This window comes from Saccopteryx leptura, chromosome X (assembly GCF_036850995.1).
Source record: "Saccopteryx leptura isolate mSacLep1 chromosome X, mSacLep1_pri_phased_curated, whole genome shotgun sequence".
NCBI classification, from domain to species: Eukaryota; Metazoa; Chordata; class Mammalia; order Chiroptera; family Emballonuridae; genus Saccopteryx; species Saccopteryx leptura.
Window position 1 is genome coordinate 23,163,049 of NC_089516.1, and position 144,179 is coordinate 23,307,227.

Here is a 144,179-nt window from a genome sequence, read left to right on the forward strand (position 1 = left end):
TAATCAACAACACTACCAGCATCATCTGAAAATAAGCATATCATCCCTGGCCCAATAGTTCAGTTGGTTGAAGCATTGTACTGAAGTACAGAGGTTGCCAGTTTGATCCCTGGTCGGGGCACACAAACAAGAATAGATTGGTGTTTCTGTATCACTCTCTCCCTCTCTCTCCTTTCCTCTCTCTCTAAAATTAATAAAATAAACCATAAAAGTGAGCATATCAAAGATACGAAAACAAGTTTCACCCCAATAAAATTCCATTTTTAAAAAAGACGTGAAAAGAGAAAGTGTACTGGGTTGCATTGCTGGCCCGTTCTTCAGCCCTGCCTACAGACAGAAGCTTTCCATGGTCTCATCATGTGGACTGGATTTCCCTGCCCCTTGACTTTAGGCTTGGCCACATAACTTACTTCAGTGAATGATATCTAGATAGAAGTGCTAGTGTGACCATTTCTAGCCTAGCCCTTAATAGACCTTGCATGTTTCTTCTACTTTTACCATCACCATGAGATGAACATGCCCAAGAATAAGCCATCTCACAGACCAAGGAAGATGGTAACACACATGGAGCAGAGCTACCCTATCGGATACACAAACTTAAGTGATACAAAGAACCAGCCTAGCTGCCAGTTTGAGGCAGTGACATCCAATCGTGCCCAGCCCAGATCAGCAGAACTCTAGCCAACCAGTGCATGCACAAAGTCTTCTTGCTCACCCTAACTGTCCTCTGTTACCACAGTGGATCATATTGGGGTGATCATCTGATTCAAGGGAAGCAAATGAGTTGAGCCAATTAAATCTTCTTTTTGAGGGTTTATATTTAGAAACAAATTGTAATCAATAAGGAATAGGGTCTTCTAGACTTAGAAACTGAGGTGTCATTTGGAACTTGATGAATAAACAGGAAGCCAGTCATCAGAGTGAAGTAAAAAAAGAGGAAAATGTTCAAAGAGTTTCAAACAAGAGTCCTAGAGAGACAAAAAAAATATTAGATAGACTCACTTCTCAGAGGCTTCCCAGTACCAGCAAACATGGAACCTGGCTGAGCTGCCAGTCTTCTGTATGAGAAGTTGTCTATTTTGTCATCAAGACCATCCCTCATCTCTCACTTCCCACTCGGCATGTGCACATGTATACACACACACACATACAGAGTTTTGTTTTTAGCTAATTTAAATGAATTTGGTTCCCTGTAACTAAAGGACTGGACTAAGATATTTTCAATAATGGAAGAAGAAGAAGCCCTGGCCGGTTGGCTCAGTGATAGAGCATTGGCCTGGTGTGTGGGAGTCCCGGGTTCGATTCCTGGTCAGAGAACACACGAGAAGCACCCATCTGCTTCTCCACTCTTTCCCCTCTCCTTTCTCTCTGGCTCTCTCTTCCTCTCCCGTAGCCAAGGCTCCATTGGAACAAAGTTGGCCCAGGTGCTTAGGATGGCTCCATGGCCTCTGCCTCAGGTGCTAGAAAGGTTCCGGATACTGCGCAGCAAAGCTCCAGATGGGCAGAGCATCACCCCCGGTGGGCATGCCAGGTGGATCCTGGCCCAGCGCATGCGGGAGTCTGTCTGACTACCACCCTACTTCTAACTTTGGAAAAATACAAAAAAAAAAAAAAAAAAAAAAAAAATGGAAGAGAAAAGATGAACAACCAGTTGTGTGATTGGTGTTTCTTCAAGATAGAAAACCAGACCAAATGCACGGTGAGCTGTGCGTCATGTAATTTCTCCTATATAACAAACCATCTTGAAATGTAGGGGCTTAGAACAACAAAATATTTATTTGGCTTGTGATTTTGTTAATTGCGTTGACTGTAACATTTGAGACATTTGTGATGCTTCTTCTGATCTTGGCTGGCTGGGCTGGGGCTAGATGTTCTAAGATAGCTTCACTCACATGTCTGGTGATTGTTAAGCTGGGTTCTTTTTTAGTAAGGCCTTGGTGGAATGCTGAGTCTCTACTCCATGTTGTCTCCCATCCTCCAAAAAGCTAGGCCAGGTTTGTCCACGTGGTAGTTTGAGGACTGCCATAGAAGCAGCAAAAGAACTATAGCTCAAATGAAAAAGCTCATTGTAAGTCTCTGCTCATGTCATAGTTACTATTGCTCCCCTTTGTTTCTACGCACTCAAACTAATTACTAGAGAAAAAGGGGCCCTGACCTCTTCTTCTTTAGTAACTAATTTATTTGTGCCATGAGATGAAAATGGTTGTATTTAGTCAGGGGCGCTGACCTTAATAATTAGTGTGGATGACGTCAGAGTAATGGCGGGGTAGGAAGCAATACCGATAAATCTCCCCCAAAACTCAACAAGATCTTCAACCAGAAACAGAAAAACCTATACTTGGAGCTTCCAGATGCTTCGCAATACACCCAAAGGTATGATTGAGTGAAAAATTGGCTAAATATATAACCAAACCCCGAAGGAATTAGGGAGTAAGAAATGCTCCGCCTTCCTCACTAACCTAAACAGGGCGGCTTTCTCTGGTAACTGTGAATATAGAAACTGAGGCGGGCAAAGGGGGTGAATACAAACGGCCGAACCAGGCTGTGGCACGGAGATCCAAGCCGAGGAAAATCTGATCCTGTGGCAACCCGGGCAATACAAGCTAACACTCGCGCCAAACCCAAACAAAGAAAGACAAGCGGCGCGGCCATTTTACCCGGTCTCCTGGCTGGTGCGCAGTTAGTGGGCGAGAGATTTCTTCCTAGGCCCCGGGAGTCAGTGCCCGTGTTGCCCCACGGAGAGGCAGGGTCAGAGGCCTTTCTGTGGGCCGAGGGCAGAGTCTCTGGGCAGCCCCAGCGCCCTGGGAAAGCCACGCACGGGAGGGAGTGAGAACTAATTCCAACGGTGGAGATTTTCCGTGCCGGAGGGTATTTCACTCAGAGGGAAACGCGGCCGGCCTCATATCCTGGTTTGCGCGCGCAGATAAGGAGTGAGCGATTCCTCTGAGTGCCTCGGCAGTGCGCACCCGTGTTATCGCACAGAGGGGCAGAGTCAGGGGCCTTTGTGTGGGCCAAAGCGGAATCTCGGGCCGCCCCAGCGCCTTGCAAAAGCCGCGCACGGGGACGGAGCGAGACTCAATTCCAACGCTGCAACTTTTCCCTGCGGTTGGGGGTTTCACTCAGAGCGTGAGACTGCTGGCCGGATATCCTGGTCTGCGCGCGCAGCCAGTGAGTGAGAGTTTCCTCCAAGCGCCCCGGAAGTGGGCACCCGCTTGTGTTACCGGACAGAGTGGCAGAGCCAGAGGTCTTTGAATGGCCGGAAAGCCCACCTGATTATGCTAGCAGCTCTGACTGACTGAGCCTTACCCAGAGCCCTGTGCTGAGTGGAAATAGAGTGGGGAGTTGCCAGCTCTTTGAGCCTCTTACTATCCAGGCAGAGGCAGCAGCAACCCCATAGCTGGATTATCAGGCTGCTAATTGAGGAAGGAAAGACTAGGAGAAAGGCTCTAGGAACACGGACTCTCTCACTGTCGGAGCCTATAAATGCTAATAGCCTAGACTGCCAACGAGACTAAAGCACAATACATGACATTGCCATAGAGACTTATCAACTGCAAACCTCCACCTGAGCGTGGCAAAGGGGCAAAACCCGGGGTACAGAGTCACCGACCAGGAAGAGGGAGAGAAAAGAAAAAGCAAGAAGATAACCTCTCAAAATCAAGAATAATCTGCAGACTTTATAACCTATCCCATTTTATTATATTTGTTCGTTTGTTTCTCTTATCTTCATTCTTGATACTTTTTTTTTCCTCCTCCAATTTGGCCGATTAACTCTCTACCGGTCTTACTCTCTCCTCTCCTTAAACTACACTACCCATAAGTGTTACATCTCCCATTATCTTTTCTCTTCTCTTCCTTTCTCTCTATGAGGGTTGCACTCCAAAACCCTTAACTCTCTCTCTCTCTCTCCTTTCTTTTTTCTTCTTTTAGTGGTTCCCTCTTTTTTTTCTCTCTCTCTCTTTCTTTTCTCCCTATATATTAGTTTCTTCCTTTCTCCTTTATATCTCCTCTCACTCAAACCTCAATAACAAACAAATTATCTTATCTGGGACTCAAACTTATGTTTGTGGCATTCTGGGGGGTTTTTACTTCACCTTTTTAACTCACTAGCAGTGCTCCCATCCCTGGCTCTCCATATTATCTAGTTCTTGTTCCACTAAATACAATAGTAATTTTTTAATTTGTCCCCCCGTTTTTCCGTTTTCCTCTTAATCCTCTCATCATAACTCTTAGACAACCAACACCTAAAAGCAAATCATTTTATTCTTGACCCAAATTTTTTCCTTATTTGCTTTTTGTGGGTCCATACGCTCTTTTTTTTTTTTTTTTTTTTTTTTTTTGCCCCTTTATTACTTTTCCCCAATTCAGGCCCTCCATCACAGGCATTGTTTGTTATAATTCACAGTCCACCACAAGATTTTATCAAGAAAGAGGGGAGAGGAGAGGAGAGGAAAAAAGGAGGGGGGGGAATAATTTCCTTTTTTTTTTTTTTAAATTTTTATTTTATTTTATTTTTCTTTATTACATTATTAATTTTTTTAAAAAAAAACTTTTTTCGATTTTTTTTTATTATTTTTTTAAACTTTTTATTCTTTATTAAATCTCATTAATACTATCAACAAAACCACCTTCAGATGCCATTAAGGAAGAGAAAATCGAATATCATGGATACAAAAGAAAGAGAGGTAACACAGCTAGATGAGGAAAAATCTATGGAGAAAAAATTTAATATATTGGAAACCTTGGAGCTAAATGACAGAGAATTCAAGATAGAAATCCTAAAAATCCTCCGAGATATACAAGAAAACACAGAAAGGCAATTTAGGGAGCTCAGAAAACAACTCAATGAACACAAAGAATATATGTCCAAGGAAATTGAAACTATAAAAACAAATCAAACAGAGATGAAAAACTCAATTCACGAGCTGAAAAACGAAGTAACAAGCTTAGCTAATAGAACAGGTCAGATAGAAGAGAGGATTAGTGAAATAGAAGACAAGCAACTTGAGGCACAACAGAGAGAAGAAGAAAGAGACTCAAAAATTAAAAAAAATGAGATAGCCCTACAAGAATTATCTGACTCCATCAAAAAGAATAACATAAGAATAATAGGTATATCAGAGGGAGAAGAGAGAGAAAATGGAATGGAGAACATACTCAAACAAATAATAGATGAGAACTTCCCAAGCCTGTGGAAAGAACTAAAGCCTCAAGTTCAAGAAGCAAACAGAACTCCAAGTTTTCTTAACCCCAACAAACCTACTCCAAGGCATATCATAATGAAATTGACACAAACCAACAGCAAAGAAAAAATTCTCAAGGCAGCCAGGGAAAAGAAGAATACAACATATAAAGGAAGGCCCATTAGATTATCATCAGATTTCTCAGCAGAAACTCTACAAGCTAGAAGAGAGTGGACCCCAATATTTAAAGTCCTGAAAGAGAGGAACTTTCAGCCACGAATACTATACCCATCAAAGCTATCCTTCAAATATGAAGGAGAAATAAAAACATTCACAGATACAGAAAAGATGAGGGAATTTATCATCAGAAAACCCCCACTCCAGGAATTACTAAAGGGGGTTCTCCAATCAGATACAAAGAACAAAAAAAAACAGAGCCACAAGTAAAAGCTCCAAGAAGAACACAATAAAACCAAATTTAAACTGTGACAACAACAAAAAGAAAGAGGGGGAGAAGATGGAGATTAACAGTAGCAAAGGACGATGGAGTGCAAAAGTACTCACAAAATAGTTCGCTACAATGAACAGGGTAGGGACCCTTTTCATTATTCAAAGGTAACCACCATTGAAAAAACCACCACAGAAGCACATGAGATAAAAAAGATAGCAACAGTGGAAAGATGTATGGAATACAACCAAATAAAAACAAAAGATAGAAAAACAAAAGAGAAGGATCAAACAAGACACAAAACTAACAGAAAGCAAGATATAAAATGGCAATAGGGAACCCACAAGTATCAATAATTACACTAAATGTAAACGGATTAAACTCACCAATAAAAAGGCACAGAGTAGCAGAATGGATTAAAAAAGAAAATCCAACTGTATGCTGCCTACAGGAAACTCATCTAAGTAACAAGGATAAAAACAAATTCAAAGTGAAAGGCTGGAAAACAATACTCCAAGCAAATAACATCCAAAAAAAAGCAGGTGTAGCAATACTCATATCGGATAATGCTGACTACAAGACAGGAAAAGTACTCAGAGACAAAAATGGCCATTTCATAATGGCTAAGGGGACACTGAATCAAGAAGACATAACAATTCTTAATATATATGCACCAAACCAAGGAGCACCAAAATATATAAGACAGCTACTTATTGATCTTAAAACAAAAACTGACAAAAACACAATCATACTTGGAGACCTCAATACACCGCTGACGGCTCTAGATCGGTCATCCAAACAGAGAATCAACAAAGACATAGTGGCCTTAAACAAAACACTAGAGCACCTGGATATGATAGACATCTACAGGACATTTCATCCCAAAGTGACTGAGTATACATTTTTCTCCAGTGTACATGGATCATTCTCAAGAATTGACCATATGTTGGGCCACAAAAACAACATCAGCAAATTCAGAAAAATTGAAGTTGTACCAAGCATATTTTCTGATCATAAAGCCTTGAAACTAGAATTCAACTGCAAAAAAGAGGAAAAAAATCCCACAAAAATGTGGAAACTAAACAACATACTTTTAAAAAATGAATGGGTCAAAGAAGAAATAAGTGCAGAGATCAAAAGATATCTACAGACTAATGAAAATGACAATACGACATATCAGAATCTATGGGATGCAGCAAAAGCAGTGATAAGAGGGAAGTTCATATCACTTCAGGCATATATGAACAAACAAGAGAGAGCCCAAGTGAACCACTTAACTTCCCACCTTAAGGAACTAGAAAAAGAAGAACAAAGACAACCCAAAACCAGCCGAAGAAAGGAGATAATAAAAATCAGAGCAGAAATAAATGAATTAGAGAACAGAAAAACTATAGAAAAAATTAATAGAACAAGGAGCTGGTTCTTTGAAAAGATCAACAAAATTGACAAACCCTTGGCAAGACTTACCAAGGAAAAAAGAGAAAGAACTCATATAAACAAAATCCAAAATGAAAGAGGAGAAATCACCACGGACACTGTAGATATACAAAGAATTATTGTAGAATACTATGAAAAACTTTATGCTACTAAATTCAACAACCTAGAAGAAATGGATAAATTCCTAGAAAAATACAACCTTCCTAGACTGAGTCAAGAAGAAGCAGAAAGCCTAAACAGACCTATCAGTAGAGAAGAAATAGAAAAAACCATTAAAAACCTCCCCAAAAATAAAAGTCCAGGCCCTGACGGCTATACCAGCGAATTTTATCAAACATTCAAAGAAGACTTGGTTCCTATTCTACTCAAAGTCTTCCAAAAAATTGAAGAAGAAGCAATACTTCCAAACACATTTTACGAAGCCAACATAACCCTCATACCAAAACCAGGCAAGGATGGCACAAAAAAAGAAAACTACAGACCAATATCTCTAATGAATACAGATGCTAAAATACTAAACAAAATACTAGCAAATCGAATACAACAACATATTAAAAAAATAATACATCATGATCAAGTGGGATTCATCCCAGAATCTCAAGGATGGTTCAACATACGTAAAACGGTTAAGGTAATACACCATATCAACAAAACAAAGAACAAAAACCACATGATCTTATCAATAGACGCAGAAAAGGCTTTCGATAAAATACAACACAATTTTATGTTTAAGACTCTCAACAAAATGGGTATAGAAGGAAAATATCTTAACATGATAAAGGCCATATATGATAAACCATCAGCTAACATCATATTAAATGGCACTAAACTGAAGGCTTTCCCCCTTAAATCAGGAACAAGACAGGGTTGTCCACTCTCTCCACTGTTATTTAATGTGGTACTAGAGGTTCTAGCCAGAGCAATCAGACAAGACAAAGAAATAAAAGGCATCCATATCGGAAAAGAAGAAGTAAAGGTATCACTTTTTGCAGATGATATGATACTATACATCGAAAACCCCAAAGAATCCACAAAAAGACTACTAGAAACAATAAGCCAATACAGTAAGGTCGCAGGATACAAAATTAACATACAGAAGTCAATAGCCTTTCTATATGCCAACAATGAAACAACTGAGAAGGAACTCAAAAGAACAATCCCCTTCACGATTGCAACAAAAAAAATAAAATACTTAGGAATAAACATAAAAAAGAATGTAAAGGACTTATATAATGAAAACTATAAACCATTGTTAAGGGAAATCGAAAAAGATATAATGAGATGGAAGAATATACCTTGTTCTTGGCTAGGAAGAATAAATATAATCAAGATGGCTATATTACCCAAAGCAATATACAAATTTAATGCAATTCCCATCAAACTTCCAATGACATTTTTTAAAGAAATAGAGCAAAAAATCATCAGATTTATATGGAACTATAAAAAACCCCGAATAGCCAAAGCAATCCTAAAGAAAAAGAATGAAGCTGGGGGCATTTCAATACCTGACTTCAAACTCTATTATAGGGCCACGACAATCAAAACAGCATGGTATTGGCAGAAAAATAGACACTCAGACCAATGGAACAGAATAGAAAGTCCAGAAATAAAACCACATATATATAGTCAAATAATTTTTGATAAAGGGGCCAACAACACACAATGGAGAAAAGAAAGCCTCTTCAATAAATGGTGCTGGGAAAACTGGAAAGCCACATGCAAAAGAATGAAACTGGACTACAGTCTCTCCCCCTGTACAAAAATTAACTCAAAATGGATCAAAGATCTAAACATAAGACCTGAAACAATTAAGTACATAGAAGAAGACATAGGTACTCAACTCAGGGACCTGGGTTTTAAAGAGCATTTTATGAATTTGACTCCAATGGCAAGAGAAGTGAAGGCAAAAATTAATGAATGGGACTACATCAGACTAAGAAGTTTTTGCTCAGCAAGAGAAACTGATAACAAAATAAACAGAAAGCCAACTAAATGGGAAATGATTTTTTCAAACGACAGCTCAGATAAGGGCCTAATATCCAAAATATACAAAGAACTCATAAAACTCAACAACAAACAAACAAACAATCCAATAAAAAAATGGGAAGAGGATATGAATAGACACTTCTCCCAGGAAGAAATACAAATGGCCAAATGGCCAACAGATATATGAAAAGATGCTCATCTTCTTTAGCTATTAGAGAAATGCAAATCAAAACGGCAATGAGATACCACCTCACACCTGTTCGATTAGCTGTTATTAGCAAGTCAGGTAACAGCAAATGTTGGAGAGGCTGTGGAGAAAAAGGAACCCTCATACACTGTTGGTGGGAATGTAAAGTAGTACAACCATTATGGAAGAAAGTATGGTGGTTCCTCAAAAAACTGAAAATAGAACTACCTTATGACCCAGCAATCCCTCTACTGGGTATATATCCCAAAAACTCAGAAACATTGATACGTAAAGACACATGCAGCCCCATGTTTATTGCAGCATTGTTCACAGTGGCCAGGACATGGAAACAACCAAAAAGCCCATCAATAGATGACTGGATAAAGAAGATGTGGCACATATACACTATGGAATACTACTCAGCCATAAGAAATGATGACATCGGAACATTTACAGCAAAATGGTGGGATCTTGATAACATGATACGAAGCGAAATAAGTAAATCAGAAAAAACCAGGAACTGTATTATTCCATACGTAGGTGGGACATAATAGTGAAACTAAGAGACATTTATAAGAGTGTGGTGGTTACGGGGGGGGGAGGGGGGAATGGGAGAGGGATAGGGGGTGGGGAGGGACACAAAGAAAACAAGATAGAAGGTGACAGAGGACAATCTGACTTTGGGTGGTGGGTATGCAACATAATTGAACGACAAGATAACCTGGACTTGTTATCTTTGAATATATGTATCCTGATTTATTGATGTCACCCCATTAAAAAAATAAAACTATATAAAAAAAATAATAATAATAATTAGTGTGTATTTGTGCCATGAAAAAAAAAAGGTTGAAAATCACTGCCTTAGGCAAAACAAGTCACCAGGTCAAGTGTAGACCCAAAGTGATGGAGATTAAGCAAGGCCTTCAATACAGAGAAGCCTTGAACACATTGAAAGCTGTTAATGTAACAACGTACCACAAACTACAATGGAATTGGTGGGAGAAAAGGAGTACTGGTAATGAAGAGCCTGTGAGCAAAGGCCAAAAGCCAGGGGAGTGGTGTTTTTAAGGGAATGAGTCTAAGAAAACCTTCAGTTTGCTGTAACTTGACCTACATATCTTTGGAAGAGTACAGACTTTAATTCATGAACTCATGACTATAAAGCCATAGAAATACTGGTCTACAGGCAGTGGTGCAGTGGATAGAGCGTCAGCCTGGGATGCTGAGGAACCAGGTTCAAAATGCTGAGGTTACCAGCTTGAGCGTAGGCTCACCACCTTGAGCATGGCATCACTGGCTTGAGCACAAGATCATAGACATGACTCCATGGTCATTGGCTTGAAGCCCAAGGTCGCTGGCTTGAGCCCAAGGTTACTGGCTTGAGCAAGGGGTAGCTGGCTTGACTGGAGCTCCTGGTCACGGCACATATAGAAGCAATCAATGAACAACTAAGGTGTTGTAACTATGAACTGAAGCTTCTCATCTCTCTCGCTTCCTGTCTATCTCTCTGGCAAGCTGAAAAAAAAATACTGGTCTAAATAGTTATAAAGCATACTATAGTATCTGTAGTATTTTCATTCTTATTGGACTATATAATCTGCCTTTCCTCTTTTTTTCTTACCGAAAAAAAGAATTTCAGTAGAAGTAACGGGGAAATAACAAAAAAATGAAAACAAAGTCTTTCCTAAATATACTCCTTATAACAGGCTCTCTTATGCTTGATAACAGAAAAGGTTCCCAAATAATGAGCAAAATTATAAGAAGAAAACTATTCTGCTGCAAAGCACTTCACTGGGGGGACCAAACCCTTATGTGAAATGGGGCTTGTCCCTTTAATCTTCAGAACCACAGAGCTGTGAATCATAAGTGAAAAGTGAGCACTCTGTTCCCTTTTCCTGAGCACATGTCCAGTCTGAGTGCCCATGCGTGGGAGACGGGCAGACCAGAGATCTCCAAAGGTCCAAGCAGTATGGACTTGGCCACACCCATGGGATACGCAGGCACCTCCAAGTGTCTAGACGTAGGCACTACATTGAAGCCAATTCTCTGTAATAGGCAGAGATGTCATATCACCCCATCCAAAAGGAGTCATGAGAGGAGAGTCAAACAAACTAATGGTTTCTTCATTGTACAAATACTAATTTACTGATAGAAGTTATTTCCCCTTTAACCAGGTTCCTCTTGCTATGTTGCCTAATTGTCAACCAATGATTGTGACATCACCATCACTTACAGGCAGCCAAACACACACAAACTACAAAGAAAAAATTTCCATTCGTAGACTGTAATGTCATTAACCAGCAATTAGGGCAAAGGGCATGAAGGGGAGTAGAGAAGTTAAGGTATATTTTAAAATGTTAGTACAAAATTTACTTGAAATTTTCCTTAAGAGCAGGAATTTGGGGACCAACTGTTTTTAAAAGGAGAAAACAACTTCTACTCTCCACTAGTTAGTGCTTTTGTGTTGTGTCAATATTTTACAAACTATTTAAAATAGACTTAGCTTTAAGAAATTATTAAATTCAGCCTTGGCCAGGTAGCTCAGTTGCTAAGAGCATTGTCCAGATATGCCAGGATTGTGGGTTTGATCCCCAGTCAAGGCAAATAAAGAATCAATGAGTGAGTGCATAAATAAATGGGACAACAAATCAATGTTTCTCTCTCTCTTTAAGATCAATAAATATTTTTTTAGTTAAGAAATTCATATTTGTCTGACCAGGCGGTGGCACAGTGGATAGAGCGTCGGACTGGGATGTGGAGGACCCAGATTCGAGACCCCGAGGTTGCCAGCTTGAGCACGGGCTTATCTGTTTTGAGCAAGGCTCACCAGCTTGAGCACAAGGTCACTGGCTCAAGCAAGGGGTTACTCAGTCTGCTGAAGGCCCCTTGGTCAAGGAACATATGAGAAAGCAATCATTGAACAACTAAGGAGCTGCAACAAAGAATTGATGTTTTTCATCTCTCTCCCTTCCTGTCTGTCTGTCCCTATCTGTCCTTCTCGCTGGCTCTCTCTGTCTCTGTCAAAAAAATAAATTAAAAAATAAAATAAGCCTGACCAGGCAGTGGCGCAGTGGATAGAGCATCGGACTGGGATGCAGAGACCCAGGTTCGAGACCCCAAGGTCGCCAGCTTGAGCACGGGCTCATCTGGTTTAAGCAAAGCTCACCAGCTTGGACCCAAGGTCGCTGGCTTGAGCAAGGGGTTACTCGGTCTGCTGTAGCCCCACGGTCAAGGCATATATGAGAGAGCAATCAATGAACAACTAAGGTGTTGCAACGAAAAACTAATGATTGATGCTTCTCATCTCTCTCCATTCCTGTCTGTCTGTCCCTATCTATCCCTCTCTCTGACTCTCTCTCTGTCTTTGTAAAAAAACAAAACAAAACAATAAAAACCATGAACCCAGCTTCCTAGCATGTGCTCTGCATGGCTGGCTAATGATTTCATTAAAAAAAAAAAAAAAAAGAGTCCTCTGTCTTTTTATGGCTTGATAGGTCATTTCTTTTTAACACTGAATAATATTTTATTATCTAGACGTGCTACAGTTTATGTATCCATTTACCTACTGAAACACACCTTGGTTGCTTCCAGCTTTGGCAATTATAAAAAAAAAAGGTGCTATAAACACCTGGTGCAAGTTTTTGTGTAAATGTAAGTTTTCAACTCCTTTGGGTAAATACCAAGTACTGTGATTGCTGAATTGTAAGGTAAGAGTACGTTTAGTTCTGTAAGAAAACACCAGTGTCTTCCAAAGTGGCTGAATCACTTTGAATTCCAGCAGCAGTGACTGAGTTTCTGTTGCTCAACATCCTCATTAGCATTTGATGTTTCAGTGATTAATTATTTATACATATAACGTTTATGTGTTTACAGTATCTTTGCAAAAAGAGTACTGTTGGTTCATTGTAGGTTGAATTTTACTGAGTTTATTTTTCATAAATAATGATAAATTCATAAGACACACATATCTCAGCACTAGGTAACCAATTTCATATATTCGAGTGGCGTTGGATAAGGTACTGATTCTTGCCTTTATTTTCTTCAGCTTTAATAAGTGCAATTGAGCCAGACAATCTGTACTCTTTTTTCCAATGCTTTATTTTATTTTTTTTTATTTAAGTGAGAGTAGGGGAGATACAGAGACAGACTCCCACATGCACCCTGGCTGGGATCCACCTGGCAACCCCCAGCTGGGGCTAATGCTCTGCCCATCTGGGCCCTATGCCTGCAACCAAGCTATCTTTAGCACCTGAGGCCAAGGCTCCACAGAGCCATCCTCAGCGCCCAAGGCCAACGCTCTCAAATCAATTGAGTCATGGCTGTGAAAAGGGCAAAAAGAAAAAGGGAGGGGGAAGGTGAGGGATGGAGAAGCAGATAGTCACTTCTCCTGTGTGCCCTGACTGAGAATCAAACCTGGGACTTGCACATGCTGGATTGATACTCTACCACTGAGCAAACTGGCCAGATCCTCCAATGCTTTAATTTAAAAAATTAAACCTACATGTTCTTTTGCAAATAAGAAATGCCTGCAAAGATACATGTGATTCAGTGAAATGTTCCAAAAATTCGTGGTTTCCCATTAAGGAAACAATATACTTCAATTGAGATCATTGCTCCTCTCTCCTTAACATACCATTACTGAATGATATATGATAGATTTTCTTCCAATTTTTCCTAATCAGGTTTAAATATGGAGCCTAAACAAATAAACTATAAAGTTACCTTTTCTTTTAAAGAGCATGCATTTTTTAAATAATCAGCAAACGAACCCTGGCTAGATAGCTCAGTTGGTTAGAGCATCATGTTGAAATGCAAAGGTTGCTGGTTCGATCTCTGGTCAGGGCACATACAGAAATGGATTAATGATTCTGTCTCTCTATCTCTCTCCCTTCCTTTCTCTCAAAAGTCAATAAACATAAATTTTTAAAAGAAACATCAAATACATGATTATAATCTCATTGAGATTAGGAAATTCCTTTCATCCATTCAAGATATATTTTGTGCCTACTATGTGACTTGTCAGAGAAGGCACTAATTAATTTTATGATATAATGTATGAATGGAGCACTTGAAAAGTCGGTGCTCCAGGATTATAAATGTAACACAGAATTTGTAATCACAAACATAATTGAACATAATTGTGATTACTTTGGCTTCATTTTTGTCAGTATCTATATTTTTAATATCTTTATATACAGTGGCAAAAGACAGAAAATAAAAAGAAACATACATCTTTGTGTCCTTGCTATTATCAACTGGGGCCTTAGAGGTGAGCATATAAAAAGAAAGAAAGAAAGATGAAACAAACAAGCACATAAAAGAGAAAGCATGAGGAAAGTGAGAAGAATGTGAGACTGCAAAGCCAAAGGGATGCTGAGGGAAGAAAATAAAGACAGCCGGTGACAGTGGTCCCGCCTTAAGCACCACTTTGCCCTTGACAAAACCTCAAGGGCATTTCAGGTATCATCTGGGCCCCAGAACCCTGAAAATTTCTCAACTTGCATCTATTGCAAGTTTCCAAACATGTTTGGAAAATAAGAAAAGTTCTGGATGCTCATACTTGGATCTTTCCAAAAGACCCGATATCTTGGTTATAAACAAATATGACCAAGAATTAAATTCTGTGAGAAATAGAGATCACACCAAAATATACTCATTGTGTCATTTATCTATTGCTGCATTAACAAACCATTCCAAAACCAAGTGGCCAGATATAACAGCCATTTATTATTCCTCATGACTCTGTGGACAAGCTGGGCTGAGCTGGGTGGCTTTCTTTTTCTTGTTCTTGTTTTTCTTTTTTAGGTGAGAGTAGGGCAGGTAGGCAGACTCCTGCATGCACTCCAACTGGGATCCAGCTGGCAACCCTGTCTTGGGTCGATGCTCGGATCAACCAAGCTATTTTTAGTGCCTGAAGCTGACATGCTCCAACACACTATCCTCAGCACCCCGGGCTGACGCTCAAACCAATTGAGCTGTGGGAGGGAAAGAGGGATAGAAGGAGGAGGGGAAGAGAAGCAGATGTTCACTTCTCCTGTGTGCAATAAGTGGGAATCAAACCCAGGACATCCATATGCCAGGCCAACACTCTATCCAATGAGCCATTGGCCACGGCCTCAAATGAGTGGATTTCCTGCATTCCAGATGATATTGACTAAGGTCATTCATTCACCTAGGTCACTCATTTAGTAGCAACAATCAACTTGAAGCTCTGCTGAAGCTGAAGTATCCAAGATGATTTTATTTACATATCTGGAAGTTGATGTTGATCAGCTAGAGTGCCATCGTTTTCCTGCAAATTGCTTCTCATCTACTAGTCAATTAGATTGGCTTTCTTACAGCTCGGCAGCTGGGTTCCAAGAAGGAAAGACCCACTTTTGTACAAACATATATCAAGTCTCTGCTTGCATAATATTTGCTAACATGCCATTGGTCATGATAGTCACATGGCATTAGCCCAGTCTTCTCTGTGCCTGTGAAGGGACAGAAGAGTGGTTGAGACTAGACCAAGTAGAGTAGTTAAAAGGAAATGGGAATGTGTGTAAGGTAACAGATAAGTTTTGTCTGCTTATCAAGAAAAATGTTACTGTTTTCTACCAAGAGTATTCATATGGGCAGCCTTTGACACAATGTGTCCCAAAAATCAAGTTTCTATTTTGAAATGGTTTTTACAGCTTAGAATTTGTAACAGTCGTGTGCCTTTATTCTGTATCCAGTAGCAAAGCCTACAAAAAATACTTTAAAAATAGGCCCTGGCCAGTTGGCTCAGTGGTAGAGCGTCAGCCTGGCGTGCGGGGGACCCGGGTTCAATTCCGGGCCAGGGCACACAGGAGAGGCGCCCATTTGCTTCTCCACCCCCCCCTTCCTGTCTCTCTCCTCCCCTCCCGCAGCCAAGGCTCCATTGGAGCAAAGATGGCCCGGGCACTGGGGATGGCTCCTTGGCCTCTGCCCCAGGCGCTGGAGTGGCTCTGGTCGCGGCAGAGCGACGCCCCGAGGGACAGAGCATTGCCCCCTGGTGCGCAGAGCGTCGCCCCTGCCGGGTGGATCCCAGTCGGGCGCATGCGGGAGTCTGTCTGACTGTCTCTCCCCGTTTCCAGCTTCAGAAAAATACAAAAAAAAAAAAAATCCAAAAAAATGTTGGAGGGTACAACACAAAGACATTCTTGCCAGAAGCCATGATTCATCAAGGGTCACCTATGTAGTAACAGTCTATCACATTTATCCACTCACTCATTCATTCATTCGTTCATTCAACAATTACTTATAGAACATTCAGACCCTAGGGATATAATAATGATCAGGACAAAATCCTTGGCATCAAGGAGCAAGGAGCCTAGCTCCTTGCATTAGAGAGGTTGGAGTGGGGAGAAAGTAGCAGGAATCTGCATCCTTAACAAGCACCCTAGGTGATTCTGACATATACTAATGTTTGAGAGCCTCTGCCTTAAGCCTTTCTCTATCAATATTCTATCAATTAGTGTATAACTTGATTTTAACAGAGAATTAAGATTTGCGAGAAAAGAGCATGAACACAGGCCCTGGCCGGCTGGCTCAGCGGTAGAGCGTCGGCCTGGCGTGCGGGGGACCCGGGTTCGATTCCCAGCCAGGGCACATAGGAGAAGCGCCCATTTGCTTCTCCACCCCCCCCTCCTTCCTCTCTGTCTCTCTCTTCCCCTCCCGCAGCCAAGGCTCCATTGGAGCAAAGATGGCCCAGGCGCTGGGGATGGCTCCTTGGCCTCTGCCCCAGGCGCTAGAGTGGCTCTGGTCGCGGCAGAGCAACGCCCTGGAGGGGCAGAGCATCGCCCCCTGGTGGGCAGAGCGTCACCCCCTGGTGGGCGTGCCGGGTGGATCCCGGTCGGGCGCATGCAGGAGTCTATCTGACTGTCTCTCCGCGTTTCCAGCTTCAGAAAAAAAAAAAAAAAAAAAAAAAAAAAGAGCATGAACACAAATCATAAGACAGATTTCTCTTAACATGCAGTTTTGTCAACTAACTCCTAGAAAAATAGATATTCCAGCAGACCCAAAACCCAGTGGTTCTTAAAGTGTAGGCCTTCTACCAGCAGTGTCAGCATCACCTGGTAATTTGTTAGAAATGCAAATTATCAGATCTCACCTACTAAACCAAAAAATCTGGGGTTGGAGTCCAGCAACCTGGGTTTTAACAATTCCTCTAGGTAGGTTGTAAGGCCAGTAGCCACGGCCACTATCACAGCTGCCTGGCCAGTGCAGGTTCACATTGGATTCGGACAGACGGTAATGAAACAACGGAGCCAAGAACTGGTGGACCATTACCTTTAATCCTAGTTTGCACCCAGCGGGCAAGAAATACACACAGTGGGAAAACACTTCCCTTTCCATTCAGGGCTCCCAAAGCCACTGACTTATCCAAGTTTCCTAGAATCAAAGGTTTCTACCTCACCAGCCTTATTCACCTCTGTTCCCCATCTCCTTCTCTCTGCACAAACTCTGTAAAAACTGGCTTCTCCTTCAGCACTCCACCATCTTGGCTGCTTCTCCTCTCCTCCACGTGGCCTTTCTCTGCTCTCCTCCAGCATGGGCTCCACCTAGACTGTAATCCCTCGTCTCTCAAAACAACATGATCTCTCTTCCTTTTAAAACCTTTTGGCAAAAAGCCCTCCCCCAACACATATTAACATAATCACGCCCATCCCAAGCAATCACCTGGGCAACAGGCTTCCACATGGGCAGAGCCATCTTTAACAAAGTGAGCATAATATATTTTATCTGCCCAACATAGGTAAAGTTTGAGAATCATTGCCATATTGTAATTCTATTACAACTGCAACATTGCATAAAGTGATACATAATTTTAGGTAGTTTCACTGAGGTTTTAAAAAAAAATTATATTTACCTATCTAGAGAGAGAGGAAGGGAGAAATAGAGAGAGAGAGAAAAATCAATTTGTTATTCTACTTACCCATGTCCTCTGACCAGGGACTGAACCCTCAACCCTGACTCATTGGGACAACGCTCCAAACAACTGAGCTATATGGCCAGTGCTACAATGAGATTTTTAACATACATGTGAGTAGATTCTCTAGTTTGAATGCAAGGAGGAAAGGGTTCCCAATATGGCTATTTTTATCAAATATATTTAAATTCTTTATCTGTCTTTAACTCCCTGTGCTACCTTGGGCAAATCACTTCTTATATCTGCCTAAATCATCCCAGCCCCATAAAATAAGGAGTGCCTGTGCTATTTATTGTAATCCTTTCCAGCACTAACTTTCCATGTTATCTATGCACATCCATATCAATCCATAACCAAGCTGTCTTTAGAATAACAAGGAAAGGTTCACTATCCAAATAGACTAGACTAGAAAGAATAAGTCAGACAAGTATAAGAACAAAGAGCATCACTGGCCAAAAAAAAGATACTGAGCTACCTGGCCAGGTAACTCAGTTGGTTAGAACATTGTCCCTATATGCCAAGGTTTTGGGTTCAATTCCCAGTCAAGGCACACACAAGAATCAAACAAGAAATGCATAGATGGATAGAACATGGATTAATGTTCTTCCTCTAAGAAATATCAATTTAAAAAAATCATGCTGGCCTGACCAGGCGGTGGCGCAGTGGATGGAGCGTCGGACTGGGATGCAGAGGACCCGGGTTCGAGACCTTGAGGTTGCCAGCTTGAGTGCGGGCTCATCTGGTTTGAGGAAAAAAAGCCCACCAGCTTGAACCCAAGGTTGCTGGCTCCAGCAAGGGGTTACTCGGTCTGCTGAAGGCCCATGGTCAAGACACATATGAGAAAGCAATCAATGAACAACTAAGGTGTCGCAACGCGCAATGAAAAACTAATGATTGATGCTTCTCATCTCTCTCTGTTCCTGTCTGTCTGTCCCTGTCTATCCTTCTCTCTGACTCACTCTCTGTCTCTGTAAAAAATTAATTAATTAATTTTTTTAAAAAACCAATAAATGTCAGATGTTATTTAAAAAAATAAATCATGGTGCAGAGTTGAGATAGGCTGTTAGACGCTTCCATGTAAGGCCCTTCCCTTTGACCTTCCCTGACCTCTAACATAAAGCTTGTGATTCCTTAAATCTCAAATAATATTTTGGCTTTTCAGTATTGTTTCGGAGAAAGAAATGAAGATAGCCCTGGTGTATGGCCAGTAACCACGGCCACCATTACAGCCGCCTGGCCCATGCAGGTTTGCATTAGATTCGGACAGACAGTAATGAAACAATGGAGCCAAAAACTGGTGGGCCTTCATCTTTAATCCTAGCTTGCACCCAGTGGGCAAGTAAAAACACACACTGGGCTCCAAAACCCACTCATTCAGTGCTCACAAAGCTACTGACTTACCCGAGTTTCCTAGAATCAAAGGTTTCTAGCTCGCTAGCCTTATTCATCTCTGTTCCCCATCTCCTTCCTTCTCTCTGCACAAACTCTGCAAAAACTGGCTTCTCCTTCAGCACTCCGCCATCTTGGCTGCTTCTCCTCTCCTCCATGTGGCCTTTTTCTGCCCTGCTCCCTCATGGGCTCCTCTGCCCCATTTTATAGTGTAGAAATCAAAACCTTTAATCCAGTGGTAGTCAACCTGGTCCCTACCACCCACTAGTGGGCATGCCAGCTTTCATAGTGAGCGGTAGCAGAGCAACCAAAGTGTAAATAAAAAGATTTAACTATAGTAAGTTGTTTTATAAAGATTTATTCTGCCAAATTTAGTGAAAATCCAACATAAAGTACTTGGTAAGTAATTATTATTATATGCTTTAACTTGGTATAACTCTGCTTTATAAATTTTATAAAGTAAAGTTACTTCCCTACTTTATAAATCACCATTACTGTGAAAACAGTGGGTGGTTAGAAAATTTTACTACTAACAGAGATACAAACGTGGGTGGTAGGTATAAAAAGGTTGACTACCTCTGCTTTAATCCAATATACAAAGAGGATGTCTCTGATACAAAGCCACTTATCTGAGGCATAATGGGATTCCTCATGATAGTGCACCACCCCACATCATGCAACAGTCAAGGATGTGGGGAAAAGCTTAGTCTTAAAACTAACCCTTAGGCTATAATGACCCTGCCTGCTTACAACCTGTCCTCCAAATCCAATGCAAACTATAAGCGGGCAAACATATATATCATATTTGCAAACTTACTTGACCGACATGGCCAGATACTCAGTTGGTTAGAGCATCGTCCCAAAGGACAAAGGTTGCCAGTTGGATCCCCGGTCATTGCACAGACAGGAACAGATCGATATTTCTGTCTGTCTGTCTCTCACCCTTCCTCTCTCGCTAAAATCAATAAATAAACATGAAAAAAAGAAAGAAATGAAGATATGGAATACAGACTGTTATGGGGACTGCAGAATCAGTATATTTGAGAATCTTTCGTGTACACCTATCCCTACTTATTCTGAAATGTCTAAAGTCTGATCCCACTCTACAGCCAAACAAATAAATTGCTGTCCTGTTAAAATCTGAGAGTCAAAAGTGTGTGAAAGTTCAAACATGGCCAGGACTTTTTTTAAATGAATCAGTGTAATAGGTTTGGTGGCTTTCTTTTTACTGCCTAGTAGAGTCTCAGAAATCCTTATCTATATCATTCAATTAATACCTTTCAATGTTGTTTAGAGGCACACTCGCTAGTTCCTTTACCTTTGCCTGTATGCCTCTGTGTCTTTTCCTCTTCCAGGAAATTCAGAAATACCGATTCAGCTGCATCCCTGTTCTGAAGTAAGTCAGTTTATCAGCAGTCATCAAGTCCAGCATCTCCATAAGCAGGCCTCATCTGAAACACCAGGATTTGATTTCTAAACAGAGTATAAGAAAATTTACCTCCAAGCAAGTGTGGTAAAACTATAGGCACAGGGATGAACAAGTGAGGTAGTATTCAGTAAAACTAGAAGGGAAACAGTTGGAATTGGTGTTTAAGAACACTGAAAGATCGAGGAAAGAAATGGGAAAAGGGAGAATGAGGATAGTAGAGCGCTTTTGAAATTGATAGCACAGTGGTTTATGAAATCAATTTAGTGTTTTTCAACCAACATTTTTTTAAATGCTATGCAATAGAATAAAACAATGTAGAATGCATAGCATGGAGCAATAAGTATAGTTTTGGAAACATTTTTCAATATATGTGAACGAAGTGGTTCAGAACAGTCTTCCCCAAGGCGTGCCACTTTAACATGTGAATTACTTTTATTCATTTTTAATTTTTAAATTTTTATTTATTTCTTTTTATTTAAATATAGTCGGTATACAACATTATGTTAGTTTCAGGTGTGCAATGTACCGACTTGACATTTATATAGCTTACAGTGTGACCACCACACTGTCTAATCATCATTTCACACTGTGCAAATTTATCACAATATTGACTATATCCCTCTTCACCTTTCCCACTCATCCCTCCACCCCCATCACCCTCCCCTCTGGGAACCATCAATTTGATCTCTGTTTCTATGAGTCTGTTTTTGTTTTGTTTTGGGTGTTCGTTTGGTTCGTTTTGATTCCACATATAAGTGAAACCATATGGTATTTGTCTTTCTCTGACATGTGAATTATCTTTTGCTCAAGGTCACGGAGACCCTGTGGGCTCCAGGGAAACGCCCTGTGGGCGTCCGGACGCTCAGTGTGTTTCTGCGTTCTCCCTTAAATAATTCAAACTGGTACTTCTTGCCCTTTTTGAGATATCAGAAATAACTTTTTATGATGTATTTATAAGGCAGGGAAAACTTCTAAATTGGGCACATCTGCTCTTCTTATTGTTTTGGGAATGGCCCTCCTCCCTCTGAAGTCTCAGCCATCTTTCCTCATCCTGAGCTCAGAATGCCATATAGACCTCATTTTCCCTTTCTGTCTTCGAACCTCTCATGTATGTGGGTTTCCTATCAATATGCATGTAATTAAATTTAGTTATTCTGTCTTATTAATCTGTCTCATGTGAATTTAATCATTAGACTAGCTTAAAGAACCTAGAAGGGCAAAGTTTCTTCCTTCCCTACATAAATATAGAAAATGTATTTTTATATATGTAACTGTCATATATATTATAAATGAATGAATGAGGACACACATGCCCGTGGCTGTTTTGTAAACTATTTGCTACACTGGGTCTTGGTCCAAAGTTTGAAAGTCCCTGAAACAGAGGACCAGAAAGGATCCTGGCAAGGTAAATTCAAGGTCAAATGAGAAAGCCCCTTTTCTGGCCCTTTGCCGACCAGAGCAGTGAAGAGAGGGAGAGGAAATGGCCTGCGACGGAGGAGGCACCAGAGTGAGGTCGAGCGAGAAGGAAGGACGGATCGGGCCAGGGCGGTGCTTTCTGCCTGGACAGTCAATTGAGGGACTTAGGGAGGTTCATTTGGAGCGCTTCCCTGAAATGCTAAACCGAAAGAACTTCCGCGTTCCTTGTCCCTGAAAAGCCTACAAAAGTGAGGGATTCGCGTTGCTTCTGGAAGTGACACTACTTGGGGTTACTGGTATCATCCGGGGCGAGAAGCAGAATGGGGTAGCGGGGAGGTGGGCGGGGCATAGCAGCGCGGGAAGGCCGGGCCAGGTCGGTCCCAAGAGCGACTCAAGGCGTCCTGTGCACAGCCCATGAAGAGAACAAGCAGTTCTGCACTTCAGGACCCATCCGCAGGCGTAGGCCCCGGGCGCGGGTGGGGTCGTGCCCTTGCCCCGGGCCAGCGGCCCTCCCTGCCAAGGGGCAGCGCCCGCCTCCGCCCCCGGCCCGGCTGCAGGTTGGGTCCGCCGCCGGGTCGCCGGCCCCACGTGACGTGCCGCGCGGGCCACCGCCCCCGCCGCGCCCAGGCCCCGCCCCGTGACGTCACGCAGCCCTCTAATTGTCCGGCCGCTCAGTGTCTCTCTGCGTTTGCCAATTGGCCGGCCTGCCAGACAGCGCCCCTCCTGCCACGCCCCGGGAGCCCGGGGAACGCGTTCGGGGCGGGCTCGGCCCCGGGGGCGGAGTGAGACGGCTCCGCGCGGGTAAAGGGGCTGCCTGCAGCGCGGGCCGCTCGCTCTGCGGTCACACGCCGCCTCGCTCTCCTGCCCGGGCGCCCGCTTCTGCTCAGCTAGCCGCCGTCCCCCGGGAGCCCGGCCGCGATCTGCCGCCGACCCGAAGCTGGTTTCATGGCAGCCTCGAAGAAAGCAGATTTGGGGCCGTTGGTGGGGGCAGTGGACCAGGGCACCAGCTCGACGCGCTTCTTGGTGAGCCCGGGGTGACATTTGAGGAGCCGAGCCGGGGCGGGAGCCCCGGGACGCCGGCGCTGGGTGTCGGGTCCCCATCCCGCACCCCCCCCGCACCCGGGCTCCCGGCCTCTAGGCGTGGGAAGGAGGCCAAGGCCCCCAGAGCAGGACCTGCCACGCTGGAGCTGCCCCGCCCGGGCTTGGGGGACCTCAGCCTCGAGACCCTGGCGACGGCGGCCGAGCTGAGCAGCCCTGGCCTCGGTGGTGGATCCGGGTCACCTACTAAATGGGGGGACTCCTCCTCCAAGGAGCTAGGAATCGCCGAGCATCCGTGTGGAGCGGCCGGTCTACAGCCAGGGACAGGTGGTCACGTTGACCGCTGCTGCGGTCTTCCCCTGGAGCATTTGGCCTGCGGGGCGCAGGACGTCCTTGGATGGGGGGAAAGCTGTGTCACGGCTGCGATAGCCTAACACCACGTCCTTTGGAGCAGTGAACAAATATAGTATTAGCGTGATGATGCGTTGTCATCCTCTCCCACAGAAATTGTAGAAGGTACAATGCTTGGGGAGGGGGGGGGGGGTGCAGAACACATTAGGAAAAGACGGCACTCTGCCTTTACCAGGATCTTTACTGGCAATTTCAGTTCTGACACTTTGCCTACTGCAAACACTTCATGCTTCACAGTGTGACCTCACAGGGAAATTCTGTTTCTCTTTTCATTGACCGTAGCGGGGTGCTATGTAAGTGACTCTCTGCTAGGGATCTTGCTCTTAAAGTGATCTAGCACTCAGTGCAGTAAGATAATTTTAAAATAATTTAAATAAGCAGTTGTTGGTTTAAGAACTCATGCTTAAATGAACATTTGACTCATCTGCAAGTTGATGTAAATATTTAATGATTGTTTAGCTCCATCTTCACTACTTTACCTCAAATCTTTTTTGTGTGCATTATTTAGTATGTAGACCAGGGGTCCCCAAACTATGGCCCGAGGGCCGCATGCGGCCCCCTGAGGCCATTTATCCAGCCCCGCCGCACTTCTGGAAGAAGCACCTCTTTCATTGGTGGTCAGTGAGAGGAGCACATTGACCATCTCATTAGCCAAAAGCAAACCCACAGTTCCCATTGAAATACTGGTCAGTTTGTTGATTTAAATTTACTTGTTCTTTATTTTAAATATTGTATTTGTTCCCATTTTGTTTTTTTACTTTAAAATAAGATATGTGCAGTGTGCATAGGGATTTGTTCATAGTTTTTTTTTATAGTCCGGCCCTCCACCGGTCTGAGGGACAGTGAACTGGCCCCCTGTGTAAAAAGTTTGGGGATCCCTGATGTAGATGTATGTAGATGTATGCTATATGTATACATTTACATGCAGTCTATATGTTCCAAACTTCTATTTAGCTGACCACTTGGCTAAAACTTTCATTTGTGCCTTCATTTTGATACTTCTCTCTTGGAAAACTTTTGGTGCAATTTTAGTTTAACCTGACATGACTTAACCCTAGTTTGAGCTGCCAAGACATAGTTCTGCAAACTTTTACATTATCTCTTGATCACCCAGGGCAGGTTTCACTTTGTCTTATTTTCATAAATGTTTATAAAGTAATCCTGAATCATAAGAAAGTGAATCATAAGAAAGTCTGCCTGACTGGATTTGGTTAATATATAAAATATACAATCATCATTGTGTATTTAAAATGGAGAAATGCCATTAAGACACATGTGCTGACTGACTTGTGGGTTGAGTTTTGAAGCCAGTATTCAAGAATTGCTCACACAAATGCCCACAGAGGCCAGGCAGGTACAGTTTTATGGGGGCGGACTGGAGAGAAGGGACTCAGGCCAAGGGCATAGTCTGTAGTTGCCAAGCAGGAACACAAGCCCGGTGTCAACAGTTCTTCAAATTCTTCAAGAGAAGGTGGTTATCGCATGTTTTCAGTGAAACCTTCCTATTCTTAAATGTTGGCAACTAGTTCATAAAGCACCATAGTCAAATCAAACACGGTGATTGTTTTCAATTTTATATAGCCATTGCCTTTTATGAAAGTTGGTAAAATACAACTTTACAGGTCTTTTAGTAGCTAGCCTGAATATGCTTGTCTTCCAGTCAACTCTTTGCTCTTGCTCTCTGTGTAGCCCAGCGATCTTTATCCACTGCAGGTTGTTCCTGGTGCGTCAGATTGTTACCCAAGAGACATCCTTCTGCACAGGTGGGGAAGGAATAAGTCAGTTTCATACTCTCACAATCAGTTGTTAAGTATGTGACATGAACGACACGCATCTTTGAATGTCGGTTTCTGTGATGGGCTCTCTATGGCATGATCTCAATGAGTAATCTGGTGCAAATTCAAGAGATTCCCATCCTGTTTCTAGGATATGTAAAAGTCAATCAATGACGTTCTCCACTCCCTCAGAAACAACTAGGAAAGAAGGTTTCAGAGGCAGATAAAGGACTGACAGATCCTATGCAAAGTCAAGAAAAACTTAGGGATGGTTTAGCAAAGTCTTTTTTCCTGTGGTTTTAAGGAATGAGCTTGTTAAACCACTCCCTGCGAAATGCAGATAACAGATTTGCTGAATAGGTGCTTTAGTCACAAGGTGATTCCCAGGAATTGTTCCAGTCACTGTTCCATGTTGTAATTATGACTCAAAAATAATTGCTTACTTTCTCACAAAGACTACAGTGGGTAAGAACTCTCATAAGGAAGCTTATAAAGATAAAAGTATTTAAATAATTTCCTGGACATTATTCATTCAATTTGCATTTCCATTTCAACTTTCACAAGACCAATAACCTCTCCAAGCTTTCTTCTCCCCTTTTCTCTGCTAGTAATATTAACTGTCTCCCATAAAGGACTCAAGTTTTCTTTGTGTATGATCTTTTATCCAATGGAAATGCCTCCTCCCCTATTCCTCATGCTTTCTTGAAGTTGTTCTCTGCCTCGAATTTAGTGGCTCCACTGTCATCTCTTAGTAGAAGTCTTCCTCAACCCCTCAGTCCGAATCTCTCCCCTTTCCTATAGTACTTTTCTTATACCTCTTAGGAGCTCTCATCACCTACTTTGTATTACAGTGCTACATCTGCTGCACTGAAGAGAGCAAGGCTCTCCATTTAAATCTAGTTCATCTTTGTATTTAAAACATCTTGGTTAACACAACAAATTAACATGTGCCTTGTCTACAGGGAGTAGCTCATATATATTTGTAAGGCCAGTAGCTATGGACACCCATCACAGCCGCCTGGCCCATGCAGGTTCGCATTTGATTCAGACAGACTGTAATAAAACAACAGAGCCAAAAACTGGTGAGCCATCACCTTTCATCCTAGCTTGCACTCTGCGGGCAAGAAATACACACAGTGGGAAAACACTTCCCTTTCCATTCAGGGCTCCCAAAGCCACTGACTTATCTGAGTTTCCTAGCATCAAAGGTTTCTACCTCACCAGCCTTATTCACCTCTGTTCCCCATCTCCTTCTCTCTGCACTAACTCTGCACAAACTAGCTTCTCCTTCAGCACTCCGCCATCTTGACTGCTTCTCCTCTCCTCCACATGGCCTTTCTCTGCTCTCCTCCAGCATGGGCTCCTCTGCCCCATTTTATAGTGTAGAAATCAAAACCTTTAATCCAATATACAAACAAAGAAGTCTCTGATACAAAGTCACTTAGGATGCGAAAGGCTTAGTCTTAAAACTAAGCCTTAGACCAGGGGTCAGGAACCTTTTTGGCTGAGAGAGCCATGAATGCCACATATTTTAAAATGTAATTCCGTGAGAGCCATACAACGACCCATGTACGTTATGCATTATACAATAAAAATTTTGTATTGTCCTGAAGGACAGCTGTGATTGGCTCCAGCCACCCGCAACCGTGAACATGAGCGGTAGAAAAATGAATAAATTGTATAATAATACATGAGAATGTTTTATATTTTTAACGTTATTATTTTTTTATTAAAGATTTATCTGCGAGCCAGATGCAGCCATCAAAAGAGCCACATCTGGCTCGCAAGCCATAGGTTTCCGACCCCTGCCTTAGACGACCCTGCCTGCTTACAACCTGTCCCCCACACCCAATGCAAACTATAAGCGAGCAAACATATATATCATATTTATAAACTTACTGGGCCAACAATATTGAATAGATTTTATTTCTCTTTAATAGGTCAGCTGAATTTTAATTCTGGTTATCTTTTTTACGTAGTCAAAAAGTCTTAAAACTTTCTAACTTGGGTATGTTGGGTTACTTTATTTCTTCTTTTAGTAGTAGGGCTGCAATTTTATGGGTTTGTTTTTTTGTTTGTTTGTTTGTTTTTTTTGTATTTTTCTGAAGCTGGAAACCGGGAGGCAGTCAGACAGACTCCCGCATGCGCCCGACCGGGATCCACCCGGCACGCCCACCAGGGGGCGTCACTCTGTTGAGACCAGAGCCACTCTAGCGCCTGGGGCAGAGGCCAAGGAGCCATCCCCAGTGCCCCGGGCCATCTTTTGCTCCAATGGAGCCTTGGGTGCGGGAGGGGAAGAGAGAGACAGAGAGGAAGGAGAGGGGGAGGGGTGGAGAAGCAGATAGGCGCTTCTTCTGTGTGCCCTGGCCGGTAATCGAACCCAGGACTTCCGCACGCCAGGCCGACACTCTACCACTGAGCCAACCAGCCAGGACCTAGGACTGCAATTTTAGAACATATTCATTTCTTCCTCCAGTTGTCAAAGAATTACTTTTGGCAACCTATGAATGAATATGCTTTGTACTAAAGGAAAATTTCCAACTTGTCCCATAGAAAAGTGAACTGCAGTTGGCAAGTGGTTATTCGGCTTGCAGAGTAACAACTTCTTGGAAAGATAATTATTGTAACAAGTTTTAAGGAGGGGCCATTTCTTTATAAGATGAAAGTTGCAGCTTAAACAGTCACAGCTTCCTTCTCTCATTTAGTAACTTTGTTTATCCCCCATTAATTTGAATGTTAAAGAAAAGAACAGAGGATGTGTTGTGATTTGAAATGTGTTAGGTACTTCGTAGAGGACTTTTCCCAGCATAAGCTCATTTAATCATTGTAAGAACTGGGGTGTGGTAGTGTTTTTAAACTCCTTTACACAGGTAATTAGACCGTCCTGGGCGTTGTGTCCAAGGTCTCAAAGCAAGTGGTGGAACCAGGATTCCAGTCCAGGTCTGTAGCGCTCGGAAGCCTGTCCTCCTAACTCCTGCTTGGCTCCTTGCTCCCTGGCCGCCCGGCTGCCTTCAGTGTTCTGAAGGGCAGATAAGAGGGTGGAAAAGGCCACTTACCCAGCTGTCACTCAAATGTCAGTTCTGATTATGGTCATTCATAGATCGCCCCCCCAAAAAAAAAATATATATATATACTTACGGCTTGGTTTTGCAATATGGCCAAATTTTGCCTTTGAATACGTACTGCTGATTTGATTATCCTGTGACTCAGCAGGCCCTGGGCTGGGCTCAGGTGTAGTCACCATGGATAATGGTTGCATAACCGTTTCGTTCCAATAGCCAGCATCTATGAAGAATGACTAGATTTGTAGTCCTCTGCTTGCATTGGCAGGAAACACTGCCTTGGCCCCAGTCGTCTCATTATACTTAGAGACCTCCTAAGGCTCAGGGACAGATTTCTGCTTTCTTTCATTTATTTACTCAACACATATTTATTAAGCACCCATTAGGGACCAGGGACTAATGAACAGTAAATTTGGTAAAACTAATTTGATTCATAGCTGGAACAAGGCCACTAGTATGATTAACTATAGTTGTGATTCTCCTGTGGGATTTTTTTCCCATTAAGTTTTCTTGCCCATCCCATTATACAAATGACAAGGACACGCTCTCACCCTCTCACCGGGGAGCTGCCTCCCTCTTTTGTCCTCTTGACTCTCACAAGCAAAAGTGAAGAGCTTTCAATTTTGTGCTCCTTGAGGGGCAGAATGGTATCTTTTCTTTTCTCCCCAGAGCCTAATACAGTATCTGACATGTGTTAGGTGCTTGTCACATGAATGGACCTCAGCAGAGAGGGTCCTACAGGGCTCAGAGGTGTTGACCAGAAGCCCCTGATTGAAAGACTAGGAAGGAGCTTGAGCGCGGGCTCATCTGGTTTGAGCAAAAGCTCACCAGCTTGAACCCAAGGTCGCTGGCTCCAGAAAGAGGTTACTCGGTCTGCTGAAGGCCCATGGTCAAGGCACATATGAGAAAGCAATCAATGAACAACTAAGGTGTCGCAATGAAAACCTGATGATTGATGCTTCTCATCTCTCTGTTCCTGTCTGTCTGTCCCTATCTATCCCTCTCTCTGACTCACTGTCTCTGTAAAATATAAATAAATAAATAAATAAAGTTAAAAAAAAAGATTTAAAACATTGAAAGACTAGGAAGGATAAATTTTGCAGGGCCTCGAAAAGAGGGAGATTCGCCAACTATAGATGTATTAGATGTATGTATAAGCTATTTGATACCATTTCATTTTGAAGAAAAATACAATGCCATTTGATATATGTTCTGTGGCTTGTTTAGAAGATGCCATTAAGCCATTTGTGGTCACATTTACAATGTAACCTATTTTTATTTTAGGTCATTTGAACTTGTGGAGTATCCTAGTGTCCTAGAGAGGCAATTTATATTCCTGAGAATTGTCTTATCACATAGTTGAGTGTGGTGGCATAAGAGAGTTGGCTGGCAGGGAGATCACATGGGGAGGGAAGTGAATGTGCATGTTCATGATGGGCTAGCTGAATTAGTCATAGGATGAGTGAGGCAAACCCGGAGGACAGTTACTTGGTAAGGACAGCATTTTGTCTACCCACTACTCTTCTAAGATAGAGCATATGTTGTTTCAGATAGTTCTTTTAAAACAACCTTTTATAAAATTATTTTTCTTCTTTCTTCAGCTTTCTAACTACCTCCCTCTTCCAAATGTGAAATTGAGTCATGATTTAGGCCCAGAGGTGAATATAGAGCTGGTGACTTCTTATTCTTTTTTTTTTTTAATTTTTCTTTTTTTTTATTTTATTATTTTTTTTTATTTATTCATTTTAGAGAAGAGAGGGAGAGGCAGAGGGAGAGGGGGGGGGGACAGAGAGAGAGAACGGGAGGAGGAGCTGGAAGCATCAACTCCCATATGTGCCTTGACCAGGCAAGCCCAGGGTTTTGAACCAGCGACCTCAGCATTTCCAGGTCGATGCTTTATCCACTGCGCCACCACAGGTCAGGCCTGACTTCTTTTTTTTTTTTATTGATTCATTTTAGAGAGGAGAGAGAGAGAGAGAAGGGAGGAGCAGGAAGCATCAACTCCCATATGTGCCATGACCAGACAAGTGCAGGTTTCGAACCAGCGACCTCAGCATTCCAGGTCGACGCTTTATCCACTGCGCCACCACAGGTCAGGCCAGGCCTGACTTCTTATTCTTATCATACACTTCTAGGCAATAGTAATAGTAGTGGCAGTAACAACAAGTTGCAACAGTAATAATAATAGCAGTATTGGTAAACATCTTTTGAGGGCCCTGTGCCGATCTGTGCTCAAATCTTTTCCAACATTAACTGTCCTTGTTTCTGCCTTTTGTTATTGTTGTTGTCATTAAGTGAGAAGACGGGAGACACAGGAGAGACTCCAGACTCCCACATGCACCCCAACCGGGATCCAACCGGCAAGCCCCCTACCAGAGGGGTGCTCAGCTCATCTGGGGCCATTGCTCCCTTGCTCCACAACTGAGCTATTTTTAGCACCTGAGGCTGGAGGCCACAGAGCTATCCTCAGTGCCCAGGGCTAAGTCTCTGGGACTAATCAAGCCATGGCTGCGGGAGGGGAAGAGAGAGAAAGGAAAAGGGAGGGGTGGAGAATCAGATGGTCGTTTCTCCTGTGTGCCCTGACTGGGACTCCAACCCGGGACATCTATACCATGGGCCGATGCTCTGGCCAGCGCTGTTTTTGCCATTTTTAATTGCTCTCCTCCCTCCCAAACAAAATCTAAATACATGCTTTGGGCTTAGAGTTGAATATAGAACTGGTGATTTCAGATCCTAACACTATCACAGATCAGCAGCAGTGGTGGTGATAGTAATAGTTCTAACGGTAATAAATTAGTAGCAGTCATAGCAGCAACAATAGAGCTACCATCTTTTGGATGCATACTATGTGCCTGCTCTGTGCAAAAAACTTTTCATAAATTATTTCACCTAATCCTTTTACCCATGGAAAAGTTGAGGTTCAAAGAAGTTAAAGCCAAACAGCTGAGAAGGGCAGGGCCGGGGTTAGAGCCCTCACCCCAGCTGTGCACGCCTCCAGCCTGTGCTGCTGTGGCCCGGAGCCTCCCTGTTACACCCAGCATGAGATGCTCACCTGCCTTATAAAACAAAATTTCTCTTTTTGTTTATCTGTAAGAAGAAATTGTGTAGATAGACTTATTTAACAATTCATGTCTCAGTATTTTATTATATTTGGAAATGATCTGCATAGTCAGTGAATTTAACTTTGACTCGTTAAATTTGGCAAAACTCTAAGGTTTCAAGTTACTGAAAGATTTTGGGAAATAATATTTAAATAAACTTACCATAAATCATAAATAATGCTGAGAAGTTTACTTAAAAGCTTTTTAACCCATCTGCATCCATCTACTTTATTTGTTCTTAATAATTATGTTTGGGTTACTTATATAAATTAACCACACTGAGTTTTTCTTTTGACAAATTTTACAACAAAGGAAACAGACTTATATGGCCAATAAGCCCAGGTAAGATAAATGTATTACATTGAAAGGTGATGTTCTAAGGACATGTCTATTTAACCAAACCAAACTCAAATTAGCTTGAACAGCAAATATTTTCTCATATCACATGATCCTGAGAAAACATTTGGGTCAGTTTTCTATTATATTTTTATATAAGCATTTAATTCCTTTAAGCCAATTAAACAGAGCTCCTTACAAACCAATTCTAGTAATATTCTCTGGAGGTGGACATAGACACGCTACTACCAGCTGTTACCAGAGATCTGACGATTTTGTTTATAAATTTTTATTCATAAATAAAATTTGAGACAGGTACAATAAGGCCAAAAAAACCCACACTCATTTATAGCAGTTGAAATAAGTTAAGTTTATTCGCTCAGATGGCTGAGGCTTTTCCTTATTAATGTTTGTGGAGAAGACAATTAAGATTTGTATTTGTCCTTGGCAAGAAGCCTTGGATCCAGAATAGCAGTTTGGGCTTAAAAAACCAACAAACACAAATAACCCTGGTTGGCTATTTTTCGTTTTCAGCTTTTGGATATGAGGGTGGTAAAGATAGATGGGCTTTGGACTGCTTCTAGAGTTATATTTCTGATTTCACAAAGATTTGCAAGATCAGAACACTTTCTCTGCATACTCCCAAAGAATTTGGTTGTAAGTTACATGACATTGTAGGTTGGCCTTCCGATCCAACTATGTCATTCCAAATTTGCTTCTTTTTCTCTGGGTGCATAGTTTATTTTACCTTAAGGGAGAAGGTGCTTTTTAAAATTATTATTGATTTCTGGAGAGGGGGTAGAGAGAAGCAGGGAGGAGCAGGAAGCATCTACTCATAGTAGTTGCTTACTATATGTGCTTTGACCAGGCAAGCCCAGCGATTTGAACTGGCAACCTCAGCATTCCAGGTCGATTCTTTGCCTACTGCGCCACCACAGGTCAGGCCAGAGAGGAGGCTTAAAAAAATTTATTTTTCTATTAGGCTATGAATCTAAGTCCTCTCAAATATCTTGTCAGGTTTTGGATAAGAGCAACAGTAAGAAATTTTAAAGTACCAGCTCAGATGCCAAGTTTCTTTTAGGGTCAGTTTAGAGCTGTTGCTTATTTGGTTGTTTGTTTGTTTGTAAATCATTTTGTCCTTAGAAGCTTCTGCATATCATAAAAGAATGCAGTCCATTGTCCCTGAGAGATTTGGAACCCTGCTCTATAAGGGAGGGAGTGGGTAGGGGAAGGTACCTTGAGGTCAACTTAAAGGTTTTCCTTGAAGTTTTAAATCACTTTGGCTAAAGTGATCCATTTTATTTTTTAAAAAGGGCACAAGAGGAGCTACTAAATGTTTGTACCTATAACTAGCTAGAGTTCCCAAGGAAGGAGTTTTGGGGGAACTTTTAGAAGGTGAAGATCCCATATTGCTGTCGGGGGACCCAGAAAAATATTTACAAAAGATATGATAATAAAAGCCCCAGGTACTGTAGTTTGACTGCCAAAAGCTGATACAAGTACTTTTCGGATGGCTAGGATCAAAAAGCCAACTCTCGAGAGAAAAACTCTTGTTTTTGTCTTTGTTTTTCTTTTTTCTTTCTTTTTAACAAGAGAGAGACAGACAGACAGGAAGGGAGAGAGATGAGAAGCATCAACATGCAGTTGCAGCACTTTAGTTGTTCATTGATTACTTCACATATGTGCCTTGACCAAGGGGGCTCCAGCCAAGTCAGTGACCCCTTGTTCAAGCCAGTAACCTTTGGGCTCAAGCCACCGACCATGGGGTCATGTCCATGATCCCACACTCAAGCCAGCAACACCGCACTCAAGCCAAATGAGCCCACGCTTAAGCTGGTGGCCTTGGGGTTTCAAACCTGGGTTCTTCTATCCCAGGCTGATGCTCTATGCACTGCGCCACCACCTGGTCAGGCTTGTCTTTGTTTGTCATATGCACATTAACTAAGCTTTGGGTCTTTTGGAGGCAGGCTAATACCTAAGGGGGATTGTGTGCCATTTGACAGCATTCTGGATGCATGGGAATTTTTCTTGAGATTGGTGGATGACCTGATGTCAATCTAACCTGGTCTGTGACTAGACTTCAAAGGCTAAGTACTAAAAAAAATGTAAAAGCTCCCTCATTAATAATTTTTATATTGATCACATGTTGAAATGATAATATTATACTGGTTTAAATAAAATGTGTTGTTAAAATTAATTTTACCTGTGTCTTTTTACTGTTTTTTAATGAGCTCATTTAAAATTGCATATGTGGCTTGCATTTGTGATTTGCATTATATTGCTCTTGGATGGCGTTGCAATAAGAAAGTCACAGATTCTAAAAACATTTCATCTAAAAAGTGTCAACAAGCTTAGGAGTGGTGTGCTGAGTGAGTCCAATCCTAAACAGCTAAAGGTGGTATCCACTTTCTGCTCAGTTTCAGCACTCTAAAGAAGTAGGGAGTCCAGGCTCCGTCCTGTTCTGTCTACATGCCGTGTGATCAGATGGAGTCATGCTCTTACATAACAAATAGGATTTACCGAAATCTTTCCCTTTGCTCTGCCTATTTCACAAACCTATCGATCTGTTTTTAGTATGAGGGTCCTGAAGTTAGCCTAGTTAAAACGAGAAGGTGATGGGAGAAGAGTCACACTCCATTCATAGCCCTGTAGGTCTGCTATTGAGGTTTACATGAATCTAGCCAGCAAAAAGGGGTACTTTGTTATGATGCCAGAGGCCCATGGGATTTGAAAGTAGACACTGGGAGCAGCAGTAATGTGAATAGAAAGAATACATCTGTGGTTTCCTGTTAGAGGTTAGGTCACATAACCATTTCTCATTTTATTTGATCATTTTTCTCCTAATGAAGTACCCGATAGACCATATATATTTTTTCAGACGTGCAACAAATATTTCAGTTCCAGGCACTATTCTAGGCCCTAGAGGTGCTTCAGCAAATAAACTAGGACAAATGGAGCAGATACCCTGAAGATACTCTAATGCTAAGTTGTAGATTACATGGGCTTCTGCCAAGTGCCCTTTACTTATGATGTGTTAAGTCAACCTTTGACTTGTAAGATATTTTATCTCATCAGAGAGCTTGAGAATTTGCCTTCTTGCTTTCCTTATGTTAACCCCCCACCCCACCCCCACCTCCCCACTCACCCCCACCCCCAGAAGGAGGTGTGTGTGTGGTGGAGAGGGAGCAGAGCAGCAACCCAGGGTGTGTTTGCTCTGATTTCTTTCTCTCTTAGTCCTCACCGAGCAGGTAACTTTCTCCCACAGTAACCTACGCATGGAAACACAATTCTTACAATTCTTACTTAATCGGATGCGACTCCCCTGCTGCAATTTTTAAAGTGGCAGAAGTTCAGTTGACCCCGTTTGCACTTCTCCTGTTTACCTCGTGGAAGAGCTAGCTGTGTTGCTGCGCTTCTCTTCAAAAGGAGCCCACGTTACCCTTCCCTGCGTAGGCGTCTGTGACTCGTTCTCTGTCCACATCCAAGCTGGATGCCAAATGGCACGTTGTGCCATCGCTCTCAGCGTCTTGCCAGCTCTCTGTTAGTCTTGGTGTTCCTAGTCCCAAAAAGAAATCCGTACTGTTAACTGGTTGGCTCCTACATCTGGAGCCACTTAGGTTTTTTAAAGAATAAGGAATTGCCTCTTGAGCTTTATTGACAATAGGTTGGGGTTTTTTTTAATCTAGAGGAAAGTTATTATTTCTTGTTTTTGTTTTTGTTTTTTACAGAGACAGCGAGAGTCAGAGAGAGGGATAGACAGGGACAGACAGACAGGAATGGAGAGATGAGAAGCATCCATCATTAGTTTTTCGTTGCGACACCTTAGTTGTTCATTGATTGCTTTCTCATCTGTGCCTTGACCACGGGCCTTCAGCAGACCGAGTAACCCCTTCCTCGAGCCAGCAATTGCTCAAACCACATGAGCCCGCGCTCAAGCTGGCGATCTTGGGGTCTCGAACCTGGGTCCTCTGCATCCCAGTCTGACGCTCTATCCACTGCACCACCACCTGGTCAGGCGAAAGTTATTATTTCTGAAGCTACCTTATAACTTTTGTGCTTCTATCAGTAGAGAAGGTAGAACATCTTCACAGCATTTCATCTGACTGGACTTTTTCTATCAGTAAAGAAGAACTTCAGTTGCTGAATAACTTTTTTTTTTTAGATTTTATTTATTGATTTTTAGAGAGAAGAGAGAGAAGGAGGTGGGGGTAGAAGTGGGAAGCATCAACTCATTGCTTCCCATAGGTGCCTTGACCAGGCAAGCCCAGGGTTTCGAACTGGCGACCTCAGCGTTCCAGGTCAACGCTTTATCCACTGCGCCACCACAGGTCAGGCTGAATAACTTTCAACACCTTTGCTTTCTCCCTGCCTTTTAACCAATATACTGCAATGTGTTTTTCAGGTTTTCAATTCAAAAACAGCCGAACTACTTAGCCATCATCAAGTGGAAATAAAACAAGAGTTTCCAAGAGAAGGGTATGTTTTCTCATTTAATATGTAAAGAAAGATATTTCACATTTATTAGCGTGTCTCACCCCGCCCCCCGCCCTGGGGCTTTGTGAGGTAAACTTGACCAAACACCTTCCTGAGAAGACCTGAGGGGTGGGTATTAGTCAGGAAAAGGAGCAACTTGGTAGCTCAGCAAACTATCTGGGTATTTGATGGCTTGGGAATTTAGTGACAGAAAAGAAGGGGATGGTAACGTAATAAAACAAAAATGTATTCAATATCAGAAGTTCTCCGTTAACTTTGAAGTCATGCAGTCTGTCTGCAGCATTACCAAACCACTGTTTGCTGATTCGAGTGTGTTTCTTTCTTAAATAAATGTTTTTCTGAAAAGCATTCACATGTCTTATCATCTAATAATAAAATCATCCTTTTTTGAGGATAATGTTCATAATGTAGTAATTGTGATTAAATAGAATGTTAAGTATATTTTTTTAAACAGCGATTTTCAACCAGTGTGCCACAAGAATTTTAAAATATGCTATACCTGACTATTTAGTCAGGGGCACTGACCTCTTTATCCTTAGATTGTCATATAAAATAATGATAACAGCCAACACAATAGCTGTCCAGTGTGCATGAATCAAAATTATACCTTTTTTTTGGTCAAATCAGCAATATATATATATATATATATATATATATATATATATATATATATATACACACATATATATTTGGTGTGCCACCGAATTTTAGTAAATAGTTTATGCGTGCTATGGGAGGAAAAAGGTTAAAAATCGCTGATTTAAAACTTAATGATATGTATGAAACAAATGCTTTAAAAAACTGTGTGGCAGTTTCTTATAAAATTGACCATACATCTGTAGCACTGCACTATTAGGAATTAATCCAAGAGCAGCGAAAGCATATGTCTAGAGAAAGACACATGAATGTTTATAGCAGCTTTATTCATAATAACCCAAACTGGAAAGAGCCCAAATGTCTGTCATCAGTAGAACGGATAACAACAAAATACTGTTCAGCAGTATTTAAAAAGTGAACGGATACACGCAGCAAGATAGATGAATCTCGTGGATATCAGAGAAAGTGAAAAAGGCGAGACACGAAGGAATGCATACTGCATGGCTGCGTCTGAAATTCAGGACTGGGCTAGACTCATTCAGGATGACAGAAATCCCCAAATTGGCTGCCCTTGGGCTATGTGATTGACACAGAGGCATGAAAGAACTTGCTGGAAGGATGGAAATATTCCATATCTTGACTAGGGTTAGATGAGTATATACATTTGTTAGAACTCAACAAATTTTGCATTTTAGATCTGTTCATTTCACTGCAACACTTCGATTTGAGAAAGAAGATTGGTGTCCTACCAAATTTTATCATTTCTTTCTATGAAAATGTTCTGTTTTAAAGAATTTTTTTTTGTTTAGTAAGAAAAGCTATTGATATGTAAGCAGCATTAGAATGACTGTCCACAGGCCTGAGCCCAGTGCAATTTTGAGAGAAGATGCTTGTGCCTTGGAGGGACGAAAATTAGAAATCTGTGGAAGGAGATTGGGTTTTTGAAAAAAAACGAGACAGAACTCAAAGCTCAGGAAAGCCAGGCAGGCCAGAGGAAGGCAGAAAAGAAAGGCATTTGGAATTCTCTTGCCACCTGCAGATCCTAGAATAGGATTCTTTTTCTTTTTTTTAAGTGAGAGGAGGAGAGATAGATTGATTCCCACATGCACCCGGACCGGGATCCACCTGGTGACCCCATCTGAAACTGATGCTTGCAACTGGGTTATTTTTAGTACCTGAGGCTGACACGCTCAAACCAACTGAGCCATCCTAATCTGAGGGCCACGCTCTAACCAATCAAGCCACTGACTGCGGGAGGGGAGGAGGGAAAGAAGCAGATGGTCACTTCTCCTGTGTGCCCTGACCAGGAATTGAACTGGGACATCTATATGCTGGGCCAATGCTCTATCCACTGAGCCACTGGCCAGGACTGCAGGCTTCCTTTAACGTGGGTCATTTCTGCTTTTGGGGTTTCTTTTTCTTTTTTTTGACAGAGACAGAGAGAGAGTCAGAGGAACAGATAAGGACAAACAGGGAGGGAGAGAGATGAGAAGCATCAATTCTTCCTTACAACATCTTGGTTGTTCATTGATTGCTTTCTCATATGTGCCTTGACCAGGGGGCTCCAGTAGAACAAGTGACCCCTTGCTCAAGCCAACAACCTTGGACTTCAAGGCAGAAACCTTTGGGCTTGAGCCAGCGACCATGGGGTCATGTCTATGATCCAATGGTCAAGTCAGTGACCCCTTTCTCAAGCCGGATGAGCCCACACTCAAGCCGGCGACCTCGGGGTTTCGAACCTGGGTCCTCTGTGTTCCAATCCAACACTGTCCACTGCGCCACTGCGTGGTAGGCAGTGGTTTCTTCACTTAGCATTTGTTCCTCCCAGCTTTCTCTTCTTTCTCAGTTATTATGAGCCTTTCAGCCGTCTGAGGCCCTGGTACCTCCTCACCACAATTGTACTGGGACAGGTTCTGAAAACAACTTGGACCAATCATTATCTACTTGAAATAGTAATTAGGACAGAATTTAAAGTTTCCCCTAAATGCTAATAAAACATTTTGAGGGGAAAAAATAGCCAAAGAGATTAGTATACTTATTTAACTTTTAGAATTCCGTTTGGATGATATAAATAGATAGCAGTCTACTTAGAAATAACTAAAAAAAAAAGAAAGAAAGAAAAAACTAGAGACTGGTGAAACATGCATAGTTTATCAAACCCACGAGACATAAAGAATTAAGGAACTAATTTCTTAATGGATTTGAAAAACTGATTTTAAAATTGGTAGAATATTTGCTATTGTGTGACCTGTTATTACTTGCCTCCTTTCAAATGATGGATCACTGTATGAAGAATAACAAAAATGTAAGGGAAATGAAATAGGCTTTTCTTTAAATCATTTCTTTAGAGTATTGAATATGCTTTGCTTTGCTCATCTAACTTTAATTTATATACCAGCCACACCCTCATAAATGAACATTTCTAGAAATATAAATTACAGTTGTATTACTTTCTTGTGGACTAACCAAATGCATTCTTTTGTTCAAAGATGGGTGGAACAAGACCCTAAGGAAATTCTGATGTCTGTCTATGAGTGTATAGAGAAAACATGTGAGAAACTTGAACAGCTCAATATTGACATTTCCAACATAAAAGGTATTTTTAATAGCATATTTTTTTCATGGTGTGATTATCCCAATTTTATTCATTCGTTCAGCACATAATTTGAGTTCATATGCAGCACCAAGCATTTCTGTGAGAACTGAGGATGCAACAATAAATGGAAAGATTAGGTTCCTGTTCTTATAAAGCTTTTCTTTTGATGGGTTTGAGACCAATAATAAGAGCAGACAAATACTTCCTAATTTTACATATTGATTAAGTTCCATGCAGAAAATGAAACTAAGTAATAGGATGCATTGTGGCTAGAGAGTCTTACTATTTTATTTTATTTTATTTTAAGTGAGAGGAGGGGAGATAGTGAGGCAGACTCTCACATGCACCCTGACCGGGTTTCCCCCAGCAACCCCTGTCTGGGGCTGATGCTTGAGTCAACCAAGCTATGCTCAGCGCCAGGCGCCGATGCTCAAACAAATCAAGCCACTGGCTGCAGGAGGGGAAAAGAAAGAGAAAGGGGAGAAGGTGGGAGAAAGAAGCAGATGATTGCTTCTTTTGTGTGCCCTGACCAGGAATCAAACCCAGGACATCCATATGCCAAGCTAACACTCTAGCCACTGAGCCAGCTGGTCAGGGCCTAGAGAAGCTTACTTTAGATTGGATAGCCAGAGAAGGTCTCTTTGAGGAGGTGACACTGTTACTGAGGTTTCAAAGGGCCAAGCATGTAAACATCAAGGGAAAGAGTATTTAAGGAAAGGGAAGCAGCATATGCAAAGGTCCTGAGGTAGGAATAAGTTTATGGCACGTTCCTGGATCAGAAAGTAGGCCAGCATGTCAAAAGTAGAATAAATAAGGGGTAGGGAAGAGAGTGGTAAGTAAGAGGTTTCACTAGGAGATGAAATCATGGAAGCAGATAAGGCTTTGTAGCACCAGTTAGGAATTTGGATACTACTCTTGGTATCACAAAGCTACGAAAAGGTTTTAAGCAAGACAAGAAGGCATAACAGGATCTGACTGGTGTTTTAAAGACAACTTGCTGACTGCTGTGTGGATTAGAATAAGGAGCAGCAGCAGGGGTTGGGGGTGAGGGTGCTGTTTGAAATCAAAACACTTCATTTGTAAAATCTCCCTGAAATGATTATTTGAGAGTGTTACACTATTATAGATCTCTCTGTTAATCCCTAGTAGTTTTAGGTAAAATATCTACCTAAATTTGGCGTATCATTTATACAGGGAGAAAAAAAAATAACTCAGTTATCCAAAATTGATAATATACTGTAAAGGATAGAAATATAATGTGGTAATCACCATATCTTTATAGTTTAAACTTTTCAAGTTCATTCAAGAGCGATTCTTTTTCTTCATTAGGTAGTTTGACTCAAGGTAGGGGGAAACCATCGGTTGGTGATGGCAGTGCCATGAGAGTCACATCATCTGTCTTGGCTCTGAGATTTACCAGTACTCCTGAGATGAAACTTTGATTGTTTTTCAGACTTTCCTATTTTTACAAATAAAACTCACGTCTTAAAAAAGGCTGGACAGAATCAGAACCGTTCATTCAGCAAACCTATAGAGGTTTTCCTCCTATGTCCTGGGTGTGCTAGGAGAACAATGGAGCACAAATAGGGTTGTACAGCTAACAGTCAAGTGGAGGAACAGATGGTAATCCAATGGTCACAATAATGGCAAAAGAATGGAAAATTGTAACAATAATATAGTTATTTCTGTTATTGCGGATTTTTAAGAAAAATAAACACCCATGCATAGATTGGATATTTTGTTGACAATGTTTAGATATTCTCCCTACCCTCGTTTTATCCACACAGTTTCAAACTTCTTTTAGAGTTGGATTCACCAAGTTTCAGGTGACTTGTGCAGCATCCAAGAGATTGTTGGTCGTTTCCTTGAATTGTTCTCACAGCCTTCATTTGAACAGCTGAGGCATTCAGTAGCACACTCTGTTGTCAAAAGATTCACAATGATCTAGGTTGCTTAAAGCCATGTACTAGAGATAGATTCAGGGTGATTGGCCGTGATTTTGACATCATTCTACTTCCTTTACAGGTAAGGTAGGCTGCGACATATTGGCCTTTTGTACTCACTCGGGTGCCATTCCTTTTTTATTGTTTGTGGTGTATGTGAAAATAGCACAAATTCAGTCCATCTGACCTGTGCCACTTGCACTAACTGGTCTGTAAGAACACTGAACATGCTGCCCTCTGCTCTGCATTCCAGTGTGAACCCCATATCTGAGCCAAAGTGACCCAGCACTTCCACAAACCTCTCTATAGCAGCCGTTTGTACTCATTTTCCCCCCAGATAATTGATTGATTGTCTCAGCCAAGGGCCACATTTTCCCTTGCCTCTATAAAACTCGACATCAGAGAACGCTAAATAAACCAGTATTTTTCAACTGCTGGTCTATCACAATTTTTGTGCCAGTACTTGAAAGAGTTAACCACCCTGATGTTTTATGAAGATTATAAACTCAATGACTTTCAAATCTGCTTATGCTCTGGGTGATTTCTGCCTTAGCGGTCCCTGAAATAATTCTCCTATTTCCACCAGTCCCCAAGTGTAAAAAGGTTGGAAAACCACTGCTATAAAGGGTCTTTGGTCACCTAGACCTGGCAGCAAATGAGGGAAAGGGACTTCCTGCAGGTCGTGTAGCTGTGCGGTGGTAGATAACATTAAAGCACAGCGCCCCGTCTCCTGGTCCTATGCTCTTTTTGCTGAGCGCCACTGATGATAACCCCACAAACCACTTGTTGCAAATGAACAATAGTTTTTTTTTTTCCAGCTGAAGAGCAAGTTGTTATTTATAGTCTTACTGGATCATCAGTAAGAGTTCATCATAGCTGGTTGTATTTCTTTTGCAAAATTCAGTTTCATTGTTTTTGGTTGTCCTCATCTTTCAGAAAGTCGGTTGATTTGAAGTCCCTTATAAACAATGCCCCCAAAATTAAAGTTCACTCGCTAGCTGAGCAACATATGTAAGTACAAGACAAGTGAATAGGCCACTTCTTTCTGTCCTGGCTCGGAGAGTCGGGCAGCTCTGTTTGCCTGTCATGGGACTGAAGCAACTATAAGTACAGAGTGGGGCGAAAGTAGGCTTACAGTTGTGAGCCCACTAAACAGAGTTTATTCTTGTCTTATTTATTTATTATTTTTCCTCCATATGAATTAGTATAAATCTACCTTTGCCTACCCTGTATAAATACTCTAGTGACATTACGAGTATATATTTATGCTATTCAAAGCCTATGATTTTATCTGTGAGAAATGATGCCAAATTAAAAATAAACTAAAATTTATGTTCTGTTGCTATAGTCTTTATTTATTTATTTATTTATTTATTTTTCTTAAGTGAGAAGCAGAAAGGCAGAGAGACAAATACAAATGTCCACATGCGCCTGGACCGGGATCCACCCAGCAAGCCTCCTGTAGGGCAATGCTCTGCCCCTCTGGGGCCATTGCTCCATTGCTCGGCAACGGAACTATTTTAGCACCTGAGGCAGGCCATGGAGCCATTCTCAGCACCCGGGCCAACTTGCTCCAACCAAGCCATGGCTATGGGAGGGGAAGAGAGAGATAAAGATGGAGAAGGAAGAGAGGGAGGGTTGGAGAAGCAGATGGTCACTTCTCCTGTGTACCCTGACCTGGAATTGAAACCGGGATATCCACACGCCAGGCTCACACTCTACTGCTGAGCCAACCAGCCAGGGCCATGCTGTAGTCTTAATTTACAATTTTTGCATCTAAAGTAGTGTTTTTAACCACCATTAAGCCCATATACTATGATTAAATTATACTAGTATTTGGATCAGGGAGTCACTATCTTGATCATTTTAAATCCTTAATTATTCTTAGGAAGAAAAAAAAATTACAATCCCAGATACTCTTCATTCATTCTGCTCTCATGTGATACAATCGAAACACAACATATAAGCTATTTCAAAGTTGAGAGCAGAATATTCTCAGCAATTAGATTCTCTTTACCCAAAGAAGTTATTTCTGTGTTCAAGAAAAGGGAAGCCACCACATTCATTCCTCTCCTGTCTGGCCCTGCCCTGCATAGTCACATGCATTCCCACCACCTGAGACTCTCACGGTCTCAGAAAGACACCTCATTCTCCCAAAGAACTTCCCAGCAGTAGCCGCACCTCATTTGCACATGGCTCAATCCCACATCTTTCAGAGACTATTGTTTTAAAAACCGTTATGCATCCTCCCACATGGCACTTTTATTATTTTGTTCTGTGTATTTTTAGCTTTCTTTTGATGTGTTCCAGGTATAAATTAGGATTTTTTTTAAAATAAGGATGCATGTCATCCATATTCTACCAAGTATAGCATGCTGGAGTATTTCCAAAAGACTTTTTTCTAAGTATATTTCCTTAACTGTGATGATGATAATTGTTCACAGACATTTTAAGCAAAATTGAACCAAGGGCATTGAATGTAGCATTTTTTAAGGTGAGCAGAGGGGAGATAGGCAGACTCCTGCATGTGCCCCAACCAGCATCCCGACAACCCCATCAAGGGCCGATGCTTGAGTACTGAGCTATTTTTAGCACCTGAAGCTGATGTGCTCCAATGGAGCTATTCTCAGCACTCAGAGCCACACTGGAACCAGTTGAGCCACTGGCTGTGGGAGAAAAAGAAGGAGGGAAGGGGGAGAGAGCAGATGGTTGCTTCTCCTGAGTGCCCTGACTGGGGATCAAACCCAGGACATCCATACACCAGGCTGACACTCCACTGAGCCACTGGCCAAAGCCTGAATGTAGCATTTAATGAGTTAATTTCAGTAGGAATACTGAGCCTTAAGAAAGATACCCCCTGAGAAAGAATACATAAGTGAAGCATGAACCTACTAGATATAAGAGTACTACATTGGGGTTACATATGGCTCTGATTATAGCATCTGTAACTAAAAGACTTTGAGGCCAGGAAACGTATACTTTATACATGGGACTTTCACAGACTCTTAAGTGGTAAATGCACTAGGTGCAAAATTATAAAACCTGAATGTATTATTTTGAGAAAGAGGAAATTAAATACTATGAAGAGGCGTGTGTGCTGAGATCAGCAATCAGAAAAGTTTTCTTTAAAAAGGCAAGATTTTGGGGTGAAAATGACAAGAAGTTAGAACTTTGAGAAAGTTCCGAGGCACTGCATAAGGCCTGTGTGCCTGAGGAGAAACCAGTTGCAGGGGTGTTTGTGGCTGGAAGAGAATCCCGAGAGCGATTTCACTGGACTTTGTCTGCAAGAAAAGCAGTTCTACTTGGAACTGAGTTAAGATAGATGGAAAAGAAGGAGTGGTCAGGAGCCTGTGACCAGTGAATCAGATGGAAATGTCTCTAGATTACATTCTGAATACCAGTTAGAATGCTTAGTAAAGAAAGGTAACATGAAGGGCATAGAGCAGTGACTCATAGATTGTGGCTAAGAGAGCAGCCAGCCTGTTTATGGAAGAGTCACATAGTGGGGAGGAATAAGAGATTTTCGTAGACCATGAATCCATTGTTAGCCCATCGTAAAGTTGTCTCGTTCACAATACTCCAGTTCAGCCACCTGTGATCGAAGTACCACTGAGCTCTCTAGCCTCTGGTGTGCCCACCCTGCTGCTGGGGAATTCCTTCGTGTGCCCTACTCTGCCCAGGCCCTTTCTCTGCAACTCTTACAGCACTCTCTCCTCAATAATGATGACAATAAATGGCAGCAGTAACATTTATTGAGTGCTTACTGTATACCAGGCACTCTTTTAATATGCATTAACTCAGATTTTTCACTGTAACCCTGTAAGGTAGAAACTAGTATTATCCCCATTATACAGAAGATAAAAACTGAGACCCAGGATCCCACTGCTAGGAAGCAGAAGACTTAGAATTTGAACTCTATCAGTCTGGCTTCAGAGCCTGAGCTCTACAGAATAATGTCCCAAACTTGGCATCCAACTTTTTCTAGGCCCCATTTCAGCAAGTAAGCTTGTGTGCCTCACATAGTAATTTGAGGCTCTGGGGCCTTAACTGCCCCAGCTTCCTGTTGCTGTACTCAATGTCTGGACTTCGGGCTGCCTTCCTTCTGTCACAAGAGAAGCTGTAGCCTCCTGCCCTACTTGAGACCCCTCCCTTCACCTGCGTATTAATCTCATCCCAATCTGTCACTACAAGGATCAGGACCATATCCCATTGATTCCCAGCCCCGGCCCCCACATTCTCCTCTTTGTTCTTTCTTTAGTCCTACAAAATACTTTTGCCTTCTGTCTTTTAAAAAACATCCTGAGGCCCTGGCCGGTTTGCTCAGTGGTAGAGCGTCGGCCTGGCGTGCAGAAGTCCCGGGTTCGATTCCCGGCCAGGGGCACACAGGAGAAGCGCCCATCTGCTTCTCCACCCCTCCCCCTCTCCTTCCTCTCTGTCTCTCTCTTCCCCTCCCGCAGCCAAGGCTCCATTGGAGCAAAGATGGCCCGGGTGCTGGGGATGGCTCCTTGGCCTCTGCCCCAGGCGCTAGAGTGGCTCTGGTCGCGGCAGAGTGATGCCCCGGAGGGGCACAGCATCGCCCCCTGGTGGGCAGAGCATCGCCCCTGGTGGGCATGCCGGGTGGATCCCGGTCGGGCGCATGCGGGAGTCTGTCTGACTGTCTCTCCCCGTTTCCAGCTTCGGAAAAATACAAAAAAAAAAAAGAAAGAAAAATAAAACATCCTGAAATCTCTTCCTTTTACTCTATGCCTCTAAATTTCCTTGCAGTAGGATCTCAATTATCTTTGTACCTCTAGAAGAGGTGTTACATAAAGTAAATAAATCTGCGTTGGATAATGATTATTTAGAACAAGAGAGCTGCTGGTTCCCCTCAGCTCTATGTTGGTCAAAATGTTCCTATGGTGTTTTATTCTGAGTGTGTAATTTGAGTAATACAGATAATTGTCTGTTCCTAGAAGAGGAGGAATATTTCATATGGGGGACGCAACAGTGGAAGGAAATTAGGTTGTTTAGCCTAGACAAGGGAAGAGATGACTTGAGGGACAAAATAGCCACTTCAATCAAAGAATGACATGTGGACAAATAATTGACCTTATTCTGTGTATCTACAAAGAATATAGTGAAGATCTAAAGGCTGCAGCTACAAGGAAAAGGAATTCTTTCCTTTTTTTTTTTCTTTCTTTTTTTTTTAATTAAATGAAAGGAGGGAGGGAGACAGAGAGACAGACTCCTGCATGCGCCCTGACTTGGATCCACTCAGCAAGCTCCCTACAGGGCGATGCTCTGCCCATCTGGGGCTGCTGCTCCGTTGCTCAGCAACTGAACTATTTCAGTGCCTGAGGCGAAGCCATGGAGCTATCCTCAGTGCCTGGGGCCAAATTGCTCCATTGATGCCATGGCTGCGGGAGGGGAGGAGAGAGAGACTGAGAGAAAAAGAAAGGGGAGGAAGAGGGGTGAAGCAGATGGTCATTTCTCTTGTGTTCCCTGACTGGGAATCGAACCTGGGACATCCACACACCAAGCCGATGCTCTACCACTGAGCCAACTGGCCAAGGCAAAAGGATTTCATTTTTAATAGCAAAGCTATGCAATAGAGATTGTTCTGCCTGGAGAACACTAGTATCTTTTCACTAGAAGTTCTGTCTGAATGGTCACATGCCAGGCAATTTTAGAGGATATTTGAGCCCAAGGCATGTGGTTGATCATATATAGCCTTTTAGGTTTGTCCTGATCTTAAATTCTAGAAGAACTTGATTTTTTTTTTTTAGCCCAGTGTGTCCAACCTTTGCTATACAGTAGAATCACTTGAGGAATTTTAAGAAAAGATATTAATGCTCAGATCCCACCTTAAGTCAGTACAATCAGAATGTTTGGATTGGGCCAGGACATTGATATTTTCTAAAAGCTCTGCAGCTGATTCTTAATGTACAGCCAAATCTGAGAAGCTGTGATTTAGCTGAATCAAGCTGAACTGAATAAGATGGTATAGACTGGTATTTTACTTATAGTAACTTACCGTAATGTACCTCTAGCACTTGAGTTATGTATGTAGGTCAGTATAATAGGTCAGTAAATGCCATCACATATACTTCTGCCTGATTCAACCCCGTATGTCTAATATCATATTTTTAAAATACAGAAACAAAACTGAATTTCTTACTAATCATAATATACATTTGCCCAGCATGAGGGCTCTTATCTGGGGCTCTTTTCTTTAAATGCGGGTGTACCCACACACGCACATGCGCACACGGAAGGAAATGTTTTGTAGCAATTAGTAAATAAATGAATGAGGTGATTGTTGGTTCCTCAGAAAAATAAATTGGGTATTGCAAATTTGGAAAGTTAATGTGTTCCCATTTTATAAGACCACCTAGCTTTTCATTTGGATATTGATCTGGGTTCGTGTCATCGTGTGCTGGTTGTAAAGCAGGAGGAATCTGTAGCAATGAAAAGAAACACGTGACATTAGGTGTTCACTTCTCTTGGAGCCCCTCAAAGAAAATAACCTCATTACTACTACAAATGTTTACATTTTTTTAAATTGTTTAGTTGTGCCTATAAAAAAAATGAAAACTATTCTGAAGTAAGCTTTCTACTTGCTTAATTTTCTACTCCCTTCTGTTTAACTTTCTCTTGAAAGCTATTGGTGTCAGTAACCAGAGGGAAACCACGGTAGTCTGGGACAAGATAACTGGAGAACCTCTCTACAATGCTGTAGGTAAGCTGCTGTGCATGCGTGTCAACTGCAAGGCCTTTCTCCACTTATAAATGTCGTCATACTAAAATACCTGGCTTAAAAAAGCATGCAATCGTGATTTCTATAATTTGATGGGATGGGCAAAAGAGTCCTCTAAAAAATTCATTGTTATAGATATACACCATTTTTAGCTATTTATTCATATCTTGAATTAACTCATTCCCATACTTTCCACTTTTTCTGACTACTTATATTATACAAATGGGTTGATGTTGCCAAGACTGTGTTTTAATCCCTGCTGTTTCTGACCCCCAAGAAAAGATCTCAACTCTTCCTCCCTTCAAAAATAAAAATTATAAATGTTCATAGTCATCTCTCTGGAAAGCACTTGTATATTTGGTCTTCCCACCTAGGATTTTGAGTTGATTCTTCTGAGGTTATGAAAATAAAACCTCAAAATTTTAGCTCCTTCTGCTACACATTACACTATTTTAGTAGGAGTTCAAAAAGTCAAAATCTCAAATATAGTAGTACCTTTAGAGATCACATCTTATTAATGTAAATGACCATGGGTATATTTTACCATCACTCTTAGCACATGACAATTGAGCACTGAATGATACTGTCACTTGCTGAAAGGAAAATTTTGTTCTAAATATATTATCACTAAAAGGCATCGTCCTTTTACAAATAGCAAAGCATATTTTTTTGTCAATAAAATATCAAGTTGTGGGGTAGAAAAGGGAGGCAGAAATTATCAAAGACTTGAGTATGAATTGGAAGAAAGTGATATTCAAGCAGAAAGTATACTAAAAAGGTGCCTTGTAAGAGTAGCATGAACCCTTTGGAAATAATTTTTATAAAATCCAGGCATTTAATGTTGTTGTGTTATGAGAAAGCATTTAGTATGTCTTTTGTGTTTATGATTTTAAAAAGACTCAAGAACTATCAAAGAATTGCAACCAACGACCCTATTACACAAAAGTACACCTTCTAAATCTTTATTTTCCCCTCGTTCTCATGAGCTGCTCGTTCTGAACATAAGTAAAGCAGGAAATTACCATTTTAATGACTAGTACCTAAGAAAGTGTTCTTTCACAGATCAATTTTAGCCAACTTCTTGAACTAGTTAGGGTTGTACTTTTTCTCCCCTAGAGCCCTGGTCTGTAAACTGTGGCTCACGAGCCACATGTGGCTCTTTGGCCCCTTGAGTGTGGCTCTTCCACAAAATACCACGTGCGGCGCTACCTCGATAAGGAATGTACCTCCCTATACAGTTTAAGTTTAAAACATTTGGCTCTCAAAAGAAATTTCAATCGTTGTACTGTTGATATTTGGCTCTGTTGACCGAGTTTGCCGACCACTGTGCCTAGGGAAAGGAAGAGCCTAGTCAAAGAAACCAGAAAGTTCCTATTAAACTCTCAACTGGGATTGTAAAAGTGTAACTTTGGACTTTGAGTTGTCATTTTAAAATAATGCAACTAGGTTAGTTGAAGTGATGCTTATACTGAAGGATTTCCAGTCAATATTTTACCAGAGAAACTTTGTTGGTGATGCACCTGTTTACTCCTTTCTTTCTCTTTTCCCTGTGTGTCTCTGTGCCCCTTCCCCATTCTCTGTGCTTTGTAGTATTGATTTAAACCATACCTCTGGAATATGAGGACCTTTTTCCCTATACTGAACCAAAAGCATGGGCTTGAATTTTTTATTTATTGATCTTAAAGAGGAAGGGAGGAAGACAGAAACATCTATTTCTGTATGTGCCTGGACTGGGGGTTGAACTGGCAGCCTTTACGTATAGGGACAATGCTCTAACCAACCTAGTTATCCAGGTGCGGCCCAAATGCATGGTTGGAGAACTTCTTGGATGTTTAGTGCTATACTGGGTGTGTTGTGGAGGATGGAAATTATTTGCTGTTTTTGCCAACTCTTTATGATCTAGATTGGAAAGCAACTAATGCAAAATTAGAGAATAGTTGATAAATTGTGTGTTGCTGAGCTAATGAATAATTACAGCAAGTGCAGGTTAGTATGGATTTTGAATTTTTGGCATATCTTTGGGGAAGTTTGAACTCCATTTGAGGCCTCAAAGAATGATTGGATTACATTAGGGAAAGGGAGCACTGAAGGATAGTGTAAATAAGCTATTTCACCAAAGACTGAAGAGACTGATCAAATTTAAGCATAGGGTGACTTATTTAAGAACTAGCAGTGATAGGAATGCTTAATAATTGCTAACTGCTATTACTGTGTAGTAGGGATTGTGCTAAACACCTTACCCATATTATTTAATCTCAGTGACCCTGAAATAGGTTTCCTGGCCTTATTTTCTAAATGAATTATGGAAAAGCTATCTGACTTGCCCAATGTCACATAGCTATAAGAAGAGGTAAAGCCAGTTTGAACATAAACCTCACCCACCCCAAAGCCTGCGTTCTGATTTGGATAGATAGGGGTTGGTGCGGATAGAGAGGGTTCCAGCCATGCCCTGGGCAACATGGGGCAGAATGGGACAAAAGTGTTGGGATGGGTTCTTTCAAATGCACCTGTTTGCTGAGAATAGCTAGAGAAGTGGAACAGCGACAACAAAAAGCTATCTGAAGTGCTGGAAGGCTCCCAAGTCAGTAAGGAATTGTGGGACCAAGAGCCAGGACAGAAGGAAAGCCCAGAGAGGTGGGCCTGGCATTTGGTATTGCTTATTCCCTAGAGACCTTTGTAGATGCTGAAAGGAGTATCCGAAAGGCTAAGCAGCACTGTCACAGGTTACGAAGATAGGGAGGCAAAAGATGGGGTCAGGAGCTGCCAAAGGTGAGAAGGAGTATTGGGGAAATCACGGACTTTTGATTGGGACTGTGAAGGCCACTCCTAAGAAGTAAGGTAAACTGAAAATATGCCAACCTTCCCAGGAATCAAAGCCCAAATTCAGGTCATTTTAAACCCCGATTAGATCAAGATGCTCCTAGGCTAACTTCCTTTTAGAGTTTTCATATCCAATTTCTAGTTTTCTGTGAAAGAATTATCAGGCCTACAAAACAAGACATGAGTAAAAACCAACAGAAACAAGTGACATTAGAAACGGAACCATAGGAAATCCTGATATTAGAGCTGTTAGACTTTAAAGTAATTCATTGACAAAATTGGTAACCTTAGCAAAAAATTAAAAATTTTAAAGTGGAAATTCTACATTTTTATTTTTATTGATTCCCTTTAGAGAGGAGAGACAGAGACAGAGAGAGAGAAGTGGGGGAGGAGCAGGAAGCATCAACTGCCACATGTGCCTTGACCGGGCAAGCCCAGGGTTTCAACCCAACGACCTCAGTGTTCCAAGTCAACGCTTTATCCACTGTGCCACCACAGGTCAGATCAAAGTGCAAATTCTAGAACCATATAAAAAACTCAGTCGATGAGTTTAAAATCACATTGGACAGAATTAAGATGAATTAGTGAACCAGAAGAGAGATCAGAAGCAAATATCCAGACTGAAGCACAGAGAGACAAAGGTTTCGGAAATACAGAAAAAAAATCTAAGAGAAATATGGAATAAGAAGAGGAGGTCCAACATGTTTGTAATCAGAGTGTCAGAAGAAAAGGAAGAGAGATAATAAAGTTTTTGAAAAGGGATAAAGGAGATCAAGTCACAGACTCAGGAAGTGCTTTGATCGCCAGGCAAGATGAATACAGAAAGCTATACATAAACATATGCTGAGACCTGAAGATATAAAGGCAAATTTTAAAGTAAGCAGAGATAGGAGAATTTCATGGTACTAATGGTAGATATGAAATACAGTCGTTGAATAAGCCGGAGACTGAGAAAGGCCATTTGTTTTTGCCTGCAATAAAGGTGCGTTTGTATATTGACATCTTTTATAACACATACAATTATAAGCATATCAAAAAGTTTAAATGGGTCCATTGAGGCACAGATGGCTCATGTTAGTAGTTGCATATAGTTTTAGAATTTGTGTGTTAATTGTTGGAGCAAGGTAACAGTGGTGTGGTACCTAAAATGAAAAGGTGTCACTTTGTATCACAGCTTCCCAGTCACTGGGCCATCCCGCAGCCATTTACAATTATGATGTCCCAGGTGGGTTGCAGGGGCTTCGTGGCCCCGAACCGAACCGGAAGCAGCCCTGTGGCTGCTCTCGCCTGTCTTCAGTTATCCTCTTCCCTCTGGTTCTCTTCCCTCTCCCTGTTAGCATTATTTTCATCAGTACTCTTTGGAAGGATTTCCCACCACCCTGCTCCCTGTCATTTTTCTAAGCCCTTTTCTTCCAAATTCAGCCTTATTAGTGGTCTATATACCTTGATGTCTATTATTTGACAGAAAGATTTGGGTTTATTAGCACACCACAGACTAATCTGGTGAAGAAGTAAGACACTCAAGTGGTTCAAATGCTGAGTGGGGGAAGGCTGGGATCAATGATGTCCAGCGTGTCCACATGCACTGCGCCACCAGGGGAATGCGCTGGCCTACCTCAGATAGAACACAGCAGCGACTAATACCCAGGGGAGCAGGAGCCACTGATCGAAGACTTCCGGTGCATTAAAGAAAACCACCAGCAAAAACATCTGTCTCTGAAATCATTTTCCCTCTTCAAATCGTATTACACACGTTTTCCCCTAAGATGTTGGATTTAAAGTTCCCTATGACACGTAACTCTACATAGAGTGTGCAATTTTAAACATTGCTCATCCTCTTTGCCTTTTTTTTTTTTAACATATCAGTTAACCCTGGGCCAATGATTAAACCTGTGTAATCATCTGTTGAGAACTGAAAGAACCTTGAGCTCAATTTTTTAATCTTTTCTAGACTGGGTTATGTTTCCAAGCATCAGCATAAAAGAAAACCATAGAGGGAGCAAACTGCCCAAAACTCCTAACACACTTCGCCATAAACAACACAAGTGGTTTTGGTTTGTGTTGTTTGGCAGATTTTTTACTCTAGTAAAATCTAGAATATTCAGCTTTATCAAGATCCACTTATTTTTCATTATTTCAAGTCTTTTATGACACAGTTCTTTGAATGCTTTATGTCTCCTTCAATCCTGGGTAAAGAAAAATACTACCGTATTTTGCAATGATGAGATTCTTTAACTCTGGCCAGTTTAAATTTAAAATTACTGAATTAAAATAATATTGAATATAAACTGGAATTGAAAAATAAAATTGAAATTTAAAAGTGCAAAATAAAATAACTGATTAGATTTTGACTTTGAGGTCTCCAGTCTTTTAGTATTTCTTCATATTCTATTTAAGACTATGAAGTCACCCTGGCTATACCTACATCATAGAGGTTGAATTCTGGATTCAGACCCTGGGTTCAAACCCTGACTTTTCGGCTTTCCGCTTACTATCATTCTGTGCCTATTTCGTCAACAGTTAAACCAGAGAAATTGAAAGTGTAGATCTCACAGGTCTGAGGTGAAGATTGGTGAGTTAATACACGTAGAGTATGTAAAACAATGCTGCCAACTATAAGGCTTCAGTAAGAGAGTAAGAGTTAGCCCTGGCCACTGTTCTGAATTGGCTGATAGCCTTCTTCTTTTTTAATTGATTTTAGAGAGACAGAGAGAAGGAAGGACAAAGAGAGTGAGAGAGAGAAGCATTTATTTGTTGTTCCGCTTAGCTGTGCATTTAGTGGTCGCTTCCTGTATGTTATGTGCCCCCACCGAGCGCCAGGGACTGGGACCTGCAACCTTGGTGTTTTGGGAGGATGCTCTGACTGAGCTACCTGGCCAGGGCCAGCTGATAGCCTTTTTAATCCCGAAATGCCAGATAAAATGATTGATTTATACATGACAGGTGCTCTTAGAGGAAATACGGAGCCTACCTGAGGTCGCACACACTCGTCTCAGCCTTTGCATTTGGGCATTTATATACCTAACAGCTGAAATGGGTATCTGCCCCCAAATTTTGGCATATACATATATGTATTTTAATTCGTCCCCTCCCCCACCCCATTTCTCATTTGACTCCACCTGACTTCTAAAAATGTCAAGGACAGTCATCAACATAAGCTCTTCCTCTTTGCAAACGACCTCTTACCCAGCCTAATTAATAGCTTAACTTTTGGCAAGTGATAACACGTGGCAATTAAATCCAGTTTACCATTTTATTGTGTCTCTGGTGGGTGGGGGGACAATGTGATAACACTTTGTGTAGCTGTCAGCAGTCCTTGCTTAGGGTGTGTTCTGTGACCTGGCGTCTCCCATTCTCTCGCTTCCTGCCGGGCCAGCGGCTCCTCATAACAAACTATCTCAAAGGAGCCCTATTCACTGCCTTTGCTTCTAGTCAACTAAAAATAATTTAGAATATAGCTAGTGTACTTTTTTCCTTAGGTCCTTTCCTCTTCTATTGTTATGACTAACCAAAAATAACACAAATTTCTGAAAGATTCTAAAAATATTTTTTTCCTCTGTGCTATTACTACCTGACTAAACTAACCCTGGTCCGTGGGCCCTGAGGCAACTGCGAATTCTCCTCACTCTTAAAACTTTGTTTTTCAGCACAAACCAAATCTACCAGATATACTGGAAGTGACATTATTTAATACAGTAAAAAGGTTTCAGAGCATCCCAGTTGGTTTTTTGAACCTATTCATTTCATGGTCTGAACCATTTCAATCCAATTTATTTGCTTGAAATAAGGGGAATGCCCTCTAGAAGCAGGCTGTGTAATATTCTGGACTGTCAACCGTCTGTGTTTCTTTTTTTATTTATTTTTTAATCACTTTGAAACTTAGCCATTCCCTGGTCCCTGTGGACATGCTATTCCTTTTTGTGGCAATAGTCTTAACCTCGTGCCACTCCAGCAGGGAGGGGCTTCCTGGGGGCTGCCTTCCTGCAGACGGCCCCAACAGCAGCTGGGACACTTCCTTAGCCTTCCCTTCTAACATCCCCTGTGGATGTGCTCACTCGCTACATCACATAGCCTCTCAATTCCGTGGTTGGGTGAGCAGCCTGTGACCAACTGTGCCACTTTTTCTAACTAGGTCCCAGATATGTGGCCAGGTAGGGAAGAGTCATCCTGAACAAAAAAATAAGGTCTATACCTGGTCTTTGTTCCCATGGAAATACTTCTGAACCAGAGACTCTGACTGCGCTGCTTTTTTCCCCTACGCTCAACTGCATAGAATCATGTTCATTCTGATGAACTTGCCCCAGTGAGTGCGCTACCATTTGCTAAGTGGTCAGCAAGGGAACACAGACCTTGAATCTGGCCATGTCTAGCATGAATTGCCATTATTTCTCCTAATGCTCCAGCCGCTCCAGTCTCTCCCGGCCCTTCAGATCCAGTTGCCGTTGTTCACTCTGGCTCTTCAGTTCCAGCTGCTGGCCCTTCCTCAGGTATTGGTGCACTGGCTCCTGCTCACTGCCCGGCCTTCCGACTCAGACGTGCTGGGGGAAACTGACCGCTGCCGCTGGGTCTGGATCCGGCACCTCTTCTGATTGTCCTCAGAAATTACCTTCACAAGGGGCTTAGTCTTCCAGCTTGGGGGTCTTCTCTTTGGCTTTTGGTCTCTTTTTCTGCAAATCCGATTCAGCCGTCTTAGCTTCTTTAATGAGTTTTCTAATTTTTGTGTGTGTGTTCTTAATTCAATTAATTTTGAGCATTTGTGAATTACTGGGTAGTATACCAGCCACTAACATTTGTTTCCCTTTCGCAGTCTTACTAATTGGCTGTATGTATTCTAATCGTTGTCAACTTGAGGGCCACAACGAAACAAAGGAAATATTATGCCAGCCCTCCATGATCGTGGAATAATGGAAGGAGAGGGATGTTAGAGAGCATCCAGTTCAACTGCCTTTTTTACATTCAGGAAATCCGGGTCACAACGTGTAAAATGACTTGCTAAAGTCACATAGCTTGTTGGTGGCAAAGCCAGAAGACACATAGAACTTTGGTCCCCTGATTTCACACCCAGTGTTTTGACTCTTTCTGGTGAGGGGCTAATTCTGCAAGTACCACTGTGGATACTTGTAAGCTTCCAAATGAGGAGTAAAGTGCCCAGTTACTGAAGTGGTCCTTGTCAAGGAGCAACAGTCACAGAGCCACTGTGACTTGGGAAACTACCGATTGTCTGTCTTTAGTTTGATTTTTTTAATAAATGATTTGAAAAAATCAAGTGTCCTAAAGAAGATGCCCTAGGAAAGTGGTTTCTCCAGTTCTAGTATAATGCTGAGGAAGCTGGGATGCTTGTAACGGAAGTAGAAAGGCTCAGGCCTTCCTTGCCTAGACCAGCAATCAAAATCCTGCAGGTAGGGCCCAAGATGGGTTTTCATTGTTGTTGTTTTTTCAAGATGTTTGATTTCAAAGTTTTCTAGGTGGTTCTGGTGTGCTTTCTGGGTAAGAACAACTGCTATGGAGTCCAGCACCATTTCTTAAAGGAGTATATTTAAAAGGTGTATTTCTGGGGCCCCTTCCCAGACCTAATATCCTAGACTTTCTGGGGATGGAGGTTATCTTTAAGCTCCCTAGCGATTGTTATGTCCATTAAAATATAGAAGAATGCTGATCTAGAAGGCTTTGAATCATTAAACAAAAGGCCTAAAGCAATGGCTTTTGTGTCTCTTGTTCATTTCCCTTAGTAGGAAATATATTATGCATCATGATTCAGCAAACCCACAGAACTGAAACAGAAGTTTCACAGGTCAATACTTATCTTACCACATTCAGTGAACCCTGATATTTTCCATTTCCATTCTGATCCATCCTATTTTTTTTTTTTTTGATTTCTTTGTTTTCAAAGCCTTGTGTCGAGGGCTGACTTTCAATAGATCGCAGCGAGGGAGCTGCTCTGCTACGTACAAAACCCCGCTATTCTGTTTTTTAAAAGTAGGTCATTGCAACTCACCACATTGCTTTTAAACCCCTAACCCACCAAAGTTTGAAAAACTGAGGGTTGAAATGCGCTTGTTAATTCTACCTATCACAGATTTCAAACAGTTTCTCAAATTCCTCTACCATCCCGTTACTCCTTTTAAGCCGTTAACAGCTGCTTGCCCCATGAGGAAAGTCCACTTTTGTCATAGTCATACAATGCCTCCCCTGTGTTACAAGTGGACTGTCCTTGTTCCCTGGACTCCCTGATGCTGCTGCTAATAATGGCTTGGATCGATCACAGTGCAAGTCATAGAAAACTCTACCGCACTGAAAGAATTTTTTTTTAAAGGAATTATTTTGCTCATGAAACCAGCCATCCAAGAGTAGCTTAGGTCAGGGGCTGATTTACTCCAGACTCAGGCAGTCACCTGAATCTCTACAGTCTGTCTTTTCTGGGACGGCTCAGAATGTGGCCGATTCAGTTCTGTCTTCATGGGAACAGTGGGTCCCAGCCACACGCTGCCAGTCTGAGCTGAGAAGGGGAGGTCTGCAGACCAAGCCCAGATCTCGCCTGGCTGATTAGACCACCTACTCTCTCCTGAACCTACTGCTGGGCAGGATAGGATACTGGGAGCTGGGGGTGGGGCCGAATCTCAGGCAAACCACGTGGCTGAGGATGAGAAAAGGAAGCTTGCCTATAGAGAATTTGAAATACTGCTCTCAGCCTGACCAGGTGGTGGCGTAGTGGATAGAGCATCAGACTGGGATGCAAAGGACCCAGGTTTCGAGACCCTGAGGTCGCCAGCTTGAAATACTGCTCCCAGAAGCAAGATGAATGGATGCTAGACAGCAAATGCAGATGTTGTCTGTAGGTCGTACGTGTCCATGGTCTTCCTCTTAGTCTCCCGTCTCCTTGTTTGTGATGAACCTTTCCTTGCTGATTTTCACACCTGTGGAAACCAGTAGAATGTCCAGAAGTCCCCCGGTTTAAATCTCATGTGCAGTAGCCACTGTCAAAATCAAACACAGACAGTGCTCAAGGGAAATGACAGCTTAAGTAATTAGAAAGAATTGATTAAAATTCACTACCAGAATTTTACTGATTTTTTTTTTTTTTTGTATTTTTCTGAAGCTGGAAAAGGGGAGAGACAGTCAGACAGACTCCCGCATGCACCCGACCGGGATCCACCCTGCACGCCCACCAGGGGGCGACGCTCTGCCCACCAGGGGGCGATGCTCCGCCCCTCCGGAGCATCGCTCTGCCACAACCAGAGCCACTCTAGCACCTGGGGCAGAGGCCAAGGAGCCATCCCCAGCGCCCGGGCCATCTTTGCTCCAATGGAGCCTTGGCTGCGGGAGGGGAAGAGAGAGACAGAGAGGAAGGAGGGGGGGGTGGAGAAGCAAATGGGAGCTTCTCCTATGTGCCCTGGCCGGGAATCGAACCCGGGTCCCCCGCACGCCAGGCCGACGCTCTACCGCTGAGCCAACCGGCCAGGGCCTTTACTGATTTTTTACATGAAGAGAAAGAAATAGTATAGTCAAGGGTGACCCAAACTAGACAATAACTATTGGTGTTCACAGGTGTAGCAGGACAGCCTGAACAATCTTCCCTCATGTCCTTAGACTACAGGCCTAAGTCTTTTCAGGGGCCATCTAAGCACAGTCAGTGCCTAAAAATACCTACTGACCACAAACACCTTAAAAGTGATCAAAGTTAAATACAAAACTTAAATCTGGCGGATCAAGCTCAGCTGCCCCTATTGGTTCCCTTTCACAATTGTGTTATGTACCATTTAATGTTTTCTCTTTCTCAAGCCTTTTGTCGTGAAGCAGAACAGAAATACTTTCTAGTAGGGGGTCCAAAATGGGGCAATAGTTATTTAGTTAAAATTAATGTTAATCTGTGAAAATGGAGATTTTTTTTTTTTTTTTTTTTTTTTTTTTTTAAAAACCAGCATGGAGAAAGAATGGTGAAATAATTATTTTAACAATTTCAATTTCTTGTCTACTTTGAAAGAATTTTAATGTAAATAAGCATTTCACACATAAAAGACTGAATCTTATTTTGTCCCCTCAATAATAGTATCAGGTTCTCTATTTGGTAACAAATTGCTCCCCAGTTTTCAAACATACATGCTTCGTACACAGTCTGGTGACTGGGCTGTGATTTCTGCCCTGGCAACCAGCTCATAGAGCATTTAGATTTTCTCTGCACTCATGTATACTTAGAAAATCCATATCCAAAACATTTGTCTTGTTTTCTTTTTTTGACAAAATGGATACAAAATAAGGTTTGTATTGTTCTCCTAACTTGGTCTGTGATTTTGCATAAAAGCTTTAAATTCTCCCTCATAAATTTATTCTCTTCTAACAATATGCCCATTCATTTCTAATTTCTAATTTCTGTCTTTTGAAAGCTATAGCATTTTAATTGCTAATGGAAACTAATCAGTCTCCTATCCTGGACAGTGATTTCATTAAGATATGATATTTTTGTAAAATAAAGTTTTTCATATATATTATTTATATTTTGGTCTATAGTGTGGCTTGATCTAAGAACCCAGTCTACCGTTGAGAATCTTAGTAAAAGAATTCCCGGAAATAATAACTTTGTAAAGGTAAGAGATCTCTTCAAACGTATACTATAAGAATAGTCATTTAAAAAGTTAGAGATTTGCCTGACCTGTGGTGGCGCAGTGGATAAAGCGTCGACCTGGAAATGCTGAGGTCGCCGGTTCAAAACCCTGGGTTTGCCTGGTCAAGGCACATAAAAGAGTTGATGCTTCCAGCTCCTCTCCCCATTCTCTCGCTCTCTCCTCTCTGTCTCTCCTCTCTAAAATGAATAAATAAAATTAAAAAAAAAAAGTTAGAGATTTTACCAAAAAGACTTCGGGCCTTTACATCTTATTGCACAATAGTTATTTGGTACAATGTATAGAGTATGTCTGTGCAGATAATTGAGGACAACTAAGTCTTTTCTGTCTTCCTCGCCCTGTGGTTGATTGCGGGAGTGATAGTCCAAGGTTGGTAGGCTGCAGGGGATTATAAAGGACCCCTATGGTTAAGCCCTTATCCCCAGGGTGTGCTGACTATAATTAAACCCTGCTTTTCAAATCCATCCCTCTAGTTTTCTACTCTCCATCAAAGAAGTTCTGAGTGCTTTTGAGTGTTTAGGCATTTGGATTCAGGGAGAGAAAGAAGTCATTTTATTGAACTCTTTTTTTCTTAATTGAACTCTTTATTGAACACTTCCACTCCATTCATATGAAAATGGCTAATAAAAAACTGCTTAGCTTTCAGTTCTTATATAGACTTCTCTTCTGATGCATGAAGGGAGAGAGAATTTTTGAAACAGGCAAAGTATTTTTCTTAGCAAGGTCAAGGTCAAATTCTTCTAGTATCCAAAAAAAGAAGTTCTGGTTTGGGGTTTTATCTACTTTATATTTTTCAGTGAGACTCTTTAAAAAAAAAAGATTTGTTGATTTTAAAGAGAGGAGTGAAAGGGAGGGAGAGAAAGGCATGGGGGGAGGAGCAGGAAGCAACAACTTGTAGTTGCTTCTTGTCTGTTCAAAAAAGTGATGTTCCAATACTGTTAATCATAGCTGTTTAACAAACTGTTCCCTACCCCCACCTGCCCAAATAACTTCAGCCCTAAATACACCCTTATTATTTCCTATTCTGTTCTCTTTCTCACCCTGTCCAATCTTCACCCCTACCTCCAGCTACATTTTGCTTCAAAGAATGCATGTTTCTCTCCAGTGCCACTTTAAGCAACTTGTACCCTTTCTACCTAAGTCATGGAAATGAGATTTTGAGTACTTACCTCACTAGTAGTTCTTCTGTAGTACAGTACTCCCATAAATTATTACCTTTTATGTTTGATCATTAATCTTTTCTAGGAAAGATAGAAAACCATATATTAAGATTCTTAACTTACAGGTGGCCTTAAAATATTAGATCCTTTGGTTTAAGTATTCTTACCAAACATATCCATAGGGGATAAGAAAGGAAAAAGTATCACTTTCTGTAGTCAGGTGATAAATGAGGAGACTAAGGCAGGGGAGGGGAAAGATGGTTGCTTTATTTTAAGGTATATATTTTCACCAGCTCATATAAAAAGTTTTTGATATTTAATATGAATATAAAAATAAGAGTTGGACCTGATCCATTCTCAAGGAAGATTAATAAGCCCATATGTGTTTTATTATTAGACTTTAACCTTTAGTCAATCCATCCTCCTTTTGTTTAATATTTACCTCTCACAAAAATTAGAGGATATTTCAAAATGAATATGAAGCAATAAAATATCTCCTAATTTTTGTGAGCAGTGTATTTGCTAATTTAGACAACTATTTTTTTACATAGAGCAACTTTATGTTGCTTTAATCTGGTATGTCTTTGAGCTCTACTTTATTCTCCATTAATTTTATATTCTATTATTTGAATATGAATGTGTCATATATTTATGATATAAATATGTTAAGTCTTATTTGTTTTCAAGCATAAAGTTTTCTGGTTATGGCCATTAATTTATAATTTGATATACTCTCTGTCTATAGTTTAAATATCACTTTCATGGAATATGAAACAAAAAACAGAGCTTTAGGTTAATACTAACTTATCACTGGAGTATAGATTACAGGGCATTGTGTCATTTAATTTCCTCTTTACCTTGCTACGTGGATGCCCTTTGAACTGCAAACATATCACTCTGATCTTTGTACATGAACATGTTCTCCTATGCCATGTGATAGCTGAAGTATTTTTACCCATAATACTGTGGAATTGTATTTCGAGCCAGTGAATATTTTGTGATTTGTGGAGTTGTTTGGTTTGGTGTTTTGTTTTATTTTAAACTGCTATGAATATAATTTGTAATTGTTTTTAGTCCAAGACAGGCCTTCCACTTAGCACTTACTTTAGTGCTGTGAAAGTTCGCTGGCTTCTTGACAATGTGAGGAAAGTTCAAAAGGCTGTTGAAGAGGATAGAGCTCTTTTTGGGACCATTGATTCCTGGCTCATTTGGGTATGTTTAAGTAGAATGTGTGTGTGGAGAAATTTTTTCAAATTTTTTAGACTACCTTGTCTACTTTCTGCTAGGAATTCCAACATTTTGGATGGCGGCATTATTCAAAAAAGCCACTCAAGAAATAGAAGAACATTTCAGCCTCCATGTGAGAGGTGTTTTTGTTCACTTCCTCTTATTTTTTCTTGCCGTATTTCAGTAAAAATAGAGGATGATTACCGAAACCATATGTCATCTATTATTTTTAGAATAAGTAATTTAGGTAATTAGTAATTTAGGTAGCCTTTCTCTGTTGCCTATCATAAAGTTTTCCAGTAGTCATTTCTTGGAAGAAATAACTATTTAACATGATAAAACACCTAGACTACTTTTATCATATGCTTTCAACATCCATTACCTAGCTGTTTCTTATTTAATTACTCCGTACTATGAAAAATCACAGTAGAAATTTCTGATATACAATCTTTTTCCCTCAGCCGAATATGGATAACTAGAAGCTTAACCTGTCAAACATCTTCCAGATGTGTCTTTAAAGATCATATTCTCTCTCTTTCTCTCTCTCTCACATACATACACACATGCACACACACACACACACACACACACACTTTCATTATAACTATTTTGAAATATACTCAAAAGCAGAGGGAAAAGTGTAACAAACCTTTACAGCCATTAACCAGCTACAGCAATCAACTTTGGCCAATCTTACAATCTTCTTTCAACTATATCCACATACTCTTTCTCCCCACAGATAATTGTAAAGCAAATCCCAGACATATAATTTCATTTGTAAATACTTCAATAATTTTTTAATATTCAAGGAGCTTCAAGGGAATATTGTCCCTATTCTTAGTAGCCAAATCCACACAGCAGGTCTTTTTTTTTAATGTTTATTTTTATTGATTTTAGAAAGAGAGGAAGGGAGAGAGGGACAGGAACATTGATCTGCTCGTGTATGTGCCTTGGCGGGTATTCAAACTGGCAACCTCTGTGCTTTAGGACAATGCTCTAACCAACTGAGCTATCTGACCAGGGCTACATAGCAGGTCTTAAAAACCACTATCAGGAAGCCCGCCTTACACACACACACACACACACACACACACACACACACTGTGTTAGCAGCCTGTGCTTTGTGCTCATGGCCAGTAGTTTCCACACGTCAGTCACAGTTGAAATTGCCCGGAACCAGAGCAAGGCACAATGTGGGAACTGTGAGGTTGCAGGCGACTCAGGGGGCACATTGGGCTGTATCCCCCACGTGATGTCTTTCTCCACCTTTGTTCCTTTCTTACTTCATTACTTCCATAATAAAAGAAAACAGCAGTGAAAGACAGTTACTAATAAAATAAATATTTAAAATAATTTTTAAAAATTTTTAAAAAGAAAGCATCACTGCTTTCAGTTCTGGTCTGAGGGAATTAATATCAGAGACTTTAAAATTTCACTTCCAAGATATGTGCTTGGGTCAGTGCACACACAGCGCAGTGAGAATTGTTATTCCAAAACACACCGAAAAGGAACGGCGGCAACGCAGGGTATATAGTAAGATCCTGAAGAGGCAGGCGTTTCAGTGTATCTCAGTTTGCCAGAGTTATAATACTCTGCATTTTCCAAAGATAGGAGGATGGAAACAAAACTGATTTTTGTTTAACTGTCCATTCATTAGAACTGAGCTCTCGGCCCTGGCTGGTTGGCTCAGTGGTAGAGCGTCGGCCTGGCATGCAGAAGTCCCGGGTTCGATTCCCAGCCAGGGCACACAGGAGAAGCGCCCATCTGCTTCTCCACCCCTCCCCCTCTCCTTCCTCTCTGTCTCTCTCTTCCCCTCCCACAGCGAGGCTCCATTGGAGCAAAGATGGCCCGGGCGCTGGGGATGGCTCCTTGGCCTCTGCCCCAGGCGCTAGAGTGGCTCTGGTCGCGGCAGAGCTACGCCCCAGAGGGGCAGAGCGTCGCCCCCTGGTGGGCGTGCCGGGTGGATCCTGGTCGGGCACATGCAGGAGTCTGTCTGTCTCTCCCCGTTTCCAGCTTCAGAAAAATAAATTAAAAAAATAAATAAATAAGAACTGAGCTGTCTAATATGGTAGCCACTCTGCCTTGAAATGTGGCTAGTCTGAATCGAGATGTGCCGCGAGTGTAAAACACATGCTGGACTTCAAAGAATACCCCCCCAAAAGGCTAAAATGTCTTTTTTATGTTGTACTATTAAAATTAATTTCACCTGCTTCTTTATACCTTTTAAACATAGCCACTAGAAAAGTATAAATTACAAGTGTAGCTCACATTATATTTCTATTGGACACTGCTAAAAACTAGAAAAATAAGTAATTAAAATGTGTCATTCTCCTACTTTATATACTCCACTGCAGATTTTGGCCCTTGACAAAATGTGAATTAAATTGCAAATAAGTACAAATTTCACATGTCCTTTTAATTCTGTCCAGAGTTTGACGGGAGGACCCAATGGAGGCGTCCACTGTACAGACGTGACAAATGCAAGCAGGACGATGCTTTTCAACATTCATTCTTTGGAATGGGATAAAGACCTCTGCAAGTGAGTTATGTTTTCCCCTAAGAACAGTTTTCCAAATATGTTACCTGTTTATAACATAAATCATTCTTTTCAGACGTCAGCAGAGCACCGAACTTTAACTGTTGGTATTTCAACTACAATCTACAAGTCTATGTTGTATATTCTTTTAAGTGAGACTATTGTTGCATATACAATAAACTTGCCAAACTAAGTAACTGCTTTGATTATTCTCCAAGGAAGATTAGGTTCCTTTAGAGAAGTACTTTGGTTTCTGTGCTTTTTAGTTTTTATTAATGGGTTTGTATAGAATTTATATACAAATATCTAGTCATGCAACTGTATTCTGCCAACTTATTTATTTGTTACCATTTAGTTTTATACTCCAATACATCCCTTTACTAATTGTTATTTACATTTTTTACCTTTAAGTGCATATGTTTACAGATATTTACTTAAAACAGTGTTAAACACCCAATCTTATCTTAATGTTTTTTCAGATTTTTTGAAATTCCAATGAAAATTCTTCCAAATGTCCGGAGTTCTTCTGAGATCTATGGCTTAATGGTAAATATAAACTTTCATTTAAAAAACTTTACTGTTTAGAATTTAAAAGTCAATTGTGTCACATTTGATAGTTTGACTTCTTTGTGAATGTTGGTGGTATATAAAATAAGATTTTAGTATTTAAATAGTTTTATAACTTAAAAATCTTAGAGTCCTTACCAATTCATTTTACATTTTATAAAGTTTAATTGGCTTTTCTTTGAGTATTATACTTTTGAAGAATTACTACAGAAGGTGGCATGGGAACATTTGAGCTATTTTGTTCTTTTAATCCAAATAACTATTTAGTATTTGTGGTATCCGCTTTTCATTTATAGAAAGGTCTATTCACAGTTAGTGATTTTCATTTTTTTTTTATCTCTTTTTACTGATTTATTTTTTATTGAAATAATAGTTGCAAAAAATAGACATTTCCTGGCAAATATTAGAAACTCTAAAGGTCATAAATAATCAAGTCAAACACTAAGTGCTCTGGATAAAGTTTGAGCAAGAATTCTTAAATTTTTCATTCATAATAAAGCCTTTTAAGGCAACATGGAGTTTTTAAGGGATAGCCACTGCTTGTCTATGCTTAAAGTGCTTCGATGATTTTATAGCTATCTACAAACTGACTTGTGTCAGAGAAAAAAAAACTATTCCTGAGAAACCGTTTCAGAGGATGGTTGAAAAAAACAAAACAAAACATTTAACTGGCCTAGTTTTCTCTTGCATTTAAAATATTATGCTTCTGTCCCCCTTTTTCCCCCTTGCTGACTATAGAAAATCTCTCATAGCCTGGTGAGTAGGTTGCCCACCAATTATTCTACCCATTCATTCGGAAAAGATACAGTGCATTTCTATTCAGTTTTAAATAAGCAGAAGTCCGTTTACCAAACAGATTTATCTAGAATCATGACTCTTCAAATTATTATAAACTCTGGTCAAGCTTTAGTTTTTAAATTTTCCATAGACTGAGAGTGATGTTTCGAAATAGAAGACTACGGTAGTTTCCTGGCATGAGAAATTCTGATGTCACCATTACAAAGTACAGTTGTCGTGTGCTTTGGCATAATAGGGAAATTAGATGTAGTTTTTAAATATCCTGAACACCTACCTTGACCAACCTTGCAGCCCAGTTAGTTGGAAATGCACTGTCACTTTTTCTGCATGTTCCCAGGACTTTTCCAGAGACCCCTCCCTGTGAAGAAACAGAAACGCTTCCATGGCTGACCTCACATAGTAGATCCTGCTGGTAGTTTGATAATAATGTCAAGAGCATAAGCAAAGATTTCTCTTAGTATTTAAGTATATTAAGATATACAGCCTCTAGGTTTTCTACTGGTTCACTTTCAGCCCTTTGTGAAAATTTATCCTTCGCTTACCATTCAGGTTCAAGTTTGCTAAGGATATACACTGCTCACAAAAATTAGGGGATATTTTATCACCTCATACTCATTTTGAAATATCCCCTAATTTTTGTGAGCAGTATATATAGTAAACAAAAATAGCAATTCTTGAATTAACAAGGAAGCTTGAAAGAAAGAAAATAATAGCCGCTATCTGAGGGTGTTTTCTATTTAGTAAAGGGTTTGCACACATCTACAGTTATTTCCTTATCGTCAGAGCCATGTGAGGTGGCTTCAATTCTTACCCTCACTCTAACAGATAAGGGGTCCCAAGCTCCCAGAAGCCATGAGACAAGACCACAAATGGCAGGCGAAGGGGTGGGTCCATAGCTTTTGTTTGGTGCACTTCCTAATACATCACACCTACCTCAGAGATCATTTTCCTTTCCCTTATTTCCATAATACCGGTGCAAATTGTTTTGTGTTTGTGTATGTTTTTTGAAAAAATAAGAAGTCTGTTGAAATACACAGTCAGCCACTTAAATCTTGTTTTTCTTCCTGCAATGCTGGCCATACTTGCTCAAACTAAAAACCACTAATTATATCACAAATTAGCTCTTGCTTATCTAAAGTTGAAGAATGATATTAGCTATGAATTAACAGTACCTGATGCCTGAACAATGTTGCATTTCTTATCTTAGGAGCAGTTTGGGTAGGAAGAATAGTTAGTAAAATGCAACTTTCCAAAATAAATAAGTTTCATGCTTTGATAGCTATTTATATATTCATTTTAAAGACTCTGTGAGTCCTTCCTTAGTAATGGCGATAATAGCCAAGAGCCCATGAACTTCAGCATTCATGTAGCCCAGGCCTCCTTTTGTAGATAAATAAATCAAGGCATAGAGAAGTTTCAGCGGCCTGCTCAGTGGCTTAATACTAACTAACCAGGAGGACAGCTCACGTCTCCTGACTCCCAGTCCAGTATCCCATGTCCGTTCCCCAATGTCATGTCTCTTCGTGTCATCTTAGGAATACTTCTAATACCTGTCTCTGAACCACTCGTAGTTGAAACACTTGCTTTGTCTTGTCTGCCCCACATGCTCTGGCACGTCGCTATCCATGTTCTTTCCCACAGCGGTTATGTTGATAGAGCCAACAATTCCAGATTATTCATAATCCTTTTTTACATTTTTATTAGAAAGCTGGGGCCTTGGAAGGTGTGCCAATATCTGGGGTAAGTGTCACCACCTAACATCACCCTGCTACCTCCCCACCACCCCTTCCGTGTCATAGCTTTCTTCCTATATGTTAATCAACCTGCCTCTTCCTAAACTGTGCAAAAGGAATAAGAGCAGCAGAATCAGCGAATTCTTATTCTTGTGTGGGTTGAGAATCTTTGTTCTATTTAATTAATTGTGTTTACATAGATTCTAAGGTCACCCGGAATGCCTCCCCCCTCCCCCCTATTCCCCTCAACATCTCCCTTGCCCCCCTCCCTACAGCGCCCTCCCCCCTTCCCTTCAGGTTTATCCCCTCCTATCATCCCCTTTCCCTCTGTCCTCTTTTCCTCTGGTCCCTTTGATCCCTCCTCTGTCTCAGTTCCGTTCCTCAGTTCTCATTATTTCTTGGATTCCTCAAATGAGTGAGGTCATATGATATTTTTCTTTCTCTGCCTGGCTTATTTCACTCAACATAATAGTTTCCAGGTCCCTCCATATTGTTGCAAAAGGTAATATTTCCTTCTTTTTCATGGCCCCCTAGTATTCCATTGTATATATGTACCGTTGCTTTTTAATCCACTCGTCCACTGACGGACACTTGGGCTGTTTCCAGAACTTCGCTATTGTGAACAATGCTGCCACAAACATGGGGGTGCATTTCTTTTAAATGCATCAATTCTCCACCCCCTTCCCAAGGCTATTATCTCATAGGGGTTACAACAAATAGGAAAAAGGCCAAATGGAGGTGATCCATAAAACATAGATCAGTTCATTCCTTGATAAATCAAAAAGGGAAAATAAATCCTATGGCTCTTCTGAAAAGGAAATTACTACCATTGTCTTAGTGTTCTTTCTTGTCACTCACACTTTCAGTGTTTGGGGGACCAGTCTGCTGCATTGGTGGGACAAATGTGTTTTCGAGACGGACAAGCCAAAAATACGTGAGTTTAAGAAACAGACCTAAAAACCAATGATGTTTTTGTTGTTTTTCCTTTCAGTGCTTTGAACGAGAAAAAGCTTTTGAAGTTCATCCAGGCCGAAAATCAATAGCTTAAGTGTTCCAATAGGAATATATAAACTTCTTACCATTTGTTTTTCTTTGACTCTGTCAAAGAAAATGTAGTGGGCCATATGTAAACACATCGATGAGCCTTGTGGAGGCAATACTTTATAAAATTCAATACCTTTTCCATCCAGAAACTCAGTTCTGGTTTACAGTATGCATGCCTTTTTGGGTGAGATTGGCAGGGAGCACAGGGAGGCTGAGCAGAGGGGAGGGAAAGCCGTATATTAAACTACAATTTTCACCATATTGTTCCTGCCCTGGACTTTCTCACTGTGACTAGAAAGCCATAGTTTTGTGGAGTTTTCAATGCTATTCTCCTGGCACTGCATTCTCCTCATTATCTGGAGATGCTCCTTTGACAAGGAGCAGAAGGAATGATAGAAGTGGAGATTCGGTGCGTTTTCCTCCTAATCTCATCTCCTGACTACTCACACATGTAGAGTCTTAAGCCCCGTCTCTAAGAGTAATGAGATTACTCCCAGTTAAGGATGAGAAAACAGATGCTCAGGAAAGTTAAGCTAGTAAGTGGCAGAAGCAATCTTCGGCCCTAGGTCCGTGTGGTTTGACTTAGCCAGGCCCTTAACCTCTACCCTTTCCTGACCCAACGTGGAAAGTATTTCTATAAACCCGGCAAGAGACTGTCTACATTTCATTGTTCTTTTCTTGAGAATTTCCTAAATCTCTCAGCAATGTTTAACTTCAGTGATTAAGTTCTTCTTTCGTGACTAATGGAACATGTACTATTTTAGAGTAAATGTTGTTGCAGTCTAGCAGGGTCAGCAGTCGTCATTACAGAGTGTGAGTTTTTTTGGAGGGGGGAGGGGATATGATGAAAATTCTTCCAGGTCATGGTGTCCTGAGGTTACCAGGAGTGAGAGGGCTTGAGGGAGTGTGGGTCTCGAAACATATTGTTTGGATTCTGGGGTTCAGACAGCTGAATCAGGAGTCAGGAGAAAGGATAGAAAACGGGCTTTTACCCACCACCCCTTCTTTCCTCCTCGGTAGGCACGCTAATCACTAATGCCAGTAAATCAATGCTATCTCTGTTTGTCAAGTACTTAACATAATACCACCCAAATTGCCTGATTTCCTTCTCTCTGTTCTCTTAAACATTATCAGCCAGCCTGACCTGTGGTGGCGCAGTGGATAAAGCATCGACCTGGAAGGCGAGGTCACCGGTTCAAAACCCTGGGCTTGCCTGGTCAAGGCACATATGGGAATTAATGCTTCCTGCTCCTCCCTCTCCCTCTTCTCTTTCTCTCTCTCTCCTCTCCAAAATGAATAAATAAAATCTTTAGAAAAATTATCAGCCAAGCCCTGAAATGATGCATTTAAACAAGAGAAGGCTTGTTGAGTACCTCTGCAGCCACCGCACGGTGGAGGAAGGCAGTAGCAGATGAGAAGCTCTCTGGGCTCATATTTCTCTCCCTGAGGGGGAAGAACACAGATACACAGTTAGCCATATTATAAATGAGGACTGAAGTGCCCTAAGAAACTTTGAAATATGGCTGTTGAGTTCCAAAAGCTGGGGAGAAAAGTCACAAAAGATGATGTTACTAACAAGATATTTTGAGGAAGGAGTGATATTGGCGCATGCTCAGAACCCCGAGCAAAGATGCAGACCAGGAAATGAAAGGCTTTGTTTAGGGACTACAGAGAACACATGTGTGGGAAGTGGTTGAAAATAAGGCCAGGATCAGGTTGTGAAGACCTAAATTTCAGACTGAGAACTTTTCTCTCTTTCTTTCTTTCTTTCTTTCTTTCTTTCTTTCTTTCTTTCTTTCTTTCTTTCTTTCTTTCTTTCTTTCTTTCTCTTTTCTTTCTTTCTTTCTCTTTTCTTTCTTTCTTTCTCTCTTTCTCTTTATTTCTTTTTTCTTTTTTTCTTTCTTTCTTTCTTTCTTTCTTTCTTTCTTTTTACAAGAGAATAAACCCATTTTATTTGTTTACTCTTCAATAAGTTTAAACCCTTGAGGGTATAGCACTACATGGATTCTGTGTCCAAAGGCCTTAGCAGGAAGGTTGCTTCAGGATTTAACGTGAACCATCCACTGTTTCCACGAGCACAAGTGACCTTTCCCCAGATGACTCTGGTTTTGTTCTCTTTGCCACCAGGAGTCACTGTGTTGTTCTTTGCCTTGTACACATCAGCACATCTCTTGCATAGAGAGAATTCAGTTTCATCTTAAGCATAAATACCTTCAGTTTTCAGAAGAGCTGTGTGCTCCCTCTGGTTCTGGGGATCCCACTTATAACTAGCAAAAATGTCCCTGGACCACAGCTTTCCAGACATATTTGTCATTATGGAAGTCCTGTTTCCAGACGATTCCACAGGCTCCAAGATGGCAGAAAGAGCCTGAGGACTTTTTTCCTGCTAAGCAGTGGGACACTTCTATAGGCTTGTGAGCCAGTGTTCAGAGATGACCAAGGCTGTTTGTTTAATAATATGGCCGTCCTAGGTCAAAGTGAGGGGAGACCAGAGGCAAAGAACCCATGGAGTAGGCCACTACAGTGTGCTCATAGCAAAGGCAAGGGTTAGAAAGGACTGGGACAGCCTGAGCAGGTGGTGGCGCAGTGGATAGAGCATTGGACTAGGATGCTGGGGACCCAAGTTCGAGACCCCGAGGTCACCAGCTTGAGCGCAGGCTCATCTGGTTTGAGCCAAGCTCACCAGCTTGGGCCCAAGGTCGCTGGCTTGAGCAAGAGGTTATTTGGTCTGCTGTAGCCCCACGGTCAAGGCACATATGAGAAAGCAATCAATGAACAACTTAGGTGTCACAACGAAAAACTAATGATTGATGTTTCTCATCTCCCTCCTTTCCTGTCTGTCTGTCCCTATCTATCCCTCTCTCTGACTCTCTCTCTGTCTCTGTAAAAAAAATAAGGAAAAATGAAAGGATTGAGACACAGAAGAAGGCTGCAGGTGTATGTCCATAGCACTGCAGAGGGACAAGATACAGGGAGGGATATGGACTTTAGTCACCTGCGCCCGGAAGTTAGGCTTAGCCAAAATAAGGACCAGGTCCAGATAGAACATAGTTATTCATGTGGAAATCCACATGATAAACATATTTAAAAAGGAGGCTTAGTCAGCGGTACCAAAGACTACAGAAAGGTCATGGAGGCTGAGAGTGAGAACAGACTGTCGTACCTAAAAATCGGGTCTTCATTGGGACCTCCCAGAACGAAGCTTCAGTAGACCGCTCAGGGTGGAAGCCAGGATGCAAATGGTCAAATGGGCATCTAGGCAGGTTTAAGAAAGTCTACAGGCAGCAAGACAGAATGTGCTTTGCAAAAATGCAGCCATTCGGGGATAGTGAGTGAAGCAGATAGTTTCTTAGGTTAACAGGCTCATACCAACATTGGAGGGTTTTGTTTGTGTTTTTGGCCACAGCAAGACCAGAGAATGTTTCTGTAGAGTCTGAGCGGAGACCAGATGGAAGCTTTAAAATAAACAGGAGCAGAACAGAGTCCTAAGAGGTTGGAGAGATTGGGACTGAGAATTTAGTTAATCTCTCTGAACCTCAGTGGGGAGCCAGTGCGTCAGCTCAGAATTCAAAGCCCCTCTCTGTTTCTGGGCAGAGGAATGGTTGAGGGGTGATTCTAATTGTGCTTTTATCTGTATTTTCTAAATTGTAAGAATAAACATGGATTATTTGAATGTTATTTTTGCCTTTAAGAAAACAAACCTAAGATAGATGGTCCTCTCCCCAAAGGCACTGAGAGTAGTAAATGAGGCCTTCTTACCTCCTCTACAGCTTCAGCCAGGACCTCCCCCTTCCACTGTGCACCATCGTTGGCACGCTTTTCCAGGAAGGATAGCAAACACCCTTCACCTTCGCAGAGGGTAGAGAGGTCAAACATGTTTGGGGGATGTTTAAACACAGGGCACTCTTAAGGAAGAATAGACAGACCATAAAAATGCTGAAAGCAGCATATCTTTTGGATGACTGGCAAAAAAGGGCAATAAGGCCCTGGCCAGTTGGCTCAGTGGTAGAGCGACAGCCTGGCATGCAGGAGTCCTGGGTTCAATTCCCAACCAGGGCACACAGGAGAAGCACCCATCTGCTTCTCCACCCCTCCCCCTCTCCTTCCTCTCTGTCTCTCTCTTCCCCTCCTGCAGCCAAGGCTCCATTGGAGCAAAATTGGCCCAGGCGCTGAGGATGGCTCTATGGTCTCTACCTCAGGCACTAGAATGGCTCTGGTTGCAACAGAGCGACGCCCCAGATGGGCAGAGCATCGCCCCCTGGTGGGCGTGCCGGGTGGATCCCGGTTGGGCGCATGCGGAGTCTGTCTGACTGCCTCCCGTTTCCAACTTCAGAAAAATACAAAAAAACAATTTTTTTTTAAAAAGGGTAATAAGATTTAAAAGGAAAATAATTGCCTGTGTCCCGCTTTGCCAGCTGTGGCCTCCGTGTAGCAGGAAGTCTCTTCATACACTGCTAATGCCCACTAATTACTTATTAAGTATACTAATTTAAGGATTCACTTTTTCTAAGTACCCTGAGCCTTTCCATCAATTTTGTACTTAAAGACTTGTACACCATTATTCATATCAACAGTGTTTTAAATGGGTGCTAAATTGATACAAGTTTCTGCTTTTATTTACTTATTTTTTTGTGACAGAAACCGAGGGAGAGCGACACAGAGAGAGGAACAGATAGGGACAGACAGACAGGAGGGGAGAGAGATGAGAAACATCAATTCTTCCTTGCAGTTTCTTAGTTGTTCATTGATTGCTTTCTCATATGTGCCTTGATCAGGGGGGCTACACCAGAGCTATTGACCCCTTGCTCAAGCCAGCGACCTTGGGCTTCCAGCCAATGACCTTTGGGCTGAAGCCAGAGACCATGGGGTCATGTCATGCTCAAGTCAGCAGCCCTGTGCTCAAGCTGGTGAGCTCCCGCTCAAGCCGGGTGAGCTTGTGCTCAAGCTGGCGACCTCAGGGTTTTGAACCTGGGTCCTCTGTGTTCCAACCCAACACTTTACCCACTGCGCCACTGCCTAGTCAGGCTTTTATTTTTTTAAAAAGTCCATTTTATTGATTGTAGAGAGAGATGAAGGGGTAGGGGAAAGAGAGAGAGAAAAACATTGATCTGTTCTGTATGTGCCTTGACTGGGGATTGAACCCACAACATTTGTATATCAGGATGACACTCTAACCAACCAAGCTATCTGTCAGGACCAGATTTCTCCTTTTAAAAATTTGAAACAAATCATAAACTTCCATTTTAGGTGATTCATGTATTTTAACCTTTAAATGTATTATTACCTGGACCTAATGGTATTTTACTGATGTCTTTAAAAACTTAAGATACTCGTTAATCCAGCTCTGGCTGGTTGGCACAGTGGTGGAGCATTGGCCTGGCGTGTGGATGTCCCAGGTTCGATTTCCGGTCAGGGCACACAGAAGAAGTGACCATCTGCTTGTCCACCCTTCCCTCTTTCCCTTCTCTCTCGCTATCTCTCTCTTCCTCTCCTGCAACCATGGCTCAGTTGGAGCAAGTTGGCCCCAGGCACTGAAGATGGCTCCATGGCCTCACCTTAGACACTAAAATAGCTCGGTTGCCAAGCAACAGACCAATGGCTCCAGATGGGCAGAGCATCCCCCATAGAGAGGGGGCATGTTGGGTGGATCCTGGTTGGAGCACATGTGGGAGTCTGTCTCTCTGCCTCCCCCTTCTCACTTCAGAAAGAAAAAGAAAAAAAATACTTGTAAATCCCATGTTCCCTGAATGTGTCTGCTGTGCATCAAGCAAGCCGAGAATCTAATTGAGTGAGAAGAGAGAGACTGTCTTGGGCTGATTCTTATTTATAACAATAGTACCCAGAAAAATGTCCATCGGGAAAAATTGCCCTCAGTTTCTGTTTGCTCCATGAGATAGAGGCTGCAGATGGTGTCTGTGGACATAGTGCTGACCGGTAGTAGCTTCTGCTGAGGTCCCTCTGCCTGCTCCGGCCTGAATGCTGCCCCTCTCCTACCTGCTGGAATGTCACAGCATAGCAGTAGGGCCTGTCGTGGGTGGGGCGGGGGGACCCCGAGCTCAGGCAGGTCAGCTTGTGGAAAACCAAGGGTGACAGTCGCAGCCAACGCGGTTGAAAACTGTTTCCCTGTGACCCTCATTCGTATCAGTCTGGGCTGCTTATCCGCCTGGCGCAAGTGAGAACTGCCCATGTCCACATGCCAGACTTGCTGCAGGGTACGAAGCTTATGCTGATAAAGGTGCCACAGAGTAAGTTCAGTTCTTCCATGGCAGTAAGATCCCGCCGGCACCGTTAGCATGCCCGGTCCTGCCGAGGGAATGGGAAAGCTGGGTCTCAAGTAGCCTTCTCCGCTGTGTCACTCCTGTCCCCACTGCCTGCTACCCTTCCCTGCACTCTGAACTTGGCCTTCTCCTTGCGCCAGAAGATAGCAGCCTTTCTGTTCATTGTCTGAATGGCAGTGCTAAGCTGGCCAGCCCCGTTGCTGAATGGCTCTTAGTCACAATGCTTTGGTCCCCATGGATTAGTAGTGACATTACTGTGACTAAAGGTGGGATTGGTTGTAATTCAGTGATATTTTATAAACACAGCCATGGGCTATCACAGACGAAGCACTGGATACCCACCTGCATTTTTCCATTAAGATTGCACTAGGCACGTTTTCTTCTAGACTGATCTTTAAAACATGATTTCAAAAGGAGTATGTGATGTTTGTTAGTTTTGGGAACTTTTCTAAAACTTTGCTATAATGACTTTTATTGTACTGAGTTAAATGTCAGTTTAAATAATTTGTATTATTAATGTTTCACCACTTTTAATAAAATCGTCACACTGTTTATTCTTTCCCCAATTATAGGTATGGAACAGGTTGCTTCCTGTTATGTAATACAGGCCGTAAGGTAGGTTTTTTTCAAATCAAAAGATTGGTGAAAATCTTCTTTAACTTCATATAAATGATGCTTGAGCATAATTTGCTATTAAGTTACATTTTAAACTGCAGCCCTTTTTATAATCTTTGTTAGAATTTAATTAAGAGCGCAGTGATAAATATCACTAAATTTGAATGGTTCTAGTAAACCATTCTAGGGTCTTGGAATTTTATGTTTCTAACTGTGTTGGCTGCATATGTATACTAGGACCTTGTTAGATTTTCGGGGGTGGGGGGTTGAGCCCTGTTAGATTCTTAATGCAAATCTAATTTGGAACAAAGGATAAACTTTTTGTACTGTTTATAAGCGTATTATTCCTAATACTGATAATTTTGACTAAGATTTTTTATAATTGTTATCTTTATTGAGTTATTTTGAACCTAGGCTATTTTAGCTTTAAAAAAATAATCTGTCTTTTTACTTTCTTGACTACTGAAGTTTTTTCTCTTTTCTATAGTGTGTATTTTCTGAACATGGCCTTCTGACCACAGTGGCTTACAAGCTCGGCAGAGACAAACCTGTTTATTATGCGTTAGAAGTAAGTACTTTTCAATCAACATGGATAATATGACAAACATTCAAAATTAAGAAAATCATAGTGTTTTCTTTTTCTTTTTTCTTTTTTTTTTTTTTTTGTATTTTTCTGAAGCTGGAAACGGGGAGAGACAGTCAGACAGACTCCCGCATGCGCCCGACCGGGATCCACCCGGCACACCCACCAGGGGCGACGCTCTGCCCACCAGGGGGCGTCACTCTGCCGAGACCAAAGCCACTCTAGAGCCTGGGGCAGAGGCCAAGGAGCCATCCCCAGCGCCCGGGCCATCTTTGCTCCAATGGAGCCTTGGCTGCGGGAGGGGAAGAGAGAGACAGAGAGGAAGGAGAGGGGGTGGAGAAGCAAATGGGCGCTTCTCCTATGTGCCCTGGCCGGGAATTGAACCCGGGTCCCCCGCACGCCAGGCCGACGCTCTACCGCTGAGCCAACCGGCCAGGGCCCATAGTGTTTTCTAATACCTTTTCTGGTAAATCTTAATACATAGGACTGAAAAAACTCAGTTTTCTTCTTGACATTTGGTGGAATGGAAGGAACTTGGGACTTGAGCTGGGGTCAGGACTCCCAGGAGACCTTGCGTATATCGGTTCCTCAGTTCTTTACCAATTAATTGTGGGACCTTAACCACTTTGCTACTATTTAGCTGCTTCACAATGTGAGACTTTCTATTTCTAAAATTGAATGAGGGCCCTGGCCAGATATTTCGGTTGGTTAGAGCATCCTCCTGATACACAAAGGTTGCGGGTTCAACTCCCGGTCAGGCCACATACAGAAACACATCGATGTTTCTGTTTGTTGCTCTCTCTCTAAAAAAAAAAATCAATAAATAATTTTTTAATTGAAAATGAACATTTTCAATTAAATTAGGCTCTGATTTGTTCTAATATTTTTTTCAGCTTGAAAATTTTGTTTTTTGGAACCACGGTGCCCTAGTGCTTCCAAGAGAAACACTGGGCTTTACAGTCAGAGCATGCCTTCATGTGCCTCCGTAGCAGTCATTTGTGTCGTGCTTTGATGCGGGAAAGGGAGTGAGAGGATTTATGCCACTTTCACTGAAAGCACTTGTTTTAAAACATGTTTGTAAAATCTAGTAGGAATATGTCAGCCTAAGTCTAAGTTTATATTGAAAACATTAGAAATATTGACTTCAGGAGTCAAAGAAGCAGTACTCCTTGTAAAATCAGATACCATACTTTTTTTTTTTTTTTTTTGGTGACAGAGACAGAGAGAGGGACAGACAGACAGGAAGGGAGGAAGATGAGAAACATTAATGCTTTGTTGCAGCTGCTTAGTTGTTCATTGATTGCTTTCTCGTATGTGACTTGACCGGGGGGCTACAGCAGAGCAAGTGACCCCTTGCTCAAGCCAGAGACCTTGGGCTCAAGACAGCGACCCTGGGCTTCAAGGCAGTGACCTTTGGGCTCAAGCCAGCGACCATGGGGTCATGTCTATAATCCCATGCTCAAGCCAGTGACCCCACGCTCAAGCTGGTGAGCCTGCGCTCAAACCAGCAAGCTCGGGGTTTCGAACCTGGGTCCTCTACATCTCAGTCTGATGCTCTATCCACTGTGCCACCACCTGGTCAGGTAAATCAGATGCAATTCTTAAAGGCATTTCTTTACAATTAATTTTAAATGGCTCCCTTGTAATCTGCACATTTTGAAACATACAAATATTGTATGATCTGAAAACTTACTGAGCCTTGTTTCCTGGAATATCTAATAATAATTTGCTCAAAAGTGTTAGAATTGTTTTCTAGTTTTCTCTTTTTAAAAGATTTTATTTATAGATTTTAGAGAGAGGAGAGCGAGAAAGAGAAAGGCAGGGGGGTAGGGGAGGAGTGGGAAGCATCAACTCATAGTAGTTGCTTCTTGTATGTGCCTTGGCTGGACCAGCCCGGGCTTTCAAACCAGCGACCTCAGTGTTCCAGGTCCACACTTTATCCACTGCGCCCCACAGGTCAGGCTAGACTTCTTTTTAGTTCAAACATTTTATTAGTTGTTAAGCCTAGAGCATGAGGAATTTTAGTTTACTTAGGGTGTTTCTTGTCCTCTCCCTATATAAGCACTGTAACCTCTGCCCCAACCCCTTTTGGATAATAGGAGCATTTGTGAAACACTTGGTCTGTATATTAAAGGTATCCTAATACTTCTCAGAGGAAGCCCTTTCCCTCTCTGTTTCCCCCATGGAAAGTACTTAGTACAACATTAGGCACATTGAATATGTGGTACCTATAACCAATAATAGTAAGCTACTCTCTTTTTTTCTTACAAGGGAGACAACCAGTCATTTAGAATTATAGATGCCTTAGACCTGGAAAGGGCCTGAGGGATACAGGTTACCTGGCGTTAGCTTTCCTTCCATCCCCAATATGAACAGTCTTCCCTTCCATCCCTTGTCCATATCCTTCCAACTCCTGCTTGAAGATAGCACCAAAAACTGCTTCTCACTAACCTTCAGACCTAGGTCGGCTGTCAAGAGCATTCAAATGCTAGGAGGCAGTGTCGGTTTTTCTGGGTCTTCCTACTCTAGGCTAAACTTTCTCATGCCCTCATGTCACCTGATTTCGAAATGCTCTTTAGTGCTGGGCTGCCTTTATTAGCTGCTTTCCAGCTTGCCAGTGTCTTCTAGGACAGAATAGAGTATTCACATGCAACCTGAACTATACTCACTGGAGTGATCTGGGCACCTCTGACCATGAACACTGCTTCCGTTGCTCTAGCCTGAAAGCTCGTTAGTTTCATCTGATAACCTCACCATCTCGTTGGCTCCAGGAGCACGTGTTAAATATCTAACACTTTTCCAAATGAATCATTGTCAAGCCAGGTCTGCTCCGTTCTATATTTGCACAGACCTTGTGCTACTCTGAATTCCCGTCTTTGTTTCTTCCTGTTAAATTTCATAATGATTTCAGCCTGTGCTGACACACACCAAATTCTTTTTTTAATATTTATTTTATTCATTTCAGAGATAGAGAAAGGGGGAGAGAGAGAGAGAGAGAGAGAGAGAGAGAGAGAGAGAGAGAGAAACGTCAATCTTCTCCTATATGTGCCCCAACCGAGGATCGAACCAGCAATCTGCTCTTCCGGATGATGCTCTACCAACCGAGCTACCGGGCCAGGGCCTAATTCTTTTTTACCCTATTCTGTTACACTTCCAGTTTCGTCTCCTCTGGAGACTTAACAAGCATATGCTTTCTGATTTGTTTCACTTCATGGAATTTTGCTTCGATTCCTAACATTTTAAAGCTCAGAGGGACAAAGATTAGATGACAACAGGCTTTGTGACACCCTGTCCTCCCCTTGTTTTGCACACGAGGAATCTGAGAATAGACCAGTGAAATTGGACTCAGTTAGCGAAGGTAATTTTTGACAGCTAGTAAGTAACTGATCCAGGAGGCAAATACCCAGGTTATCGGGCTTCAAAGTGTAGATGCGTAGACCACCCCACTGTGCCTTCTCCTTCCTTGTAAATCTGGATTTCAGAACTGCAGCCTCCCAAGTGCAGTGACCCTCTCACAGCGCCCACAGATGTCCTTCCTTAGACTACTACCCTCGCAACTCAGCCAACCCCACCACCACCACGCACGCACACACGCACGCACGCACACATGCGCACAAACACACCAGCATCAACAACATAGAAGATTACTTCTACTGATCAGTGTCACCCTATTAAATTTAATTTTCTAACTAAAAATTTAAAAAAACAACAGTATAAGATTTTCTTTTCCATATCTTCTAATTTTTTTTAAATTAACAGACATTTTTTAAAGCAAATCGAAAACAGAGGGCAGGGAACAAAGCCAGATTGGTAAAACTTTCTCGATAGGTTGCTGCTAATTACGGTTGGTCACACTGCTGCTCTTTTTCTGTGCTTACAAAGCATATATTCGCTACTCGGGTCATTAATTTGACAGATTATTGTTAGGCGTAGAGATCGGAGGTAGTAAAACTTTATTTTCTACCCCTTTTAAAAGCTGAAACGATAGCTCTCCATCTTTGTTTTTAGTCTCTTATTCTCCCCCTGCTGATTGGGAAGCAATAAAATGCATTTCTAATTTTGTTGTTGTTTTGGCTTTTTTCTTTTGTAGTGCCTTTAAATTTTTAAGGTATTATTTAATTGCATATTTTCCTTTTTTAAATTTTTTTTATTTATTTATTCATTTTAGAGAGGAGAGGGAGAGACAGAGGGAGAGAGAGAGAGGAGAGACAGAGAGAGAGAAGGGGGGAGGAGCTGGAAGCATCAGCTCCCATATGTGCCTTGACCAGGCAAGCCCAGGGTTTCGAACCAGCGACCTCAGCATTTCCAGGTCGACGCTTTATCCACTGCACCACCACAGGTCAGGCCAAATTGCATATTTTCTTAAGAGTGTTTAAAGTTTAGTATCTTTAAGCTCCCAGCCATGATGTGGACCTCAAATGCTTTCCCCCCCGCCACCTCTAGCAGTGATCATGTTGTGTTTAGTTTTCATTTCCCTCTTTTTCTTCTTTGTTTTTTAGAAAGAGAGAGAGATAGAGAGACTGACAATAGGAAGGGAGACAGATGAAAAGCATCAACTCATAGTTGTGGCACCTTAGTTGTTCATTGATTGTTTTCTCATATGTGCCTTGACCAGGGGCTCCAGCTAAGCCAGTGACCCCGTAGTCTAGCCAGTGACTCGGGGTTTCAAACCTGGGTCCTCAGTGTCCCAGGCCGACACTCTATCCACTGCGCCACCGCCTGGTCAGGCTGCCCCTTTTCTTAAACATGCAATAATTCATGCTATTTTCTTTTCAGTCAATAGTAAATTGTATTCATAAGAGTCTGGGCTAGTAAAGCTGTTCTTCTTACGTTTATCTTTATTTTGTGCTCTCTCTGGCGTGGGTTAATAAATCTTAAATTAACAGTTGTTTGCCCTACATCCCTTCTGGCCATTTTTGATGCTGCCGAGACCTCTGCTGCTCTGATCGAACTGTGGTTCCTTTGTAGATAATCTTATTTAGTGTCTGGGGGTTAACATTATCTTTTTATCATTGATGTTCTGTAGTTTTACTAGGATGTACTTGGGTTTGGATTAATTTTTACTTATCCTGTTAGGTACTTCAATACAAGTCTATCTTCAATTCTGGAAAAGTCTTAACAATTATTTCTTCAAATATTGCTTCTACCATTACCACCATTCTCTTCTGAACTTGCTATTGTATAGATATTAAAACCTTTCACCCCCACCTTCCCTGTCTCTTAACTATCCTATTATATTTTTCTAATCTCTTTGTTTCTCTGTGCTATATTCCTGGTGAGTTTCTCAGCATCTACCATACCTTTTCAGATTCTCTCTTTAAAACAAATAAAATGAAACAAAACCTTTTTTCATGAACTATCATGTACAGCTAACCAATTACTATAAAGAGAAGGTCCATATAAGCTCACCCACATCGGGAAACAGCACTGTCAACACTCAGGAGCCCGTTACCTGCCCTCTAATCACAGCCTCCTCCTGCCCCCGAGGCAACCACTGCCCTGACTTGTATTATAATCACTTCCTTACTCTTCTTTTTTATTTAAATCATTTTTTATTTTTCAACTACAGTTGACATACAATATTATATTAGTTTCAGGTGTACACCCCAGTGAGTTGACATTATATAATTTACCAAGTGATTATCCCAATAAATCTCATACCCATCTGACAACATACATAGCTTTAGAACATTTTCTTACTTTTCTTTATAGTGCTGACACTTAAATGTGCAACCTTAAGCACTATAGTTTAGTTTTGCAATTTTCTAATATACTATATAAATATATTAAAAATGTAAGAAATAGAAGAAACCAAGAGAGACTGAGTCATACAATATATATTCTTTGATCTGGCTTGTTTCACTAAGTATTGTATTTGTGAGATTCATCCATGTTGTTAAATATAGCTACTGTTTCATTCCTTTTCATTACCATATGAAAATCCCACCAGCAGTGTATGGGAACACTAATTTACTCATTGTCTATTCTACAATTTGCCCCATCTATTACTTTTTTTTTTTTTTTTTTTTTTTACTTCACTCAGTAATTTCATTCCTGGGATTTTTTTTTTTTTTTGTATTTTTCTGAAGCTGGAAATGGGGAGGCAGTCAGACAGACTCCTGCATGCCATGCACCCGACCAGGATCCACCCAGCATGCCCACCAGGGGGCGATGCTCCACCCATCCGGGGCCTTGCTCTGTTGCAACCAGAGCCATTCTAGTGCCTGAGGCAGAGGCCACGGAGTTATCCCCAGCGCCCGGGCCATCTTTGCTCCAATGGAGTCTTGGCTGCAGGAGGGGAAGAGAGAGACAGAGAGGAAGGAGAGGGGGAGGGGTGGAGAAGCAGATGGGTGCTTCTCCTGTGTGCCCTGGTCGGAAATCGAACCCAAGACTTCCGCACACCAGGCCGATGCTCTACCACTGAGCCAACCGGCCAGGGCTTCCTGGGATTTTTTAATTGTTTTTTTTTTTTTTTACAGAGACAGAGAGAGTCAGAGAGAGGGATAGATAGGGACAGACAGACAGGAACAGAGAGAGATGAGAAGCATCAATCATTAGTTTTTCGTTGCAGCACTTTAGTTGTTCATTGATTACTTTCTCATATGTGCCTTGACCGTGGACCTTCAGCAGACCGAGTAACCCCTTGCTCGACCCAGCAACCTTGGGTCCAAGCTGGTGAGCTTTGCTCAAACCAGATGAGCCTGTGCTCAAGCTGGCGACCTCGGGGTCTCGAACCTGGGTCCTCTGCATCCCAGTCCGACGCTCCATCTACTGTGCCACCACCTGATCAGGCTTGGTTATTTTTCACATCGACCTTATTTTGTTCTACTTCTCTGTTTTTTTTTATTTATAATTTCATGAATTTTTTAATGGAAGTCATACCTTTCCATTTATCTCTGATTACTTTTAGCACATACTTATTTTAAAGTCTTTGTCAGACTGGACTGAATTCTATTCCAGCTGTTAAGTTTTGTTGGCTGACGTCTTTCTTTAGTATATGTGCTGCTGAAGCGAGCACTGACGTCTTTCTTAATAATAGATTTCTTCTTGTATTTTGGAATTTTCACTTCCTTTCTCTTCTTCCATTAAGCTGTATTCAATTGCTTGTGTGCGAGCGTCCCTACAGTGGTGGGAGAGCGCCACCTAGCCGCTGGCTTCAAGCACTGCCAATTCTATGCCTTGTCTTACACAAAACATTTTGGATCCCTTCCCTCCGTGAGAGCCAGTTTCCCACCATCACTCCTGCTCCCTGACACATACAGAGAAATGAATCAGAACCCATCGTGCTGTGACTCCAAGTCCCGCCCAGTCAGGCATGTCTGAGTCTGTCCACATCGACACAATTCTGTATTTGAGCCATCATGTGTTATTTCAGGTTTTCTCTTTTCACATTTTGCCTGTAATCATCTGTGTTTAGAACAGAGGGGATTTTTAAAGTGCAAACTCACCATCTCCGTTGAAGTGAACATCTTCTTTTTCATCTCTACCCCCGGCATGTGATTCATCTAGGCCTGATGTGGTAACATCTCTAAGTTCCTGTTTTCATTCTCGGTGAAAAGGAATTGGGTCACATGATCGATCCTTCACTAGCTCTAAGATTTTACATTTATATTTAACCGCTTAAATTGGTCTCGCTCTTTCTAGTTGGAAAGTTTTTCTTAGTGGCGGAAAAGACTGAAGCAAATTAGGGCGGTTGAGTAATTCTGCTTTCCCTCTGCTGTCTATTCGTAGTGCTCTGTGTTCCCGAAGGTCTGTACTTCCCTCTCCTTGCTCATCTTTTCCTAAATATTATTTCACAAAACAGAATCCTTTTGAGGCCTTTAATAAGACTATGAATTTGAGTTTATTTAGGGTTTGAGACTTTTGTGTTCTGTGTTCTGTCACTAGGATATAAATACCGTGAGGCCAGGGAACTTGTCTGTCTCCTTCACCTCTGCATCCCAGCCGGCTGACATGTAGTAGACACTCACCAAATAGTCTTTACATACCAAACCCTATGTTACACCATTTTTGTCTACTTAAATATGAACTTCAAAGAAGGTTCCCTGTGTCTTCCCCCATTGATTCTTTTAAATGTCCTTTCTCCAATCTCTTCTTTTGTGTGCTTTATGATTACAGTGTTAAGATTTTCTTTTTGGTTTTTCAACTCTCTGGAGCCAGCTATCCCATTTTAGGTATAAGCCTATATATTACTTAATTTTGGCTCTTAACAATACTACCACAGACTGACCAGGTGGTAGTGCAGTGGATAGAGTATCAGCCTGGGACACAGACGACCCAGGTTCAAAACCCAGAGGTCACTGGCTTGAGCGTGAGATCACAGACATGACCCCTTGATTGCTGGCTTGAGCAAGGGGTCACTGGCTCAGCTGGAGCCCCCCGGTCAAGGCACATATGAGAAAGCAATCAATGTACTAAGGTACCGCAACAAAGAATTGATGCTTCTCATCCTTCTCCCTTCCTGTCTGTCTGTCCCTGTCTATCTCTCACGTGCGCTAACAAAAACAAACAAACAAACAAACACAAAAACCTGTACAATATTACCACACCACAAATAGAAGTGGCTTAAAACCATGGCCATTTATTTATTATCTCAGTTTCCATGGGTGAGGAGCAGGCACAGCTTAGCTGGGTCCTCTGCTCAGGCAGCAACCACGGTGCTGGCTGTGGATTGCGGGCTCGTATGCAGCTCCGTCCTCTTCCAGCCGCACTCAGGTTACTGGCCAGTTCAGTGCCTTGCAGTAGTAGAACTGAGGGCTTCAGTTTCTTGCTAGCTGTCAGCCATAGGCTGCCCTCTGTTCCTAGAGGCACCTGTAGTCCCTTTTGACCTGAACACTGTTAACATGGCCCTCTGCTTCCTCAAAGTCAGGAAAGGAGGGAGAGAGTCCAGGAAACAGGCACGATATTCTTTTTCCTTTTTTATTTATTTATTTATTTTACAGAGACAGAGAGAGAGTCAGAGAGAGGGATAGACAGGGACAGACAGACAGGAACAGAGAGAGATGAGAAGCATCAATCATCAGTTTTTCGTTGCAACACCCTAGTTGTTCATTGATTGCTTTCTCATATGTGCCTTGACCGTGGGCCTTCAGCAGACCGAGTAACCCCTTGCTCGAGCCAGTGACCTTGGGTCCAAGCTGGTGAGCTTTTGCTCAAACCAGATGAGCCCGCGCTCAAGCTGGCGACCTCGGGGTCTCGAACCTGGGTCTTTCGCATCCCAGTCTGATGCTCTATCCACTGCACCACCGTCCAGTCAGGTGGTATGATACTCTTATGCAACATAATCAAGTACCTCCCATCACCTTTGACATGAGCTATTGATTGGAAGCAAGTTGCCTGACCTGTGGTGGCGCAGTGGGATAAAGCGTCAACCTGGAACACTGAGGTTGCCGGTTCGAAACCTTGGGCTTGCCTGGTCAAGGCACATGTGGGAGTTGATGCTTCCTGCTCCTCCCCCTTCTCTCTCTCTCTCCCCTCTCTCTAAAAAAATCAATAAATAAAAAGATTGGAAGCAAGTTATATGTCCCATCATGTTCAAGGGGAGGGGATTATGCAAGGGTATGAACACCAGGAGGAAGGGATCCTGGAGGCCACTTGAGTTAACATATGTCTGCCACAGCCTATAAACATTGTATGTGGGCTTCTGTAATGTATTTTCATAGAAAGTATACTTTCTGAGCAATAGATGCTTTTAATTTTAATTCCCTAACTTGTTACTGAAATATTAATGATATAGATTATGTTTTAAAAATAATGCTCCCCCAATTCAACTCTGTGCTCCTTTTCTGTTTTCTATGCTATTAAAAATGCTATAGACTCCCTGAACAGGTGGTGGCACAGTGGACAGAGTGTTGACCTGGGACTGACGTCAAGGTACCTGATTTGAAACCCTGAAGTCTCCAGCTTGAGCACAGGCTCATCCAGTGAGCTCACTAGCTTGAGCACAGGGTTACCGGCTTGAGTGTAGGATCATAGGCATAACCCCATGGTCGCTGGCATGAGCCCAAGGGCGCTGGCTTGAGCAAGGGGTCACTGGCTCAGCTGGAGCCCCACCCCCCATCAAGGCACATATGAGAAAGCAATCAATGGACAACTAAAGTGACGCAACTGCAAGTTGATGTTTCTCATCTTTCTCCCTGTCTCTGCTTCTGTCTCTTTTTGTCTTTGTCTCTCTCGTGTGTGTGCTAAAAAAAAAAAAGCTATAGCCTGACTGGGCAGTGGCACAGTGGATAGAGCATCGAACTGGGATGCGAAGGACCCAGGTTCGAGACCCCGAGGTTGCTAGCTTGCTCATCTGGTTTGAGCAAAAGCTCACCAGCTTGGACCCAAGGTCGCTGGCTCAAGCAAGGGGTTACTCGGTCTGCTGAAGGCCTGCGGTCAAGGCACATATGAGAAAGCAATCAATGAACAACTAAGGTGTCCCAACACGCAACAAAAAACTAATGATTGCCCTGGCCGGTTGGCTCAGCGGTAGAGCGTCGGCCTGGCGTGCGGGGGACCCAGGTTCGATTCCCGGCCAGGGCACACAGGAGAAGCGCCCATTTGCTTCTCCACCCCCACCCCCTCCTTCCTCTCTGTCTCTCTCTTCCCCTCCCGCAGCCAAGGCTCCATTGGAGCAAGGATGGCCCGGGCGCTGGGGATGGCTCCTTGGCCTCTGCCCCAGGCACTAGAGTGGCTCTGGTCACGGCAGAGCGACGCCCCGGAGGGGCAGAGCACCGCCCCCTGGTGGGCCTCTGAGCATCGCCCCTGGTGGGCGTGCCGGGTGGATCCTGGTCGGGCACATGCGGGAGTCTGTCTGACTGTCTCTCCCCATTTCCAGCTTCAGAAAAATAAAAAAATAAAAAATAAATAAAAAAAATAAAAAAATAAAAAACTAATGATTGATGCTTCTCATCCCTCCGTTCCTGTCTGTCTATCCCTCTCTCTGACTCTCTCTCTGTCTCAAAAAAAAAAAAAAAAAAAAAAAAAAAAAAAAGCTATAGCCTGAGATTTTACATTTGAAATCTTATACAAATTAAGTACAGTCTAACATGTATGTAAAGATACTTCTTACTATAGCATACACAAAACTGTTTACTATGCCTAATGGATGATTTTAAGCAATTCAAGGGTAATCTTAATTTTACATAATTTTTCTCCACACCTACTGATTTTAACTGTAACTGTTGGGTAAGATAAAAATCACCGCATCCTGAAATATCTACCGTATTTCCCCATGTATAAGACGCACCCTTTTTTGAAATATTTGGGATCTAAAACCTGGGTGTGTCTTACACAGTGGTGGTAGTGGGGTTTTTACTTGCATTCCCCGCTTCTTCGCGCAGATGAGGAGTTGTATGAATTTTATGATGAATAAAACTTGAGTTCAATAACTTTATGTAATACTTTTTTTTTCAAATTTTGGGCCCCAAAATTAAGGTGCGTGTTATACATGGGAGCGTCTTATACATGGGGAAATATGATACTTTATATTGATACTATTCATAGCAGTGGCATTCATGTCAAGGAACATTTGAGGAAAAGTATGTTTGCCTGCGATGACATTACATCAGGTCTACTTGATTACTTTTTAGAATTTATTTTATTTTTTAGAAGTTTTTAAAAATTTATTGATTGATATTAGAGAGAGAAGAAGGGAGAGGGAGGGAAGGAAACATCGATATGTTCCTGTATGCGCCCTGACCAGTGATCGAACCCACAGCCCTTGCGTATCGGAACAATGCTCTAACCAACCACGCTCTCCAGCCAGGGCTTTATTATTTTTAATTCAATCTTCCCGTAGCCTGTTTCTTAGCCTTTCATTTTCCAGGCTATTTGTCTAGTTTTTAAATAATTTATTCCTTTTTTTCTGTTATTATTTAATTCTTCTTTATACCCTCTCGTTTCTATTTTGTCTTTCTTAGAGTACAACCTATTAGGCTTGTGTGTTGTGTGCACCTTTCCCAGAGGGTCATGAGCAAGAAGTGTCAACTCATAGTTGCTTCACTTTAGTCGTTCATTGATTGCTTGTCGTATGTACCCTGACCTGGGACAAGCTCAGGGTTTCTAACTGGTGACCTCAGCGTTCCAGGCTGATGCTTTATCCACTGCGCCACCACAGGCCAGGCCATAGTTATCTTCTTTGCCAACTTTTCTGTTCTTCTTTGATTTAATATACTGTTAAATATGAGAAACAGACTTGAAAAAAACTTCTACTGTGGCCCCTCCCAATAATCTTGTGGTTAATATGGGAATGTATTCTAGGTGATTAATATACCTCAGTTGCTTAGCAACAAATAGAACACTTGTACTAGAAGCAGACTGCTCAACACATAGATCCAAGGGTGTGCTGAAAGCTTCTCTTTTCCCTGTCTCATGAAGAACTTCTATAATGACCTAGATAAAACTACATTTGTGTTAGACCTAGTTTATATTTGTACAAGTCCCAAAGCTGAAACTTTTGAATTTTATTCATCTGGTAGTGTCATACACAGAATATGAGCAATAAAACATTTTTGGAGCAATAAAACTTTTTATAGTGGTAACATATATTTTTCTTGGATTCTTTTTTTTCCCATAGGGTTCTGTAGCTATAGCCGGTGCTGTTATTCGCTGGCTAAGAGACAATCTTGGAATTATCAAAACCTCAGATGAAATTGGTGAGTAAGTTCTAACAAAGGCTTAGAATATCAATACTGAAAATGTTTTAATATTTTACCATTGCGGTCTGTTAGGACTCATGCTCTTGCCCCATACATGACATTAAATTATATGGATCCCTATTATGAGTTTGATTTATATGTAAAAGACTACTTTGTGAAGATTTATAAAACAACAAATTGATATATTTAGTGGTGGTTATTAATAAACTGGAAAGGTAGGGCATAAAAATTACCCAAGTGTAAAATTGAACACCAAAGATGGCCAGAACCTTCAGGCGAAGTAGTCCAGTTAAATTTATCTGATGAAAAAGAACTTTAAATCTTATCAGAGTGGGCATTAAAACTCCAGCACCTATAATTTAAGTACTAATATGGCTATTTCAGTTTATGAATCATTATTTTGAACTCACCCATCCACTTTTTCATCTAACTTGTTTAATTTTGCCCGAAGGTAAGATAATGAGGAACACATTTCTGAGTAGGAATGCACTGGAGGCGACTTCTTCATCTTTTAGTCAGCCACCTTAAAAACAGTGGAAATGAGTTAAAATAGCTCAACGAAACTAATCCAGTCCCTTTATTTTGGGGGCTGGGTTACATGTTAGTGGTGGTATTCAATGTGGGGCAATTTATTTTGGTTACTCCTAGCACAGTGCCATGCTCAGGAACATTTTGTTGTACTAATGCATAAGAAACCAAAAGCCTCATCCTAATTTTTAAAAAAAATAGATGTATTTATTGACTAAAATAAGTGGATATAGAATGATTTTTGTTTTTGTTTTTCTTTTTTTTAATGTTAGAAAAACTTGCTAAAGAAGTAGGTACTTCTTATGGCTGCTATTTCGTCCCAGCATTTTCAGGGTTATATGCACCTTACTGGGAGCCCAGTGCAAGAGGGTAAGAATTAAAAATAAGTTATGCTTTTATGGGTCTAATAACTTATTAATCAGTAGTTTCCTATCTATTTTCAAATACTTTTAAAGTGTTGAGGAAACCTTTTTAATTTGAAGAGTATAATTTGTTAACCTTTAATCTCCCAGAAGTTATAAGTCATCTAACAATAAGCCATGTCCATACTCATGTTAGTGTTATCTTTTATCTTCAAGACATCTGCAAGTTATGTATCAAAAGGACATTGTCTAGATCAATGCTGATTTATCTGGTTTTATATTTTTGTCATCTATTCTGTTGGATCATGACCTTTTTCTTTCTTTTTTTTCCCTTACTTTTCCCATTGATTGGGGGGAGGGAGGGAGAGAAGCATCAACTCGCTGTTCCACTTTGTTGTTCCATTTAGTTATGTTCTCATTGATTGCTTCTCATCCGTGCCTTGACTGGGGATCAAACACGTGACCTTGGTGCACCAGGACGACACTTTGTCCACTGAGTCAACTGGCCAGGGATGATCATGAACTTTTTCATACATGGATGCAGGATTTTGGACCACAAGAGCTTTCTATACTACTTAATGTTTATTTCCACTTTTGTTTGTTTTTTTAATGTCTATTTTCCCCCCTGCACATTTCTATCTACCAAATACAACTTTTCTATATTTAAAACATTTCAGACTGATGACTCATTTCCTATCACCCTGACCTTAAAAATCTTTGTATTTTTAGGATCATCTGTGGGCTCACTCAGTTCACCAACAAATGCCATATTGCTTTTGCTGCATTAGAAGCTGTTTGTTTCCAAACTCGAGAGGTAATAAATATGGACTTATTATTTTATACCTCATTGGCTTTTATCATTCTTAACAAATTACTTATGAGTATCAGAAATTGATTGAATACTTAATGAATTTATTAAATACTTTTTAAAAATTAAACCTGCCTAAACACTAATCTAATAAATATAAGTTTTTGTTCTTTTCCCGGCTCGCATTACCTTCTTTTTTTTAAGATTTTATTTATTGACTTTAGAGAGAGGTGAGAGAGAGAAGTGGGGGAGGGGAGGAGCGGGAAGCATCAACTCATGGTAGTTGCTTCTCATATGTGCCTTGACCGGGCGAGCCCGGGGCAACCTCAGCGTTCCAGGTCCGCGCTTTATCCTGCGCCACCACAGGTCAGACTCACATGACCCTCCGAGCTCCTGTCATCTGCCACGCACTGGGAGCTTTATGGTTGGGGTAGATGTTCAGTGGCACATATTAGGCAAATGAAGTAGCACTAGCAGGCATCAAGGTGGGAAAGCCGAGTAGAAAATAGAATGGTTTGGTTTGGCAGGATATCAGGGTGAGTACAGAGGTGTAGAGAGAGAGAAGGTTGATTGTGACCAGACCAAAGAGGGCCATCTGCAGGGATGTTACTATGAAGTAGTTTAATTATGTTCATTGCGTTGGTTTATTTAAGATTTTGGATGCCATGAACCGCGACTGTGGAATCCCACTCAGTCACCTGCAGGTAGACGGGGGCATGACCAACAACAAAATTCTTATGCAGCTACAAGCAGACATTCTCTATATCCCAGTAGGTTAGTAAACCTTCTTACCTTTACCTTCTCAGACTAAAGCATCTTTTGGAAGAACTGGTTTTTTAGACATACATAAAAAATAACTAACTAAATAAATACACCGTTGTTGATGTGCCTCTCCCCTCTCAGTGAAACCCTCCATGCCGGAAACAACTGCCCTGGGAGCCGCCATGGCAGCGGGGGCTGCAGAAGGAGTTGGCGTGTGGAGTCTGGAGCCCGATGATCTGTCAGCCGTCACGATGGAGCGCTTCGAACCTCAGATCAATGCTGAGGGTACATTTTTTTTAATTTTATTTATTCATTTTTAGAGAGGAGAGAGAGAGACAGAGAGGGAGAGAGACAGAGAGAGAGAAGAGGGAAGGAGCTGGAAGCATCAACTCCCATATGTGCCTTGACCAGGCAAGCCCAGGGTTTCGAACCCATGACCTCAGCATTTCCAGGTCGACGCTTTATCCACTGCGCCACCACAGGTCAGGCGAGGGTACATTTTAAAGATTGAAACCTTTCATGATATACTGTGAACACAGGCTCAGTGAGAGAGAGCTTGCCTTTCTGGTTATTCATAAGCTAAGGAACTGAGTACAGCAGCAAGCTGTACTGTTTCAGGTTTGGCTCTTAAGCATGTTGGGCTGCACTTAGTTTGGATGAGAGAAATCACTCCTTGTAAAAGGGTCTTCTAGAATTGCATTTTTACAGTTCACACTTCTCCAGTCCTTTTGTGTAGAAGGATAACACTGCCACACTGTCAGTTCTAGCTTGTTCGAATAGCCTTTTTTTAAAGGGAGAAGGACGATGTAGCAGCCACCCACCCCTAATGTCTACCCAGGATCATCTTTGGTGCCAGTGGCTCAGTTTTAGGACATGATTAGCTGCGCTAAGGGACATTCTGCTAATTTTTAAGCTCAGCAGACAAAACAGCCAGACAAAAGCAGCAACAGTTTAAATAAATGAGGATTAAATGTCTTATTCACTTCCTAACTAAACTAAGGCCAAAGGTCTCACCGACACCTTTATTAAAATAGTGTAGGGAATGCTACTCTAATTGAAACAAATGTGAGTATAAAAATAAGGTTTTTATATATATTAAATTTGGTTTTATAACTTCTAAAAACCTATGCTTGAAATAGCATCGGAATGAATTTTGAGCTATTCAGAAATAAGCTTCAAATGCATTTTTAAGTTTCTGGAAGACTGTGCCAGTGCTTATTAATTTAATTCGTTCTTTTCCATATACAAAAGAATGCATTGTAATACTAATGGTTTTATAGTCAGACACTACGGCAGGGGTCCCCAAACTACGGCCCGGCCCGCAGGGCCGCATGCGGCCCGCTGAGGCCATTTATCTGCCCCCGCCGCACTTCTGGAAGGGGCACCTCTTTTATTGGTGGTCAGTGAGAGGAGCATAGTTCCCATTGAAATACTGGTCAGTTTGTTGATTTAAATTTACTTGTTCTTTATTTTAAATATTGTATTTGTTCCCATTTTGTTTTTTTACTTTAAAATAAGATATGTGCAGTGTGCATAGGGATTTGTTCATAGTTTTTTTTATAATCCGGCCCTCCAACGGTCTGAGGGACAGTGAACTGGCCCCCTGTGTAAAAGGTTTGGGGACCCCTGCACTTCAGCATGTACCTTAATGTAGAAACATGTTTCAAACTCTGATATTCTGTCTGTAAATAAGTTTTCACTTTTATATATTGGATAAAATATGAACTTCAAAATTTTTTCTTTTTTTTGTTTTGTTTAGTTTTGTTTTTTTAATTATTAATTTGAATGGGGTGACATTGATAAATCAGGGTACATAGGTTCAGAGAAAACATCTCCAGCTTATTCTGACATTTGATTATGTTGCATACCCATCACCCAAAGTCATATAGTCTTCTGTCACCTTCTATCTGGTTTTCTTTGTGCTCCACCCCTCCCCCCCTTCCTCCCTCGCCTCCCCCTTCCCCGTAACCACCCCACTCTTGTCCATGTCCCTGAGTTTCATTTTTATGTCCCACCTATGTATGGAATCATATAGTTCCTAGTTTTTTCTGATTTACTTATTTCACTCAGTATAATGTTATCAAGGTCTATCAGTAGTATTCCATAGTGTATATGTACCACATCTTCTTTATCCAATCATCTATTGAAGGGTTTTTTGGTTGTGTCCATGTCTTGGCCACTGTGAACAATGCTGTAATGAACATGGGGCTGCATGTGTCTTTACATACCAGTGTTTTTGAGTTTTGGGGGGGTATATACCCAGTAGAGGGATTGCTGGGTCATATGGTAACTCTATTTTTAATTTTTTGAGGAACCACCATACTTTCTTCCATAATGGTTGTATTACTTTACATTCCCACCAACAGTGGATGAGGGTTCCTTTTTCTCCACAGCCACTCCAACATTTGTTATTACCTGTCTTGTTGATAATAGCTAATCTAACAGGTGTAAGGTAGTATCTCATTATAGTTTTGATTTGCATTTCTCTAATAGCTAATGAAGATGAAGTTCAAATATGAAGTTCAAAATCTTTTCTATTTCTGAAAAAAATCAATTTAAAAATTTTTTATTGATTGATTTGGGAGAGAGAGAGAGACAGAAATATTGATTTGTTCCACTTCTTGATGCATTCATTGGTTGACTCTTGCGTGTGCCCTGAGAATCAAACCCACGACCTTGGCATATGGAAATGATACACTAATCAATTGAGCAACCTGACCACGGCAAAAAAACAAATCAACTTTTTAATAAGCAAATAATGGTCACAGCAAGTATATAGTCTTGAGATGCTAATCTGACTCTAAATCAAGGAAGTTTTGTGCACAGAGTTAAGGATTACTGTCTCCTGAGGAGAACCGTCTTTGTGGTTTTTAAGGCCTTAGTCCCGAGTTGATCAGGTATGTCGACATCTTTCCCTTTGCCAGCCTCCTTCTCTCCTCACAAAACACATGCGCATGCGTGCATGCACACACACACACACACACACACACACACACACACACACACACACAGGAATGGGCACCTAGATGTAGATAGTTCATTCTTACAACAAACATTTGTTTAGAGCTGACCACAGGCCAGAAACTGTCCTTACATGGGAATAGAGAGAGGAATAAAGAGCGAGTCCTTGTCCCTCAGGAGACTCGGGTGTCCTGGGAGAGGTCAGCAAAACCATGCAGACCCCCTGTGGCGGCTGATAGCCTGCGGTGTGTGTGAGGTGCTGTGGGAAGCTGGGGGCAGGCCCGAAGCGAGGCAGCGGAAGGCTCCCTGAAGTGAGTGCTGTCTGAGCAGCGTCTCGCGGGAGTGCAGCCTCCAGGTGCTGCGAAAGGCTGGCGGGCCTGAAAGCAGGGCGGCATCCTGCATGCTGCCTCTTGTTAGGAGTGCAGTGTGCATGTGTGAATGCACCAGTGCCCAGTTTTCTTTCGTCCTCTCATTGTGGATTTCCACCTTAAAGAAATCCTGTCTCCTGGGAATGCAGGTTGAATCTTGTAAGAAATCAATACTTGGCCCGGGCCGGTTGGCTCAGCAGTAGAGTGTTGGCCTGGCGTGCGGGGGACCCAGGTTCGATTCCCGGCCAGGGCACATAGGAGAAGCGCCCATTTGCTTCTCCACCCCCCACCCCCTCCTTCCTCTCTGTCTCTCTCTTCCCCTCCCACAGCCAAGGCTCCATTGGAGCAAAGATGGCCCAGGCGCTGGGGATGGCTCCTTGGCCTCTGCCCCAGGCGCTAGAGTGGCTCTGGTCGCGGCAGAGCAACGCCCTGGAGGGGCAGAGCATCGCCCCCTGGTGGGCAGAGCATCGCCCCTGGTGGGCGTGCCAGGTGGATCCCGGTCGGGCGCATGCGGGAGTCTGTCTGACTGTCTCTCTCCGTTTCCAGCTTCAGAAAAATACAAAAAGAAAAAAAAAGAAAAAAGAAATCAATACTTGTTAAATCCTTTGAATGGACCAAAAATAATTCTCTTTCTAGTCTTTCCACATTATAGCATACCCTCCTTGTATCCCAAATACTCACTACACTACCCCATAAAAAAGAGAAATCAGATTAAATGAGATTCCCCCCTCTTTTTTTGAGAGAGAGAGAAAGACAGGAAGGAAGAAAGATGAGAAGCATCAACTTGTAGTTGAAGCACTTTAGGTGTTCATTGATTGCTTCTCATACTTGCCTTGACTGGGGGACGTCAGCCCAGCCAGTGATTCCTTGCTCAAGCCAGTGACCTTGGCCTCAAGCCAGCAACCTCCAGGCTCAGTCTAGTGACCATGAGATTATGTCTATGATCCCACACTCAGGCTGGCGACCCCGTGCTCAAGCCAGATGAGCCCGTGCTCAAGTCGGTGACCTTGGAGTTTTGAACCTGGGACCTAAGCATTCAGGTTGATGCTCTATCCACTGTGCCACCACCAGTCAGGCAAAGAGATTCCCCTTTCTAATTCATCACCACGTGCTTGCAAATGGCCTGGTCTTAGCAGACATCCTGTCTCCCCTTCTCCATCACCCTTTGGACCATGCTGACTTTCCCCTCCGACTTCCGAACAAGCTTCTCTCCCAGCCATTGGCTATCACTAAGCAAACATACTCTACCAAATCTGAATTCTTGTAAAGCCCCCCATCAGTTCAATATGTGTAACAATTTGTCAAGAATGTTTAGTGACCATAGCTATGGTGCTTAGAACATATCAGTAACCTGCCTTTCATGTGTGTTTTTCCCATGTTCTATTTCTAGAAAGTGAAATTCGTTATTCTACCTGGAAGAAAGCTGTGATGAAGTCAATGGGTTGGGTTACAACTGAGGCTTCGGAAAGTGGTAACTATGTCTTCATTATTACTGCCACTTTGTCTTAGTATATTAAATAGCTTATTTAAGTGTCTGACCATATATACTTAGCAAAGTTGCTCTGAAGAAAAGCATTATCATAGATCCAGAGTTTCTAACATTTTGAAAATATTTTAAAATTGTAAACATAAAATGTAAATTATGAAGTTGATATATATATATTACTCCCATGTCTTTGCTAATTGGTTTATTCCTAATACTTTGATTGGTTACCCCTAGTAATTTAATATATATATATAAATATATATATATATACACACACACTCCCATATCTTTGCTAATTGGTTTATTCCTAGTACTTTGATTTATAGCTTAGTTTTATAAAAGTAAAATTATTTCTAGTTTCTTCTATTTTTCTAGTTTCTGCTTAACGAAAAAAATCAGCTATAGCCTTTGTGGGTTTTGTTTCTCTTAATGTCTTACTTTACCTTTTTGGGGGGCCGTCTTCATGACCTGAACCAACCAAAAGCTATGTTCACTTCAGAATATATTTTACTACTTCCTAAGCTGATTTGAAGTTCTTAGCCAGTGTATGTTATGGGATTTTATTGGAATAAGAGAGGAAGAAATGTACCAAGCATACTAAATTAGAAGTATCATAATAGATTAGGAATGGCTTTCAGGACAAAACAGAGGACTATTTTTTAAATCATTTAGGTAGGAAAGTATTCAGCTTAAATAAACCATTTAGTTATAAACAGCCTTAAGCTTTCTTTAATAAGCCTGTGCTTTTAAACAGCCTTAAACAGGCCTATAATATAGCATAATATTTTAATTATTTGCTAAATGCAAGATTTGGAATGGAACAATGGCCAATAGTATATTGAAATATATACTTTGCTGAAGAAGAGCTTATAAATGAAATACAACTGACCTTCCAACCCCAAAGTGGGTATAGAACCACTTTTTCTTTTCCTTTTTTTTTGTTTTTTTTTTGTTTTTTGTTTGTTTGTTTGTTTGTTTTGTGACAGAGACAGAGAGACAGGAAGAGGGACAAATAGGTACAGGAAAACAGGAAGGGAGAAAGATGAGAAGTATCAATTCTTTGTTGCAGCACCTTAGTTGTTCATTAATTGCTTTCTCATATGTGCCTTGACCCGGGGGGCTGCAGCAGAGCAAGTGACCCCTTGCTCAAGCCAGCAACCTTTGGGCTCAAGCCAGCGACCATGGGATCATGTCTGTGATCCCACACTCAAGCCAGCAACCACTCACTCAAGCTGATGAGCCTGCCCTCGAGCTGGTGAGCCCACGCTCAATCCAGATGAGCCCATGCTCCAGCCGGCGACCTCGGGGTTTCGAACCTGGGTCCTTTGTGTCCCAGTCCAATGCTCTATCTACTGTGCCACCACCTGGTCAGGCTAGCACTACTTTTTCTTGCCTCCACCTCCTAAAATAATTTTTAATGTATCTGACTTTTAGAAGAAGCTTCTGGAACAATCCAGTACAACAGATCAGTATGATCTGTATTTTTAATTTTTTAAATTGATTTGAGAGAGACAGAAACATTGATTTGTTATTTCACTTATTTATGCATTCATCGGTCAGTTCCTGTATGTGCCCTGGCTGGGCATCGTGCCTGCAACCTTGGCGGATTAGACGACACTCTAACCAACTGAGCTACCCGGCAGGGCTAATCTGTATTTTTTAGTCCTGGGTGTTCCTACTTGAAGCTTTTGGGTTTTTTTCTCCTAAATAAGCTTAATGTCCTTTTTCTTTTAATTTTTTATTCTGAGACTCCATTAGAAAACATCAAAACAACCATGTCCTCAGGCAATATTTTAGAATGTAGATTAATACAATTTAATTTTCAAATTAGAGTAATTTAATAGTCAAGTGCATTTTCTTATACAGATAATTCTATTTTAAAAAAGAAAATGAAACCAGTTGGCTTTGAAATTTACTTTTAGTAGGCTCATATAACTTCTGATAGCCAAAGGATCTATAATTTAAATTTGGGAGGAATTGGATTGCTTATTTTATGTCTTTGAGGGTGGGTGGGGGGTTAATCAAGAAAACTAAAATTGACAGCCTCCCAAAAAAGTCCTCCATCAGCTTCCTTTGGCTTTGCCAGTGGAAGGTGTGCAGTCTCTATATGCATTATGTTCTTGGCTACTTGTGGCATGCTATCTGTATTGTTTGTTAATTGTCATACGCCTTCAATATTGATTATATTTTGATTTGAAATAACTCTTTGCTAGCTTTTATGAATATACTATTATTATAACTTATTTTGTTTTGCTATCATGTGATTCTTAACACAAATATTGTAATTATGTGTCTCTCTTTTGGTTTGCTTGACTGGAATCTCTTCTACTTGGATGGCCACAGGTGACCCTAGTCTCTTCTGTAGTCTGCCCTTGGGCTTTTTTGTAATGAGTAGCATGGTAATGTTAATCGGAGCAAGGTACATCTCAGGTCAGTTGCTCTTTAAATTAGACAATTTTATTAGTTAGCATTAATGTACTTGTATGTAATGCAGCAAAAAGTTTTCAGTGTTTTTTATTCTTCCTGTGCTTAGGAACCTGGGTAATCCATTAAAGGTCTAATTAATTAATCTTTTGTGACAGTCAGAATTAAGAACTGTGGCTCTGTTTAAGCTCTTTTGTTTTTAGTAGATATAATTTCTTTGAGGGGCTACATTCTGCTGTCAACTACAGCTCTGAGCAAAAGTGAAAATACTACTGTTAATGCTGAATGACAGGACCTTCAGAGTGATAGATGCATGTTCAAGTATAATTTTTGACATTAATTATACTGGCTTTCAAATGTACAGAAGATGTTTTCTCAGACTACCAAAATTTGTTATGAATGGCTTAAGAACTTAATTCTGGTTAGAGCTTTGGCCAGAGTATGTTAGCAGAATTTCTGTAAAACTCTAAAACAAGGGGAAATTTTTAGTCCCTTTTGCTTTACTTAAAAGAATACATTCTATGAACTGAAGTTTGTAAAATGATTACGTAAATTGTGGTTGAATTACCAAAACTGAACTATTAATTAAAAAAGGAAGCTGGACTATTATTTTTGCCCCTTAACTTCTACTGAATAGTCTTATGAAAGTAAAATCGCTCAGCATGTGATGGCATACGTTGCATAACATATTAATTTAAATATAATAATCATTTTGGAAGCTGTTCCCAATAATAGCTCAATTTTTCTTCAAATTATCGGTTTAATGGAAATAACTTGTTCCATATGTTGCCAAGAAATTGAAACGTTTTTAAAGTCTTCGTGATTTGGGAAACAGTTCAATTATTTCTCTTAATTAATTAAATGATGACCTGGGTTTCAAATGTAAACTTTAAACTTTACTGATACGGGGCAAACATCTGTTTGTAGAAATCTGACAAGCCTTAGTTCAGTTTGCCAGCATCCATTTGGTGCTATATATAAATATGGAATAAAAATTATTTGTATCAGCAGAACATTAGGTTATCTTTTTATTAATGATAAAGCATGGGTAACTTGCATGAGAATTTAAAACTAAATTACCTTTTACTGTATTCTTCATATTTTGTTCAAATCCTCTGCTTCCATAAGAATACTTTATGTGGGTATTAATGCTTTACATTTTTACAAAGAGTTTCTGTATATATAAATCTATAGGAAATTAGCAGATACCTATTTTCTTCGTGGAAGGGTCCAAATATTCCCCAGAAGAATAGTAATTTAAATTTGTAAAGAAATGTATATGCTGTTTGGGGGAAATTTCTGTTATTTTTTTTTTCAGTAGCCTGAGGGTTTTTTTGGGGGGTTGTTTTTTGTTTTTGTTGTTGTTTTTGTTTTAACTGCATGATGATTATCTGGAAAAGGAAAGAAAGAGTGCAGCTAAATATTTTCATTGAATTTTCCCCCCTCTGTTTCCTATTTGGTAAAGGCCCTGTCTCTTTGGAAATTGAGACATGTAGCATATCTCTAAGATGAAGGATACATTAGGTTTCCAAATACCTAGGCTTCCAAAATGGATATGGTTACCATCTTTGTGTTCTCTGTTGCTAACTATGCTGAGATTTGAGAACAGCAGGATCAGGATCGTTTGCTTTGGTAAACAATTAGCAATAGTGTTAATATGTGCTAATTTTGGGATTGGCTGTTCTATTTGTTGCGTTTTTAACTGTGAAGCAATATTTAGAAACCATATAAAATTTCTAACTCTGAAAATGATTAAATAGTCTTCATTGCTTTAACTCTTAAATTATGTGTATGCTGTTATTGACATATATGGTTTTTGTCCCCTATTTTAGGTGTCCTATAAATAATTGCTCGAGCCAGGGACGTTGGGCTCAAGCTGGTGAGCTTTTGCTCAAAGCAGATGAGCCCTCGCTCAAGCTGGTGACCTCGGGGTCTCGAACCTGGGTCTTCTGCATCCCAGTCCGACGCTCTATCCATTGCACCACCGCCTGGTCAGGCAGTGTGAGCTCTTTATCTAACAAGAGACTCCAGCGATTCAGTCTCTAATGTGATGACACTATTCATAGACTTTGATTTTATTTATAAGTACTTGCTGCATGACGCTTGAAGTAGGCCTGTGGCTTGAAATAAAGAAAATGCAGCAGAAAGAATGCTATAGAAACATTTGGTGTGTTTTTTAACCAGCCGTTAAGATTGGACAGCCACCTTGGGAGCTGAGCCCTCCTTTGCCATCACTTCCTGCCCCGTTTCCTCTAAGATCTAGGAAGAATCCACATCCTGTCCATCAACAGCTCTCCTCAAGCACAGTCAGAGGCTGATGGGCCAGGATTTGATTCTCTGCACGACACACACTTGCTCAAGGGCTTATCACTAACTGGCTGAAATGAGCGACTTTGGGTTTCCGTTTAGCAGACCCCCAAACGTCCTTTTTTCTGCATAGAAGGGAGACCAAAGCATCTTCACTGAATGTTTCAATGGACTCCTCTACTAAATTCTAAAAACGGAAATTTAGTACTCTCCTAGCTTAGCTCTTTTTCTGAAAAGTATTTGCCAAAACTGAAGTTCTTCAGACATTTTACATGGTCTCACTAATTACACTGAATTGCTATCTGGGTCTTATAGAGAAAGATACTTTTTCCTTTTTTTCCCCCATCTATCCTTTTTATATTTTTTACTTTATATATATAATGTACATGCCTATATATTTTATATACTGAGGGTAACCCATTTATAAATTAAGAATACATTTTACATGGTCTCACTAATTACACTGAATTTGTGTCTGGATCTTATAGGAAAGAACACTTTTGTTTTCTTTTTATATTTCTTACTTTGTATGTATTACATACATGCCTATATATTTTATATACTGAAGGTAGCCCATTTATAAATTAAGAGCACATTGTATTCAGTAGATTATAATGGGGCTGGTCTTAAGTGGACCACTATGTGTATAAATATTTTGGGGAAAACAGCTGTATATGTTTTGGGCAACGGTTATACATATTATTTACCAGGAGAAACTTTTTCTTAAAGAGCCAACATTTAAAATTTAAAGTATATGTTCTATGTCAATAAAAGAAAATATTTTTTATTGTGACTTCAACTACATTTCTTATACCTTACATTTTTATTCAATATTTTTAGCTGGATATATGCTAAAGGGGGAAAAAAACTATAGAATACTACAGTAAATATTCTTCTCAAACACAAGTACTAGTTCATATAAAGTTATTTTCCACTGACATAATTTTAAACATATTTGAGATCCTTTAGAGGGGAGGTCAAAAAATTTTAAAAGTTAAGAAAAAACCCTTAGGAATGAATAAAGCCAAGGTCACTTGCCATCCAAATATGTTATTAATTGCTGATAAGCAATTATGATTTCTATTTAGGATGACAGAATTACCTCTGCTTATTGTCATGACAATGAAAAAAGGTTTACTAGTAGAAATGGCTTCCAATGAAACCAGGAATTTCTCAAAATGTTTATTATTTTGTGTGCCTAATCTAGCATTGTAAATGTCTATTTTAAAGATGTTTTCAAGTTCATTGCTGTTTACTACAAGCAAGAATATACTGTCTACTAATTATTTTATTCAATCAGTGCTGAAAATGAAAAAAATATTTATATGTTAATATAAAAGGCTTTGGTTTGTTTGGAATTAATGCTAACTTGGATTTGCAGTTCTCATTGTGCTGTTTCTCAACTGTTGACTCTGCTAGGTTTTATTGATACAGCTGCCACTTCAGTGACATTCATATTATATAAAGGTACTATGACATTACAAGTTTGTGGCAAGGTACTTTTAAACATGTTTCTACAGAGGTAGGTTAAGTTCATTGTAAATATTGTGAAAATCACTGTTCAAATCCTTTTCAGATGACATTAGTTTTCTATAAATTGCACTATTTATAAGTGTTTGAAATTGTACACATTGATATTTCATGATAAATGTACTTAAAATAAATTAACCCCTCACTCTTACTTGCATTTCTCAGTTACAGACTATAATTTCGATCTAACTGAAATTTAAAAAGATGTTTAGGAAATGAGAAACTTGACTGTTAGCACTTGATCGGGCACATTCTGAAGAGTAAACCGACAGCCAATGAAGTAGTTTCTGGAATGATAAGCACCTCAATCACTGTAGTACAGCAGACTACACTGTCCCATTTCAGCATCCGGAAAATACCCTGGCAAGGTCAGCAGCCATTCTCAATAGAGTCTTGCCTATAATCCTGACCTGGTTTCATTCTGTGCTTGTTTTTCTCTACCTGGTTAGACGGTGGACTCAAGTAGACCATTGTTCTCTCAGCTCAATAGCCAACACCTTAAATTTTTGTTCTCCAATAATCGATAAAATAAGTAGTGATGGATCTTTGCTTCTGTACTGATATCTTAGAATTTGTAGTGTGTTTCTTTTGAGGTGCCCCAAGCTCAGTGCTTTGGTTTGTGAGTGTTTTATATCATGTGGGAAGGCAGAATGATAGCTATTTAGGAGAAACCACCAAATGAAAGATGTCATAGCAAAGAAACTAACAACATTGACAGTAGAGTAGGTAGTATTTACCTCATAGTGTCTACCTAATAATAAGTAGAAGTATTAAAATTATTTTTATGGCTTTAATGAGGCATATTTGATATATAGAAAATGTGTATATTTAATGTATGCAATTTGATGAGTTTGGACCTATGCATATACACCTATCATACCGTCACCACAATCACAGTAATAAATATATCCATCACCTCCAAAAGATTCCTTGTGTCCCTTTGCTCTTTTGCGTGTCTGTGTGGTTAAGAATGCTTAACACATGATCTACCCTCTTAAATTTTTAAGTACACAGTCCGGTAAACTGTAGGAACTATGTTGTACAACAAATCTGTAGGACTTATTCATTTTGTATAACTGTAACTTTATACTCATTGAATAGCTCCCCATGTAGCATAGTTTATTCCAGGTCCACCCACGTTGCTGTAAATGGTAAGAGTTCCTTCTTTTAGGGCGGGAAGTTTCTTCTTTCTTGAGGCTGAATAATCCTCCACTGTATGCACACACCACACTTGCTGTATCCCTTTAGTAAGTATCAACTCGTTTCAGTCATCACCAAAACATCCATCAAAGGGAGATGAAAAAAACTGCAATGCAGCCACAAAGCAGAAAATGTGTAGCTTTAGAAAAGAATGAGGATATTGTCTAGACACATGGAAACATTTGAGACCCAGGAGCAAGCAAGGTGCAGAGGAGAGTGTGTGTTACCTCTCTATTTTTAAAAGAAGATAGAGCTAGGACATTGGCCCATGCTGGAAGGACATATAAGAAGCTGTTAGTAGTGTTTACTTGTGTCACATGCCATTGAGTCGGCTCTGACTCCTAGAGACCCTATGGATGAGTGATGTCCACACTGTCCTGTCCTGTCCTCAACAGCCCTGCTCAGCTGAAGGAACTATGACTTCTTTTATGGAGTCAACCCATCTCACGGTCGGTCTTCCTCTTTTCCTCCTGCCTTCTGTTATTCCCGGCATTATTGTCTTTTCCAAAGGACTCTGCCTTCTCATAATGTGCCTGAAGTAAGACAGCTTCAGATTTGTCATTTTTGCCTCTTACGCAATGTTTCAGTCTTTTTTTTTTAATGTTTATTTTATTGAATTTTAATGACAGGAAGGGAGAGAGCAGGAGAGAGTCAGGAACAGATGTTCCTGTATGTGCCGGGGATCGAACCAGCAACCTCTGCACTTCGGGACGATGCTCTAACCCAGTGGTCCCCAACCCCCGGGGCCGCAGACCGGTACCGGTCCATGGGCCATTTGGTACCGGTCCGCAGAGAAAGAATGAGTAACTTACATTATTTCCATTTTATTTATATTAAATAAATCGTCTGAATGATGTTTTATTTTTTTTAAATGACCAGATTCCCTCTGTTACATCCGTCTAAGACTCACTCTTGACGCTTGTCTCGGTCACGTGATACATTTATCCGTCCCACCCTAGAGGCCGGTCCGTGAAAATATTTTCTGACATTAAACCGGTCCATGGCCCAGAAAAGATTGGGGACCACTGCTCTAACCAACCAAGCTGTCCAGCAGGGCATGTTTTAGTCTTGATTTGCTCTAGAACCCACTTGCTCATCTTTCTGGTGATACAGGGTCCTACCTATAGAGCTCTCCTCCTGCACCGTATTTCAAACGGATCATTTTCCCTGTCAGGCCTTCTTTACAGTCCAGCTTTAGTATCCATACATAGTCATTGGGAATCTTAGGGTGTGAATGGTTTTAGCCTTGGTCTCTAATGACACCTCTTTGCTCTTGGTGATCTTTCCTAATTCTTCCAATGCTGCCCTTCCAAGTCTCAGCCTTCTTGATTTCTTGGCTGCAGTCTCCATTTGAATTGATAACTGAACCAAGGTAAGCCAAATCCTTAACAATTTCAGTGTCTGTGTGGTCTATGATAAGGTTGTGTTTTTCTTCTGTAGCCGTGATTTTTTGTCTTCTTGATCAAGAAAGCAGTGAAAATCAAGCATGTTAGGATGGGTGAGAAAATGTTTTTACATATATGTATTTGAACCATGTTAACTGTTAATATGTATAATATTGAACCATGTAACATTAACTATTTACAAAACTAATTTTAAATTTTGAACTTAAATTTAGAGGTCACTGTCCATGAATATTCATGGTATCATTATTCATAATAGCCACAAAAAAAAAACAAACCAAAAAACCCACAATAACCCAAATGTCTATCAATTGATGAATGGATAAACAAAAGGTAGTATATCCATAATGGAATATTACTCAACTATAAAAGTGAATAAGGTACTGATACATGCTACAATGTGGTTGAACCCTGATAACAGTAAAATGAAAAAAGCCAGACACAAAAAGCTACATATTGATATTATATGATTCCTTTATATGAAATGTCCAGAACAGACAAATCCATAGAGACAGAAAGTGGATTCATAGTTGCCAGAGTCTGGGGGAGGGGAGATGGGGAATGATTGCTAATGAGTGGGGATTCCTTTCGAGGTGATGTATGACCAGTTCCCTAATGGCCTGTGAGCTTCTAACCCCTGAAATGAGTCCCTTGAAGGAAATGAACTTTTCTGATTCCTTAAAAATGGAGGTTAATAAATTTCACTTTTTAAAATTCCACTATCACTGTTTTCAAGCACTTAATTTTGGAAATAAGAAAATTGTTTTAGTCACTAATACATAAAAGATTGATGCAGCAAGGATCTGGTATTCCATTCTCCTTCCCGGGGGTTCTCATGGTTTGTCCAATAGCTTATACTGATATTATAGGGTACAGTTAACTTGTTTCCCCTGAATACTTGATAAATGCGAAGGCAGTCTTCTGAAAGTATTAACCAAACTATTTTAACATAATTATCAGTAACTTCACTTTTCTCTAAGTGGACCTTCTATGTTATTAATTTTTTTTTTAATTTTAGAGAGAAAGGGAGAAAGCAAGAGACAGGGACATCCATCTGTTCCTGTATGTGCCCAGACTGGGATTGAGCCACAACCTCTGTATTTAGGGACAATGCTCTAACCAACTGAGCTCTCCAGCCAGGACAACTTTTTAAATTTATTTTTTTTTCTTTTTTTTTTCTTTTTTTTTTTTACAGAGACAGAGACAGAGTCAGAGAGAAAGATAGACAGGGATAGACAGACAGGAACAGAGAGATGAGAAGCATCAATCATTAGTTTTTCGTTGCGCATTGCAACACCTTAGTTGTTCGTTGATTGCTTTCTCATATGTGCCTTGACCGTGGGCCTTCAGCAGACCGAGTAACCCCTTGCTGGAGCCAGCGACCTTGGGCTCAAACTGGTGAGCTTTTTGCTCAAACCAGATGAGCTCGCACTCAAGCTGGCGACCTCGGGGTCTCGAACCTGGGTCTTCCGCATCCCAGTCCAACACTCTATCCACTGCGCCACTGCCCGGTCAGGCCAACTTTTTAAATTTCTTAAAATTTCTATTTCAGTCTGACCTGTGCTGGCTCAGTGGGTAAAGCATTGACCTGGAACACTGAGTTCACTGGTTCAAACCCCAGGCTTGCCTGGTCAAGGCACATACAAGAGTTGATGCTTCCTGCTCCTCCCCCCTTCCTCTCTGTCTCTCCTGTCTAAAATGAATAAATTAAAAATAATATAGAAAAAAAAAAGATTAGGAAGAAAATATCCTAAAAGATTAGTAGAAAATCTCCAGAGTCCTAAAATAATGTCTATAGTTTTTTTTCCCTCAAGTTTTAAGGAGTATTTTTTACAAGATTTTGAATATTCATAAATTTCACAAAAATTTTAACTTGTGCCTGACCTGTAGTGGTGCAGTGGATAAAGCATTGACCTGGAATGCTGAGGTCGCCAGTTCAGGACCCTGGACTTGCCTGGTCAAAGCACATACAAGAAGCAAGTTGATGCTTCCTGTCCCCACCCCCAATCTTTTCTCTTTTTCTCTCCTCTATCTAAAATCAATAAATAAACCTTTTTAAAAAATTTTAACACGCAAAACAATATGAGGTGTCACATATATGCGCACATACAGGTGAACTAGAGAGTATAAGATGTTCCACAGGAATTATAGATACCAAGTTTGGGATGGCGATAACTCTGGAAGGGAGACGATGGAATCCGTGAAAGGGCCTTCACTGGGACCTGAAAAGGCATGGTTCTTTAAAAATAGCTACAGCAATATAGCAAAATCTTAAGATTTGACTAAGTGGTAAGATACATGTATTTACTATATTCTCTACTCTGTATGCTTGAAATATTTCATAATAAAAAGATGAGGTGGATTGCCATCCTAATTGTCCATTAGTTAATTTTGTTTATCGTGATATCTTTCCCAAATGAAAGGGTTGAAATCTTACTGACCTTCTGGCACAATTGTTCAAGCACCTCATATATAACGTATTAATATACAGAAAAAAATAGTATATATTAAAAATTATATCCTTGCATACAGACAAAAAAGAATGCCCATTTGCCATATTTTCTATATACTAGTACCGTCTGCAATTACACTGCTGGAAGCCAACCACATTTATATTTGCATATTAAGGGTAGAAATTTTCTGGACAGAAAAGTCTCCACTCTACACTTAAATTCAATGTGAAGAAAAAAAAATCATTGTGGTCAACATTGTATTGGATTTTAAGTCAAGCGCAAGAACAAGAACCAGATTCTAGTTCATTAGAGTCAAAAGAAAGCACATTATTTAAATAAAATTGGTTGAAATTTGTCTTCTGACGTATTTAAAGGACCGCAAAGATAAATACAATGGTACAATGGAGATCAAAATGACTAGCACCTACTTTGAAATGGAAACGAGCTCTGAAACCAAACAATTACTCAGTTTTACCGATGCTTGGTTTTTGTGGGGGGGTTGTTTTTTGGATTTTTTTTTTTAAGTATTTTAAAAAGCCTTTTTTTTTTTTTTTCTGAAGCTGGAAACGGGGAGAGACAGTCAGACAGACTCCCGCGTGCGCCTGACCGGGATCCACCCGGCACGCCCACCAGGGAGCGACGCTCTGTCCCTCCGGGGCATCGCTCTGTCGCGACCAGAGCCACTCCAGCGCCTGGGGCAGAGGCCAAGGAGCCATCCCCAGCACCCGGGCCATCTTTGCTCCAATGGAGCCTCGCTGTGGGAGGGGAAGAGAGAGACAGAGAGGAAGGAGAGGGGAAGGGGTGGGCGCCTCTCCTGTGTGCCCTGGCCGGGAATCGAACCCGGGACTTCTGCACGCCAGGCCGATGCTCTACCACTGAGCCAACCGGCCAGGGCCTGTTTTTTGGATTTTTTAAATATCATTATGGCTTTAATCTCACACCTGCTCACATGCTGCATTGCCAATATTAAGCAACTATAACATGAACAGATACTGACCCATTTCTGATGAAATGTCTCAAATATCCAATCACAATTAATTGTTTACTGTACAAGATTCCCCTATTTTTTCAAAGTCCGTCACTTGTAATCTAACATCTTTTATCACCTTGCTAAAGGCCACGTGAAGTGACTAATTTGAAAAGCTCGTTTCTTGTTAGAAACAAATTCAACCCTAGGTGGCGCTGTTTTCCACACTCAGACTTTTCTGTCTTCCCATCAGCGTGTACTGCAGAGGTTGCTAGGGTACATACAGGGTTTCTGGTTATCATAATGACCTGAAAGCATTGTAGTGACCATGGGAGACGTCCAGGATGCTTTCATGCTAGGATCATAAAAACCAAAGGCTTAAGTGAAGCCATCAATTCATTTATACCTACCTGCAGCTTTGATTTTCCTTCGACTTTTCAGCTCACTATAAAAGACTTATCATTTTCTTCATAATCTGTAATTTAACAACTTAAAAACTGAACTATCTCTGCTAATTACACATTATATACTCTTCTAGTAAATTTATTCAATCATAAATATCTTAGTTACAACCTTTTTAAAAAAATTTTTATGAGTTTATTTGAGCCAAACAGATGACAATTGCTGGGAAGCAGAATCTCAAGGGACTGAGAAAATGCTCCCAGTTACAACCTATTTTTAAACATCGGTTTTAACTCTTGAGATAACAGCAGAATCAACGAACCAATTCCAAGGCAAAACTGTGCCTGCATTATTTTCCCAAAACCAAGTTCTTTTCATTCTTCCTTATTTTACTGTTTTTGTCTTTCTTCTATTTGGTACTAGAAAATTATAAAGAAACAATCTCTTTTTATAATAACCCACAAACATGATCAAATCAAGACAAAATTGTGTTAATTATACGTTATATTGGTACCATCATTATTGTCTCAATACCAGTATATATATATTTTTTTACAGAGAGAGATTGAGTTGGAGAGAGGGACAGACGGAGAGAGATGAGAAGCATCAATTCTTCATTGTGGCACCTTAGTTGTTCATTGATTGCTTTTTCATATGTGCCTTGATGGGGGTGGGGGCTACAGCAGACCAAATGTCCCCTTGCTCAAGACAGCGACCTTGGGCTCAAGCCAGCAACCTTGGGGTCATGTCTATGATCCCATGCTCAAGTTGGCGATCCCACACTCAAGCTGGTGAGCCTGTGCTCAAGCCAGCGACCTTGGGGTTTCGAACCTGGGTCCTCTCCATCCCAGTCTGATGCTCTATCAACTGCACCACCACCTGGTCAGGCCCAAACAAATCTCTTTTAACTCTATTATCATTGGCATTAGCTTCTTTATTAATTGAGCTTTATGAAGTTATTTTAAAATATTCTTTATTACTACAGTTGTCAGCATTTTAAGCATATGTTCTAAGCAGCATAAGCACTGCAGTATCCAAATATAACAAAACAACAAATTTGGAAAATGGTGAATTAATCTAACATAGATTATTTTATGGTGAAAACATTTTCTACATACAGTTGAATGAGACAAAGGTTATACTTGGAAAAAGCAATCACAATAGATTTATTTCTATGTTAAGCTACAAATTGGATTAAATTTCTTTAATCATAAAGCATTTACTGAATCAAAAATTTTAACACCCTAATTTCTTAGGTATCTTTTGGGTAAAGTGTACTTTGAGTGGAATTTTTTTTTTTTTTTTTTTTTTTTACAGAGGTAGAGATAGACAGGGACAGACAGACAGGAACGGAGAGAGATGAGAAGCATCAATCATCAGTTTCTCGTTGCGCGTTGTGACTTCTTAGTTGTTCATTGATTCCTTTCTCACATGTGCCTTGACCGTGGGCCTTCAGCAGACCGAGTAACCCCCTGCTGGAGCCAGAGACCTTGGGTCCAAGCTGGTGAGCTCTTTGCTCAAGCCAGATGAGCCCGCGCTCAAGCTGGTGAGCTCGGGGTCTCGAACCTGGGTCCTTCCGCATCCCAGTCCGACGCTCTATCCACTGCGCCACCACCTGGTCAGGCAAGTGGAATTCTTTTAATAAAATTTTTTTATTGATTTTTAGAGAGAAAGGGACAGAAACATCGATCTGTTTCTATGTGTGCCCTGACCAGGGATCAAACGTACAAGCTTTGTGTATCAGGACAATACTCCAACTAAATGGGTTATCCAGCCAGGGCAGAATTCTATCTATTTAAAGTAAGAAGGCCCTGGCCAATTGGCTCAGCAGTAGAGCATTGGCCTGGTGTGTGGAAGTACCAGGTTCAATTCCTGGACAGAGCAAACAGGAGAAGCAACCACCTGCATCTCCACCTCTCTCTCTCTCCCTCTCTCTCTCTCTCTCTTTCTCTCTCTCTCTTCCCCTTTTGCAGCCATGGCTCAAATGAGCAAGTTGGCCTCATGTGCTGAGGATGTCTCTATGGCCTCACCTCAGGCACTAAAATAATTAAAAAAAAAGCCAATGAATAGTTTTTTAAAAATAATAAAATAAGACAAAATTAAAAGTTTTCTGTGGCCCTGGCCAGATAGCTCAGTTCGTTAGAGCACTGTCCCAAAGCACAGAGGTGGACAGTTTGATCCTCAGCCAGGGCACATAAGAGAACAGATCAATGTTCCTCTCTCTCTCTCTTTCCCCTCTCATTTATTTTTTTTTTAATATTTTATTTTTAACTTTATTCAGTTTTTTTAGAGAGAGAGACACACACACAGAGAGAGAGAGAGAGAGAGAGAGAGAGAGAGAGAAGGGGGAGGAGCTGGAAGCATCAACTCCCATATGTGCCTTGACCAGGCAAGCCCAGGGTTTTGAACTGGCGACCTCAGCATTCCCAGGTCGACATTTTATCCACTGCGCCACCACAGGTCAGGCTCCCTCTCATTTAAATAAATAAATAAATTTAATATATTTTTTAAAATAAAAATAATAAAATTTTTCTTTGTACTATTTGTTGATTTTAGAGAGCAAGGATAGAGGAGAGAAAGAAACCTCAATTTGTTGCTCCACTTATTTATGCAATTGGTTGATTCTTTTTTTTAAAATAGAAAGATAGAGAGAGGGACAGATAGGGACAGACAGCCGGGAGAGAGATGAGATGCATTAGTTCTTCATTGTGGTACCTTAGTTGTTCATTGACTGCTTTCTCATATGTGCCTTGACCAGGGGGCTACAGCAGAGCAAGGGACCCCTTGCTCAAGCCAGCAACTTGGGCTCAAGCCAGTGACTTTGGGCTTCAAGACAGGACCTGTGGGCTCAAGCCAGATAAGCCTGTGCTCAAGCTGGCGACCTAGGGGTTTTGAACCTGGGTCCTCTGCATCCCAGTCTGATGCTCTATTCACTTTGCCACTGCCTGGTCAGGCTCATTGGTTGATTCTTTTATGTGTCCTGACCAGGGGTCAAACCCACAACCTTGGTGTCTCAAGATGATGCTCTAAGCTACTGAGCTAACCAGCCAGGGTTTGAATGTACTACTCTTAAAAAATTATAGACTACTTTGGAATTGAGTAATCCAAATTAATTTTTATCTAAGAGAAGCAATGATATTTTGTTTTTTATTGTACTATTAGTGAGAAATTTAATTGTAAGGTATAAATGCTAAAAATACACAGGAAGAAGGCATAATTAAACATTGTGTTGCTTCCAAAACTCTACCCCAAAACTTTGTGGTTTGAAACCATAACCATTTTATTGGTCACAATTCTGTGAACCATGAATTTGGCCTGAGCTCAATGTTGGCAGTTCTTCTGTTGGTCCTGTCTGGATCACTCCTGGGCCTCCAGTGAGAAAACAAGTTGGGCGTGGGCTGGCCGGCCCCAGTTGGCCTCATTAACAGCAGAGCACCTAAGTTGTTTTGCATGTTGTCTACCCAGCAGGGTAGCTCTGCTTTTCCCCACTGTTCCAAAGGGCAAGAATGACATTCGAAGGCCTCTGGAGGACTTAGCTTGGGAGGTTCCACAATATCACTTCCACTGCTTGCTGCTGGTCAGAGCAAATCATAAGGCTGGCCTAGATCCAAGGAAATGGAAAATCAACTCAACCTCTTGATAGGAAGGACTGCAGATAGACTGTGGCTGTATTTATCTATCATGCTAGACTATTTAGATGGACCAGTTCATTCAAAATGTCAAAATAACACCTTAAAAGTACTGAAACCCTGGCTGATAGCTCAGTTTTTTAGAGCATCATCCCAATACACCAAGATTGCAGGTTCAATCCCTGGTCAGGACACACACAAGAATCAACCAATGAATGCACGAATAAGAACGACAAACTGATGTCTCCTCTCTCTCTCTGTCTCTTTTTCTCTCTGTCTCTCTGTCTCTCGCACACACACACACACACACACTTCCTCTTTCTCTAAAATCAGTAGTTTAAAAAATATATATATTTTTAATTTTTCCATTGATTTGAGAGATGGTGGAAGGAGGGAGAGAGAGAGAAGTATCAGCTCGTTGTTCCACTTAGTTGTCCATGCAGTTGTGCACTCATTGATTGACTCTCATCCATGCTCTGACCGGGGATCGAACCCATGACCTCGGCATGTTGAGACAATGCTTCATCCACTGAGCCATCCAGCCAGGGCTTTTAAAGTATAGAAGAGCTGAAAAGACAATAGTGAACCTCTAGGCTAATTTTTTTTTTCTTTCTGTATTCCTCCGAAGCTGGAAACGGGGAGAGACAGTCAGACAGACTCCCGCATGTGCCCGACCGGGATCCACCCGGCACGCCCACCAGGAGTGATGCTCTGCCCACCAGGGGGCGATGCTCTGCCCCTCCGGGGCGTTGCTCTACCGAGACCAGAGCCACTCTAGCGCCTGGGGCAGAGGCCAAGGAGTCATCCCCAGCGCCCGGGCCATCTTTGCTCCAATGGAGCCTTGGCTGCGGGAGGGGAAGAGGGAGACAGAGAGGAAGGAGGGGGGGGTGGAGAAGCAAATGGGCGCTTCTCCTATGTGCCCTGGCCGGGAATCGAACCCAGGTCCCCCGCACGCCAGGCCGACGCTCCACCGCTGAGCAAACCGGCCAGGGCGTAGGCTAATTTTTTAAAAGATTTTATTGATTGATTTTACAGAGAGAGGAGAGGGAGAGCTGGGGAGCGAGAAGTATCAACTAATCACTGCTTCACTTTAGTTGTTCACTGCTTGATTGCTTCTCATATGTGCCTTGATGGGGCAGCCCGAGATTTCAAACTGATGGCCTCGGCGTCCCAGGTCGATGCTCTATCCGCTGTACCAGCACAGGCCAGGCTCCAGGCTAATTTTTCACTTGGGAATGATAGCCTGTAAATCAGAGATATAAGCTATCAGAGCACCGAAGATGACTAAGGTTCACACTCAGAATCCAAAAGTCCAGGATCAGGACACATTCAAAACAAAGGGAGTCTTATAGGCAATTCTCCAGCATTGCAGAAGGACCCAAAAAGACCACACCTGCAGAGTAAGGACTGGATCTACTCCCTCCCCCCTATCCGAGGAGACTACAGGGAAGGCAACCTCGGCTCTGAGCAGAGCTAGTAATGAAAGAAAAGGTGATGATCTTGGGCTCTGCTTGGGTTGGACACAGTAATTAGTTTTGTGGCAAAGTTGGCCTGTTGATTAACTTGTTTGCATCATTCCCTCATCTAGAAAGTAAAGGTAACAATCTTCCTCTCTTAGAGTTGTGAGGATTAAGTGAAACAATACACACAGATTGCTTAGAATGGGCATCAAGAGCAACTGCTCAGTAAATGTGAACCATCGTCATTTAATAGGTAGGAAAAATAGTCATGACAAGATCAGGTGTTACCAAAGGAAGAGGGGGGGTCTACTGGGGTTTTCTCCTTCCTCTGGATCCTTCTGGTCCCTTCATGCCCTGTGCCCAGGTCAAAATGTCCTATGCCCACAGAGGCCATACAAGAAATGTAAAGAGGCAAGAGGAAAAGTAAAGAAAACGGAGCCAGAGCTCTGTAGAAACACCACATACCCTGTGTGAATGGGGATTGTAGCCACGGGGGGGGGGGGGTGCATGCCCCTGTTAGAATACGTTAATTAGCACAATCCTACTCATATAAAGTAGACCTCTGGAGAATTAGAATATGTCGCGGTCCAGCCACGACGAGTCTATTCCAGGGTCTCCAGCGGGAAAAGGTATGAAATTGAATACAGAGACTTAAAGATACATACATACAGATGGGTTCGGGAGGACGGCCCAGCCTTCTATCCTTTACTGTTCCTGAGCCGCCGCACTGGAGGCCCCCAGAAGCATTTGTCTTTATTCATGGGGAAAAAACTGTGGGCCATTAGCAATTCAATTAAGTTTCCCAGACAACTCAAAAACAACCCCCCATACCATTCAAATCTAACTTGACACCAGTTAGAAACTAGCTTCCAGCCTCTTCCGGAGAACATGGGTGGGACAAGCGGGGAATCAGGTATAGCTCTTTGTTAACTAGAAATGTGAGGTGGGGGTTGGGCCCAGCACCTCTGTCCTCAGCACCTCTGTCCCCAGCACCTCTGTCCCCAAGATATATCCAAATTGCAAAAGTACTCTGTTTATATAATATTTCGGTCCCCAACAAGAATATACTACAAAAAAAAAAAAAGTAGTAGACTACATGAAATCCAGAAGCTCTTGGGAAACAGGTTACCAAATTCTAAAAAATACTTCATGTTGCCTGACCTGTGGTGGCGTAGTGGATAAAGCATTAACCTGGAATGCTGAGATAGCAGTTCAAAACCCTGGGCTTGCCTGTTTTGGGCACTGTATGGCCAGGAGCCGCCATCATGGCCATTCACATGCAGGTTCCCATTGGATTCAGGCAGATGATAAAGAAATAGTGGGCTATTTCAGAGGATGGTGGGCCATTCTGTTTATTGGTGTCTCACTGTAAAGCCAGTAGCCATGGCCACCATCACAGCCGCCTGGTCCATGCAGGTTCGCATTAATTCAGACAGACAGTAATGAAACAACGGAGCCATCAGCTTTAATCCTAGCTTGCACCCGGCGGGCAAGAAATACACACAGTGGGAAAACACTTCCCTTTCCATTCAGGGCTTCCAAAGCCACTGACTTATTCGAGTTTCCTAGAATCAAAGGTTTCTAGCTCACCAGCCTTATTTAGCTCTGTTTCCCATCTCCTTCTCTCTGCACTAACTGGCTTGTCTGTCAGCATTCCGCCATCTTGGTTGCTTCTCCTGGCCTCCTCCACATGGCCTTTCTCTGCTCTTTCCTCTAATGCTAATCTCAGGAACCAAGAGAGCGAGCTCCCAGTCTGCCCCACTTTATAGTGTAGAAATCAAAATCTTTAATCCAATATACAAAATAGGGAAGTCTCTAATACAAAGTCACTTACCCGAGGCATGATGGGATTGCACCACCCCACATCAAAAAGGGTGGGAAAAGCTTAGTCCTAAAACCAAGCCCCAGGCTACAAGAATACACCTGCCCACAGCCTGCCCCCAACACACATTTATATCACCTGGGAGACGGGCTTCCACGTGGGCAGCTCCATCTTTAACAAAGTGAGCATAATATATTTTATCTGCCCAACAAGTGAGGTGATAGGTAGGCAAAAATAATAATACTAACATTTATTGAGTTGTTACCATATATCCAGATTAATTGCTTTATGTACTTTATCATGCATTATCACATTTAATTCTCATCAATACCTTTAAATTAGTTAATACTATTTCCACTCAGCTTAGATAATTTATTGAGCTATTACAATATGTTCTGTTTCTGCTGTATTTTTCTTCCTTTTATCGCTTGGAGGTGGAGAAAGAGATGAATGCTTCGAAGAGCAGTGAGTGAGGAGAGACAGGAAAGCAGACAGAGCCCGGGTTGCTGACACCGAGGAGACTCGGCTTCTGTTCCCTACAGAGACTTGGCAAGGGAGCTTCAGAGGCGTCTCAGGTGGACAGGAGTGGGGAGGAGCAGATGATGGAGCGGTTGGTGGTCAAGGAGGCTGATGCTAGGACTAAAATCTTCCCCAGCAGCAGACGAGCCAGTAGCGTAGGGAGGGGAGGGGGTCTATCACGCCCCAGGCGCCACTCCCAGAGGGCGCCAAATGGTCTCCAAGAGAAACTAGAAAAGCGTAGTAGAAGGGGAGGGGGGCGCCAGTTATGTTCACTATGCCACTGAGACAAGCTTCCTGAATCCCTAGGGGCCTCTCAGAGAAGCTGAGTGAACTGTCCAAGGTCAAAGAGCAAATAATAGAACTGACACTCAAGCCCAGGTGTGTCAGACTTCAAAGCCAAAGCTCTTTTTTTTTTTTTTTTGTATTTTTCTGAAGCTGGAAATGGGGAGAGACAGTCAGACAGACTCCCGCATGCGCCCGACCGGGATCCACCCGGCACGCCCACCAGGGGGCGATGCTCTGCCGCGACCAGAGCCACTCTAGCGCCTGGGGCAGAGGCCAAGGAGCCATCCCCAGCGCCCGGGCCATCTTTGCTCCAATGGAGCCTTGGCTGCGGGAGGGGAAGAGAGAGACAGAGAGGAAGGAGGGGGGGTGGAGAAGCAAATGTATGTGCCCTGGCCGGGAATCGAACCCGGGTCCCCCGCACGCCAGGCCGACGCTCTACCGCTGAGCCAACCAGCCAGGGCCAAAGCCAAAGCTCTTAACCAGACTTCTTAGCATGGTTGCCTCTCTTCTGATCACATGAACTACTGTTCTGCCATATGCAATTCTGGAGCCAAAAGCTGGGTAATAACATTTTCAGAAATGTTACCAAGAAATGGTAGTGGGACAATAGATGGTGATGTGGAATTCAGCCACCTGCCCTGAAATCCTACTGTGTTAGCTTTTTTTATTTATTTATTTATTTATTTTTTTTAGAGAGAGAAGCAGGAAGAGAGAGACAGGAACATCAAGCTGCTCCTGTCTGTGCCCTGACCTGGGATAGAACTGGCAACCTCTGTGCTCCAGGACGATGCTCCAACCAACCGATCTATCCAGACAGGGCGCCTACTGTGTTAGCTTTGACTGCACATTCTAGTGTATGACACTGCCTTGCTCTCTAGAAATGCGGCCCACTTTCTCTCAGCAAAGTTGCTATGGTGAATATTTGCGGGTATGTTTACTTTCAAACCTTTATTTTCTACTTCAGTAACCTCTGCCATTAGTATTTATTATTAATCCATAAAGCATACGCAGTTGTCCCTAAGTAGATGACCCTAAATTAGCAAATTCCTGTCTTATCAACCTCAGAAAATTTATCTGCTCCAGGAGTAATTCGTGTTTTCATCACTGATTCTCTGGGGGGATTTCAGAGCTTCTTTTCATGGCCATTGCTTCTCAAGTAACTGGCAAAATAGCCTGAGCAGCCTTTCAAAGTGCTGAATGTTTGATAAATGTCTAGAACTTCCATTTAAAGTTGAGGACAGAAGGCGATCCATCCTCTGTGAATAATAACACCAGAAAAGGAAAGACCGTCTTCATATACTTAGGATAAAAAGGGCACAGTGAGTGATACACTTGACAACTTAGTTTAGTAAACAAATTTCTTATGCACCTGTTTTGGGAACTGATGCGTGTAGAAATAATAAATGAAAATATCTCTATAAATTTCATTAATAAAATGGATAAAAGAAAAGGCATCTTAGATAAACAACCATTATTCAGGGGAAAATTGTAAATAAAATGTCAAAGAAATCATCTGTAATGTCTTAAAACTTTTAAAACCACATTTAAACATAGGGAGGAGAGAATGAGGGAGAGAAAGAGAGAGAAACATCAATTTGTTGTTCCGCTTTATGTATTCATTGGGTGATTCTTGTATGTGCCCTGACCTGAGATCGAACCCACAGCCTTGACATACTCGGACACGCTCTATCCTAGTGGTTTTCAACCACCAGCCGGTCCACCAGAAATTTCGTGCCAGTCCACAAAAGAGTTAACAACCCTGATGTTGTAAGAAGATTATGGAGTCTATAATCATTGGCTCTATAATCTTCGTTCAACATCAGGATGGCTAACTCTTTCGCAGACTGGCAGTTGAAAACCACTGCTCTAACCAACTGAGCTATCTGGCCAGGGCACAGGGCTTAAAATTTTTTAAAAACCACATTTTAAACATAGGAGTGAGAGAATGAAGGGGGAGGGGAAATTAAAAATGAATAAGCAAACCAGCCAACTCAGGAACTCAGTATGTGGTCAGTAGGTTTTTGTGGGTTTTTTTTGTATCTTTCTGAAGCTGGAAACGGGGAGAGACAGTCAGACAGACTGCCGCATGCACCCGACTGGGATCCACCCGGTACACCCACCAGGGGGCGACGCTCTGCCCACCAGGGGGCGACGCTCTGCCCCTCCGGGGTGTCGCTCTGCCACGACCAGAGCCACTCTAGCGCCTGGGGCAGAGGCCAAGGAGCCATCCCCAGCACCCGGGCCATCTTTGCTCCAATGGAGCCTTGGCTGCGGGAGGTGAAGAGAGACAGAGAGGAAGGAGGGGTGGGTGGAGAAGCAAATGGGCGCTTCTCCTATGTGCCCTGGCCAGGAATCGAACCCGGGTTTTCCGCACGCCAGGCCGATGCTCTACCGCTGAGCCAACCGGCCATGGCCATGGCCAGTAGGTTTAAAAGAAGTCATTGAAAACCCTTATTGGCTAACCCTGTATAGATCAAGGACAGTGAGACACATGGAACTAATCGAAGGTTCAGTTTAGATTAACAGCCTCCCCAGCTGCCCCATAGTCATGTCAGCAAAATCAGCGTTTATTGTTGAATGCCATAGAAATGTTGCGTTTTGTCATTACTTACCAATAGCTGACTGATACAATCATAATGTCTGTTAGAAAGGACATTTAAGCTTGGCCTGTGGTGGCGCAGTGGATAAAATGTCAACCTGGAACGCTGAGGTCGCTGGTTCAAAACCCTGGGCTTGCCTGGTCAAGGCACATATGGGAGTTGATGCTCCTTCCTTTCTCTGTCTCTCTCCCCATGCCCTCCTCTCTAAAAAAAATGAATAAATAAAATCTTTAAAAAAAAAAAAAAGAAAGAACATTTAAAACCTTTTTTTTTAAATTTATTGATTGATTTTAGAGAAAGAGGAAGAGGAGAGAGAAAAACATGAATTTGTTGTTCCACTCATTTATGCATTCATTGGTTGATTCCTGTATGTGCCCGGACAGAGACCAAACCCACAACCCTGGCGCATCTGGACGACGCTCTAACCAACTTAGTTACCTGACCAGGGCAGAGAGAGCATTTTTAAAATGGAAAGCTTAGTGGCGCAGTGGATAAAGCGTCGACCTGGAAATGCTGAGGTTGCCGGTTTGAAACCCTGGGCTTGCCTGGTCAAGGCACATATGGAAGTTGATGCTTCCAGCTCCTCCCCCCTGTCTCTCTCTCTCTCCCTCCCCCCCTCTCTCTCCTCTCTAAAATGAATAAATAAAAAAAAAATTTTTTAATAAAAATAAAATGGAAAGCTTACATAAGCAAACGTATAGTGATCCACAAAATACGTGCACTCAAATACAAGATATTTGAGACCAGAAAATAATTCAAAATTTTCTCATTTAGATGCATAAGAATCACAAGAAGTGATCCTGCAGTGGCTAGAGAGCTGGCTGGGGAATCACTGCATCAAAGCCGTGGTGATTCAGGACGGCCAAGACATGGGATGAGCATAAATGAACTCTGTGCTCTGGTCTTGACCACTGAGGACATACATTATGTCACCACAGCTAGGCACCAGGACAAGAACAATGGATCAAATAGTGGTTGTGCCTAGATAATAATATATTGTTTCTATATAATGTATATAAATCCCTGAGATCATGGGAAATCCTCCCACGAGTATTTTTTTTAATGTTCTTATTTATTGATTTTAGAGAGAAAGGGAGGGAAGGAGAGAGAGACAGGAGCATCAATTGGTTCCTGTCTGTGCCCTGACCCGGGATCGAACCAGCAACTTCTGTGCTTTGGGGCAAAGCTCTACCAACTGAGCCATCTGGCCAGCACCCACAAGTTTTGAAGTCGCTCATAGCTAAAACAATGAAACCAGGTGTGGCAGATTGTTTCAGTAACTGTCCCCAATTTGGTCACAGGTCCCTATACCCATGACCCAGAGCATTCCTCTTGTGCAATGACTCTGGGAGAGACGACGTGACTTGATTTGTCCAATGATACAACAGTAAATGAGGTGCAAGCAGAAGCTTGCTAAGTGACAGCACACAGGGAATTGCTACTGGTGTTATTCCCTGGAGTCCTGAGACCACCAGGTGTGGAAGTCAGGTTTGCCCACGGAAGATGGGAAGGAACAGTCCATAAGTTACCAAGTGAGGAACTCTCAGGCAACAGAACAGACAGTTGACTGCAGACTACATTCACGTGCGTGAGCCCAGCGGCTCGATGCAAAGGAACCATACATACAATAAATGATTAAGCCATTACGTTTTCGGGGTGCTTTATGACATGGTAAAGTTAACTGGTAGACCAGTTGAACAACCTCATGGACTGCCTTTGTAGTTCTCACCCCAAAGAAAGTGTGCCTTGTTTTCACTTACAACAAGTTGGTAATGTGATACTGCAATTTATTATAAGAAATATATATTTGATCTTCTCCACGTTCCTGGCACAAGGCTCCTAAAAACCCTTGGAATTTCCTGTGTTTAGAGCTTTGGAGGTGTCTTTTGTTATGTTAATGAGGTGACTTTTGGAAAGTCCCTAGGTCACCTAAGGATGGGAGCTGGTAGCCTGGGAAACGAACGACCTATTAGAAGGTTGGAACTTTCAATCCCACCCCCAGGTCTTCGGGATGGGAAAGGGCTGGAGGTTGAATCAATCCCCAATGGCTAATGACTTAATCATTCATGCCTGGGTAATGAAGCCTCCATAAAACCCCAGAAGGAGGAGGCCTTTGGGAGAGCTTCTGAGTTGGTGAACAAAAACGTGGAGGTGCGCAGATAGTGGCGCTGGGAGCACGTGGCTGCTCGTGCCCTACACGTCTCCTCCGTCTGGCTGTTCCTGAGTTACATCTTTTATAACACACCCGTGGTCTAGTAAGTACAATGTTTCTCTGTGTTCTGTGGCCGCTCCAGCAAATTAATAGAATATTGAGGAGGGGGTCTTGGGAACCTCTGAGCTATAGCCGGTGGGTCAGAAGCTCAGTAACAACTTGGATTTGAGATTGGCGTCTGAAGTGGGGGGAAGGCGCAGTACTAGAGGACTGAACCCACAGGCGGATTTAACTGCAGGCGCGCCCTGGGCCCCGAATTCTGAAGGGCCCCGCAAAACCCCAACTTGACCCTTTTTTCTAATGACACCAAGTTTGGTTTCATATGTGCAATTTTAACATGAATAGAACATAATATTTTTTTATTTATTTAAAAATACGGTTAACATGTATTTTTATTTTCCCTGTCTCTCTCTTTTAAGGGGCCCAATATTTTCTTCTGTACCCGGGGCCTCAACCGACCTTAATCCACCTCTGACTGAACCCCTAACCTATGGGATTTCCGCTATCTCCAGGTAGATAGTGTCAGAATTGAGTTAAATTGCACCCGGCGGGTGTTAGAGAGAATTGTATGATGGTGGGCGGAAAACCCACACATTCGAATTGGGTGCAGAAACTGGTAAAAACCTTACTAAGGGTATTATTAAACCATTTGAGGACCTAGCAGTCACCTCTGATACCTCCATCTCCCTCAGCCTACATATTCCCATCACCAAAGTCTGTTTTGACCTCCTGTAAATGTGAAATTCATCTCCTACACTGTGGGGAATCCTCCTTCTCATCTCCCCGCACCCACGCTGGCCCCACTGGGATCTATAGCCCAGTGTAACAACAACCATTTTAAAAACCAATCTGAATATGCCCCCTTCTCACTTAAAACCCTTCAGTCACTTGCATTTCTCCCCTGTATTTCCCAGGACCTACAGCCCCTCCCGGCAGGAGCCGCCCCCATCCCCCACCACGGCCTCCTCCCCGCAACGTCCCAGGTCCACCACTGCCGGGCCTGCCTCCTGCTCTAGTAGGCAGAGCTCCTCCCACTAGAGCCTTTTTGTGTGCGGTCGCTTTTGCCATAAATTCTACTCCTTGCCCCCGCCTCCCACTGACTCTTTCCAAACTTCTCATCTAGTCTCAGGCATCACTTTCTTAAGGAAGCCTTCTCTGGGCCCCTAGTGCAAGTTAGAGACTTTTCCTTTATTTTGTGATTGAATATACCTGTACTCACGTTCTTGTGATTTTTAAGGTCAATGTCTGTATTCCCGATTACACTATAAACTCCAGAAAGTAAAGAATGACGAGCTTGGCTCACTCTGGGAGCTCTAATGTCTAGCATAGTGCCTGGCACAAAACGGACAGTATATTTGTTGACTGAATGAATGAGCTTGATATGCAGGGCTATAATTGCACTCCGTAGTAAACTTAGATGCTGAATGAATAAGGAATGAAAATTAGCGTGGAATAGGAAGGGGATATAGCAAAAGAAAAAACCGTATCTTACGTGGACTTGTGTTCCTTGCACATTATAAGCTAAATAACTACTTTTGGAATGGATGAGTAATCTAATTTTGAAGGAAGATTTTTTGAAAGGCTAAATAAGAATGTGGACAAAAAGAGGACAAGAATTTGTTTCCTTTATATTTGAAATAATCACTTAAATGATCTTTTGAGTAGACATGTAACTAATTTGTAAACAAAAAATAAATTTACATTGTTACTTCTCTGGATGTATATCTATAAACAAGGACGCCATTCTGTGGGATAACAGAATTATTGTGGTCATAATTACTTAAAATTTCCATAGTCTATAAGATGAATTCTGTTGGTTTGTAGAACACTAAAATTTCCCATTAGAGATATGAGCATAAGTTTGTCAACTTTCTTAAACAAGTAAAAATCAAAACAGGACATATTATCCTGTTCCCTGATCATCCTTTTTATTGACCTTGTTTAAAACCTCCTTATCTCTTGGCCTGACCTGTGGTGGCGCAGTGGATAAAGCGTCGACCTGGAACACTGAGGTCAGCCGTTCCAAACCCTGGGCTTGCCTGCTCAAGGCACTAATGGGAGTTGATGCTTCCTGCTCCTACTCCACTTCTCCTTCTCTCTCCTAAAATGAAATAAGTCTTAAAGAAAAAAAAAAAAAAAAACAAGAAAAAAACACCTCTTTATCTCTCAAATGTATGCAAATGTTGCCCTGGCCAGATATCTCGGTGGGTCAGAGCATCATCCCAATGTGTAAAGTTTAAGCCGGTTTGATCCCCAGCAAGAGTACATACAGGAACAAATCAATGTTCCTGTCTCTCTCTCTCTCTCTCTTTCTCTCTTTCTTTCTCTCTCTCTTTTTCTCTTTCTCCTACCTCCCTTGCTCTCTCTCTAAACTCAATCAATTAAAAAAAATTTAAAGGTACACAAATATTTATACACACACAAATCGATAGCAGTATCACCAGGGCCACAGAAAATCTTAAGTGACTCATACATGACACAATGAAACCCTCTGCAGTAACTTGCTACAAAATGCTCCTCAATTTGTAACTTTTCAGTATCCACACCTTTTACGGGTTCCCATGTGCACAGACTCAGGGCTAGGGTATGTGATTTGCTCTACACACACATAGACTCATGAGCAATAAAGTGATTGTTTCCTTAAGCCTCTATGTTTGGGGTTCATTTTTAAAAAATATTTTATTGGTTGATTTTACAGAGAGAAGGGGGTGGAGTGAGAAGTATCAGCTCGTAGTTGCTTCACTTTAGTTGTTCATTGCTTGCTTGTTGTATGTGTCTTGACCAGGCAAGCCCGGGTTTTCAAACCAGCGACCTCAGTGTTCCAGGTCGACGCTTTATCCACTGCGCCACCACAGGTCAGGCCGGAGTTCATTTTTTTACACAGCATAAACTAACTCCCAATCTGGCCACTGTGAGTTTTCTAAACCTGAACCTAATATGTCATTCCGCTACTTAAAAAACCTTCCAGCCTGACCTGTGGTGGCGCAGTGGATAAAGCATCAACATGGAGATGCTGAGGTCGCTGGTTCGAAACCCTGGGCTTGCCTGGTCAAGGCACATGTGGGAGTTGATGCTTCCAGCTCCTCCCCCCTGTCTCTCTCTCCTCTCTCTCTCTCTCTGTCTCTCTCTCTCTCTCCTCTCTAAAATGAATAAATAAAAAAAAATAAAAAACCTTCCAGATTCAGTAGTGGCCCTGAGGAAGACACCCTGCACCCTGAGGGGTCGGGGACTGCAGGGGGTCTCTCAGAAGAGAAGTCGGGATCTATTCAGTAGCTTGGTCAGATCTGTGTCTTTGCATGGGACCAGGAAAGGCTCAGTGTCCGTGAAATTGCCTGTGCTTCTGTACAGCATAATCTATTCACCTTATTTTGAAAATCTGGGCCCTGGCCGGTTGGCTCAGCAGTAGAGCGTCGGCCTGGCGTGCAGAAGTCCCGGGTTCGATTCCCGGCCAGGGCACACAGGAGAAGCGTCCATTTGCTTCTCCACACACACACCCCCCTCCTTCCTTTCTGTCTCTCTCTTCCCCTCCTGCAGCCGAAGCTCCATTGGAGCAAAGATGGCCCAGGCGCTGGGGATGGCTCTTTGGCCTCGCCCCAGGCGCTAGAGTGGCTCTGGTCGCGGCAGAGCATCACCCCTGGTGGGCGTGCCGGGTGGATCCCGGTCGGGCGCATGCGGGAGTCTGTCTGACTGTCTCTCCCCGTTTCCAGCTTCAGAAAAAAAATACAGAAAAAAAAAGGAAATCTGAAAAGAGTCTAAAATATGGAAACACGGTTGGTGATTTTTTTTTGGCCACACAAGACACTGACTGAGAGTCACAGGGAAGTCGAGATGTTGGCGGCCATTTCTCCTTGTGGAGTTAATTGGCCTTGTGTACTCAGCAGCTGAATGCAGTGCTCTGGTTGGCATGCAGCCTCCTTCACGTTGTTAAGCAGTGATAAATAGGTCCAGATGCTTTACATTAAAAGGACATTGTAGTTAATGTTCCTTGAGGGGAAGCATAGTAACTAATGTTGCCTGTTTGTCCAGTCATTCTGGGCTCCAGATGACCTCAGCAGTGCCTGAAGAAGCAGGCATGTTTTATTCGGCTGGAAGATTAACTGTGTGCTGAGCCACTTCAACCATTTTGGGATGGGTTTTAAGTTCAAGCCTCCAACATTTCTGGTATAATGCACACAAAGTGTGACAAAGTAATCAAAACTCTCTTTTAAAAAAATATTTTTATTGATTGATTTTAGAGAGAGGAAGGGAGAGAGAAAGAGACAGAAACAAAGCTGGTTTTGTGTGTGCCCTGACTGGAGATGGAACCGGTAACTTCTACGTATTGGGATGACGCTCTAACCAACCCAGCTATCTGACCAGGGCAAAAACTGCTCTCTCGCAATAGGATGAGTGAGCTGTTACTGTCTTTTTCACAAATAACAATTTGTAGAACTGTCCCTCCTTGCCTACTAGCAGAAAGGCACTTTGGAGCATTACTGGCAAAATTTTAAAAAGGAAGTAGTTTCAGGACACACACACACACACACACACACACACACACGTACGTGTGTTTCCAAAATCATTAAATATCTTATCCAAAGTCCTTGAAAGTGGGATTTACTGTGTTAAAATGCCAGTAGGAGATTGTTTTGAAGTCACTGTGGTTTTATAAACTTCAAATATATTTCTTATGAAGTTTGCCTGGTTAGTTATGTGACTGTTGTACCAATTAGATATGATTATACCCTAACCTGTATTGGCACAGTGGATAAAGTGTCAACCTGGGAATGCTGAGGTCGCTGGTCCGAAACCCTGGGCTTACCTGGCCAAGGCACATATGGGAGTTTATGTTCCCTGCTCCTCTCCCTGCCCTTCTCTCTCTCTCTGTCTCTCTCTTTCTCTCTGCTCTCTCTCTAAAAATGGATAAATTAAACAAAATCTTAAAAAAAATTAAGATGTGATTATAAACATTATTCCACAGGGTAGACCATAGGATAAGACACAAAACAAGTCTAGCAAGTTTAAGAAGATTGAAATTGCATCAAGTACCAAGCACAATGGTATAAAACTAGATATCATGAGAGGAAAGCTAAAAAATCTACAAATATGCCTGACCTGTGGTGGCACAGTGGATAAGGCGTCAACCTGGAAACACTGAGGTTGCCGGTTCAAAACCCTGGGCTTGCCTGGTCAAGGCACATATGAGAGTTGATGCTTCCAGCTCCTCCTCCCTTCTCTCTCTCTCCCTCTCTCTCCTCTCTCTCCTCTCTAAAAATGAATAAATTAAAAAAAATTAAAAAAAATCTACAAATATGTGGAAATAAAACAACACACTCCTGAACAACCAATGGATCAAAGAAATCAAAAAGGAAATTTAAAAAAAATCTTGAAAATAATTAGCCTGACCAGGCAGTGGCACAGTGGATAGAGCATCAGCCTGGCATGCTGAGGACCCAGGTTCAAAACCCCAAAGTCACTGGCCTGAGTGTGGGCTCACTAGCTTGAGAGTGGGGTCGCTGGATTAAGTGTGGGATTATAGACATGACCCCATGGTTGCTGGCTTGAGGCCAAAGGTCGCTTGCTGGCTTGAGCCCAAGGTCACTGGATTAAGCAAGGGATCACTTGCCCACTCGAGCCCCCAAGTCAAGGCACATGAGAAAGCAATTAATGAACAACTAAGATGTTGCAACTATGAGTTGATGCTTCTCATCTCTATCCTTTCCTGTCTGTCTGTCCCTTTCTCTCTAATTCTCTCTCTCTCTCTCTCTCTCTCTCTCTCTCTCACACACACACACACACACACACACACACACAAAACTTGAAAAAAGTTAAATGTATTAGGGTGACATTGGTTAATAACATTATCTAAATTTTAGGTGTGCAACTTTATGACATCTGTATACTCTGTTGTATGCTCCACCCGAAATCTAGTTTCCTTTCGTCCCCATGTATTTGACTCCCTTTACCCTCTTTCTCCTCCCAACTCCCCTTCCCCTCTGGTAACCACTATTCTGTCTCTGTGTGTGTGTGTCAGAGAGACAGAGACAGACAGGAAGGGAGAGAGATGAGAAGCATCAGTTCTTCATTGCAGCTCCTTAGTTGCTCATTGATTGCTTTCTCATATGTGCCTTGACTAGGGGGCTCCAGCAGAGTGAGTGACCCCTTGCTCAAGCCAGCGACCTTGGGCTTCAAGCCAACAACCATGGGGTCATGTCTATGATCCCACACTCAAGCCAGTGACCCCACAATCAAGCTGGTGAGCCCGTGCTCAAGCCAGTGACCTTGGAGTTTTGAACCTGGGTCCTCTGCATCCCAGTCCAACACTCTCCACTGCGCCACCGCCTGGTCAGGCCCATTCTGTTTTCTATATCTAAGACGGTCGTTTATTTGTTGCTTTTTGTTTTATCTGCCACATATGAGTGAAATAATATGTTCTTGTCCTTTTCCGTCTGACTTATTGCACATAGCATAATACTCTTGATCCATGCATGCTGTCACAGATGACAGTATTTCATCTTTTTATGGCTGAGTAGTATTCCATAGCACATATATACCACATCTTTTTTATCCAATCATCCCTTAAAGGACACTTGGGTTGTTTTTCTTGGCCACTGTGATTAATGCTGGCATGAACAAAAGGGTACATATATTTTTACAAATAAGTGTTTTCAGATTTTGGGGGTATATACCCAGAAGAGGGATTGCTGATCATATGGTAGTTCTAGTCTTGATTTTTTTTAGGAACCTTCATACTATTTTCCATAGTAGCTGTTCCAGTTTACATTCCTACCAGCAGTATACAAGTGTTTCTCATTTCTCCACAGCCTCTCCAACACTTGTTTGTTGATTTATTGATGATAGCCATTCTGACAGGTGTGATATGGCTTCTCATTGTGGTTTTGGTTTGCATTTCTCTGATGGTTAGTGATGTTGGCACATTTTCATATATTTGTTTATGTATTTGTCTTCCTTGGAAAAGTATCTTCAGATTTTCTGTCTACTTTTTAATTAGATTATTTGGGGGTTTTTTTTAAAGATTTTTTTTTATTATTATTCATTATAGAGAGGGGAGAGAGAGTGAGAGAAGGGGGGAGGAGCAGGAAGCATCAACTCCCATATGTGCCTTGACTAGGCAAGCCCAGGGTTTTGAACCAGCAACCTCAGCATTTCCAGGTTGACGCTTTATCCACTGCGCCACCACAGGTCAGGCCTATTTGGGGTTTTTTAAATTGATTTTTATGAGTTTTTTTTATAACAGAATCTTAAGATTTTTTAAAAAGTTTCTTTATTGATTTTAGAGAGAGGAGAGGGAGAGGGAGAGAGAGAGAGAGAGAGAGAGAGGGAGAGGGAGAAAGAGAGAGAAGGGGAGAGGAGCAAGAAGCATCAACTTACAGTAGTTGCTTCTTCTATGTGTCTTGACCAGGCAAGCCTGGGGTTTTGAACAGGCGACCTCAGCCTTCAGGGCCGATGCTCTATCCACTGCGCCACCACAGGCCAGGCTGTGTGAGTTCTTTACACATTTTGGATATTAGCCTCGTATTGGAGGTATCATTTGTAAATACCTTCTCCCATCAAGTTCGTTGTCTTTTTGTTTTGTTAATGGTTTCTTTTGCTGTTTAACTTGATGTAATTCCATTCATTTATTTTTGTATTTACTTTCTAGCTATTATTTCTTTAAATCGGCTTTCTGCCCCCTTTTCTATCTCTTCTCCTTCTGGAACCCTGATTATTCTAATAGTTATATCTTTTTGTGATGGAATCACACAGATCTAGAGGCTTTTTTCCCTCTTTTTTATTCTTATTGTTGTTCTCTGACTGGGTTACTTCAAAATGTCTATACTTGCCCTCACTCTCCTCAATTGCTCTTCTGGACTGCAGAGGCCTCTCTAGTGCGTTTCCCCCCATTTTATTCATTGATTTCTTTAGCTCCAGAAATTCTGCTTGGTTCTTTTTTATGATTTCTATCTCTGGTAAATATCTCATTTTGAATACTTTTTTTTGGGGGGGGTGTGATTTCATTGAATTGTCTGTATTTCCTGGTAGGTCCTTGAGTTTCTTCAAAACAGCTTTTTAAACTCTATTAGCTAGATAGCAAAATGTTGTGCCTTTCAGGTTATTGAAGAATTATTCTTTTGGCAATGACATGTTTTCCTTGATTTTTCATGTTCTTTCTAGTTTTGTATCACTTCTTTCACATTTGAAGCAACGGACATCTCCTTACATCTCTGTCAGTTGCCTTCAGATGGGGGGTTCTGTTCCTTGGCATCGTTCTTTTGGCATTTTCTCTGCCTTCGTATGGGTACACCAGCTCCGCTCTTCTTGCTCCCTCTTGTGGCAGAATTCTTAAGCTTTTCTGTCTTTTCTTGTTCTTAAAATTTACCAGGCTGGCTACTAGAAGCCTCTTTTGTTTTCCGGAAGGTGGCGCTAAAGCTCAAGTTTGCGGTTTTTCCCTTGCCCATAGACCGTTTTCTGAGCGCTCTCGCGATCCAGGTCTCGCTTGGGCTGCCGCTCCAGCTATTTGCATTCTCTGAGCACGCGGAGCCAGCAGCAGAGTGCAGGGAGGCCTGTGTTTAGCGCTCTGGGTGTTGGGGGTGCCAGCGGATCTTGTAAGGAGTCCTCTGGGTGTGGTACCCCCAGAGGCTCAAGGTTAGACTTCCTGCTAAGTGCAGTCTGCAGAAAAAATGCCTTTTATGTTCTTATCTGCCTCTTTCCTGTTTTCTCCACTCCACTCCCGGCCGTTGCTGTACCCTGGGTGCTGCTGCAGCTGCATCCGGCATCGCTGCAGTAGCCGGCTCGCACTCTGCTCTCCTCCCCACCGCAGGCGAGCTGGGCACCGCCTGATACTCCAGCCCTGTCCCCTGTTGCCTTGGAGAGAGAGTTGGTGCTGGTCAAGTTCTTACTATCTCTCCTGTGTCCAAACTTGTTTATATATATTTTTTGCTCCAATGGTGTGATGGAACCTCCCCTTTGAAAGGCTAGACTTCTGCAGGTTTTTTTCTTTTTATTATTTTCTTTTTTTCTTAATTTTTAAAATTGATTTCAGATCGAGAGGAAAGGAGAGAGAAACCTCCATTTGTTCTAATTACTTAAGCATTCATTGGTTGAGTCTTGCACATGCCCTGACCTGGGATTGAACCGGCAACCTTGGTGGATGGAGATTCCCAGCTACCTGGCCAGGAGATCGGGAATCTCTCTTCCATGGAGATCGACCCAGGTCAGCACTCTTCAGATTTTTCCATTTTTCTCTCAACTGTGAAGAGAGGGTTTAGGGCAGGTTGGCTGTTCTGCTGGTTCTGTCGCCTGTGCCATTTCCGGACACACGGTGCGCAACGACCCTCCCAGGCCCCTTCGTGAATGGGTTTGGATCCCACAACTCCTTCAAAAGCACTTTTGTTCATGAATATCTAACTTTTTGGTGAAATTGGGAAAGAAGGGAGAAATATGCTGTTACAATTTTTTTTTTTTTTTTGACAGAGTCAGAGAGAAAGAGAGAGGAACAGATAGGGACAGACAGGAAGGGAGAGAGATGAGAAGCATCAGTTCTTCCTTGCAGCTTCTTAGTTGTTCACTGATTACTTCCTTGTAATGTGCCTTGACCGTGGGGCTATAGCAGAGTGAGTGGCCCCTTGCTCAAGCCAGCGACCTTGAGCTTCAAGCCAGCGACCATAGGGTCATGCCTGTGCTCAAGCCGGATGAGCTGTGCTCAAGCCGGCGACCTCGGGGTTTCAAACCTGGGTCCTCTGCATCCCAGTCCGACACTCCATCCACTGCACCATTGCCTGGTCAGGCTGCTCTTATCATTTCTTAATAAAAACAAGTTTTAATGGGAAAAATGTAAATGTATCTGTCTTGAGATATAGGTGGTTTAGATTAGGTTGTAGTTAGAGGACCCTAAGATGAGTATAGGCTCTGGAGTCTGACAGATAAGATAGACGATCATCTGTATCACTATCTAGTTCTGTGACACCAGGCCTTGTGCTTAGCTAACCAAGCTACAGTGTTTTAAAAAATATAAGGTAGCGCTTGACCTATGGTGGCACAGTGGATCAAGCATTGACCTGGAACGCCAAGGTCGCCAGTTCGAAACCCTGGGCTTGCCTGGTCAAGGCACCTACAGGAAGCAACTACAGTGAGTTGATGCTTCCTGTTCTCCCCCATCTCTCTCTCTCTCTGTCTCTCCTCTCTCCAAAAATCAATCAATTTTAATTTTAAAAAGATTTAAAATATATAAGGTAGCCTTTGCTGGATAGATCAGTTGGTTATCATTCCAAAGCACAGAGGGCACTGGCTCGATCCCCGGTCAGGGCACATACAGGAACAGATTGATGTTCCTCTCTCTCTTTCTCATTCTCTCCTCCCCTTTCCTCTCTTTTTAAAATCAATAAACAAAAATTTCAAAAGAAATAAGGTATGCAGTATAATGTCTAAAACAGTCAAGTAAGTACCCAGTACATTCAGCTCTTGTATTAGCTAGAGCATTAATAAAGGAAGCTTAGTTTCCAAAATTAACTACTCATAGTCTACAAGGCTACATGTTAAGATAATTCAGAGGAGCCTGACCTGTGGTGGCGCAGTGGATCAAGTCTCGGCCTGGAACGCTAAGGTGTCACTGGTTTGAAACCCCGGGCTTGCCTGCCAAGGCACATAAGGGAGTTGATGCTGCCTGCTCCTCCCCCCTTCTCTCTCTCTCTCTCTCTCTCTCTCTCTGTCTCTCCTCTGAAATGAATAAATAAAATAAAAATAATTGGAAAAAATATAATTCAGAGGAGAAGGTGCCTACATCTCTATGTGATTTATTTCTTTTTGAATGAGAGGACAGTGTATACCTTAATAATGCACAGGCCTGACCTTGTCATAGGAGCTCACTCTACTTGGTAAGAAGACAGTTGGATTAAACAGGGTGTTGATTTTGTAGAAAAGCTTTTGGTTATAAGCCACAGAAACTAGCTCTAGCCAAAAGAATCAAATACATTTATTCAATAGACCTTAGGGCAGGGGTCCCCAAACTACGGGCCCGCAGGCCGCATGCGGCCCCCTGAGGCCATTTATCCGGCCCCCACCGCACTTCCGGAAGGGGCACCTCTTTCATTGGTGGTCAGCGAGAGGAGCATAGTTCCCATTGAAATACTGGTCAGTTTGTTGATTTAAATTTACTTGTTCTTTATTTTAAATATTGTATTTGTTCCCGTTTTGTTTTTTTACTTTAAAATAAAATATGTGCAGTGTGCATAGGGATTTGTTTATAGCTTTTTTTATAGTCTGGCTCTCCAACGGTCTGAGGGACAGTGAACTGGCCCCCTGTGTAAAAAGTTTGGGGACCCCTGCCTTAGGGTATACCTTGGACCCCAAGGACAGGAGGGTAGCTCAGTCTCAGTTATATTGTGGCTAAGAACTAGGTCATCTTCAAGTGCCTGTCACCCTTTCGTCTCTCTGCAGACAAAGATCCTTCTCTGTCACTGTGGAACAGCATTATGTTTCTAATTCACAGGGTACAAATGATAAGCACCGCAACTGCCCAAGCTTTATGTTACATTTAATGACCAGTGGGAGACACTGCCTCCCTCTCTGTTCCCGCTGTACTGATTGTAGAACCAGGCGTCACGATAGAGCTGCCCTCAGTCTTGCCTGAGGTGACCATTTTGGGCAGAGACCAGAAATGAATTTTTGTTGTTTTTTAGCCACTGAGATTTGGGACTGTTATCACAGTGTAACCTAACCTATCTTTGCTAATAGAAGATTCTTCATGTTCAGAGTCTTAGTAGATTTTCTCCTTATCCTCCTGTGACAGAAATAGAGACAATTCTAGAAAAGAGAACTTATGCTGAAAACTAATTAGTGTCCTTTATACCAAGACTTGCATTCTTACTTAATGTTATGAATAGCAAACCTACAAGTACAGTTAGCTAAACATTGCTAAAAATGATTTCTCCTAGGAAATATTTTGCTGGTTGGTTACAGAATATTTTTTAGGACATATTCTTGTCTACTAGTATAAAATACAATATTTAAAAGCTGCATGCAAAAATCACTGTCAAAAGTTTGATTCACTTCATACAATCAAATTTGAATAACTTAATGCAGGTGTTGCTCAAATTTAGGTATATATTTCAGTGGTTATGGTGTACCTAATATCACTCCTGTACTAAATACTAAATGGCTGGAAGGGACCAGGTTTAGAAGCACTTCAGGTCATGCATTTGACTGCTACAGTCAAAGCAAGGCCCTGGCCCGGTAGGTCAGTTGGTTAGAGAGTTGCCCTGATACACCAAGGTTGTGGGTTTGATCCCTGGTCAAGACACATCCAAGAATTAACCAATGAATGCATGAGAAAGAAAAAATAATCAGTGTTTTTTTTCTTTCTCTCAATCTCTTTCTCTCTTCCTCTCTCTCTCTCTCTCTCTCTCTCTCTCTCCCTCTCTAAAATCAATTTTAAAAATTAAAAAAAAGAAAAGAAAGAAAAGCAACACTCTGGTGTAGGCTAGTCTAGCAACTTGCTTCTATTTATATCAACTAGAAAGCGAAAAATAAAGAACAGGGAGTGTGTGATTATAAGCAAGAATCATTAGAAGACCAAATCTGGGCTCACAAATACTTGGTCATGCACCATGACCATAAACAACAGAACAGTCCCCTGGCCAGGGAGCTGAGCTCCTGAGACACCAAGGTTTGGGTTCGATCCCTGGTCAGGGCACATACAAGAATCGACCAATGAGTGCATAAATAAGTGGAACTACAAATTGGTGTTTCTCTGTCTCTCTTTTTCAAATCAATAATAAACATATTTTAAAAACGAACAAGAAGAATTTATCAGCAATTTACCAGCAAGTCTTTGTGGGCTAAAAGAGGTAAACTAGCTATTAAAAGAACATAGCATACTATGAAGTTTATTTAATAATGTGCTGAAGCCCTGACCTGTGGTGGCGCAGTGGATAAAGCTTCGACCTAGAACCCTGAGGTCGCCGGTTTGAGACCCTAGCTTCCCTGGTCAAGGTACATATGGGAGTTGATGCTTCCTACTCCTCCCTCCGTGTCTCTCTCCCTCTCTCTCTCTCTCTCTCTCTCTCTCTCTCTCTCTCTCTCTTTCTCTTCTGTAAAATGAATAAAATTTTTTTTAAAGAATTAAACAACAATAATATGCTGAAGAGGTATTTTGCATAAAATAATATTTGAATCACTCTCAATATTATGTGAAAAGTATCTATCTGTATCTGTAAAATTTGAAAATAGTTTAAAATCAGTTATCCATGCCTGGCCTGTGGTGGCGCAGTGGATAAAGCATCAGCCTGGCCCTGGCTGGTTAGCTCAGTGGCAGAGCGTCAGCCTGGCATGCAGGAGTCCCAGGTTCGATTCCTGGCCAGGGCACACAGGAGAAGCACCCATCTGCTTCTCCACCCCTCCCCCTCTCCTTCCTCTCAGTCTCTCTCTTCCCCTCCCGCAGCCGAGGCTCCATTGGAGCAAAGATGGCCCAGGCGCTGAGGATGGCTCCGTGGCCTCTGCCTCAGGCGCTAGAATGGCTCTGATTGTGGCAGAGCGATGCCCCAAGATGGGCAGAGCATCGCCCCCTGGTGGGCATGCCAGGTGGATCCCGGTCGGGCGCATGCGGGAGTCTGTCTGACTGCCTCCCTGTTTCCAACTTCAGAAAAATAAAAAATAAAAATAAAAAAAGCATCAGCCTGGAATGCTGAGGTTGCTGTGGAAATGCCAGGCTTACGGGGTCAAGGCACATACAAGAAACAACTGCCGGTTGATGCTTCCCACTCCCCCCTTCACCTTTCTCTCTCTCTAAAATGAATAAATAAAGTCTTGAAAAAAGAAAAACGAAATGTAATACCTCTGAGATCATTGTGTTTAGGTTAGTTACAGGTTGCTAAGTCAATGATGGCTCTATAAATTAGGGTGAAGTTTTCTTTATTTCCCCACGTGACTTTTTAAATCATGTGTCAAGTCTCGGTAATGAAGTAGAAATCTGGTAAATTAAAACAACTTCAACAGCATTCATGTGGCTCCTGTACATTTGTAACAATTTTGCATGGGAAAGACCCCAAGGACACAGCAATACACTTACTGCGAGTTCAACAAGAAAGTCAATGGGAAATTGGTCAGGGCCGCCAAGAGTTGAATAAGGAGCACTTGGAAACCAGAACCTGCCGAAAGAGTAGAATATAGTCTGTATAAAAAAACAAACCCTCTTTTAGAAAGTGGAGCTGCCCAGCCTTGCCGGATAGCTTCGTTGGTTAGAACTAGAACACTGTCCCACAGCGCAGAGGTCGCCAGTTCGATCCCCGGTCAGGGCACAGACAGGAACTGATCCATTTTCCTGTCACTCTCTCTCTCCCCCTCCCCTTTCCTCTCTCGCTAAAATCAATAAATAAAAAAACTTTTTTTAAGAATAAAAATGCTTTTTTTAAAAAAAAATGGAGCTCCCTTTGACTCTTGCGTGGAGGAGGTACTCTTGACACTCATTATAAGGCCCTTGTAATGAGTCAAAATAAAGAAAACATTTGTGATTATCTGTGGGGGTGTTTTAAAAAGAAAATCTCGCATATTTATAACTTGTCTGTAATTGTTAGTTTTATGGCTGTGACTTCTTTTTTTTTTTTTTTTTTTTTTTATTTTAATTTTTCCAAAGCTGGAAACAGGGAGGCAGTCAGACAGACTCCCGCTTGTGCCCGACTGGGATCCACCCCGGATGCCCACCAGGGGGCGATGCTTTGCCCCTCTGGGGCGTCGCTCTGTTGAGTCCAGAGCCATTCTAGCGCCTGAGGCAGAGGCCACAGAGCCATCCTCAGTGCCTGGGCCATCTTTGCTCCAATGGAGCCTCGGCTGCGGGAGGGGAAGAGAGAGACAGAGAGGAAGGAGAGGGGGAGGTGGAGAAGCAAATGGGCGCCTCTCCTGTGTGCCCTGGCCGGGAATCGAACCCGGGATTCCTGCACGCCAGGCCGACGCTCTACCGCTGAGCCAACAGGCCAGAGCCGCTGTGACTTCTTATGTGCTGTCAAACAAGCAAGTAAATGTTTTCCTCTGTCCTGGCTATCTCTCGACCACCATTCCTTGAACCCTGTTAACAAAAATTAAATGGTCAGATATCGAACACTTCCACTATAAATAAAAATGAAAAAAAATTGAATAGTATGTCAATGAAACTGGAGTTTCATTCAAAACAGAGATGTTCTTAATATTTATTTCGAAGTGGGGAACAGTTAAATCCATTCTTTCAGATTACTTTTGGTTGTAAATAATTAATAAGATTGAAATCCATAGGGGAAAAAAAATCCACAGAAACAAGATTGAATAAGAATCTGATGAGATGTTAAGAGTGGTTCTCTCTTGGGAATGGAATTTTAGTTCATTTTACTTTTCTTTTTCTTTTTAAGTGAGAGGAAGGAGATAGTGAGGCAGACTCCCTTGTGCACCCTGACTGGGATCCATCTGGCAACCCCATCTGGGGCCAGTGCTTGAGTAGCTGAGCTATTTTTAGTGCCTGAGGCTGATGCACTTCAACAGAGCTACCCTTAGCACCCGGAACCATGCTCCAACCCACCAAGCCACTGGCTGTGGGAGGGGAAGAGGGAGTATAGGGGGAGAGGGAAAGGAAGAGTAGCAGATGGTTGCTTGTCATGTGCTTTGTGTGTTCTTCTCATGTGTGCCTTGTGTGTGCTTCTCATGTGTGCCTTGTATGTGCTTCTCGTGTGTGCCTTGTGTGTGCTTCTCGTGTATGCCTTGTGTGTGCTTGCCTTGTGTGTTCTTCTCATGTGTGCCTTGTGTGTGCTTCTCGTGTGTGCCTTGTGTGTGCTTCTCGTGTGTGCCTTGTGTGTGCTTGCCTTGTGTGTGCTTCTCATGTGTGCCTTGTGTGTGCTTCTCATGTGTGCCTTGTGTGTGCTTCTCGTGTGTGCCTTGTGTGTGCTTCTCGTGTGTGCCTTGTGTGTGCTTGTCTTGTGTGTGCTTCTCGTGTGTGCCTTGTGTGTGCTTCTCGTGTGTGCCTTGTGTGTGCTTCTCGTGTGTGCCTTGTGTGTGCTTGCCTTGTGTGTTCTTCTCATGTGTGCCTTGTGTGTGCTTGCCTTGTGTGTTCTTCTCATGTGTGCCTTGTGTGTGCCTTGTGTGTGCTTCTCCTGTGTGCCTTGTGTGTGCTTCTCGTGTGTGCCTTGACTAGAAGTCCAGCCCAGGGTGTCCATACAGCAGCCCGACTCTGCTCTGCCCAACGCTCTGTCTACTGAGCAAACCAGCCAGGGCCTCAATTTACTTTAATCTTTGTACTTTCCTATGTTTTTCTTTTTTCTTTTTTGACAGAGACAGAGAGAAGGACAGATAGGGACAGACAGCAGGAAGGGAGAGAGATGAGAAGCATCAATCCTTTATTGCAGCTCCTTAATTGTTCATTGACTGCTTTCTCATATGTGCCTTGCTTGGGGGGTTGGGCGGCTACAGCTGAGCCAGTGACCTCTTGCTCAAGCCAGCGACCTTGGGCTTCAAGCTGATGACCACAGAGTCATGTCTATGACCTCACACTCAAGCCAGTGACCCTGCACTCAAGCTGGTGAGTCCACACTTAAGCTGGCGACCTCGGGGTTTCGAACCTGGGTCCTCTGCATACCAGGCCAACACTATCCACTGCGCCACCGCCTGGCCACGCTACAGTAATCTTAATTTAAAATAAACAAACAAAAAACTGTCCTGCCCACCACCCCCACATCACAAACTGTATGATTTCTTTATATGAAATTCAAAATGGGCAAAACTGAGCCCATTTCGAGCCCATAAATTAAGATACTAGTCATCCTTTGGGGATAACTAACAAGCCTTTTTTTCCAAAAGCTGGTAATGTTCCATGTCTTGATGCTGTTATACGAGTACCTACAGATGTAAAAATTTTCAGGCTGTGTGCTTAAGATTTATGAACTTTTATATACCATCAATTACTTATATAAGGAAACAGACCCTTATTATCCTCTCATTAAAATAGTTTTTTTCCCACCTGACCAGGTGGTGGCACAGTGGATAGAGCATCAGCCTGGGATACAGAGGACCCAGGTTCGAAACCCCGAGGTCGCTGGCTTGAGCACAGGGTCGCTAGCTTGAGCGTGGGATCATAGACATGACCCCATGGTTGCTGGCTTGAGCCCAAAGGTCACTGGCTTGAAGCCCAAGGTTGCTAGCTTGAGCAAGTGGTCACTTGATCTACTGTAGCTCCTCAGTCAAAGCACATACGAGAAAGCAGTCAATGAACAACTAAGGTGCCGCAATGAAGAACTGATGCTTCTCATCTCCTTCTCTCCCTGTCTGTCTGTTCTGACCTATCCCTCTCTATCTTTCTCTCTGTCACAAAAATAAAAAAGGACTGTGTTGGGCAGATAAAATATATTATGCTCACTTTGTTAAAGATGGCGCTGCCCATGTGGATGCCTGTCACCTAGGTGATGATATTAGTTGCCCTTCTTCTTAGGATGGGCATGATTATATTGATGTGTGTTGGGGGAGGGCTGTGGGCAGGCAGGATCCTTGTAGCCTGGGACTTGGGTTTAGGACTAAACCTTTCCCACCCTTTTTGATGTGGGGTGGACTTTGTATCAGAGACTTCCCTATTTTGTATATTGGGTTAAAGGTTTTGATTTCTGCACTATAAAGTGGGGCAGACCAGGAGCTTGCTCTCTCAGTTCCTGAGATTAGCATTAGAGCAGAGAGCAGGTTGGAGAGCAGAGTAAAGCCACGTGGAGGAGAGGAGAGGCAGCCAAGGTGGTGGAGTGCTGAAGGAAAAGCCAGTTTGTGCAGAGTTTGTGCAGGGAGAAGGAAGGAGATGGGGAACAGAGGTGAATAAGTCTGGTGAGCTAGAAACCTTTGATTCTAGGAAACTCGGATAAATCAGTAGCTTTGTGAGCACTGAATGAGTGGGTTTTGGAGCCCAGTGTGTGTTTTTACTTGCCCGCCCGCTGGGTGCAAGCTAGGATTAAAGCTAATGGCCCACCAGTTTGTGGCTCTGTTGTTTCATTACCATCTGTCCGAATCCAGTGAGAACCTGCATGGGCCAGGCTGCTGTGATGGTGACCGTGGATACTGGTTTTACAGACTGGGTAGCTTAGTTGGTTAGAGCATTGTTCTTTTTTTTTTTTTTTTTTTTTTTTTTTTACAGAGGCAGAGATAGATAGGGACAGACAGACAGGAACAGAGAGAGATGAGAAGCATCAATCATCAGTTTCTCGTTGCGCGTTGCGACTTCTTAGTTGTTCATTTATTGCTTTCTCACATGTGCCTTGACCACGGGCCTTCAGCAGACCGAGTAACCCCCTGCTGGAGCTAGCGACCTTGGGTCCAAGCTGGCGAGCTCTTTGCTCAAGCCAGATGAGCCTGCGCTCAAGCTGGCGACCTCGGGGTCTCGAACCTGGGTACTTCCGCATCCCAGTCCGATGCTCTATCCACTGCGCCACTGCCTGGTCAGGCAGAGCATTGTTCTGATACACCAAGGTTGCTGGTTCAAACCCTGGTCAGGGCACATACAAGAATCATCCAAAAAATAATAAGTGAAACAACCAATTGATAGTTCTCTCTCCCTCAAAAGTCAATCAGTAAAATAAAAAACAAAATAATTTTTTTCTTGCTATCTGCGATATGATTGATGTGAAATATAAATATGATCTCTGTCACTTTGCTGTCATAGCTTTTAAAAACCTGGGAATTTCTTGAAGGATGGGAATAGTAAAAGTGTCTTTATTATGTTTTTTATTTATTTATTTTTTACAGAGACAGAGAGTGAGTCAGAGAGAGGGATAGACAGGGACAGAGAGAGATGAGAAGCATTAATCATCAGTTTTTGTTGTGACACCTTAGTTGTTCATTGATTGCTTTCTCATATGTGCCTTGACCGTGGGCCTTCAGCAGACCGAATAACCCCTTGCTGGAGCCAGCAACCGTGGGTCTAAGCTGGTGAACTTTTGCTCAAACCAGATGAGCCCGTGCTCAAGCTGGCGACCTCGGGGTCTCGAACCTGGGTCCTCTGCATCCCAGTCTGACGCTCTATCCACTGTCCACTGCTCTACCGCCTGGTCAGGCTCTTTATTATGTTAATATGATGACTTTGAAAAAAAAAGGATGACTTTGGGAAGTTCCCAGGTCGCCTAAGGGTGGGTGCTGGGTTCCTGGGGAACCAACCCTATAATTAGAGGGTTAGAATTTTTAGTCCCTCCCCCTGGCTCGGTGGGGGCGGGGACAGGCTGGAGATCAAGTTTAATCAATGGTGCCTGCATAATATAGACTCCATAAAACCCCAAAGAAAAGCGCTCAAAGTGGGCGAATCCGTGGAGATCTGAGGAGAGGACTGGGGGCTTCATGCCTTTTCCTCAGGCCCCGCCCTATTCGTCTCTCCCATTTGGCTGTTCCTGAAATAATCCTCTTCTCAAACACCAATCATCTTGTAAGTAACAGTTTCTTTGGGTTCTGTGGCTGTGCTAGCAACTAATCAAATGTGAGGTGAGGGGGATGTGCATTAAGTTTTTCTTTGGCTCTAGGTTGCTCCTGAACAGTGTGTTAATCAGGGATGGAATTAGGTGGTAGAAAGATGTTGCTTTAATCTACCTACCAGAAGAGTCAAGTCCCAGCCCCAAGTGAGCCCCAATGCTGTTCTTTTTTTTTTTTGTAAGCGAGAGAAAACCTAAAATACTTCATGGGGAAAGCCTGCCAGTTACCCAAAAGTAATGTTAGAGCAGTCCCAATAAGTGATTATCAGAAAACAAGCCAGAATTCTGATGCTAAAATTTAAAAATAAGTAGGCGTGGGAGGAAAGATGGGAGAGAGCTCTTTGTTCATTTGATTTTCTGGAGCCGAAGACAGCGGCATGAAATTTGTCCGAGTTGAAGAAGAGAGTGAATGATTGTTAAGGTACTTCAGGCCAAAAATATTTTTGATGAATGTGTGATTCAACCAAATCTGGGAGTCGCTTCCAATGAGGACACATAAAAGTCTCACAGGGAAAGAGCCCCACTCCCATGGGATTGGCAGTCAACTTGTCAAGACAATTCATTACTTCATGTATTTCAGATCCTCAGACATTTCACTGAAGTCTGAAGTAAGTGGTGTCGGGAGGGCGGAGTCCTAGTGCTCACACAGTTGAAACAGGCTTGTCTAGTCCAGCCATTCTAACCCTTGGTTGGATTAGAGCAGGGGTTGGGAACCTATGGTTCGTGAGCCAGATGTGGCTCTTGATGGCTACATCTGGCTCGCAGACAAATCTTTAATAAAAAAATAATAACATTAAAAATATAAAACATTCTTATGTATTACAATCCATTCATTTCCTACCGCTCATGTTCATGGTTGCGGGTGGCTGGAGCCAATCACACCTGTCCTCCAGGACAACACCAAATTTTTATTGGATAATGCGTAAGGTACACGGGTCATTGTATGGCTCTCACAGAATTACATTTTAAAATATGTGGCGTTCATGGCTCTCTCAGCCAAAAAGTTTCCGACCCCTGGATTAGAGTTACCTAGAGAGAGCTTTGTTAACATTGATTCCTGGGTCCCACCGTCAATTCTGATTCAGATGGACAAGGGCAAAATCTGAGCAAGAGGTAATGCTATAAGAGGCTCCCTGTGCTTTACAAGGTTGCAGAACAAATACTTGTAAAGCTAGTAGCCACGGCCACCATCACAGCCGCCTGACCCATGCAGGTTCGCATTGGATTCGAACAAAGGTAATGAAACAATGGAGCCGAGAACTGGTAGGCCATCATCTTTATCCTAGCTTGCACCCAGAGGCAAGAAAATACACACAGTGGGAAAACACTTCCCTTTCTATTCAGGGTTCCCAAAGCCACTGACTTATCCGAGTTTCCTAGAATCAAAGGTTTCTAGCTTACCAGCCTTATTCACCTCTATTCCCCATCTCCTTCCTTCTCCCTGCACAAACTGGCTTCTCCTTCAGCACTCCGCCATCTTGGCTGCTTCTCTTCTCCTCCACGTGGCCTTTCTCTGCTCTCCCTGCTCTCCTCTGTAATGCTAATCTCAGGAACCCAGAGGGAGCAAGCTCCTGGTCTGCCCCATTTTATAGTGTAGAAATCAAAACCTTTAATCCAATATACAAACAAGTCTCTGATACAAAGTCACTTAGGGTGGGAAAGGCTTAGTCTTAAAACTAAGCCTTAGGGTATAACAACCCTGCCTGCTTACAGCCTGTCCCCCACATCCAATGAAAACTATAAGCGAGTAAACCTATATATCATATTTACAAACTTATTTGACCAACCAACACTTGTCCTCCACGCTGGCTTAAAAAGATAATGAAGGAAAAAGGATAACAATCCATCCATCAACTGAAATTCCTTAACTCCAACAATCTTACAAAACCCAATTGCTGTATCACCCTCCAACTTAAGATCCTTAAAGACTAAACCAAAGGTTGTCTGCTCAAAGTGGGGGTACCAAACTGACCTCTGCACAGATGGTCAAGTTCTACCCCATTGCTGGAGATGACACATGATCCACAAGAGAACTAGTGACCAGAATTAAGTTCAGCAGATGCTTTTGTCAAAATACCCACTGGTGAGAGTTCTTTCGAACTCGGGAGTATAAAGAAGCAGTCCATTGGCAGAGAGTCCTGACTTCTGCCCAAGCTTACCCAGTCCTCCTGTAAATAATCATAATCCTCTGTACCTGGGTGTTTAAAGCATGGACTTCAGCATGGTTTAGAATTGTAAACCTTTATTTTTGTATGTGTGTTGGGCAAATAAGTTTAATGTGATTTTTATGCTCACTTTTATCGTTGAAAACGGCACTGCCCACGTGGGGTGCTGATTGCCTTCATGCTTGGGAAGGGGCTTGGTTATGCAAATGTGTGCTAGAGGAGGGACTTTTGCACCAAAAAGTTTTAAGAGGAGGAGAGACCTCGTGGTTGGAGGGGAGGAGGCAGCCAGAATGGAGGCATGCAGAGGGGACTGAGTGAGGCAGGTGAAAACCCAGAGAAATTCAGTGGCTTTGGGAGCCCTGAATGGAAAGGGAAATGTTTTCCCACTGTGTGTATTTCTTGCCTGCCATTTGCGAACAGGAATAAAAATGGCCCACCAGCCTGACCGGGCAATGGCGCAGTGGATAGAGTGTCGGACTGGGACGCAGAGGACCTAGGTTCGAGACCCCAAGGTCGCCAGCTTGAGCGCGGGCTCATCTGGTTTGAGCAAAAGCTCACCAGCTTGGACCCAAGGTCGCTGGCTTGAGCAAGGGGTTACTCGGTCTGCTGAAGGCCCGCAGTCAAGGCACATATGAGAAAGCAATCAATGAACAACTAAGGAATCGCAACAAAGAATTGATGTTTCTCATCTCTCTCACTTCCTGTCTGTCTGTCCCTATCTGTCCTCTCTGGCTCTCTCTGGCTCTGCCACACACACACACACACACACACACACACACACAAAAGGCCCACCAGTTATCGGCTCCGTTGATTCGTTATAATCTGCCGGAATTCAATGCAAACCTGCACAGGCCAGGCGGCTGCAATGGTGCCCGCGGCTACTGGCCTTACAGTATGTGACAAAATTAAAAGAACCTTAAAAATTCGTATATAGTTACAAAATTTTTTTTGTGATAAATTTTAAGATCTTAGCAACTTTCAAATAC

General features: G+C 42.0%; 1 protein-coding gene and 1 pseudogene across 3 annotated transcripts; one reads left to right on the plus strand and one right to left on the minus strand.

The window, feature by feature from the left end:
• The first annotated feature begins 23,118 nt into the window (after positions 1 to 23,118).
• Positions 23,119 to 103,578, plus strand: GK (glycerol kinase). 3 transcript variants are annotated; one of them, XM_066356008.1, is made up of 21 exons: positions 23,119 to 23,430; positions 36,533 to 36,606; positions 39,711 to 39,817; positions 48,401 to 48,478; positions 55,720 to 55,803; positions 59,822 to 59,898; positions 62,169 to 62,306; positions 64,751 to 64,860; positions 65,337 to 65,403; positions 67,927 to 67,962; positions 68,822 to 68,889; positions 75,850 to 75,892; positions 76,380 to 76,460; positions 89,035 to 89,113; positions 89,917 to 90,013; positions 90,736 to 90,820; positions 91,468 to 91,588; positions 91,718 to 91,861; positions 96,296 to 96,376; positions 98,735 to 98,821; positions 100,648 to 103,578. In XM_066356008.1, exons 1-21 carry the CDS (start codon positions 23,353 to 23,355, stop codon positions 100,656 to 100,658), a joined length of 1,746 nt encoding a protein of 581 aa, XP_066212105.1. In that variant the 5' UTR covers positions 23,119 to 23,352; the 3' UTR covers positions 100,659 to 103,578. The 3 variants fall into 3 exon arrangements, with proteins under 3 accessions (XP_066212105.1, XP_066212106.1, XP_066212107.1); XM_066356009.1 differs by lacking the exon at positions 55,720 to 55,803 and having other exon boundaries at positions 23,121 to 23,430; XM_066356010.1 differs by lacking the exon at positions 98,735 to 98,821 and having other exon boundaries at positions 23,122 to 23,430.
• On the minus strand, positions 70,958 to 71,304 carry LOC136385950 (large ribosomal subunit protein eL33 pseudogene; annotated as a pseudogene).
• Positions 103,579 to 144,179: the final 40,601 nt, after the last annotated feature.

Coding starts and splice junctions, on each gene's coding strand:
- GK (XM_066356008.1), top strand. CDS start 23,353: ATGGCAGCCTCGAAGAAAGCAGATTTGGGGCCGTTGGTGGGGGCAGTG. Junction 64,861..65,336: donor TGGGATAAAGACCTCTGCAA/GTGAGTTATGTT, acceptor ATGTTTTTTCAG/ATTTTTTGAAATTCCAATGA. Junction 90,014..90,735: donor TGGGAGCCCAGTGCAAGAGG/GTAAGAATTAAA, acceptor TTGTATTTTTAG/GATCATCTGTGGGCTCACTC.